The sequence below is a fragment of the Sciurus vulgaris genome, assembly GCF_902686455.1.
Source record: "Sciurus vulgaris genome assembly, chromosome: 10".
NCBI classification, from domain to species: domain Eukaryota; kingdom Metazoa; phylum Chordata; class Mammalia; order Rodentia; family Sciuridae; genus Sciurus; species Sciurus vulgaris.
Window position 1 is genome coordinate 25,457,271 of NC_136470.1, and position 144,179 is coordinate 25,601,449.

Consider the following 144,179-nt stretch of genomic DNA (forward strand, 5'->3'; position numbering starts at 1 on the left):
CAATTTAGTAGGAATCATCAAAGAATGTTACTTTCACTTTTCAATGATAAAGAAAGAAATTAAAGGAAAATTAGTGGTTACATTATTTCTTTGCTTCCTGTAATTTCATATTGTCTAAGGTAATGAGGCAGAAGCAAGTAATCACTCAGGATTTCTCATTTTATATATAAATTTTTTTTCTTATATGTACACACACATGTATACACATTATCTAGATATATACACATATTATATCATATATAAATTTGGATATAACATGCTTCTTATTTTTACTTGTTTTATTTTGGTGTAGTCATTAAGGTGAAAAAATCAAGATTCAGGTCAATTTTACTAGTTGTTGTTATATGCTTTATCTGCTTTAAATTTCTTTGAACATTGCTCTCATACTTTGAAGATTATAAGAACAGTTATATGAATTGTTTTTTTAAAAATCACTGATTTGTTTTATTGTCTGTCCTGATGCCCAGAAGATAGTTCTCTTACTAATTAATAATGAGAAAATGTCTAAGGAAGAAAATCAAATGATTTTTAAAAATACTTTGTCAAGCAACCCCATAACAGGAAAAAAATATGCAAGCACTTGAAAATATTCAGACAAATTTTCCCAGAGACATGGAATAAATTCTATCAGGAGAGACCAAAGGCTTTCTTGTCATAATCATTATCAGTTCTTGATTGTAAGTTTGATAGGGTATCTGAATCCACAGTCATCAGAAATTTGTACAAAGACTAAGGAAGCAATTGCTTCTTAACAGGATTTATCATTTCTTTCTTCCTTATGTTATTCAGAATAAGAAAGCAAGGCACAGACAATGAATCTGAGAGACAAATAAATACTTGGTGTTCAACATAGATTTATCTGCAATAAGCATAGAGCTTAATACAATAAAATATAAGATATCTCAAATGGGAACTTAGAATTTCTAAATTTTATTAAATTTTTTTTAATTTTAAATTTAATACGTCTACGAGCTTAGTAGAATGTAAGTTGTATATATGTGTGTGTGTGTGTGTGTATGTGTGCATGTGTACATATATGAGTCTATATGTGTGTGTGTGTGGGGGGGGTGTTGTTCCCAGACTACAAAATCAGTCAATATATGTTTCTTTAGAGATCTCATGGGTAATTCTTCTTTTCTTTATATTTATTTAAAATATCTGGGAATTTTCACTATATTAATAGAGAAAATCCTTACATTATTATGGGAGCACAGCATCACTTCACAAGAAACTTTACTTCTACAAAGACTGTAGTAGGATGATCGTGGTTAGAACACAGAATTTGTGAGATACAGCCCCTTGAAAAACATCTCATAAGCTATACAAGTCTTTGGGATTACAGATGGAGATTTTATAATTTAAAAGTGCCCAGCTACATAAGGAACTCTGAGGACTTCATTAGAGACCTTATTTATTCTGCACCAGAAAAATATATCCAACATGGGACAGAGTTACTTTCAATGTTCAGCCTTCTCTTTGCTTTCCTTCAGTCTCTTGATTATGTCTTTGAAATTTTTAATGAAGCTGATTGATTCTGGAGATCTCTGATTTGTGTGAACCCCATAGGAAAATATGATTCTATATGCTAGCTCAGTTTAGCATAGATACTAGGATTCTCTTTTAGACTCAAAATATTATGAAGGATATCATGACACTGGGCAAGAGAAAGGGGAACATGGAAAAATACTGATGAGGTTTTGATGCTTCACATGGCAAAGACTAATTATTTGATCTTTATATCAATTTTTTTTTTCATTTTAACAAATATCAACAAGATTCTTCTTAATTTATCAGGAGGTTGATTTTCCCCATTCTCACAGAAAGTCATGATGTGTAGGTGCAGAGTGAGCCATTAACCAATTTCTTACTTTTTTTGAAGACAAACTAAAATCCCAAACTCCAAAGGAGTCCAGAAACTATAAAATGGATGCATCTCATTATGGTTATATTATTGCACCAAAAAAATCTGAGATATCTTTAAGCATGTCCAGATCACAACAAATAACATGTTAGAACAAACTGAACATGTGAGTGTCTTCTTCAGAACTCAGCTAGGCAAGTATCCCTACAAAAAACTGCCATGCCCACCAGGAACTATCAATCTTAGAAACAGAACAAAAAAGGCAGTCCCAGAAAAGCACATGATAGTGATACCACTATTTACCGGTGACGAGTTCTGCTTCCTCAGGTGTTGAAGTATAACCTCAGAGAAGCACGCCAAGGCAAGCATATTAAGCAGGTTTTATTTAAATGTAATAATACAGAGTTCTCCCTGGAGGGAGAAGGGGTGGCTGATGTTCTAGAATCCCAAGAAGTGAGCACGCCCTACATCTTTTATAGGTAAAGATCTCTTTTCTTCTCCAGTTCTCGCCCGGCTTCCTGCCTACATTTCTAGGCCTGGTTTTGCAGGTGAGATGCATAAAGTGAAAAGCCAATGGACAGGGGGAGGGCCAAAGTGATTCAGCCAGGTCAGGGCCCAGGAGGCATTAATTAGCAGCTCCTTCCCTGCAGTCCCTGACAAGCACAGGTAAATTTGGTAATCAATGGGCTCCAGAGATCCTTGACATTCCATTCTCTCAGGGGCGATCTCCAACTTCCAGAGGCAAATGGTTTTCATGGCCTCCATTTCCTCAATTTGACCCAATCCCCTATTTCTACACTAACTGCCTGTTCCCAATTCTGGCTTCATTAGCTTAGATTTACAAATGGTGACTGAAAAGGCAGAACTGAAGACATGAATGGAAACTTCATTCTCCTTCACTTTTCATTACTGGCTGAGGTATGTTTAGGGTTCTTTTCTTTTGCCCTCAGAACTAAGTAACATTGGAGAGCTGAGCACAGCACCAGTTTTAGCCAAAAATTCACCTTCTCCTTACCATTGTAAAGCTGAAACAAAGATAATTCTGAAGCATTGACACAACATAATTTATTCCACAACAAAGATTGATGCTAGCATTGTGAGAGTGATATAAGTTTGGAGATCAAAAATTTATGCCTGCATTCTAAAATAACAGTGCGCGGTTATATGATTTTAATATTTCAGTGGTTATCTGATTTCAATTTCAAGTCATTTTAATAAATATTTAACACTAAATGTTATATACAAACTGTATTAGGGTTCTCCAGAGGAACAGAATCAACAGGAAGTATGATTATAAAAAGAGGATTCATTAGATTGACTTATAGACCAGAAGCTGGATAGTCCACAATGACTTTCTGCAGGCTGAGGAGCTGGAAGAACAGTAGCTGTGCAGTCCAAGAGGTGGAAGCCCCAGAACAAGAAGGATCAACAGTGCAACTCTAGTCCAAGACCAAGGCTTCTGGAAACTACCTGGAGAATCACTGACAGAGTCCACTTTGGAAGCGGGAAGAAGTTAGAGTCCAATATCCTCAGACCATCGAAGCAGCAATCAAAAACTCCTTCAAGAAGAGTCGAGCTTATGTCTGCATCTGCTTTCTTGTTCTTCCAGCTTTTATTCCATCCAAGTCATCCTATTGGACGGTGCTGCCCATGCTTAGGGAGGGTCTCCACTGAAGTTTATTATCGCACATTCCAATCATTCGTAGACAGGCCCTAATTGACACACCCAGAAGCCTGTTAATCATCTACACCTTTTAATCCATTCAAGTTGACAATTCAAATTGACTGATTTTTTTTTTAAAAATTTGTTCTAATTAGTTAGATGTGATAGTAGAATGTGACAGTAACATAATAGTAACCAAAATAGGTAGACCAATGGTACACAATAGAAGACACAGAGATAAACCCACATAAATACAGTTATCTAATACTAGACAAAGGTGCCAAAAACATACATTGGAGAGAAGATAACCTCTTCAACAAATGATGCTGGGAGAACTGGAAATCCATATGTAGGAAAATGGAATCAAACCTCTAACTCTCACCCTACACAAAACTCAACTCAAAGTGAATCAAAGACTTAGGAATTAGAACAGGGCCTAATAGAAGAAGAAGTAGGCCCATATATTCATCATTTTGGCTTAGGACCTGACTTCCTTAAAAAGACTCCTAAAGTGAAAGAAGTAAAATCAAGAATCAACAAATGGGATGGAATCAAATCAAAAAGTTTCTTCACTGCAAAGGAAAGAACAAATAATATTGGAGAAAAATGTTTGCTGCCTACACATCAGATAGAGCTTTAATCTCCAGGATACATAAAGAACTCAAAGAACTGAACACACACACACACACACACACACACACACACACACACACACAAATACAGCCTAGTCAATGAATTAACTAAGGAACTGAACAGATACTTCACAGAGGAAGAAACACAATCAATCAATAAACATATGAAAAATGTTCAACATCTCTAGCAATTACAGAAAAGCAAATCAAAACTACAGAGATTTCATCTTACTCCAGTCAGAATGGAAATTATCAAGAATATAAGTAACAATAAATGTTGACCAAGATGTGGGGAAAAAATATACTCATACACTGCTAATGGAACTACAAATTGGTGCAACCACTCTGAAAAGCAATATGGAGATTCCTCAGAAAACTTGGAATGGATCCACAATTTGACCCAGTTATCCAACTCCTTGGTTTATACCATAGGACTTAAATCAGCATACTACAGTGACGCAGCCACATCAATGTTTACAGCAGCTCAATCCACAATAGCTAAACAATGGGACCAACCTAGATGCCCTTCAACAGATGAATGGATAAAGAAAATGTGATATATATACACAATGGAATATTACTCAGTCTGAAAGAAGAATAAAATGATGACATTTGCAGATAAATGGATGAAGCTGGAGAATATCAAGTTAAGTGAAATAAGCCAATCCAAAAACCAAGCGCTGAATGTTTTCTCTGATATGCAGATGCTAACTCAAAATAATGGCAGAGGGATAGAGAAGAATAGAAGTACTTTGGATTAGACAAAGGAGAATGAAGGGAAAGGAAGTAGAATGAAAATTGGAAAAATAGAATAAATTAGACATTACTATCCTATGTGCATATATGATTACACAACCAATATAATTCTACATCACATACTACCAGAAAAATGAGAAGTTATACTTCATGTATACATAACATGTCAAAATTTAATAAAATAACTCACACCAGGAGATCCTTATTCATTTTCAAGTGCAGCACTCCTAATGATCAGAGGACCTCCCACTGAAGTTTCCATCAGCTACTACATTCCCAATGTGGATCAAACACCCAAGATATCAATCCTTGGAGATAATAAACCAAGGCCACATTACAGGAGGGGAGGTGGTAACTAAATATTTAGTATTAGTTTTAAAAACAATGTTACAGGAAATCACAGTGACTTAATAACTTCTTCTAGATTGATTATTTTGGATGTAGGTTGAAGATATGATTTCCAAGTTTCTAAAATTAAGGAAGTTGTGATTATTGCAACAAAGATGTCATTTCATAATTTGTAATTGTCAAGGTGATTCTGTGAAGCTGAAATCTATGGTAATATAGAAAACAATTTGGAAAAATGAAAAATCAATTATAATTATGTTTTAGTCAGCTATTTCCCTACTGTGACTAAAAGGTCCTGACTGGAACAATTGTAGAGGAGGAAAAGTTTATTTGAGGGCTCATGGCTTCAGAGGTCTTCTTAGTCCATAGGAGGCTGGTTCTATTTTTCAGAGCTGGAGGTGAGGCAGGACATCATGACGGGAGAGTGTGGTGGCGGGAAGTGGCTCATATGATGATCAGGAAGAGAGAGAAAAAGACTCCACTCTCCAGATACAAAATATATAGCCCATAGCCATGCTCCCAGTGAGTCACTTCCTCCAGCCACACCACCTTCCTCTAGTTACTACTCAGTAATCCCATCAGGGATTAATTCACTGGTTAGATTAAGGCTGTAATCCAATCGTTTATCCTCCAAACCTTCTTACATTGTTTCACATGTGAGCTTTTGAGGGGCACTTCACATCCAGTCCATAACAAACTATATTTAGATGGATAACATGTTATGGTGGTATAGTAGCATGAGGAAATACAAAAACTATTTTGGAGTAAAAATACACAGGAGTTCACCATCTTTTGAATGTAGTAAGTGAAAGAGGGAGGTTCCAAGAATGTCCTCCATGTCCCTTTGGATAGAATGGACAGCAAAATGGAACACTCTGTAGGAGGGAATTGGATTGGCATGAAAGGTCATAAGGGAAAAGGAATGGCATCATAAAATTATTTTGAGAAAATAATGTTCTCTTAAAAACTAGCTTGTGGTACACCATACCCTGTTTTTTTCACCTTTTTTTAATTCCATATTTTTGATAGTCCATTTTAAGTGAATAATGGGACATAAAGAAGAAGAGACAGAGAAACTGGTGCCACATGGTAGTGAAACTGGTTCTTTACCTCATAAAGGAGCTGACAACAATAAAGTCTTGGATTTACCAAAATAATGAAAACTGTTATTTTCAGTGAAAGTTACTGGTGCTTGGTTTTCATAATAAACATTAAAACAGACAACGGGGCAGAAAATTTCTGCACATTTACTATAAGTGAAGGACAAATTTATAATAATTCTTTTCCATATTATACACGTATTAGAAAGAAGAAAACAGTTGTTTGTTCTGATATGAGAAGACCACATTTAAATATTTTAGGATATTATTCAGCAATAATTCAGTATTTTAATGTGAGTTTATATAAACTATTTCTAATGATCATAGAGACCAGACCACTAGGTAGGTATACTCAACTATTTAAAAAAATATATTTTCAAAATTTTATGTTCCTATTCTTGAATCATTAATAAAGTATATTTCTTTATTATGTTAGAAGATTGAAAAACATCACTAAACTCATAATTCTGTAATAGAAAGTATTTCTTACTCAATAACATTGTGCCCAAAATTATGTATATGAGTATTTGGAAATTTAAGTAGTTAAATAGTACATACACAGAGGCATTACGTAGTTTTGACTTACATTGCTGACTTATTCAGTCATACAATCACTGATAAACCTAGACATAATGCTTCCATATACTTCAAAGTAACAAACCCCAATTATATGTTTCCAGACTGCACTGTACTGAGACATTGATATTCATTTAATAGAAACACATTTTATGTCTCATTCAGGAATAGTTAATTTTCATCAAAAGTGAACACTTTTTCAGCTGAACAAAGTATCATAAAGTCTTAATATTTAGAATCTTAAAAATATTTACATCTTTTATTAATATTTCATCATTTTTGAGGAGTTAGAAAAGTAGAAACATGGATTAAACTTTGTTCACTAATGTTTTACATTTTTGAAGAAAATTTATAATCACATTTCCCTAATTTTAGTACTTCAATCATCACTTTCTATTCCTATGTTGATCATTGGAGGAAAAGATTGTGGTACAATTCTATAGCTAACTCAACTCTTGCACACATTTTTATTTAAAAAAATAAAGGTCTAATTTATGTTGTTTTATTTAGTTGCCCATAATCCTTCAACTTATCAAAATATTATGATTTCTTTCAGAAGTCCAAACTGGTTCCTAAATGCTATTTGACATATAGAAACACATTTCACTGAACCCAGCTGCTTACTTGAAAAGAAGGAAAGAGGTCATTTGACTTTCTTATCTGCTGCTTAAACAGACACATTCTCCTTTAAAGGTCAAATGCCTATAAGCCTGTTGGTTTCTGGTCAATAGGTTTCTGTATTGAAGGCAGAAAGGGCGTAAGGATTACCTAAAATGAGCCTACTGTGACTGCTATGTGTGAGGTGAACATGTGCTGACTGAAAAACAAAACCTGCAGCAGTTTACCTTATTTTTCTTATATTCAGGTCCTGCTATTGAGACAATATCTGCCCCTTAACTTACCAATACTGTGTATATACAATCTAGATAGAAAATTCATATTGGATATTCAATTATAACTGTGTGAGGGTCAAGAGAAATTTAGTAAGCATAATATATGAAATTTGGAGACTATGAAATGAAGAGTTTTTATCTCTTTTTTAATTTTAAATATATTTTTTTAAAGTATCAATTTAAAGATTTTGACCAATTCTAAATAATAACAACCTGAATGGGAATTATTTTGTATTTCATTCAAAAAGATCTACTTAACATAAATCTGGTATATTTTGAAATTCAAACAACTTGCCAGGGTAAAACATGGAATGTTCAAGAACATACACAAACATTTAGGTCCTTTTCTAAAAATATAAGTTCCTTAGGTGTTGGATATTCAACTGTGGAGAAAAGTATAAAAGGTTATTTTTCCTTTAAAAAATACATATCATGCTTCAGTTAGCATTGTACTAAGTAATTGTGGATTCATGATTGTATGAATAGCTCTACTGCAGGATATTTGAGGTTTCTATAAATACAATACCAACAAGGGAATTTTTATTAAATTACTAATACATTTTGTCTACCTGGGTACTCACTGAATTCTCAAAAAAAAAAAAAAATTAAAAGAAGCATCAAGAAAAACAGGTTTTTCTGATTCATTATATTTTCTGGTTAGATCAAAAGGCAAGAAAATACAAAATCAATATCTAACAAAGTACTTTTTCAAAAGTCAAAAAGGTAAAAGAAAAACCGATATGCCAAACTTCAGAAACTCATTAAAATACTAAACACCATATCTAAAACATCCCCTAAATCAATGTCTATCTCACTATCGCCATCCTTTATGTGGAATTCAGACTTGAAATGAAATTTTATATTTGTTTTGTCAGCTCTTAGTGCAGTTTAAAAATTGTCAATGGTATTTAATTTTAGTGAAAGCTTTTTATTTGCCTCAAATGTAATATGTATTTGAGTTTTGTTTTTGAAGAAAAATCTGTCAAATAACAGTACTTTGATGTGAGAACCATTTAGGATATTTACCTTTATGGCTTGAGGTAAGAAAACAAAGTACATTTCCATATTGGAACTTCCAAAGAAATAAAAATACATATGTTAATATGAGAAAGTTACAGAAATACAATTAGATAATTTCTTATTTTACTAACTACATGAATAAACTTTGCACCTAGAGAAGAATCTATGGATACAAGAAGAATCTATGCTTTAAAATTAAAATGATGGAATTTCACTAAGTCTATAACATAATCCATTTATAAATGTAAACTGTACTAGTGAGGAGATCAGGCCAATTTCTTTACAGCTGAACATCTTAGAATTTTACTGAAATTCATTGTAAACCTATAAGATAAATAGGCTAAAGTTGTCATTGGTTTGTGTACGTTTTTTTCCTGTGGAGACACTTTGTAAGCTTAATATGTTTTCATAGTTTAATGAAATAGCTTTAAGTATTGAAGTCTACTGTATGTGAGAAACTTTCTCTTTGTTGTCTCCTGTACATACTGCAAACACTTCATTTCACAGATTCTATTGAGACTTCTCTCCTTCCTTTGATCTGCCTGTATTTGGACTACATTCCAAGTTGGATGGAATTGATATAAAGACTTCATTGGAAAATACATTTAAAAAATAGTCCTTAAAGTCCTATAGAATATAAATAAAATTTATCCAGTTTAATGTATTAAAAAAGGTAAAATCTATTATTGTTTTAACTTAAAACTTTGTTTCTATGATAACTATTATTTTTAAATAAGACATTATTTCTTTTTTTTATTTTTATTGTACATGTTGTTTCTCTGTACATGGAGTCAAGGCATACCATTTGTGTAATCATAAATTTACATAAGGTAATGTTCTTTGATTCATTCTGTTACTTTTTTTCTTCCCCGCCCACCCTTCACACCCCTCTTTTCCTTCTATGCAGTCTTTCCTTTTTGCATTCCTGCAGCAAATCTCGCTTGGGCTTAGTGTATGCTTTTCATAAACTTCTGGATTTGTTTGCTCATATTTTGTTGATGACTTTCACATCTATGCCTATTTATTTATTTTGTACCAATGATTGAACTGAGAGGCACTTAACAACTAGCCTCCCCAGCCCTTAAATTTTTTTTTTTTTTTTTTTTTTTTTTTTGAGACAGGGTCTCGCTAATTTGCTAAAGCTCCCTTTGGAATTGCAATATTCCTGCATTAGCTTCCCAAACTGCTGAGATTACAGGCATGTGCCACTGGGCCTGGCTCACACCTGTTTATAAAAGACATTCATTCCTCTGTAGTTTTTTCAGTGGGTTCTCTGGTTTTAAAATCAGGGTAACAATGTCTTCATAGAGTAAGCTGGGAAGTGTTACCTCCTCTTTCAATTTTTTGGAAAAGTCAGAAAACTTGGTATGAATACTTGTTTGCCAGAACTTACAAGGAAAGCCATCGGGCATAGGGCTTTTCTCTGTAGGAAAAATATTTAAGTAGTATTTTTTTTTTTTTTTTGTTACTGTGGAGTGAATCAAGGAGCATTTAACCACTTAACCACTGAGCTACATCCCCAGCCCTTGTTTGTATTTTATTTAGAGATAGGGTCTGGCTGAGTTGCTTAGGGCCTTGATCAGTTGCTGAGGCTGGCTTTGAACTTGAAATCCTCCTGCCTTAGCCTCCCAAGCAGGTGAGGTTACAGGCATGTGCCACCATGCCTGTCACTAATTCAGTTTTTAAACTTAATATATATACATATGTACTCCGATTTCCAGTATTTTATGTCATTTTTGGTTATTTGTGTCCTAAGAAATTATATAATTTATCTAAGTTGCATAATTTCTGATAAAAAAAGTTCATATTATTCCCTTTGACTTTTTTTCACATTTTTTTTTTGTTAAAAATCATAAATTTACGTAGGGCAATGTTGTTTGATTCATTCTGTTATTTTTTTCCCTTCCCCCCACCCCTCCCACAACTCTTTTCCCTCTATACAGTCCTTCCTTCCTCCATTCTTACCACCCTCCTTAACCCTAACCCTAAACCTAACCCTAACCCTAACACTAACCCTTCCTACACCCCATTATATGTCCTCATCTGCTTATCAGCAAGATCATTCGTCCTTTAATTTTTGAGATTGGCTTATCTCACTTAGCATGACATTCTCCAATTTCATCCATTTGCCTGCAAATGCCATAATTTTATCATTCTTCATGGCAGAGTAATATTCCATTGTACATATATGCCACAGTTTCGTTATCCATTCATCAATTGAAGGACATCTAAGTAGGTTCCACAATCTGGCTATGGTGAATTGAGCAGCTATGAACATTGATGTGCCTGTATCTCTGTAGTATGCTGATTTTAAGTCCTTTGGGTATAGGCCAAGGAATGGGATAGCTGGGTCAAATGGTGATTCCATTCCAAGTTTTCTGAGGAATCTCTATACTGCTTTCCAGAGTGGCTGCATTGATTTGCAACCCCACCAGCAATGTATGAGTGTACCTTTTTTCCCACATCCTCGCCAACACCTATTGTTGCTTGTATTCTTGATAATTGCCATTCTAATTGGGGTGAGATGGAATCTTAGGGTAGTTTTGATTAACATTTCTCTTATTACTAGAGATGTTGAACATTTTTTCATATATCTGTTGATTGCTTGTACATCTTCTTCTGTGAAGTGTCTGTTCATTTCCTTAGCCCATTTGTTGACTGAATTATTTGTATTGCTGGTGTAGAGTTTTTTGAGTTCTTTATAGATTCTGGAAATTAGCACTCTATCTGAAGTATGAGTGGCAAAGATGTTCTCCCACTCTGTAGGCTCTCTCTTCACATTACTGATAGTTTCCTTTGCTGAGAGAAAGCTTTTTAGTTTGAATCTATCCCAGTTATTGATTCTTGCTTTTATTTCTTGTGCTATGGGAGTCCTATTAAGGAAGTCTGATGCTAAGCCAAAAAGTTGAAGATTTGGACCTACTTTTTCTTCTATAAGATGAAGGGTCTCTGGTCTGATTCTGAGGTCCTTGAACCATTTGAGTTGAGTTTTGTGCAGGGTGAGAGACAGGGCTTTAAATTCATTCTGTTGCATATGATTTTCCAGTTTTCCCAGCACCATTTGTTGAAGAGGCTATCTTTTCTTCATTGCATATTTTTAGCCCCTATGTCTAGTATGAGAAAATTGTATTTATTTGGGTTTGTGTCCATGTCCTCTATTCTGTACCATTGATCTACCTATTTTGGTACCAATACCATGCTGTTTTTGTTACTTTGCTTTGTAGTAGAGTTGAAGATCTGGTATTGCAATACCCCCTGCTTTGCTCATTCTACTGAGGATTGCTTTAGCTATTCTGGGTTTTTTATTCTTCCAGATGAATTTCATGATTCCTTGCTCTATTTCTGTAAGGTACATCATTGGGATTTTAATTGGAATTGCATTGAATCTGTATAGCACTTTAGGTAGAATGGCCATTTTGACAATATTAATTCTGCCTCTCCAAGAACATGGGCGATCTTTCCATCTTCTAAGGTTTCCTTTAATTTCTTTCTTTAGTGTTCTGTAGTTCTCATTGTAGATGTCTTTCACCTCTTTTGTGAGATTGATTCCCAAGTATTTTATTTTTTTCGATGCTATTGTGAATGGGGTAGTTTTCCTAATTTCTCTTTCTGAAGATTCATCACTTATGTATAAAAACGCATTGGATTTATGAGCACTGATCTTGTAACCTGCTAGTTTACTGAATTCATTTATGAGTTCTAAAAGTTTTATGGTAGAATTTCCAGGTTCTTCTAAATATATAATCATGTCATCAGCGAACAGGGATAGTTTGAGTTCTTTTTCAATTCGTATCCCTTTAATTTCTTTGGTTTGTCTAATTGCTCTGGCTAGAGTTTCAAGGACAATGTTGAGTAGAAGTGGTGAAAGAGGTCATCCCTGCCTTGTTCCAGTTTTTAGGGGGAATGCTTTTAGTTTTTCACCATTTAGAATGATATTGGCCATGCGCTTAGCATAGATGGCCTTTACAATGTTAAGGAATGTTCCCACTATCCCTATTTTTTCTAATGTTTTGAGCATGAAGGGATGCTGTGTGTTATCGAATCCTTTTTCTGCATCTATCAAAATAAGCATGTGATTCTTAACTTTAAGTCTGTTGATACAGCGAATGACATTTATTGATTTCCAGATGTTGAACCAACCTTGCATTCCTGGATAAAACCCACTTGATCATGGTGCACTATCTTTTTAATATATTTTTGTATGCGATTTGCTAAAATTTTATTGAGAATTTTTGCATTGATGTTCATTAAGGATACTGGTCTGAAATTTTCTTTCCTTCATGTGTCTCTGTCTGGTTTAGGTATCAGGGTGATATTGGCTTCATAGAATGAGTTTGGGTGGGTTCCCTCCTCTTCTATTTCATGGAATGCTTTGAGGAGTATTGGAATGAGCTCTTCCTTAAAGGTTTTGTAGAACTCAGCTGAGAACCCATCTGGTCCCGGATTTTTCTTTGTTGGTAGGCTTTTGATGACCTCTTCTATTTCATTGCTTGAAATTGATTGATTTAAGTTGTGTATATCCTCCTGGTTCAGTTTAGGTAATTCATACGTCTCTAGAAACTTGTTGATGTCTTTGAGGTTTCCTATTTTTTTGGAATATGGATTTTCAAAATAGCTTCTAATTATGTTTTGTATTTCACTCGTGTCTATTGTGATATTTCCTTGTTCATTACAAATTTTAGTAATTTGAGTTTTCTCCCACTTTTTCTTTGTTAGTTTGGCTAAGGGTTTATCAATTTTGTTTATTTTTTCAAAGAACCAACTATTTATTTTGTTAATTTTTTTGATTGTTTCTTTTGTTTCAATTTCGTTGATTTCAGCTCTGATTTTAACTCTTTCCTGTCTTCTACTACTTTTGGTGTTGGTCTGCTCTTCTTTTCTAGGGCTTTGAGCTGTAGTTTTAAGTTGTTTATTTGTTGATTTCTACTTCTTTTGTTGACTGCATCCCATGAAATAAATCTTCCTCTAAGTACTGCTTTCATAGTGTCCCAGCGATTTTGATATGCTGTGTCTTTTTTCCATTTACTTCTAAGAATATTTTTATTTCCCTCCTGATGTCTTCTGTTATCCATTCATCATATAATAGCATATTATTTAATCTCCAGGTATTAGAGAAGTTTCTGTTTTTTATTCTGTTATTTATTTCTAATTTCAATCCATTATGATATGATAGAATACAAGGTAGTATCTCTTATCTTCTTGTATTTGCTAACAGTAGCTTTGTGGCATAAAATATGGTCTATTTTAGAGAAGGATCCATGTGCTGCTGAGAAGAAAGTGTATTCGTTCTTTGTTGGATGGTATATTCTATATATATCTGTTAAGTCTAAATTGTTGATTGTGTTATTGAGATCTATGGTTTCTTTATTCAATTTTTGTTTGGAAGATCTATCCAGTGGTGATAGAGGTGTGTTAAAATCACCTTCTATTATTGTTTTGTGGCCTATTTGATTTCTAGAATTAAGAAGGATTTGTTTGACGTACATGGATGAGCCAATGTTTGGGGCATAGATATTTATGATTGTTATGTCCTGCTGATTTATGCTTCCAGTGAACAGTATGTAACGTCCTTCTTTATGCCTTCTGACTAGTTTTGGCTTGAAGTCCACATTATCTGAAATGAGGATGGATACTCCAGCTTTTTTGCTGTTTCCGTGTGCATGGTATATTTTTCCCCATCCTTTCACCATTAGTCTATGGGTATCACTTTCTATGAGATGTGTCTCTTGCAGTCAGCATATTGTTCGAATATTCTTTTTAATCCAATCTGCCAGTCTATGTATTTTGATTGATGAATTCAGGCCATTAACATTCAGGGTTATTGTTGTGATATGATTTGTATTCCCAGTCATTTGACTCATTTTTGTTTTTTGACATGACTTGGTTTCTCCTTTATTTGGCTGTTCCTTTAGGCTAGTTCCTCCCATTGCTGATTTGCATCGTTGTTTTTCATCTCTTCCTCATAGAATATTTTGCTGAGAATGTTCCGCAATGCTGGCTTTCTTTTTGTAAATTCCTTTAACTTTTGTTTATCATGGAAGGATCTGATTTCGTCGTCAAATGTGAAAGCACGTTTTGCTGGGTATAAGATTCTTGGTTTGCATCCATTTTCTTTGTCTCTGGCTGCCATACCCTGAATAAGACATTATTTCTGCAATATGTTTTCTTAGAAGTTACACTAACTTGGGCAGATAAGGCATTTGTGAAATCTTAAAATGAACTTAAAATAATGACCTTTTCCTGTTATCAAACCTGGCACTAGATGATTTAGCAGATAAATAATTATGCAAGGACTGAGATGAAGCCAAGAAAATAAATTGTCATAAAATATAAATCCTGGAATGTAGTTTTGAAACTATCCAGATTCAGACATGTTCCGTATTTTAAAAATGAGTTACAAATATAAGGCCTAGAAAGTTTGTTTTAAGCTGATATAACTTATTTATTCTACTGCAGACAGAATATGTGGCAGTACTTTTGAAAGGATTGTTTTGTCAGATTTTCGTAAGTATCATTACTGTAATCCTGAGGTTGAATTTGGCATTAATGTGAGTAACAATGTCATTATTTATGTGGAATGAGTTGATGAGAAGGGCAGTCCTGATCAAGATACAGGTTTTTCTATGGTTTAATGTCTTTTCCCTCTTAGGAAATGATATTTTGGCAGTACTATAATAATCTGCCTTTCAAGAAACTTCATTGCCATATGAGAAATTCAAAAGGCTTGAACTGTATTCCTGACAAGGTAGCAATTTTTTATCACAGTAGACCCGCAAATGCAGAGGACTGAATAGGGAAAGAAATGAGGAGGTGTGAGAGAGACGCAGTGTGGGAGACTCTACTTGCTGTGAAGCCACTCACTCTACTGCAGGGGTAAGAGCCTCCGCCAGCCCTTCCTGGCATCTGCTGACATGATGACATGCCTTATTTCACGCTCCATTGAAAAAGGATGCAAGAGCTCAGCGTTAATGTTCGTTGTCATTTTTATCTCTCCTGCTGATATTAAAGCCTTCATTACTGTGTGTAAATGCACTGCAGCATGCAAAGCAATATTCTGTGGGTCATAGTCTCTCCTGTCATTATTTGGCCTCTGAAATGGGTGCACAGTTTTGCTATATAAGCTCACTTCTGTATTCCGTACTTCAAAACAGTGGTTATAGGTAGACAATAAAAATTGCGAAATAACATTTTCCAGATGGAATTCCTTTATGTCAGTAAAGTTTCATCAATATTTTACATATATATATATATATATATATATATATATATATATATGGAGGAGGGGTGGGGGGAGGAAACACTAGAACCCAGGAGCACAAATTAGAACTCAAGAAGACAAATTAGGCATTTAACTGATCTGCATCTTGACCCACTCGGATACAGGTCACCTGGGAGAAGATGACACCTTTTGCTATAAAGCTGCAGACATTTACCTTAAGACTTTGAAAAAACAGAAGAAATGGTATGTGTTGGGATCCAAAACCATGTAGGGAAAAATGTTCTTACATTAGAGTTCCAACATAACTAAATTGAGACAAGATAAATTACTATACTATCACTCTATTTGTGTGGAATAGGTGACACTATTCTGTGGAAATCTTCCCCAGACCAGAAATTAACAAAGATTTATTGTATAAAAATTATATGTTCATAGTGAGTCTGAGATAGCTCTGTCCCATGTGTGACTTTATTCTGGACTCAGCCTGATGGAGCAGCCTCTAATTAGAACTTGCCACTCATCATGGCTGAAGAGAAAAAATAGTATCAGACAATGTGCTGCTCATAAAGTTTTTCTGCTGACGTGACATACAGTACTCTTGCTCTCTACTCCTTGCTCCACAGAGTTCTAGAGCAGGTCTGATGTTGTGGGCCTAAGGAAGGAAAATGTGCTTCAGGAGGGGGAAGCAGATATTTTCAAGTGGTAATACAGTCTTCTATAGTGGACACTTAATGTCAAAAATGCTTCTGAATTCTTCGTTCTATATAGATGTACCCTCAAATGATGCTACAGTGTGCATGTGGTATAAGTGTGTCCCTCAGGTGTTCATGTGCTGGAATTTTGGTTGCTTGTGTGGTGATATGAGGAGTGATGGAACTTTTAAGAGGTAGGATTTAGTGTAAGATCATCGATCACTGGGGAACTGCCCTCAGAAGGGATTAATGTAGGTTTTATGGGACTCTGCTTTATTCTACCAATAAAAGTTTGTTTTAAATGAGAAAGCCTAATGCCTGAATCCCTTTCTGACTTCTCGTCTCATTGTAGGATGGATTCTACATGCATATATCCACTGTAAGTCATCTGCCATTAGCATCTCAGCAGAGTTGAACAGAAGCTAGCACCACGCTCTTGAACTTCCCCAATTGTGAACCTCTATTCTTAGAAAGCACCCAGCTTCCAGTATTTTGTAATAGCCACAAACTATTTCTCTGTAGAGAAAGCAGCCAAAATGCAATTTGGTTATGGCATCAGACTCAAATCCAGGTGTGTGTGTGTGTGTGTGTGTATGTGTGTGTTTGTGTGTGTGTGTGTGTGTGTGTGTGTGTTCTTGCTCCAAAGATCTTAAAACAACATAAACAACAAATAACTTGCTTCCCTTGTACTCTGCATATGATGTTGGGAGAGGGAAAGAAAAAACACTATGAGATACAAGTGCTAAAAATAAACACTAGTGAGAATAATAGGAATAACAAATTCGATACACTGTAGTAGTTCTATTATTATGACTCCAGTTCCTCTCTGTGGGGAGTGTCTTCCAATTTATGCTTTTTTGTGGGTGTGACTTCGCAGTCTGGAAAGCCTTTCTTTTCCATTCTTCTACTTGACTTCACTTGAAGAGGACATTAGAGAGTTTGTCCTCCACAGCAGCTGAGCAGTTTTCATACATTCCTCCTACATGTAGAATGTTGGAAACCCAAGGATCATTTCATGGGGTGAACAATCACAATGTAGTTTGGCAGTTTCTGCAGTTGACTTTGAAAATTTAGTCTCTTTTCAATTTGATTCTGTTCCATGTGCCAGAAGATACATTCAAAATTTCTTTTAACTGTTTTAGACTTTTTTGTGGTCATTTCGAGCCTACACATTTGCTATCCAAGAACTACATGCTGATTCTCTTCAGAAGAGTTATCTTTCAACAAAAACAGTTTATTGGTCACTACCTTAAAAGGTTTACCAATTAAACTGCTAATTTGATCTTTGAAACAATGTTGTATTTTCATTGTTTTTTGTCATTAAAATATTTTCTTAATTTTAAATTTTAATGTTTACCATCTTTAATGCCCCCTGCAAAATTTTATGCATAAGGCAATGCAGAGATGATTCAGAGGAGAAATAATTAGATGAGGGCTATGAAATCATCAGTGGATTAATCCATTTGATGGATTAGTAATTTGAATGGCTTACTGGGTAGTAACTATAGTCAGATGTGATGGAGTTAGAGGAAATAGCTCACTGAAGTTTTGGCCTTGACTGTATCTGCATATGGGTCCTTCTTTTCTCTCTGCTTCCTGGTTTTCTTGAGCTGAGCAGCTTTCTTCTGTCACACCATTCTGCCGTGATGTTCTGCCTCACCAAGGGTGCAGAGCAAAGGAGTCTGCAGACCCCAAACTGAGACTTCTGAAACTAAGTTTAAAATGAACTTCTCATTCTCTAAACTGTTCTTTACAGACATTTTGGTCATATTGATAAACAATTTACGGGATTTGTTTTCATCCAAGCTATAAGTCTCTGAATAATGGGACTATATTTTTGGAGGACAGTTTGCCATAGATCTCTCTCTCTCTCTCTCTCTCTTTTTCTTTTTTTCACCTTTGCAAGTAAAACTCTGTTTTTGCCTCCTTTCCTTTTCAAGGAGGTTCATAAAATTAACAATTGGAAGATACCGTGTTCTCCCTCCAAGGTATAGACTGTCTATGATAATGAAGATAAAGTCTCTCATTAGAAGACATGGCAGGCATATTTACTCCCTACCCTACAATATTAGCATTTCCTAAACTTAGATCTTCTCTCCTGTAAGGCAAAACAAATGCATGTGCAAATGCCTTCTGGCCCTCTTCAGTCTGCTAATCAGTGCTCAAAAAATGGCTCAAAAAAGCTGGCACTCTGGCTACTAAAATTTCTACCACTTTGTTTCGTACCCACAAGTCTCATGTGTTCTACCACTACTCACCCATGAAATTGTGTTGGGATAATTAGCTTGCAAGTAGCGAATAATCTCAGATCCATCAGAGTTTTTAGTATTTTCCTTTTTCTGCTATGCAACACAGCCATGTTTTTAATGAACTTCTCTTTCATAGATGCTTTTGCATGATGTAGTTGAGAAAAGTTTGGTACTTCAAAAATTTTCCTTTTTAAATTTTTTGTCCTACAGATCATCCAGTATATTACTTTCAAGTTATCACTAATATTCTGTCAAGTAATTCACATGAGATTATGTACATTGTGTCAAATAAATTCATTACATTCTATCTGATCACACAATGAATGTTGCACTTCATTTTTATTATTTCTTTAGAAGTCCATCCCCAGTACTGTTTGATCTACTGAGTTAATTTCTGCTTCATCTTTCACTACTTCTCCCAAAAGTCTTAAAATATAATTATTATAATCTCTTTATTATTGTGTATATACCCTATCCATGATATTTATGGATTTTAGTAAGGAATTTTGATTAACACTTATTTTTGGTAAGGCTTTGATTTATTAGTACTATTAAATGTTGGGGGCTGTGCCATGTTGGCGGCGCCTGATCACATTGGCAGCAAGGAGGTTGATTGACATAAGCACACTCAGGTGATTTTCTCGTCCATGCACACAATGTATGCGCATGTGGTCTCGAGCACTAATTGCCTGCTCGAGCATCTCGCCTAATCTTTGCGTAAGAGGCGTGGCCCTGCTCTCCGTGTCCTGGAGGTGATATAAGCGTAGGCAGCGCGAGACAGAGATATAGCAGCCATTAGAAGCAGCCAGAGGGAAAAACACAGCAGCGAGTAGGGGCAGCTGCGGAAGGCAGATTGCGGAAGGGAGAACTGAGACACATCACTAGGGGACCTTAGGTAGACACACCCTTAGTTCACAGGATGCAGGACTTTAAGGCATGGCAGGCCTCTCTCCTTCTAAGCTCTAAGAAAAGCCTGTCTTTCTTTCAAAGTTTCTCTCTTAAGCAAAGTTTCTTTCTCTCTGATAAGCGGGTCTCTCTCTCTCTCCTCTCAAAGCAATGAACAAGCAAGAAACAAAGTCTCTCCTCTCAAAGCAAGTAAACCTCATTTCCTCTATCCTCTATAAACAAGCAAGAAAGCAATACACCAAAGAGAAAGATAGAAGCGCCTCAGTTTCCACTCCACCACCCATAAGACCCGTGCAAGTTGTTGCTGCAGGCGGTGACAAATATCCATGGATTTTGGAACCACAAAGAGCCAGCGACAATTAAATATTTCTCTCTTTTTCTATTACAAAAAATTGGGGTATAAGATCTTTGCCTTTGTTAGTGCAGCTGAGTAGAAAAGAGGGTATATGTCTAATGAACACAAATTCTTTTATTTTGATGCAATTTTCCAGCAGAGGTTTTAAATTAAACTCTAATTATAGATAGGACCAAGCTTTTATGAAACTGTATCAAAAAATCATAGTAGCAAATAACCTTTGGTGCTTGCATGGTGCAATACTAACCTCTCTTGGTTACTGGATTTATATATTTATAATTGGGACTTCACAGTTTTTTCATTTTCCATTTAGCTTTACTTATTTCATTTATTTAAAGTTTGCATTCCACAATTTAATTATAAATTCAAACCTGAATGAGGCAATTAAATAAAGCATGTCTAATATTCCAACCACTTGTAATATAAATGCAATTTAAAAAATAAAGAACGAAGCAAAAGTTTTTAGTAGTAATTGTGAAACTATAAGAAACTTAGACTCCTTTATTCTGATTTATTTCTGGTGACCTGGAAACCTCATTCCCGGGCTGTGTCTGTCAGGATATATCTTACCACCACCAACACCAGAAACAAAAAAATCCTTCTTGCTGACTTTTTCAAATTTTGTGCAGGAAGCAGGTGGGGAAGTGTCTCTTTCAAATCTGACACCAGAGAAACATGATTTCATAAACTTCTGTGAACTAGGTATTGGCTCTTTCAGTGCCAGACTTCAGTTCTCCTCTAAGAAAACCACCCTCTGTCCTTTGCCTGGGGACTTTCCCTCTTGTGTAATAAATATTTCTTTGATCAACCAAAGGATGACTGAACTGGGGTTAGGAGTTTTGACATCTGATCCTGACCTGGAAAAGAAGTTTACAATGAGGTAATAATAACACTGACAAATATAGCACTAAGGGATTTAAAATAAATCATTATGTATTATCAATCATACACATATATGTGAATATATATATACATATATGCACATATGTGGTTTACTATTGTGCTCATTTCATAAACAACTAAATTGTAATAATACATATTTCTTATGTAGCTTAACAGTTTTACTTCATCAATAATAAAGGAATAAATATTAGTAATTTCCACTCCATTTCAGTGGCAGAATATGGCCTGGTTAAATTGCATTATATTAATAACCATTAAAAATAAAGAGAATGTAGAATTCACTTTCACTTTAAAATTAAATTTGAAATACATATAACATTTTAAACTAGCTGTGCTTGAATAATATATAATTTTCTAAAAATGGTATATTAATTTTCAAATTTTTCTTTATGAGCTTGATAATGAAAGAAGTATTCCCATGTTCTTTGCACACACATAATGTGCCATAGTTTATTATCATCACCACTTAATTATTCCACTTTCATGAAAACTTCAAGCTGCTTTTGCTTAAAAAGAAAAGAAGCTTTTTAAACATCTTTTGAATCTATGGCAAGCCTAGCATTGTAGAATGCAGAATTTCTTTCTCATCACTGAAAATCTTAGATTCTTAAAGCTAAAAGTAAACTTTTAATAATATCTGTCTTACCCTCTCCTTATAATTCTCTTTAGTTATGGCAAAACTATGAGAAACATTTCCCAATTAAAGCGAGAGTGCTTTCCACACTCTTACAAGTGCTTCATCAACTGCCAAAGCATCTCTGGAATATTTTGCTTTTATTATTCATTATTTAAAACTTAAGCATATCGGAGCAGCAACTTGCAGAGTGTAAACACAAGGTATCTCACAATTTGACTCTGGAAACTGCTTCTCACAAATAAGACTACTGGTTTCTACCAATTTTATTGTAAACTTCTATTTCTCAGGCCTCCTCCCAGGCTTACCTCCAAAAGTGAGGAACAGGAAAAAGGAGATAAAAAGGATTTCCTTTAACTTGGTAATTCTAGAGCCTACCTGCAAGCACAGGGAACATGGAAGTGTATTCTCTCTTATAAGTCCACTCAAAGGCCCACCTCTCAGGGACATTTGATTTCTGAGAATCCTATGCACACAGCACTGAGATGGCCTCTGCCGTTTTTTTTGCTCCAAAGCTCCCACAGTTTATAAGACTTGAAACAATTGCACACCTCTGACAAATAGTTTTGTTTTTGTTAATATTAACACATATTAATTTGAGGTAAAGGTTTTCACTGTGACATTTCCCTATTTGCACATACAGTACCGTGATCACGTCCACCCTCCCTTCAACCCTCTCATGCCCTCCCCTCTCTCCCTTTCCCTCTAGTCCCCTCTTATGCCATAACAACACGCTCTTCTACATTCAGGTTACTATTTTTTTGGTTTCCATTTATGAGAGAAAACATGATACTTGCTGGTCTGTGTCTGGTTTATTGTACTTAACATGATGTTCTCTAGTTCTATTCATTAACTGAAAATTATCTGATTTTATTCTTTTAATGGCTGAATAATATCACATTGTGTATATATGCCATATTTTCTTTACTCATTCATCTGTTGATTGATACCTAGATTTATCCCATATCTCCTGTTTTCTGAAGAGTGGTACAATGCACAATGGACATGCAGGTATTTCTTCTGTCCGCTGACTTCATTTCTTTCAGATATATACTGAGGTGTAGTATAGCTAGATCATGTATATATATATCTCCATTCTGTCTGGAGTGTAATGAAATCTCAATGTAGTTTTGATTCACATTGTTCCTGATGGCAAAATATATTGAGCGTTTTTATACGTTTTCTCAACATTTGCATTTCTTCTTTTGAGAAGTGTCTTTGTTGATCATTTACTCCTTTCTGTTTTTGGACAGATCATTTTTGTTGTTCTTTATATATTCTGTATATTAAGCTTTTCTCAGGTGAATAGCAATATTTTCTTCCATTTTGTAGGTTTATGCTTCATTTCGTTGATTGTTTTGTTTGCTGTGCAGAAGCTTTTTAATTTGATGCAATCCCATTTGTCAGTTCTTTCTTTTGTTTCCATCACTATCAGAGTTCTCTCCAGGAAACCGTTACCTCTACCCATATCTTGGAGCATTTCCCCTATGTTTTCTTCTTATAGTCAACGTTTCAGATCTTACATTCATATTTTTGAACAATTTTAAGTTGATTTTATACAGAGTGAGAAATAGGCGGTCTACTTTGTCTTCTACATGTGAATGTCCAGTTTTCAACACCATTTGTTGAAGAGAATGATTTTATTCCAATTAAGTTTATTGGCAACTCTCTCAAGAATAGTTGGCTATAGACATGTGGATTTATTTCTGAGGTCTCTGTTCTCCTCCATTTGTCTACACATGTTTTCATGCAAATACCATGTTGTTTTTATTACTATGGCTCATATTATATTTGAGATCATGTATTTTGATGCCTCTAAAATTGCTGTTTTGTGTTTAGGATTACTTTAGCACTTGGGATATTTTGTAATTTTGTATGCATTTTATGATTTTTTTTTACAGTTTTATGAAAGATATCATTGGTATTTTGATGAAGTATGACTATTTTTTAACAATATCTATCAATTCTTCCAATCCATGAAAATTGAAGCTCTTTTTAAATTTATTTCTTCAGTGTTTTGTATTCTTCATTGCAGATGTCTTTCATCTCCTTAATTATATTTATTCCTAGTGTTTTTGTTTTTTCAAGGTCATAGTCCGTGGAATTGAGTTCCTGATTTTTTTTTCATTGAGTTCAATTATTGATGTATAGAAAAGCTACTGATTTCTTTTTTGTGTTTGTATTTTGTGACTGTATTGAATGGTTTTTTTTTTAATCAATTCTAAGAGTTTTTTATGGACTCTTTTGGTTTTTCCACATATACAGTCATAACAGTTCTAAAAGATAATCCAAATTTCTCCTTTCCTAGTTGTATATCTTTAACTTCTTTCTCTTGCCTAATTTCTCTGGTTAAAATTTCTAATACTGTATAAAATGAGAGTAATGAGAGTACATACCCTTGTCTTGTTTTAAATTAATATTTTCTGTATTTACCCATCCAAGCATGTTTTCTATGGGTTTATCATGGGTGGCCTTTACTCAGTTGAGGTATGATCTGCTATACCTGATTTATTCAGGGCTTTCATTATGAAAGGATGCTGAATTTTACTAATTCCTTTTTTTTTCATCTGCTGAGATGATGATTTGATATTTATCCTTGATTCTATTTATGTACTATATTATTTAATGTTTTGCATATGGCAAAACTTCCTTGCATCCTGAAACTATCTTGATAATGCTGTTTAATTTGTTCGACAAGTATTTGATTGACCATCATTATATCTATGTTATCAGAGATACTGGTCTAGTTTGTGTTTATGTGTGGGTATGTGTCTTTAATAGGTTTTAGTAGCAAACTAATACTGATTTTCTAGAATGGGTTTGGGTGATTTCCTCCTTTTATATCTTATGGAATACTTTGAGGAACGATGTTAGTTGTTTAAAATCTGGTAAAATTCATCAGAGAATCCAACTAGTTCTGGAATTTTCTTTGCTGGGTATTTTCCATACTGCTTCAATTTCATTATTTGTTATAGACCTTTTTAGATTTTTTTTATGTCATCTAGGTTTAGTTTTATTCAATCATATGTTTCCAGAAATTGTCCATTTTTCCTAGATTTTCTAATTTATCACATGTAGCTATAAAAAAATTCCCTGATAATCCTTTGAAGTTCAGGTATTTCTATTTTATTGTCTCTTTATACCTCAAATTTTGTTTATTGGGATCTTTGGTTTTATTCATTTATTAAATTTAACTAATGGTTATCATTTTCTTCCCTACCACTCTCTTTATATCTACTGTTTATTTTATAACATTTGTTGCTCTTATAAATTTAAGTACTTTTGAAATTACTGTATCTAACTGATGAATTATTACCTTGACCAAAAGGTAGTGACATTCTTTGTTTTTACTAAATTATTTTGGCTTAAATTCTACCTGTCACAGACAAGTATAGTTACTCTTGCTTGCTTTTAGATTCCATATTCTAGGCTTATCATTTTCCATCCTTCCAATTTCAGTCTGTGTATGTCATTGTAGGTGAGGAGAGTTTCATGAAAGAAATATATTTTTGGGTCTTGGTCTAGTCTTTTAATTCATTTAGCCAGTAAGCACCTTTTAATTGGTACATTAAGATCATTTACACTCAGGGTTATTATCAAAAAGTATGTTGTTGTTCCTGTCATCTTGCTGACTTTCTGTTGGTTGTTTTGAGTAGTCTATGTTCATCTCTTATTCACTTTAGATATTTGACAAATTACTATTTTGATGGTGTTTGACTCTTCTTTCTCATTTTTTGTCTACTCTTCTACTGAGATTTCTTCCTTGCATGCTTTCAAGATTGTATTTAATTTTCTTACTTTTCTAGGTTTAAGATTCCCTTTACTCTATAATGTTGGTTTAGTGGTCAAGAATTCCTTTAGTTTATGCTAAACTTGGAAGGTCTTTATTTCTTCTTTGACTTTAAAAGGTAAATCTGCTGGTATAATAATAATCTTGCTTGGTAGTTATTTTCTTTCAACACATACACAACATCATTTTATTCCCTCCTGGCCTTTAAAGTTTCTGGGATGAAACTGATGTTATTCTAATTATTTTGCCCTTAAATGTGATTTGCATTTCCCTCATATCGCTTCTAACATTATTTTTTGCTCTGTACTTTTGAAAATTTAACTATAATGTATTAGGGAGAGGTTTATTTAAGACTCAAGACATCTCTTGTGCATGGATGTTCATGATTTGAGAAAATTCTGCTATGGTTTTACTAAACACATCATGTATAAGAGCATGTAGCTCTTCTCCCTCTGGTATGCATATTATCCAGACATTTGATTTTAGTGTTCCTAGAAGTTTTGCTTATTCTTTTCTGTCTTTATTTCTGTCTGAATGCATTATTTTGTCAGAATTGTCTAACAATGTCATGTTTTTTATTCTCTCATTTTAAGATCTCACAGACCTGTAAAATTTCTTTGGACTGGACTGCTCCTTTAATTCTACTTTTTAAGCTAAATTTAATGTGTTCCCTTGCTACTGTGAGGTAGTATAGAGGAGTGATTGAGGGAAAAACTTTAGAGCCAGAAAAGATTAGTTCTAATTTCATTCTTTCTGATTAACAAGTCTGTAACCTTGAATCTGTTTCCTTATTTATAGAGATAAATTTGTAAAGCTAATTCTCAGGGGAAGTGTAAGAACTGAATGACTTAATACATAGGAAATATTTAGGAAAGTGTTAAAGCTCAAAGTTAACATTCCATAAGTGTTGTTTTAGTACTTTTGGGATGACGTAAAATAAAACCATTTTCCGGGTGACTTATGAGTAAGAAATTTATTTCTAATAGTTCTGAAGACAGGGCATTCCAAGATTAGGGAACTGGCAGGATCAGTGCCTAATGTGAACCTCCTTCATGGTTGATAAAGAGCTTTTTTCTTGCTGTATCTTCACATGGCAGAAGGAATACGGAAGTTTTCTGGGTTCTCCTTTGTAAGGGCACTAATTAAATTTACAAGGGTTTTACTCTCATGACCTACTCAATTTCCAAAAGCACTGACACATTGGTGGTTAGAATTTCAATGAATGATTTTGGGGGGATGCATTCAGGGGATGTATTGAAAGTGGTACTGCAATTTAAATGTTTTATAAAATAGGCCACCAGCATAATTTCCCTTTAAAAACAATAATTCAACTCCATATCTATATTTTCTGTTATTTTTATATTATGAAATCTTTTCATCTTTACCCCATGTATTATAATCTATTTAATTGTCAGTCTTCAGAATCAGAAATCTATTAGAGCACAGTAGATTCTGGCTAAAATTACTCTGACTAATGTGGAAGAGGATATGTGCTCTTAGTAAAGATAAATTGCAAGAGAAAGAAGAACATTCTACATAGATAATTAAAGAAATATGCTTTTCCTAAATTAAACTGTAAATAAGTATTAAGGTAAAATAACCTCCTGTCACCATTTCAAATGAAAATTTCCACAACTGCGTTATCTTATTTGAGTTTTCTAATTTATTTGAAATGCTCAGTAGTATTGTAAACTCCATGAACTTCTCATTATCTTCATGTCTCTTTTGACAGTATCAGGAAGATATGTCATAAAGTCAATTGCCACATGTATTTATGTGGTTCAAGTCTTTCTTCTAAAGAGAAATTCAACAGTATTCAAAACTGATTTTATTTGGAATAATTCATGTTATCCAAAGTAAGAGAAATGATACAATCTTTAAGCAAATTTTAAATCAATTATGCTGATAATCATAGTATCACTATCACAATGTAATTTAAATAGTTTTAAATGTTATTCTTTGATTCAACGAATGTTATTGTACATACCATGTACCAGATTCTGTGCTAGGTGCTAGGGATATGAAGAAAAATTAGTTTCGTGTTTCAGAGAGTGGATGATCTAGTGCACAAAATATATCAGAAATATGAAGAAATATAATATGAACCAAGATGGTTAATGTTATAAAAAAGAGTTGTGCAACTACACTGAAAATACAATTTTATATGGGGAAATCATGGAAACAGATGTAGTACATTTGTCACTTCATAATCCTTTTTTGCACAGATTCTATATCTGTATATTAGTTGAATTCTTTATAATCATCGTACTCATCTCCTAGGAGAAGGGGTACTGCATGCAGAAGGACCATTTTTTTTTTAGTGCTAAAAATAACACAAATTTATTTTATAGTTAATCAGGGGAGAAGTTTGGCACAAGTATTTTTTTAATTTATTTTTAAAATTTATTTTTATTGTAAAAAAATTGGGATACATGTTGTTTCTATTTGTACATGAAGTAAAGGCATACCATTTCTGTAATCATACATTTACATAGTTTAATGGTGTTTGATTCATTCTGTTATATTTTCTTTCCCCCCACCCCTCCCACCCCTCTTTTCTCTATATACAGTACCTCCTTCCTCCATTCTTGCCCCCCTCCCAACCCCCATTATGTGTCACCATACACTTATCAGCGAGATAATTCGTCCTTTGGTTTCTTGAGATTGGTTTATCTCACTTAGCGTGATATTCTCCAATTTCATTCATTTGCGTGCAAATGCCATAATTTTATTATTCTTTATGGCTGAGTAATATTCCATTGTGTGTGTGTATATATATATATATATATATATATCTATATCTATATCTATATATATCTTATATATACCACAGTTTCTTTATCCATTCATCAATTGAAGGGCACCTAGGTTGGTTCCACAATATGGCTATTGTGAATTGAGCAGCTATGAACATTGATGTGGCTGTATCTCTGTAGTATGCTGATTTTAAGTCCTTTGGGTATAGGTCAAGGAGTGGAATACCTGGGTCAAATGGTGGGTCCATTCCAAGCTTTCTGAGGAATCTCCATACTGCTTTCCAGAGTGGCTGCACTAATTTGCAACCCCACCAGCAATGTATGAGTGTACCTTTTTCCCCACATCCTCGCCAACACCTTTTGTTGTTTGTATTCTTGATAATCGCCATTCTAATTGGGGTGAGATGGAATCTTAGGGTAGTTTAATTTGCATTTCTCTTATTACTAGAGATGTTGAACATTTTTTCATATATCTGTTGATTGCTTGTAGATCTTCTTCTGTGAAGTGTCTGTGAATTCCCTTAGCCCATTTGTTGATTGCATTATTTGTATTCTTGGTGTAGAGTTTTTTGAGTTCTTTATATATTCTGGAAATCAAGCTCTATCTGAAGTATGAGTGGCAAAGATGTTCTCCCACTCTGTAGGCTCTCTCTTCACATTACTGATAGTTTCCTTTGCTGAGAGAAAGCTTTTTAGTTTGAATCTATCCAAGTTGTTGATTTTTGCTTTTATTTCTTGTGCTATGGGAGTCCTATTAAGGAAGTCTGATCCTAAGCCAGCTTAGGACCTTTGAAGATTTGGACCTACTTTTTCTTCTATAAGATGCAGGGTCTCTGGCCTGATTCCAAGATCCTTGATCCATTTTTAGTTGACTTTTGTGCAGGGTGAGAGATAGGGGTTTAGTTTCAATCTGCCACATATGGATTTCCAGTTTTCCCAGTACCATTTGATGAAGAGGCTATCTTTTCTCCATTGCATATTTTTGGCACCTTTGTCTAGTATGAGAAAATTGTATTTATTTGGGTTTGTGTCCATGTCCTCTATTCTGTACCATTGATCTACCTGTCTATTTTGGTACCAATACCATACTGTTTTTGTTACTATTACTTTGTAGTATAGTTGAAGTTCTGGTATTGTGATACCCCCTGCTTCACTCTTCCTGCTAAGGATTGCTTTAGCTCTTCTGGGTTTCTTATTCTTCCAGATGAATTTCATGATTGCTTGCTCTGTTTCTGTAAGGTACGTCATTGGGATTTTAATTGGAATTGCATTGAATCTGTATAGCACATTTGGTAGTATGGTCATTTTTACAGTATTAATTCTGCCTACCCAAGAACATGGGAGGTCTTTCCATCTTCTAAGGTCTTCCTCAATTTCTTTCTTCAGTGTTTAGTAGTTTTCATTGTAGAGATCTTTTACCTCTTGTGAGATTGATTCCCAAGCATTTTATTTTTTTCAAGGTTATTACAAATGGAGTTGTTTTCCTCATTTCCCTTTCCGATGATTCATTGCTTGTGTACAAAAATGCTTTAGATTTATGCATGTTGATTTTATAGCCTGCTATTTTGCTGAATTCATTGATGAGGTCTAGAAGTTTTCTGGAGGAGGTTTTTGGATCCTCTAAATATAGAATCATGTCATCCACAAATAGTGACAGCTTAAGTTCCTCTTTTCCTATTTGTATCCATTTAATTTCTTTAGCCTGCCTAATTCCTCTGGCTGGTATTTCAAGAATGCTGTTGAATAGAAGTGGTGAAAGAGGACATCCCTGTCCTGTTTCCTTTTTTAAAGGGAATGCTTTCAGTTTTCTCCATTTAGAATGATGTTGGCCATGGGCTTAGCAAAAATAGCCTCTACAATGTTCAGGTATGTTCCTACTATCCCTATTTTTTCTAGTGTTTTGAGCATGAAGGGGTGCTGTATTTTGTGGAACACTTTTTCTGTGTCAATTGAAATAACCATATGATTCTTATCCTTAAGTCTATTGACATGATGGATTACGTTTATTGATTTACAGATATTAAACCATCCTTGCATTCCAGGGATGAACCCCACTTGATTGTGGTGCACAATTTTCTTAATGTTCTTGGATACGGTTTGCCAATATTTTGTTAAGGATCTTTGCATCCATATTTATCAAGGATATTGGTCTAAAATTTTCTTTCCTTGATGTGTCTTTGCTTGGTTTAAGTATGAGGGTGATATTAGCTTCATAGAATGAGTTTGGTAGGGTATACTCTTTTCTATTTCCTGAAATACTTTGAGAAGTATTGGAATGAGTTCTTCTTTGAAGGTCTTGAAGAACACAGCTGAGAATCCGTCTGGTCCTGGGCTTTTCTTGGATGGTAGGTTTTTAATGGCTTCTTCTATTTCATTGCTTGATACTGATCTGTTTAAACTGTGTATGTCCTCCTGGTTCAGTCTGGGAGGAGCATATGTCTCTAGAAATTTGTCAATATCTTCAGTAGTTTCTATGTTGTTGGAAAACAGATTTTCAAAGTAGCTTCTCATTATGTTATGTATCTCAGTGGTGTCTGTCCCGATATTTCCTTTTTCATCACAAATTTTCGTAATTTGAGTTTTCTCTCTCTTTCTCTTTGTTAGTGTAGCTAAAGGTTTGTCTATTTTGTTTACTTTTTCAAAGAAACAACTTTTTGTTTTGTCAATCTTTTGAATTGTTTCTTTTGTTTCAGTTTCATTGATTTCAGCTCTGATTTTAATTATTTCCTGTCTTCTACTACTTTTGCTATTATTCTGTTCTTTTTCTAGGGCTTTGAGGTATAATGTTAGGTCATTTAGTTGTTGACTTTTCATTCTTTTCTTGAATGCACTACATGCAATGAATTTTCCTCTTAGTACTGCTTTCATAGTGTCCCAGAAATTTTGATATGTAGTATCGTCATTCTCATTGACCTCTAAGAAATTTTTTATCTCCTCTCTGATGTTTTCTGTTATCCATGTTTCATTTAATAGCATATTATTTAGTCTCCAGGTGTTGGAGTAATTTCTGTTTTTTATTTTGTCATTGATTTCTACTCTTATTTCATTATGATCTGATGGAACACAAGGCAGTATCTCTATTTTTTTTTTTTTTTTTTTGCATTTCCTAAGGGCTGCTTTGTGGCATAACATATGGTCTATTTTTGAGAAGGTTCCATGTGCTGCTGACAAGAAAGTGAATTAGCTTGTTGATGAATGGAATATTCTATATATGTATATTAAGTCTAGGTTATTGATTGTGTTATTGAGTTCTATGGTTTCCTTGTTTGGTTTTTGTTTGGAAGATCTATCTAGTGGTGACAGCAGTGTGTTAAAGTCACCCAGAATTATTGTGTTGTGGTCTATGTGATTCCTGAAATTGAGAAGGATTTGTTTGATGTACAGGGATGCACCATTGTTTGGGGCATAAATATTTACTATCATTATGTCTTCCTGATTTATGGTTCCCTTAAGCAGTATGAAATGTCCTTCTTTATCCCTTCTGACTAACTTTGACTTAAAGTCCACTTTATCTGATATAAGGATGGAAACCCCCACTTTTTTACTGAGTCCATGTGAGTGGTAGGTTTTTCCCATCCTTTCACCTTTAGCTTGTGGATGTCTTTTTCTATGAGATGAGTCTCTTGCAGGCAGCTTATTGTTGGGTCTTTCTTTTTAATCCATTCTGCAGTCTATGTCTTTTGATTGATGAGTTTAGGCTATTAATATTCAGGGTTATTATTGAGATATGATTGTATTCTCAGTCATTTGGGCTTATTTTTGGTTTTTAACTTGGCTTGGTTTGTTCTTTGCATGGATTTTTCTCTAAGGTAGTTCCTCCCTTTGCTGACCTCCATTGTTGTTTTTCATTTCCTCCTTATGGAATATTTTGTTGAGAACATTCTATAGCACAGGCTTTCTTTTTGTAAATTTTTTAACTTTTGTTTATCATGGAAGGATTTTATTTCATCTTCAAATCTGAAGGTTAGTTTTGCTGGGTATAGGATTCTTGGTTAGCAACCATGTTCTTTCAGAGATTGAAATATGTTTTTTCAGGCCTTTCTAGCTTTTAGAATCTGGGTTGAGAAATCTGCTGATATCCATATTGGTTTCCCCCTATTAGTAATCTGATGCTTGTCTCTCGAGGCCTTCAAAATCCTATCTTTATTTTGAATGTTAGGCATTTTCATTATAATGTGCCTTGGTGTGGATCTGTTTTGATTTTGTGCATTTGGTGTTCTGTAAGCCTCTTGTATTTGATTTTCCATTTCATTCTTCAGGTTTGGGAAATTTTTTGATATTATTTCATTGAATAGGTTGTTCATTCCTTTGGTTTATATCTCTGTGCCTTCCTCAGTCCCAATAATTCTTACATTTGGTATTTTCATGACGTCCCATAGTTCTTGGAGATTCTGTTCATGATTTCTTACCATCTTCTCTGTTTGGGCAATTTTATTTTCAAGATTAAATATTTTGTCTTCATTGTCTGAGCTTCTGTCTTCCAAGTGGTCTCGTCTTTTGGTGATGCTTTCCATTGAGTTTTTTATTTGGTTTATTGTTTCCTTCATTTCAAGGATTTCCATTTGTTTTTGTTTGTTTGTTTGTTTGAGAATCTCTACCTCTTTGTTGAAATGATCTTTTGCTTCCTTTCACCTGCTTATTGGTATGATCATTCATTGCCTGCATTTGCTCTCTTATCTCACTCTTAATCATGAATCATCTTAATCATTTATAATCTGAAGTCCTTTTCTGACATTTCTTCTAACATACTGTCATTGGATTCTGTTAATATAGAATCTAGATTTGTTTGGATCATTTTTTCACCTTGTTTTTTCATGTTGTTCATGTATCTTCCCCTCTAGCAGTGCAGATCTGGGGTATTGCAGATTCCCTGCTGTAGGCTTATAGTGACCCTATAGGTTTCCAAAGCCTTTTCTTTAAGGGGAGATCAATATTAGCAGTGCCCAATTCAGACACTATGCAATCCTAGACCAAATAGTCCCTATGAGTACATTAAAAATACTGTTATAATAAACAGAATGATTTCAATTATTATCTTCAGTATAACAAACAGACTTGCAATAAGGTCTGCAGTTTCTAACTGAAGACAAAGAGGAGGCAGAGGGATATAGGATGTAGCTGTTAATGGGATAAGAACAGAATATACAGAAGTTTTAGATAATAGAAAGGGTGAGAGTGTAATCAAAAGAAATTGGATGTTAGCATGCAAAAAGGGAGAAAGAGACTCTGAGGTAACAGGTAAACAAAAGGAAAAGAGAGCAAGAAAAGTAAAGAAATAAAAACCTAAAATTGTTCAATAAGGAGAAAAAAGAAAATCTACTCTATAACAGTCATATAGTATTCAAACCTCCCATTCTTCAGTAGCCTGATGCATGAGAGGTACCTGACAATGACCTTCAAGTCTCCAGCAGGCATCTCAGGATGGGATTTGCTCCACCTAAAGATGGGAGATATAGCTTCTCGTATTATCCAAGATGGCCGCTGTGGCTTCCAAATGTGTTGGCAAATGGGAAGCTGCAACCTGGGGTGTGGATGTGGTTGGCTGGAGGTCCTGGAGGCAGGGTGTGGTTGGTCAGGTAGGTGTCCTGGAGGTCGGATGTATTTGGTGTGGCTGCAGGATCCTGGAGGTGGGGTGCAATCAGTTGGTCTGGGGTTCCGGAGATAGGGCACAGTCAGTCGGGCTGGGGGTCCTGGCGGCAGGAGCATTCAGTCAATGTGAGTGCCTTGGAGGCAGGGAGTGATCAGTTGGGCTGAGGGGTCCTGGAAACGGGGCTTAGTCAGTACAGCCAGGGGTCCTACGGGGCCTGGCTGTTGTCTCAAAATGGCGGCATCCACGTGTAATCACACCTGCAGGTACTATGACAGTGAACTTCCAGGCAATAGCAGGCAGTTGGCACTCCACTGGTGGTCGGTGATCAGTTTGCTGACTGTGGTCAGATGATCTGGAGGTGAACCTCATGGGGTGGGTGATGGATAGGTATAAGGCAGACTATGGACAGGGAAGAGGCAGGCAAATGGTGGATGACAGGCACCTGACAGTGAGCCTGAAGCAGGACCTTTATCTCAGTTTTATTTAACTGAAAATGGTAAACTCCTGGTCTTTTCACCATTTTAATTAATCACTTTTTAAAAGCAGAACACAGAAATTCTGTTGTGATTCTTCCTACCATGAAAGCAACAATTTATAAGCTTCCATTTTGTTTCCTATGACCTTGTATTTATAGTTCAGACTTACTTTTGTTCTTCTCATATTTCATGCTTTCAGTCATTGCACTTAAATAAAAACAACTCCTCCATGGAGATTAGACATATGTACATCATCATGATCAAAGTGTTGACTTCCTATCATAATTTCAAGTCTTCATTTTTACCAATCATGGTCAAACTCAGTACTCAGACCAGAGCTAGTGGATTGATCTCATGTACAAACTCACACTCCTACTATGTATGAGTATACTTTGAAATGTCTGTAGAATAGTTTACTCCTTTGCCTTCAATCATTTAAGAATCTCAAGATCAGGATCATGTCTTTTCTCTGTACATTTTCATGAAGCATTTCTACATTCCCGCTACCTAAAGTATTGCTAAGACCCATAAACAGTAACTCATACATATTCAATGACAGCTATGACAGCAAAGTACCAAATGTCTTAAGGAGGCAATTGAACTTCCTGAAGTTAATCTCTTACTGAATTTGGGCCCATAAATAGAAGCTGATTTTAAATAGTTCTAAGTTTATGTATTGGTATTAGGGTATCATAGATCGTGGGATCAGGAAATTCTGTACTTTTTCTTTTCTTCTTTCTGTTTTTAACTCTCCAACAGTAACAGTCACTAAATTTGATCTATGATATATAATGATTCACAGGTAAATTTCTTGGAAATCATGTCATATGGTTTCACAAATATAAGAAAAATGCATGCATCTATCTGATGTAATCAAATTCCTCAAAAAGTTTGCTGCACTTTCAAGCAAATTCAAAACTACTTTGCCAATTATAAATTGAGCATTGGTTTTATTTGTTTCCTGAGCACAGTGGTAATAAATTATTAGAGCAGGAGTATTTTTTTTTCAAGCAAGCATAATAGTTTTGATAATAGTTGTGGCTATGTAAGTAACCTGGGTAGTTGTTATTTATGGTATGTATAAACACACATACACATATAGTTCATAATAGTGTACTTACCAAATTTTCACAAATATATATTTTCCAAATAATATTTATTTTCTTTTATTCCTCATAAGTTCTCTGAATTACTTCTAGAGGGATCATCACAGATTTCAAGTGATGAAAATTTTGGAAACTAACAATAACTAGAGGTAATTACTAGAGATAATGCCATAGTTAAAATTTGACTAGCAATTTAGTAAGAAAGAAGCAACACAGTAAGAAATCTCCAATTCATTCAATTCTTTGTTAAATTTCTCTCGTGCTTTACTATTATGGGAAAATATTCAAAGACAAATTGTTTTTTTCTTTATTTAGAAAGGAGTCTCTTAACTTTGTTTTCTAATAAGCAATATAAAGTTTTTAAAAGGCAATAAAATGTTCTGGAAAAAGTCACAATCTAAAGTATAAGAAATATAAAAATGATAGACCAAATGTATTTTGATGTCAAATATTATTGAACTATCCCATTAATTTCCTCAGTATCTTCTTTGCAGTCTCATAAGTTGTACACGGAAGCTTAAACTCAGCATTTTCTTTACATATCTGGAATCCATAAAGCAACAAAAGACATAGTATTTAAGTGTCTTTTTTTTCTAATATAACTTAGTTCTTAAATAGTTTCACTTTATTTTTATAATAGATGAAAGCTTGTGGGAAGATCTGTGATCATCGTGCTCGCATCCATGCTTCTATGATGCAGTGGGTGTAGGTCTGACAAACATTCAACAAACAGATGGCCAGCCCTCTGAATGACATTATTCATGTTAAGCAAAATGGCTTTCTGACAAGCATTATGTAGCACCTACTCTGGGATTGTTCTTCTAAGGGAAGGGGAAAAATGGGAATTGGTAAGTTTGTCAACTGCACTGTAAGACTTATGTTTGCTAACAACCTTATAAGACAGGCAATTGCTGACCAATTAGCAACTCCTCACTTTATAATTGTTATCATAAAAAAGAATGAAATTTAATTTGTCAAATTGTGCATATATATTTGTTTATATCAATGAAAAAAAGGAATTTGCTTACATGGTGGTAGATGTAAGAGGATAATTTTTCCCCAGTGAACTAAATAGCTAAATGGAATCAATTACTACTGATATTTTAAGGGGAATAAAAAGATATACAGTGATGTTTATATTTATATACTTATTACTAATTTTCCAACATTATTTCAAATATCCCTTATCATAATACTTGGCAATTTACACTGTATGATTTTATGAGTCAAAATCTTACAAAATATACCTCAGACTAAATTACTTTTCCATCTGCTTCACAGATAACTCCCTTTCTTCTGAATCTTTTCTATTAACAATAACCTTCCCTAGTGAAATATAAACCTGCTTACTAAAAATATGTTATCAGTAGTCATGAAATAGAGTTACTGTCCCCATGGTTTAGTTCTCTCCACTAATTGGTGTTTATTCTGCTATCATATTTTCACAGTTAAATTTCTCCAATTCCCTATCATAAGTCTGTTCCCTGGCTACTCAACCACTCCTTACTATTTCTCAGATTTACAGCTGTGCCATTATCACCAATAACACATATGAAGGAAAAATCATGCCCAAAGATTTTGCCAACAAAGGCTAAGTATATTGTTATGTTTGGAAATGAGGTGTCCCGCCAAAATTGCTGTGTGAATGCAGAGGTCAACATGATTAGATTATGAGTACTGTAACCTGATCAATGGATTAATCTATTTGATAAATTAATAATCTAAATGGATTACTGAATGCTAACTGTAGGTAGGTGAGCTGTGGTTGGAGGAAGTGGATTACCAAGAGAATTCTTTGGGGATTATTTATTTTGTCCCTGGTTTCTTGAGATATCTTTGCTTCCTGGTTGCTTTGAGCTAAGCAACTTTCCTCCGCCATGCCCTTTTTCATGATTCTCTGCCTCACCTGGAGCCTCGAACACTAAAGCCAGCACACCATGGACTGAATTTTTGAAACTGTGAGTGAAAAATAACCTTTTTCTCTTCTATGTTGTTCTTGTCAGGTATCTCAATTACAGCATTGAAAAGTTTACTGACGCAGATATTGACCTTGTATTTAATTGCCCCTGCTTACTCCATTACACCAAAGATCATCAATAGAAGAAATAAATTGTATATTTGCTATACTTGGTTATTAATGCAAAGTTTACTTTCTGTTGGCTTTTCCAGCCATAAATGAATCCACTCAGCTGAAAAGGCATTTTATTATGTGAACATTTATGGTTTTTTAACTATAATTCATAGTGATATTTTAAACAATACTTTTATATATTACATACATGTGAAATACTAAAATGAGAATCAAACATCCAGTAAGAGTAGAAATTGCCCACTTCAATACTACTCAGACATTCGTTAAACTTAATATCTAATTAAACTAAATAAAGCAAAACCTTAATTATATATGTGGGTCTATCATAGCAGAAACACCAGTGTATTCTCACATTCTGAAAACCTAAAAACGTAGAGAGTGAGTCATCCATAGCCCAGCCGAGCAGATGGTCGGCATATTTGTGATTTAATGACAAATTGTTCTCATCAGTCTTACTCCCTCTAAGTTTTTACTGTTTACAAAGATTCTCAACCCATTTCCATATACTCACTGGAATTATTTCCACATTTATATTACTCATTAATGTTTTTTATAAGTAGCAGTGCTACTAAATTAATTTTAACCTTTGCCTTCTCTCAGTGACCAAGTCTACTCACGTAAGTAAAACAGTTCACTTTCCATATGTTATTTGCCACTTTTCGAGTCTTTAAACTTAGTGATGAGAATATTCCAAGTTTGAGTTGGTTTATTTCTCCTTTTGTTGTTGTTTTTCATAATTAGTTTAGTTGAGATGTCAAATAATCTCAGATCTAAAGCTACCAAAGGTAATCTTTATCAGATAGAAGACTTGGCTATTTATCTTTATCTAAATTTATGGGTTATATTTTTATTTTTTTCAAGAATCAAAATTTTTTTAGCCAGTTTGATGCCAAAAGAAAATACCATAGATTGGGTAGTTTAAACAAAGGAGCTTTATTTTCTCACATTTCTGGAGGCCAGAAGTCTGGAGATCAGGGTGCCATTATGGCTGGGTTCTTACTGGGGTTATCTTCTTGACTTTCAGATAGCTGCCTTCTCACTGTGTCCTTACCTCAGAGAGAGTTGTGGTATCTCTTCCTCACCTTTAAGGGCACTTGTTCCTTATAACCATGAGTATTCCATCCTCATGACCTTATCTAAATCTAATATTTTCCTTTCCCAAAAGCTTCTAATCCCACTGGGGATAAGAGCTTCAACGTGTGAATTTTAAGGGGGATCCCATTCATTCTAGAGCAATAATTATGCAAGTAATTATTTTTTGTTTTGTGGGGATATATGGGGATTGAACTCAGGGGCACTTGGTCACTGAGTCACATCCCCAGCCCTATTTTGTATTTTATTTAGAGACAGAGTCTCACTGATTTGCTTAGTGCCTTGGTTTTACTGGAGCTGGCTTTGAACTCACAGTCTTCCTGCCTCAGTCTCCTGAGCTGCTGGGATTACAGGCATGTGCCACTGTGCCCAGCTCAAGTAAAATTTTTGAAAGAAGTGTAAAATACTTTCCTAATGTACAAATACATGACGATTGTTTTATTTTTTTTTTCACTATTTTTTATATATAAATCTGCCACATGAATCTGCAATGATTATTTATTACTTTATTAATTATACTAATGTTATTAATATTTGAACTTTCATTTTAACATATGCATATATTTCTAATAAGAGGAAGAACTTTTAAAAATATTTTTTCATTATTATTTCCCTCATCTATTTGTTCACAATTCTTTCACTTTCTATTATGTCACTGATTCTTTATTTCTCAGGAAGGCTAAGATGGCTCACCTCTTAATTATTGGATTAGTCAACTATCACATTTCAAATTTCAAATTAATAAGAGTTCTTGGTCCAATTACTTAAAATCAAGAATATTTAATGCTCATAAATGAATTAAAATTTAATTTTAATATATCTATACCAGTTAGACTATGTACTATATACTCTTTTCCATATGTTCTATATACTCTTCAGCTTTATATGTTTCTGCTGTTACAATCATAGTCCAGATAATGAGCACATTTTTTTCCTATTTCACAGAAATTGTTCCTGGTCAGCTAAACCTTTGTTGCTTCATCATTCCAATTATTTATTAAATAACATTAAAATGAGTAAACAAAGCAAAACAAACAGAAAAAACATAGATTGAATCAGGTCAATGGCCTGCTAAAACCGATTTCACGGTTTCCCTTTAACTTTAGTGCTACACAGATCAACTACATACATCTCTGGACCTCACCTTGAGCTATTCTTACCCACTCCAATAATCCACTCCAGCTCTGTTCCAAGCAACTGTCATTACACACGCTTTTCCATCTTTTTGCAGGATACTGACCAGATTCTTGGTATTTTTCATATATAAACTTAGGTGGAGTGTTGACTGTAGTCATTTTGACTAGTGGTGTCTGGAGTGGCGAATGAATTGTGGGTCTGTGAACTGCTCAAAGACAGAGGTGACACCTCCCTTGAGAAATTATTGGTGCAAAGGCACCGCCTAGTTTTATGGCAACACCCTGTTTGAAGGGAATGTCCTTGCTAGCCAAGGAATTTTATTAGTTCAAACATCTTTGGGTTCAAACATCTGCTGTCTAGAGTTAGAGAATTATGGGTGCAAGCTGGTAAGTTCTAATTGGGCTGCTTTTGCCCTCAGGTTTCGTTTACCTTGAAGACGCTTTCTCACAATCAATCCTTTTGATGTTTAAACCTGTACAATAAACATGCAGAACTTGCTTGTGGTCAGTCTTCCTCTCCCAGAGGCAGGCAGGCTAAACCACCAAGCCCTGGGTTTTTCTCTACATTTGTATTTGTTTGTCTTTTCTCCATTCCCTCATGGACCAGTTCAGTTACTCCTGAATAAATGTTGCACAGGACATGACACAGTGGTATAATATTGTGGTTGAAGTATGAACACTGAAGACAGACCACCTATACTGTAACCCCATCTGAAATTGTCAGTACCAATGTGGCCTTAGGCAAGTCACCCCAGTTTTGGACTGTAATTTTTTTCACCTATAAAATGGATCTTCCTATTTCTACCTCAACTGTTTAAATAAGTTAATAAATGCAAAGCATCTAAACCAGTGTTTCTTGTGCTTTAAGTCCTTCACGCTTTTCTATGAAATGTCCTTGTTAATATATTAGTAATTATTATAATAAGAAAAATAACATATAGCTAACACTTTAATAACTCTTGTTAAGTTTCAGGGATCGTTCTAGTTAGAGTTTTTTCTCTTAGTATGTATCATGAAATTCTGATTGTTACATTTTTATCTACATATGTATTGTATATAATCTATAGAATTTACTAAGCTATACTGTCCAGACAAATAAGTACTACATTTGTTTTGTTCTTAAAACTAACATCTTAACTGACTAAAAAATAGATCAATGACTATCTTCAAATGAATGAACGAGGCATGGTGGAGTACGCCTGTAATTCTAGCAACTCAGGAGACAGAGACAGGAAGATCTAGAGTTCAAAGTCCCCTGAGCAAAACCAAGGCACTAAGCAAATCAATGAGACCCTGTCTCTAAATAAAATACAAAATAGGCCTGGGGATATGGCTCAGTGGTTAAGTGCTCTTGAGTTCAATCCCCAGTAGCCCCCCCACAAAAAAACAAATGAACACTATTGATACAAGTGAATTTCATTAAGCAACTCAGTGAGGCAAGTGTACGAATTAGTAATTAGTGTAGATATCTGATCACTTGAGCTCTTTGGACTGTTAGGTTTAGAACTTACAAGAGGGGATGAGGTATAGGAAGCAGGTAGGAATGAGAATTTAAGGTGAATATTTTGTCTTAAAAGATGAAATAAAAGTCCATAGCCCCATATATATTGTGATGGTGATGTAATGCTAACACAATGAAAGGACTATGATTCTTTAAATAGGAAGTTGGAAAAAATTACCTTTAATTTTCTTATATCCTCAATGAGAGATAGTTAAGAATTCTTTATATAAATTCTGCCAGACACACTGAAAAGCAAATTAGTCAAACTTTCTTTTTAAAAAGAGTGAAGTTACGTTAATGTGTATTTTGCATGATGATTTCACTGTTTCACTTTGTCTTTGATTTTCTCACTTTGCTTAAATCATTGTAGCGATTTTTCTTTGCTCTGCTTGCTCTGCCAAACAGCTGATCCTATTTGAATTAAAAATGCAGCTGCCTTCATGTTATATATGGATTTAAAAAAATAAATTTTCAAGTACAAAAACTCATGACATTATTCAGCTCTTGAGCTAATTCAAGATGTTTGTCATGATGTAGCTGTTTCCATTCCTATGCAAATTCTGCTTCCTTCTTAGTATTGACATTTTCCTCCTTTCACAGTTGGCAGAATTAAAAAATAAGACTAAACAGTACAAGTAAACTCCCATTATATTAATGCAAAAGCTCAAATTATTCTAATTATAACCATTAATAAAATTAATCCACAAATGCTAATGTCTTTGCTAGATTGTATGGCATGTTGATCAATTCAATTTATATATCTTCCCTTTTTTCTCAGATTTCAGATTTCTTAAATTGGAAGGGTAATGCAGAAATATTCCAAAGCCTCTGTGAATAAAGTTCTAAAGCTATGATTTAAAGTAATTAAGCTAATACTTAACATTAATTCCTTCGTGTGTTTAACAGTTATTTTGAAAGATAGAATACCTATTCTATGCTTTTCATTAAAATACAATGTTCATTCCTTTTCTACTATAGCTAGATATAGGAGGAAATGAAATTATTTTGTAATGTCAGGTAATTATATTTTATATGACTGAAAAGCTTTCAAAATAATGCCTTTCTAAGTGGGAAATAATTATAATATCCATTTTCAACTTGCCAGTGCTACTGGATCTGTAAAGAAAAACATTCTTGAGACATATTCTTATTTTCAAACTTTTAAACAAATCAGAATGTCACTTTATAAAATCACAGCACTTTCATCTCTGAATACACTCAATCATAGCATTAGTGCATATGAAATTAGTATTAACCTTGTCCCCGCCAAATACAATTTTATGAAGAATGATATTACTACCTATCGACCAATTACATCAATATCCTTCACCAATATAACATAATTAACAGACTATCATATTTACAAAGGTGACACTTCTCAATTTTTTTGAACTCTTGACTTAGAATTGGATAAGGAGAATAAATTACTGATACCAGGATTTTAATCAAGAGTAGTATCTAGTTGGCTTTTAACTGAAACAGCTTTCTTTCCCTTAACAGCAATAAAATAGAAAGAACTAATTGCCCCTTTTTATAGGTGCAATTGGAACTTAAAACTCCAGAGACAGTGTAAGCAGTAAACCACCATTAGCATCTATTACACCATCTGCACCTTAAAATTATAACCACCAAATCAACAAACACAAGCATCAGTCCTCCTAATTATCTTGATCCAAGTTTTTGAATTATTTATTAACTTTATCTAGTGAGTCTGAATAGTTGAAACAAATTTTAATTTAAAAATAACCAGATTCTCAAGTCATTTGTACTTCTAGGTAATTGGAGCTTTGTAAACTAAATGCCAAAGGAATTCATATTTTAGAATTTTAAAGAATAATTAAATTTTTTTGTCTTACACTGGATTTTCTAAGAATATTAACTTATATTTTCCAAAATCTGACATTTAGAGTATTTTTTTTTTCAGTAATTATGATACTGTGCCCTCTTCAATATATTAGCGAAACACAATGGTCAAAAGTGCACTTATGCTGGTGACATTTTCACTGATTTAAAGATATTTATCCGCATAAATAAATAAATAAATATCTAGAATAAATCTCAGGAAATGCATTTTTGTATGAAACAATTGCTATGGAAAAATATTAAAGTAGAAACCATATATTTGGGATAAAGTACACATGCAATTGTGTTGTTTGGAATAAAAGTAAATCCATGCATCCATGGTGTAGATTTTCAAAAAAGGCAAATTATACAATGCAGCATGCTATTTAATGATTACATACATTATATATAAAATTACATTCAATATGAAGACCACCAGCTTTTCAAAATTTAACCTTTGAACAAACTGAGTTGAGTTTAAAATACACCTTATTTTTTTTTTTTAACTTAGCAGAGTCTAAAATTTAGGCATTAAGATAGGTTCTGTGAGGCTAAACAAATATCTTAAGTTCATTTTAAATTTCATATATGTATGTATGCTTCTCAAAATTTATTGAAAATGTTCTGCTAAATTCTGAAGCTATAGTTCTCTAGAACTTCATAATTTTGAAAATTACCATAGCTTATCCACTTAAAAAGCTAACTATACTATAAAATTCCCAAAAAGTTCCTCTTCTGGACTCTTTTGAATACAAAAATGCATTCATTATTCAGAAGAAATAGTCTGACCTATATTTTACTGATGTGAAATCAGATGCAAGTCATTTATTGGAAGTCATGATATCAGTGTGCTAGGCATATTTAAATGATTACCATCTTGGGGGCTAGGGTTGTAGCTCAGTGGTAGAGTGCTTGCCTAGCAAGTGTGAGGCACTGGTTTTCATCTTCAGCACCACATAAAATAAATAAATAATATAAAGGTATTGTGTCCATCTACAACTAAAAAAATTAAAAAAAAAAAATTTGCCACCTTATAAATGTGCTATATTCTCCCTGGATCGAATGAATGGCCTGTGTTTCTCCAAATCACATGACCCTGTCAACAAAGGAGAAGGTCAAAATACTACTCAGAATCCCTCTGATTTGCTGAAGACTTAACTCAGATACTCTGGGCACCCTATTTGACCAAGTTTTCCATCAGGAATTGGTTTTCTCTTCCCACTGAGAAGAAATTAAATACCCTACTTAATCCTCTGTGCCCATTAAATATTAGAAATGGGATATGACAGAATGTTTAGAAGGTATAGGAAATTTCATTGGGCAGGAAAGAAATTATTTTCAAAGAAATACACCATGTACAAACAGAGAAACAACATGTATCCCATTTGTTTACAATAAAAAATAAATAAATAAATAAATAAAAGGTATAACTAAAAAAAAAAGAATATTATGAAAAGAACATATATCTATATGATGTTTGGTTGGTTTATTTGAAGATTGGTTACCTTATGGATTAGCTTTTGAGGACATAATATCTTGAGAACAGGTGAGGGTTTTGGCAACTTCTGATATATTTGAATGTCTTCAGATGTTTTTGTGTTTGATTGCATAGCAATCTATGAAGTTCATCAAAATAACTCTAAGTTTTCAAAAGCAGAATCACGTTGTTGCAAGTCATATTTTAATATTTGGAAGTAAATTTGACAAAATATGAATCTAGACTATGTTTTCAATTTTTAAATGCAGAAATCAAATGCTCACTAGTTACCTCATTCACTAGGTCACTCAGATTAGAACTCCAGCATGCAACATGAGTATCTATCTATTTAGGTACTCCAGAAAGTCTTGATAATTGAGGTCTTACCATGCATATTTTTTTCTTGGTATAAAAATCTCAAAAACTTACAAAACACTTTATTCTATTAAAAATTTCTATGCTAAATTTTATATATACTGTATTGATTAATTTAAATACCTTTTGTTAAAATTGCCTCGTGGCTTATAATAATTTGCTCTTTACCTGACTGCTCAAAACTCAGTACCACATAACCAGTATGAGTTTTTAAGACAATGTTAGAAATTAGAAAACAGAAGGATAAGAGCATTTAAACTATTTTTAATCTGATAAGATTATACATCCAAGATATCCAGTCAGAAATAATATAAATTTCAGATGTATAAGTCCTGAAAATATTTACCTCCCAAGCAACATTTCTCAAGAAGCTTCTGAAGGCTACACTCCAACAAAGAGAAAATAAAGACAAATAAATATGACAGTCAACTGATGGTGATCCAACACAGCAAAGGTGCAAAAGAAATTTTCAAGTGAGTAGTAAAGAGAATTTCCAGAGTGATAGCAGCATGACCAACCTAGATTTCAGCCAGCTAAGTCTGGGACATGGCAATGACACACTTCAGAAGGAAAGTCCTCGAGGAGAGAAGACAATGGGAACCTTGAGACCTTATAGACTTTTATACTGTTTGAAGAGTTTTACAGTTCCATTATAAAGCTTGAAGATGATCTAGTGACAAGAAAATAGAAATTTAACCAAATGAATAACTCCAAGAAAATAAAATCAGTACTTAAGAATGAGAGAACCTTAGTGATATGGCCACAAAAAATATTAGGAAGTCAAAATTATTAAACAATAAGCATTGATCAACATAGTTTATACATCAGTTGAAGTTGTTAGAATCTTTCTGTTTCTCTTGAAAATCTTGAATTAATTCCCTTGTCTCCAGACTTATTTCAACAAGATTCATCTTTGCCTTCTGCTGCCACCTTCTCCAGAGGTGGAGACATTGATTTTTAAAAATTAGCAATTACTTAATATTTTCACTTAAAACAGCAGAAACTTTCAAGTTAGATAAAATGATCATCATTTGACTTAGAAAATGTGGCTGGGCACAGAGATGCACAATTTTTCTTTTATGTAAACTTTACCTTAATTGCAATTCATTTTCTTATATCCTGAGTCCATCCTGTGTTGTAGATCAGCCTGGAAGTTCAAATCAAAGTCTCCAAGTGTTAAGAGAGTAAATTCTGTGGGTCTCAATAATAGTCCCTTCCTCAGATACTTAGATTTTAACTATTCCTTCAGTTAAGTGATTCATCTTTCAAAACTATACTACCTTACTTCTCTTCCTCACTTTTCTTTATGTTTTTTGATCAGATGTTTTTAAAAATGTATTTCTGATCATTATTGTAGAACCCAGGAAAGTATGTAGATAAACAGACCAGATATTTAATGATACATTCATGCAAATTAATTTGTCTCCATTGGAAAAGATTCATGTGATCATGCTTTTTGTTTGACTCAACATATAAAAAATCATTGTACTTCTGGACATATTTAACATCTAGAAAATTGAATGAGCATCAAGCATCTTTTTTATAGAAATGAAACTGCATAATTAAACCATATCAACATTAAATATAGTGAAATGTATATGTGTTGTAGTATTTGGATTAAAAGAACCTTAGACTGTACCTACTGAACTTTATATTTGGGTCCTCCCTCTGTAACTTTCTTTCACTACTTACGCTATTTTTTTGATAAACTAAAGAATTAACAACTTTGTGCTACATCATAATTTATTTTCATATACTACAAATTCTGAGATATATCTTTTCCTTTTTTATTATTTTTATTTTGTTTTTAATTTTTTACAGACTGCATTTTGATTCATTGTACACAAATGGGGTACATAATTTCATTTCTATGGTTGTATACAATGTAGATTCATACCATTCATGTAATCATACATGTACATAGGTAATGATGTCTGTCTCATTCCACCATTTTTCATACCCCCCTCCCTCTCATTTTCTTCTACATATTCTAAAGTTCACCCATTATTCTTTCATTCCCCACCCCCACCCCCATTATATATCATCCTCCACTTATCAGGGAAAACATTTGGCCTTTGGTTTTTTGGGCTTGGCTTATTTCACGTAGCATGATATTCTCCAATTCCATCCATTTATTTCCAAATGCCATAATATTATTCTTCTTTATGGCAGAATAGTATTCCATTGTGTATATATACCAGAGTTTCTTTATCCATTCATCTGTAGAACGGCATCTAGGTTGGTTCCACAATCTAGCTATTGTGAACTGAGCTGCTATAAACATTGATGTGGCTGTGTTACTGTAGTTGGCTGATTTTAGGTCCTTTGGGTATAAACCGAGGAGTGGGATAACTGGGTCAAAAGGTGGGTCCATTCCAAGTTTTCTTAGGATTCTCCATACTGCTTTCCAGAGTGGCTGCACCAATTTACAACTCCACCAGCAATGTAAAAGTGTGCCTTTTTACCCACATCCACGCCAACATCTATTAATGTTTGTGTTCTTGATAAAAGCCATTCTAATTGGAGTAAGATGAAATCTTAGAGTTGTTTTAATTTGCATTTCTGTAATTACTAGAGATGTTGAAAACTTTTTCATATATTTATTAATTGCCTGTGTGTCTTCTTCTGTAAAGTGTCTGTCCAGTTCCTTGGCCCATTTATTGATTGAGTTCTTTGTATTTTTGTTGTAAAGTTTTGTAAGTTCTTTATAAATTTTGGAGATAAATGCTCTATCTGAAGAGTGTGTGGAAATGATTTTCTCCCACTCTGTAGGCTCTCTCTTCACATTCTTGATTGTATCCTTTGCTGAGAAAAAGCTTTTTAGTTTGAATCCATCCCATTTATTGATTCTTGCTTTGATTTCTTGTGCTTTGGAAGTCTTATTGAGAAAGTTTGATCCTAAGCCAACATAATGAAGATTCGGGCCTACTTTGTCTTCTATTAGGTGCAGGGTATCTGGTCTAATTCCTATGTCTTTGATCCATTTTGAGTTGAGTTTTGTGCAGGGTGAGAAGTAGAGGTTTAATTTCATTTAACTGCATATGGATTTCCAGTTTTGCCAGCACCATTTGTTGAACAGGCTATCTTTTCTCCATTGTCTAGTATGATGTGACTGTATCTATGTGGTTTTTGTCTCTGTGTCTTCTATTGTGTACCTTTGGTCTGCCTGTCTATTTTGGTGCCAATACCATACTGTTTTTGTTACTATTTCTCTGTATTATAATTTAATGTCTAGTATTGTGACACCCCCTGTTTCGCTTTCTCTATTCATGATTGTTTGGCTATTCGAGGTCTCTTGTTCTTCCAGATGAAGTTCATGATTGCTTTCTCTATTTCTATGAGGAATATCATTGGTATTTTAATTGGAATTGCATGGAATCTGTATAGTGCCTTTGATAGAATGACCATTTTGACAATGTTAATTCTGCCTATCCAAGAACATGGGAGATCTTTCCATCTTCTAATGTTTTCTTCAATTTCTTTCTTTAATGGTCTATAGTTTTCATTGTAGAGGTCTTTTACCTCTTTTATTAGATTAATTTCCAAGTATTTTTATTTTTTTTTTAGGCTACTGTGAATGGAATGATTTTCCTAATTTCTCTTTCAGAGGATTCATCACTTATAAATAGAAATGCTTTAGACTTACTCGTATTAATTTTATATTCTGCTACTTTGCTGAATTCATTTACTAGTTTTAGAAGTTTTCTAGTGTAGTTTTTTGGATCGTCTAAATATAGGATCATGTCATCAGCAAATAGTGACAGCTTTTGTTCTTCTTTTCCTATTTGTATCCCTCTAATTTCTTTGGTCTAATTGCTCTGGCAAGTGTTTCAAGGATGATGTTGAATAGAAGTGGTAAAAGAGGGCATCCCTTTCTTGTTCCAGTTTTTAGAGGAAATGCTTTTAGTTTCTCTCCATTAAGAATGATGTTGGCCATGGGCTTAGCATAGATAGCCTTTACAATGTTGAGGTACATTCCTACTATTCCTATTTTTTCTAGTGTTTTAAGCATGAAGGGGTGCTGGATTTTATCAAATGCTTTCTCAGCATCAATTGAAATAATCATGTGATTCTTAACTTTAAGTCTATTGATGTGGTGAATTACATTTATTGATTTCCGGAAGTTGAACCAAACTTGCACCCCTGGGATAAACCCCACTTGATCATTGTGCACTATCTTTTTAATATATTTTTGTATGCAATTTGCCAGTATTTTGTTAAGGATTTTTGAATCTATGTTCATCAGGGATATCAGTCTAAAGTTTTCTTTCCTCGATGTGTCTTTGTCTGGTTTTGGTATCAGAGTGATCCTAGCCTCATAGAATGAATTTGGAGGGGTTCCCTCCTTTTCTATTTCCTGAAATACTTTGAGGAGTATTGGTATCAGTACTTCTTTAAAGGTCTTGTAGAATTCAGCTGAGAATCCATCTGATCCTGGGCTTTTCTTGGTTGGTAGGCTTTTGATGGCTTATTCTATTTCAGTGCTTGAAATTGATCTGTATAGATTGTGTACATCTTCCTGATTCAGTTTGGGAGGATTATATGTCTCTAAAAATTTGTCGATGTCTTCGATATTTTCTATTTTGTTGGAGTATAGATTTTCAAGTAGCTTCTAACTATGTTATATATTTCAATGGTGTCTGTCGTGATTTTTCCATTTTCATCACAAATTCTAGTAATTTGAGTTTTTTCTCTCTTTCTCTTCATTAGTGTGGCTAATTATTAATTTTGTTTACTTTTTCAAAGAACCAACTTTTGTCAATTTTTTGAATTGTTTCCTTCTTTCAATTTCATTGATTTTAGCTCTGATTTTAATTATTTCCTATCTTCTACTATTTTGGGTGTTGATCTGTTCTTCTTTTTCCAGGGCTTTGAGGTGTAATGTTAGGTCATTTAGTTGTTGACTTTTTATTTTTTAAATGTGTGAGCTCAATGCAATGAACTTTCCTCTTAGTACTGCTTTCATAGTGTCCCAGAGGTTTTGATATGTTGTGTCATTGTTCTCATTTACTTCTAGATTTTTTAAAATTTCTTCCCTGATGTCTTCTGTTATCATTGCATCATTCAGTAGCATATTATTTAGTCTCCAGGTGTATGAGTAGTTTTTGTTTGTTATTTTATCATTCATTTCTAATTGCATTCCATTATGGTCTGCTGGGATACAGGGTAGGATCTCTATTTTTTTTTTTTTTTTTATTTACTAATGGCTTTTTGTGGCATAGCATATGGACTATATTGGAGAAGGATCCATGGGCTGCTGAAAAGAAAGTATATTCACTCGATTATGGATGAAATACTCTATAAATATCCATTAAGTTTATATCATTGATTGTATTATTTAGTTCTATAGTTTCTTTGTTCAGTTTTTCTTTGGAGGATCTATCCACTGGTGAGAGTGTTGTGCTATAGTCCCCCACTATTAATGTGTTTTGGTCTATTTGATTATTAAAATTGAGGAGGGTTTGTTTGATATACGTAGATGCTCCATTGTTTGGGGCATAAATATTTAAAATTGTTATATTTTGCTGCTTTATGCTTCCCTTAAGCAGTATGAAATGTCCTTCTTTATCTCTTCTGACTAACTTAGGTTTGAAGTCCACTTTATTTGATATAAGGATGAAGACCCCTGCTTTTTTACTGGGTCCATGTGCATAGTATGTTTTTCCCTATCCTTTCACCTTTAGTCTGTGGATGTCTTTTTCTATGAGATGTGTCTCTTGAAGGCAGCATATTGTGGGTCTTTCTTTTTAATCCAATCTGCTAGTCTATGTCTTTTGATTATTGAATTTAGGCCATTGACAATCAAGGTTATTATTGAGATATGATTTGTATTCCTGCTCAATTTGGCTTATTTTTGGTTTTTTACTTGTCCTTGATTGGCTTTTCCTTTAGGGTAGTTCCTCCCCTTGCTGACTTGTATTGTTGTTTTTCACTTCCTCCTCACAAAATATTTTGCTGAGAATATTTTGTAGAGCAGGCTTTTTATTTGTAAATTCTTTTAACTTTTGTTTATCATGGAAAGATTTTATTTCATTGTCAAATCTGAAGGTTAGTTTTGCTGGGATTAGTATTTTTGGTTGGCATCCATGTTCTTTCAGAGCTTAAAATATATTGTTCCAGGCCCTTCTTGCTTTTAGAGTCTGGGCTGAGAAATCTGCTGATATTCGTATTGGTTTCCCCTTATATGTAATCTGATGCTTTTCTCTAGCAGCCTTTAAAATACTATATTTCAAGTGTGAGGTATTTTCATTATAATGTGTCTTGGTGTGGATATGTTGTAATTTTGTGCACCTGGTGTTCTGTAAGCCTCTTGTATTTGTTTTTCCATTTCATTTTTCAGGTTTGGGAAATTTTCTGATATTATTTCATTGAACAGGTTGTTCATGCCTTTGGTTTGTATTTCTGTGCCTTCCTCAATCCCAATTATTCTTAAATTCGGTCTTTTCATGATATTCCATAATTCTTGGAGATTCTGTTCATGATTTCTTAACATTTTCTCAGTTTGTTCAATTTTATTTTCAAGATTGAATATTTTGTCTTCATTATCTGAGATTCTGTCTTCCACGAGGTCTATTCTGTTGGTGATGCTTTCTATTGAGTTTTTAATTTGGTTTTTCATTTCTTTCCTTTTAAGTTTTGCTGTTTTTTTGTTTTTGTTTTTGTTTTTGTTTTTAGAATCTCTATCTCTTACTGAACTGTTCTTTTGCTTCTTGCATTTTCTCTTTTAACTGTTTACTGGAATGGTCTTGCATTGCGTGCATTTGCTCTCTTATCTTGTCTTTTGCTGCATGGATCATTTTAATCATGCAGATTCTAAACTCTTTTTCAGTCATTTCTACTGCCATGCTGTCATTGGAGTCTATCACAATAGCATCTTGGTTTGTTAGGGACACTTTCTTCCCCTGTTTTTTCATATTGTTTCTGTATATTCCCCTCTAGCAATGAAGATCAGAGATACTGAAGTTTGCCCCCTGCAGGCTTATTATGACCCTACAGCTTTCCACTACCTCTCCTTTGAAGGGGAGATCAATACCAGTAGCACCCAATACAGAGAAAATGCAGGCCTGAACCTGATAGCCCCTATAAAGACTTTAACATTTTTAAAATAAACAGGATCAGTTCAATTACTATTTACAATATTTCTAGTTGTGAACTATGGGATGGGGAAAGGGTGTAGGATATATGTGAGTAAATAGAGGTACCTATCAAAGGACCTCCAGTCTCCTGTAGGTGTCTCAGGAAGGGAGCTGCTCTTCCAATGATGATGGCCACGCACTCAGGAATAATTCCCACCAGCCTCCAAAGGAGTTGGGGAGCCCCAGCACAGGTGCGCTGAGTCAGCACAGAGGCAGGCACAGTGTCCCTCAGCAATAGGGCGTCAGGCGGGCAGGCAGGTTCAGTGAAATGCCTGACCTCAGTGAGGAGTGCTGGCTCAGCCTATCTTTTTCATATGGGTTGGGTTTTTCTTCTTCTCTGTCTTTCTGTTATTTAAATGTAGTGTTTTTATATTAATACAATTAAAATTTAACAAAAATTATCATATTTTTCCTCAAGGTGTCTTATTTTTTTTCTTTTTGGAATATGCCCATGAACTTCATACTTTCTACCCTTGTTTACACCATAATTCTTCAAAACAACCAGTCTTGATTTCAACTATTGGTACTAAACGTGTATTTTCTATTTATTCCTGAATTGGATTATTCTATTCTAGATGCACTCTAGTTTTTTGGCCTGATGTTTAATTTCTTCTCTGATTATGACTTTCTTCTAGGCATCCCACTTTTATTAACACTACCAAATACCACTTTAACATTTCCAGTGGCCTTATCATATTGCTGAACTAGGGGAGCTTAATTTTATTCAAAATAATTGATACATTTTTACATCTATTTACATCTATTTGCCCCTATTCTTTACTTGTCTTTGGTATTTTTTATCTTAATTAGAGGATTTGTAATTATTTTTGCTAAATTTTAATGTAATGTTCAGTACACTATCTTTATTTGTAAATTACTTATTCTGCCAATTAGTTTTTCTATTCTTCCAACCCACATTATTGTTCCATTTGATTTTGATAAGCATGTTGCCAATATCTTCATTCCAATTATTAATTTAAAAACATTCAGAAGAACAAAGTTGAGAGTGAAACCCTATAAGGCTGAAAACTACAGAAAAATTAACATCATTAACAGTTTGCTAACTGCCACAGAAACAGTGAGAACATGTTTCTCTGATTTTAATCATCTCCTATTCTCCTCTTTCCATAGAAATATTATGATTAATTTGGTCAAAAGCTTTTGTCAAGACCCAATTTTATGCCAATCAGTTTTGCACCTCATATGATTTATTGGCACCCAATTAACTGTCCCATGATTAGGTTTATTTTTGGTTCAAACAAGAGAAACCTAACTAAAACATCAGCAATACTAAATATGTTTATTAAAAGGGTAGTGGAATTTTTTATGGAATCCCACTAGCGACCTCAGGAATAAAACTGAAGATGTAGGTCTTGTGGGGAGACTGAGAGATCATCATCTTTCTCATTTGGGGTGGGGCAGGTACCAGGTATTAAACTCAGATGTGCTTAAACCACTGAGCCACATCCAAGACCTATTTTGTTTTGTTTTATTTTTGTTTTGTTTTGTTTTGTTTTCAGACAAGGTCTCGTTAAATTGCTTAGGACCTCATACTTTGATGAGGATGGTTCGGAACTTGTGATTTACCTACCTCCGCCTCTCAAGCTACTGGGATCACAGCCATGTGCCATCCTACCAGGCGAAACACAGTTTATTTTTTTCTTTTGTTCACTTGTCTCTAGATATTTGTTCCATTCTTCTCAACCTACCCCTCTGTCTAAAGGTTGGAAAAGTGCATACTAAAGCACAAAAAATACAGATTTTTTCAGCAGTTCCCAAAATAATCTTCTTTTACTAATTCCAAATTTTTAATTAGCAGGAAAGGATCTCCAAGTTAGGATGGGATCCAATCATGGAACTATCATTGACTAAAGGAATAGACTTTCCAAAAGGAAAAATGATTAACTTATATTTGTTCAGTAGCTCTCCCTAAACCAGTAAGAAAAACCTGTACAAATACTACCTCTCACAGCAACAAACTATGAGAATAGCAGAACCTCTAAAAATTAGGGAAGGGGATATTATCCAAAATGTATGGTGAGACTTTGAGGGGGCAGAAGGTTACATGGTTTAGTAACGTCAGCCTTTTGGTGTTCACATAGATACTTCTTTTGGGTAGTAAAATAGTCAAATATTGCTATAAGTTGAAATCCAACAATTCAATAAGTAAATGCAAATACTGCAGAACCATAATTCTTAACCAGGTGTAGCAGACAAAGAATGTCAGGTGTCTATGACTTCATCCTGCTAAGGAAATGTCCATTGTTCCTCTATTTTATCTGTGTATCTCTACTACTCACTACACCTTCTTCCGTAAGTAACAGAAACCTAACTCAAACTTGAAACCAGTTGGCACAAATGAAAATCCAGGGAAGAATTGTTTAGAAAGAGTTGAAACTAGTTGCTCAAATGATGTCCTCAGCAGTGTCTTTCATTACTTTTTTAGATTTATTGATTTGATTAGATGTTTCTTCATATGTAGTAGTGAAAAATAGCCACCAGAAATTCCCAATTATATTCTAAAACCTTGTCATCTTCAAAAGAAAAGTGTTCTTCTCCTTAGAATGCACCAGCCAAAATTATGATTTTTTTTTTGGCATATCTCAAATCTTATGTTTTCCTATGATTACTTCTCCAACTAGCAAAACCCAGAAAATATGGGTTGGCATAAAGGACTTGAGAGACACCAGAAGAAAAGATGGATACATCCCCCTATAACCACAAAGTCTGTCATGCTCCTGCAGAAGAGAAAATCCACAGTTGTATTCTTATGACATATCTAGTATTAATATCTGGGCTTCTGGCCCAAGTCTTTTTGGTTAATATTCAAATCTCTTCTAAATTGACTTTAATGCATCATAACATGCACTATATGATGAACTTAAACATGTCCAAACCATCTAAATGCAATATCTCAAAGTAATAAATCTCTCATCAGTGTAAAACTAAATTTATGCTGCTGGACCAGTATATAGGAGAACCAATGAGAACGGTACTAACAGTGGGCATCAATTGGTTACTTTCTTCCTTAATAGAAATTTCCTTTTATTCATTCCTTTCTTGCTTGCTTAGAAAGAAGCATAAATATTGGAATGTCCCATTGCCCATATACTTCCTTGGAAACTGAAGTGGTGAGAAAGAAAGAGGGGGAAATAGGGAGGGAAATAGAAAGAATGTGTTTCATGGGTGCTGTCCTTGAAAAAAATGAGAAAGAAAAGATTCAGTCCCCAATAGAGGTAAATGTTGATCTTATTAACCCAAAATATTTTATCTAGAGAATTAAGAGTATGGAAGAATATAGTGCACAGGTCCATTTTTTTTTTTTTTTTTTTTTTTTTTTGGAGTAGATATATGTATTAGCCAGTTTTTGTGTTATGGTGACCAAAAGAACTGACAAGACAAACATAGAGTAACAAAAGTTTATTCTAGTTCAAGGTTTCAGTACTTGACTGCAGTTAGCCAACTCCATAGTCCAAGTGAGGAAGAACATCATGGCAGAAGTGTGTGAGGAAAGTAGCTCAGAAGATCACACCAGGGGCAAAATATAAACCCCAAAGGTATACCAGCAGTGGACTGCTTCTTCCAGTTACACCCTACCTGTCTATAGTTACCACCCAGTTAATACACAGCAGTGGATCAACCTAGTGAACACCTTATATCTAAACAATAACAATGTGGAGGTGGAAGTTTATGAAAATAAGCTGTATTTATTTTTCTTATCTCAGCTTAAAGGGAAGAAAAAACACTAGACATGAGAATTTTGAGTAGGGTTGAAGGCTGGAAAATACTGAGCAAGAAAATGAAGGTGTCTAAGAGAACAAAGAATTACTGGGTCAAGGAGATGCAAGACTATAGCCAGGAGATACCATGTGCTTCTTGTGAAGGTAAACTTAGTCTAAACTGCTTTGTTTAGTGTTCTTCTCTGACTGCACAGAAATAAATGAAGTATTTGATTTTTATCCAACAACTGAGATTAAAAGAACGAATTGGGCTAAATGTTCCACTTACAGAGTTTAAAGATAAGCTATAGGATTTAATGTGAAAGGACATTGGGGTGGGGGAAGTCTTAATGAAAATGCAGCAAGATCACTGAATTGTGGGTGCTAGTGATGTCTGTAAAACTGGATACTATAGAAAATTTCTGGAAAAATCAGAGCTAGTGTTCAGGGTATAAGTAAATAATTTATTCTGAAGTGGATGAAGAATTGCAATTACTGTTGATAACAACACCTAGGTCAGTGTAAGAAATGAGAATAGACAGACTGATCTAGATTGGAGAACAAGTTCACTAAGGGCAAAAAAAAAAAAAAAAAAAAAAAGGCAAAACACCTCCAATTGATTTGAAGAATCAATATTGATAGTAAGACCAGAATTACAATAGCAGTGGTATTGAGATGACAGTGACTGGGGAACAAAAATCTTCACAAAAACCAAAGATTGTGTTTGTGGGTAGAGGAAAGTTGGTGACCAGCCAGTGGATAGTGACTGGAAAAAAGAAGGCTATTAGCTGGAATAGTCAGATTCCTGAAATTCAAAGCAATTGGAAATAAGAAAGGTCAGAATAGAGAATAAAGGGCATTAAGAATTTCTTCTTCTGCAGGACCTATGAAATTGAGCATAAAAAGATGACTGGAGGGAATAAAAAGAGAACTCAAGGAGAACCAGTATTCACCTAGAACAACGTGATCAGTAGGTACATGACATAACATGCATGCAATTATTATTTATACTTTTGAAATACTGAGCTTTGAAAATATTATCTTCATTTGAGCTGGCTGCAGTGCATTTTATAAAGCAAGAAAAACTATTTTAACAGAGTAGATGCCAAGTTTATCAGAAAAAGAAATGTAGGCATCCATATCTAAGTTTATAAAAATATCTCTTTGCAATGATATGTTTTGACACTTTTGAAATATAAATTGCTTGTGAGTCATTAATCAACTGTTCTTTAATTAAGAAATTTGAAAAGTAACTGAACAGCAAAAGGGAACAGAAATGAAACTTCACATAGATCTATCCATAGTCATTTATGGGTAGTAAGGATAGAACTCAAATTCAAATGTTTATGAAATGTTATATTTGGATATAAATTTATGATACATTTATCATAAATTAACATTTATGCTGGGAGATTCTAAACTTACCTTAATTATTCAATTGCTCCTTTTGATTTCACCACTTCCTGAGAATCCATGGTAATCACCTTTATTTTCCTTTTTGTGTAGTTTTAAATGTATACACTCACTTTCTTAAAATAAACATCTCTATATGTTCTTCATCACATCCACAAATGGTATTAAATGAAAAAATAATATATTTATTAAATACTAATGTTCAATGAAATAGATTTCTTAATAAATTATTTTTAATAAAATTAACTGTCTAATTTTTTCTAACAAAACAAAACTAAATGTCATTCAGTAATACATTTAAATTTAATTATTTATTTTTCTATTCTAATTATTGAATGACACTTGTCTTTTCTTCTTCTAAAACAAGATTCCCTTTTCAGTTTATATAAGATAATCCTGCAGGACATTGACACACAACTCTCTTTCCTTTAGACTAAGCACTTAGTGACCCATATAACCATCTCAAAATTTCTTAAACAGCTTGCTGTTACAAATAGATAAATAATGGACTTGTGCATTAGCCTTGCAATGAGGTTATGTTAGAGATGAAGCAAATTAGAATTGGAAAAATACAGAACATAATAGCTTCTGCATACTGTAAATGGAGGGCAGTACCCACCTGTCGAGGAAGCTGAGCAATCAATCTGAGAGTCTTTGAAATTATGAATGTTGTTCCTTTCAGCATGCACCTCAGCACATTTTTAGCTTTTGGCACTGACATTTCTGCCTTATACTTATTTAGCTATAATTCTTATTCTCAGTAATAAATAAACCCCTGGGATAAAATGACTCCCTGGGCATTCAAATTAATTTGTAGTTACTCTAAATCATTGTGTGAGGGAGCCTCTATTGAATGTTTCTTTTGGATTTTTTTTTAAAACAATCCAACATGAAATCAATTCAGCAATTACACACCAAGTGTCAGTTTTGTTCAAGTCACTGGATATAGCAGGGCAACAAAAATTCTTTGCCTCAAAGAAGCTGCAAATCCCTTTTTGGAGACAGGAAGCACAGTTTCTGTCTCAGAGCCCCAATGTCACTTATCTGTGTATGTTCTAGTCAGTTGGTGTCTTTTATAAATATATTTAAATAGTCTCTCATCGCAGATCCTTGATCAGGTATAATTTATATTTCTTCTTTTTTTTTTTTTTCCTAACACACTTAGAACTTTGCCTTGCACATAAAGTTAATATTTGCATTATGAATAGTTGCATATTTTAAATTACTTTATGAGTGACAACACAGCTTATATTCCCTAAGAAGTCCATTAGGAGATAAAGAAAACACAAAAAATATTTATGGGAGAATTTTTTAGGATTGACACCTGTGGAAGAAAGAGCAACCTGGTCAGGGAAGAGTTCTGCTGTTGTATAGTGTCATTGATGGACTAAGAAACTGGTCTATGAGGAGCTCTTAAGCTCAGATGACTTCACTTGTTTGCATTTGAAGTATGCAGGTTGGATGCTCACATGCTTGAATTTACCAGTGATGGGTTCAGGCAGCACCAAATGGGCCATGCCACTGAGCTAAGCTCCACTTTCAGATGAAGCAATTCTTTAAGCTGAACAACATCAAAGAACTATTTATAGTGCCACTTCCAGTAGCTAAGAAATTAAAAGAAAGAATAAGTTATTTATCCCTGACTGGGACTCCATATGGTGCTTCACAGCATCTACAGCAATAAGTAAAATACACTGTGGATTCAACTTGTCTTTGGCTTGCTCTTTGGGAAAGATCTCATTCCAGTGTATGAGAACTGACTGGTAAGATGGAAGATGCCACAAGACTGAAAAAAGAAGCAGATAGACCCAGGATAGGACAAATTGCAAACTATTTGGACTTATATGCAGAAACGCATCTTGGGCAGTAGTAAGACAGACGAATTCCCATACCTGAAGCAGAAGAATAGTGTTTGTATGCTGAAGTAGAAAAAGGTGGCCATGGGCAACCAGAATGCACCTATTATTTTCAAACACTGTTAACCTGCCCATGTTTGTAGTCTAAATATCAGTGGCAGGCACAACACACTTGACTGATTATCTGAAGGACTTTGACCTGTAAGGTTTGGGATGCATGCCAGAGTCACTAGTTAGGCAAAATGGTAATTATAACCAAGATGGCTGTGTTCATGTCAAGTTGAATCCCTACATATGCAAATAGATATGCATGTTATGCAGAGTCAAATTAAAGAAAAATAACATGTGGATGGAAAAATTAAGAAGTTTTAGGAAGCCATATTATGCTTTAGATGCCTGTTGAAATGTAGGAATGAATATAATGGGTATATACCACAAGAGAATTACTAATTAAGTAAACACCATGAGCAAAAGCACAGAAGTTAAAATAAGCAAGAAAAAGAGAGAAGAGAAAAAAGTAGTTTGCTTTAGTAAATGTAGGAAAAATATTTTATGTGAAAAATTAGTAATTATAGATATATCTTTTGTGATGATAACTGTGAATTACAAATCTATTCTCTTTCTTTTGCTTTTATTTTTTCTATTATTTTAATGGAATAATAGTTGAACTATACCTATATTGTCACATATGTTGAGGTATAAGTAATCATTCAATAAATTCACTTTAATAAGAATGATGGTAATCAGAATAAAAAGTAGTAGAAGGGAAATGAGACATTGCAGAGGTGAAACATCTGTGGTAATTGTACATACATAGAAAAAGAAAGTGTGCATTCAAACAGAGTTTCTAGTTTGGGAAATAGAGAACATTGGTATCATTAGGAGAATACTAATATGAGAGCCCAAGTCCCAGGCCCAATTTCCAGAGGTCACACTCTTACCTGAGGTTGTAACTGCTTCCAACTCTAATGGGAGTCTTGGGAATTGATGGGTCGATTGGGACCAGGCTTAGCCCAGAATTTCATTAGTAGTATAAGCAGCCCAAGACAAGACTGACTGCTAAAAGTTTGACTTCTAGACCTAAGTACTTAAAAAATTGCTATGTCTCAATATGTCTCTCCGCCATGTTATGTTGTGTTCCTACCCCTGGCTAAAAGATTTTTCTCAATTTTCATTCCCATTCTGTATTACCCTTACAGGTTTTCCACCGCCTTTTGATATCTTAAACCTTTGCTGTTTTGGAAGATTCATTTGATTTGGTACTCTCTTCTCATCTGAGATAGATCCTGATCTTAGTTGCTTCTTCAGCAACTTGGGAGGATAAGGCAGGAGAATCACAATTTTGAGACCAGCCTCAGCAACTCAGGGAGACTCTGCCAGAGAAACCCAGTCAGCTATTTACATAATCCTACATTCCTATGCTAGAGGGGACCTGAGGCTTCCATGGTTATAGATAGCACATGGAAAAACCATACAGGAGGTTTGCATCCTTCTCAAACTCTAGTATTTTATGGCAAATTTGGCTTCTTCATTTGTGCCAGGGATCTTCCACAAAAATAACCAATGCATATACCATGGTGTGGTTTCCAAAGAACATTTATATGTGATAAGGTGATTGATTACGAAGCACAGATTTGGGGGATTAGTTGCTAATTGATGAGATGTTCTCTGCAGCTCTGATTCCCTAAGCATAGTGGCAAAGGTAGGAAAAGGTATCCACAGAAGAGATTGCTATGATCTGTTCAGTTTGTAATAAGGTCGTAGATGCCCTTCTATGACAGAATAAGAAAGAAAGACCTGTGTTGAGCTGACAGCCTGGAATTCAATCTGTTCAACCACCAGATATGGCTTCCTGGCGTGAGTGTCCTAATCTAAACACACCATGCTAAGATATCAAGTCTCCAGTGTGCTTTTTGGGGTCCATACAGCACTCATATAGGGCTTTTAATTCTAGGAGGCTAGGATGGGTAGAAACTGGTCAGGACCAGACTGTGTAGGGGTTTACAGCAAGGTGACTGTGTTGGCAAGGGAGTAGACGAAAGGAGTATTATCTAACAAAGGCTTAAATTTCAGAGGACTCTAGTTTCTAAGATCCTGATGAGCCAAAGATGTCTCATATCTTGCTGGACAGAGATTTGTCCTGCTAAAGCATAACCCTAGTATGTCAGCATCTCCTTGAGTGTTCTTGGCCACCGTGACCACCATTATGGAGTAAAACTTGCATCTGGATTATGACTCACTAGACAGGTCTTGGAAAAGACTTTTATAGACCCCATATAAGAATCATCGAGGGTTTAGTGTAAAGAGAAAAATAAAAAAACAAATAAACAAACAAATAAAAATTAAAATTTTAAGTTCAAATAACTCCATTCTATGAACAGCTGCTTCTGCCTATTTTGGCACTGGCTACTTCCCATGTCCCCAGCAGCACATCTTGGACTAGAATCAAGAAATGACTCAGAGATCCAGAACCCACAGGTTAAATCCATAGCCACAAATAACATGAGTCCTTTATGTAAACTCCACATCTCATTTCAAATTATATGTGAAATTCTAATTCTCTTTTGGTTCCAATCCAGCACATTTCTGACATGAATTAGAATTTTATGGGTTCTCAAATCAAACTTCCTGGTTTTAAATTCTAGATATGAAGCTTCCTGACTGAGACCAATGCAAAATTTTCTATATTTCAATTTCATTGTCTATAAAATGGGACTAAGAGGAAGATTTGAATGATGGGATGGGGTGAGCATGACATGAAATCCTTAATAGTAAGTGTTTAGCATAAGAATTACCAAATCCTAAGTGCCCAAGATATATTGGTAAATATTCTCAATTAGAAGATTGCTCAGAAGTATTTTTTTCTTTTTTTTTTTTTTTTTTTTTTTTTTTTTTTTTTTTTTGGTTAAAACCACAATTAGGAGAAATTGGCTATGGCATGGTAGATGAGACCAGGAAGGGCTACATAAATCATGGGGCCTAGTAAAAATGAGTGTGTAGTATCCTGTCCAGAGATGGTGAAGTTAATCTCCATTTCCCACAGGCCCTGTGTCCCAAAGGACAAAGTGGGGATAAATGACAGAGAAACACAGTGAGGATACATTAGGAAGGAATTTAGGATCTATTGTATGCTCAGGTTTTTATCATGGACTTAATTGCAGTGAGTATCATTTTTTTTCTATTTTCTTGCCCTGCTTTTTTGCCTTTTTATACATGATTCTTTTCTTCATGTTTAAATGGTTACCATTATATGTATTTATATTTATCACTGATTGTCATTTCCTCTCATTCTAGGATGCTAAGATATTAAATGAAACAAAAGTGTAGAAAAGAGAAATGTCTTTATACAATATGACTAAAATTAGATCAAGATAGAACGAAGCATATTTAAAAAAACCAGAGTGGACAGATACCACGGGAACATCAGTGAATGAGAACTGAGAGGAGAGCACAGGGCTTTAACTGAGCAGTCATTAGTAAGTAAGAGAGCAGCCTTACTGCACTGGTTGGAGGTGGGTCACAGCAATGAGGCAGAGTTAAGCTATTCTTAGACAAAAGACTTGCAGCAACTGTGCTATTGTACTGACCATTCTGTGCAACTGAATTAAGGTTTTCTAAATTCGTCCAGACTAGAAGCACATTTGATCCTGAACAGTGGGCAGAACTGAGACTGTGGACAAGGGTCAAGCAACAAAAGCAGACATACCAGGAGCTAAAGCCAAATAATTTAATTTGGAGTCCTGATCTTCCTGAGATCCAGTTTTCCTTTCTATGCATAGCAAACTGACTGTTACCTTCCCTCTAAGAGAGCTATCTTCATACACAATGTAAATCGACAAATCCATTGAAAATATAACTCAAAGAATGTGTTCTCTTGATGTAGAGTTGGCTAGTGACCTCAGGATCCTGTCAATATTCTTACAGAAAACTGTATTATGGAAAGCTGATAATTCAGTATTCATTTAAAATGCTTGAACCTTATTTTTGTCAATGCATGACCTTAATGGTTTCACCTCTTTCATGAATCTGGCTTTGATAATCATTTTACAGTCATACATGAGTGTTTTTTTTTTTTTTTTCTTTCTTTCTTTCTTCATTGAGTCTTTATGCCTTGTATCTTTAAGTCTGGATAGATTTTCTTTTCTTATAGAGAATATGATTTATTCAACCAAACATATTTCTATTAGTTAGACTCTTGTATGAGATAATGGTGTCTTAAATTGTGTTCCCCATAAAGTAGTTCCTAAATCAAGTGATTTTTTTTTTCTTTTGCTAATAGTTTATTGAGAAGTAAACTGGAAGCCTGGTAGGAGGAGACATGCAAGACAGGTAAAGGAGGATAAGCATAAAGGTTACATTAAAGAGCTAGTAATCACTGCAGGTAACCAGGGTTCAATACCAGTGAGTGACTGTGCTTAAAATATCTCAAAATTTTGCTCCTGAGGAATGAGTGACTTGGTTATTCACCCATCTTCATTGGTTGAGAGTCGCTACTGCTATCATTAACCCATTGACATTTCTGAACTGCCCTGTGGGCACATTGATCTTGCTCCCATACCCAAACAGAGCCGTTACAAAGAGAGATATAAGTGCATAGTGCAAAATACTATTGACTCATGCGAAAACTCCAGCAAACTTAGTTATCCTCTGGAGTGGGCTAAGGGGATTTGTATGGAACACTGATTACATCACCTGAAGTCTTCACCTTGCAGCATTAAGAGTTCATGAATGTAATTAAATCGATACTGCTCTTCACTGATCCTTCAAGGTAATGGATAATCATGATTCCTAAGAAAATAATAATTGAAGTATAACAATAATCAGGTATTGAACCCAGGGACACTCACCCACTGAGTCACAACCCAGCCCATTTTTGTTTGTTTTAATTATGTTTTTACTTTGAGACGGGTCTTACTAAGTTGCTTAGGGTCTCACCAAGTTGTTGAGGCTGGTTTGAACTTGTGATCCTCCTCCTTCAGCCTCCCAATTCACTGGGATTACAGTCATGTGACATCGTGCCTGGCTCAAACAAATAAAACTTTAAGTGTGTAAGGATATTCATTATCTCTTTCTTATGCCACTTCTTTTAGAGTCTTTGCACATTCACCCAATGGCTTGCACTGCTCTAGATTAGTACCCTAGTGGGTTGACAAAGATCTTCAGCATAGGATGCAGTTGAAAGGCCCAAGTCCTACTAGGTAACCGTGCCCTTATGAGACCATGGTTGCAGTAATCTCCTGTCCATTATTTCCCTGTGCATGGAAACATCACGTGGTATCCAAGGGAAATCCTTGATTTACAGACATACTATTTTATATTCTCATTGCACCTCTAGTTCTCCATAATAATCAGTATGAAAATCCTATGCATGATAGTAATAATTCTCACATAAACCATTTATGTAAACTCTAGTTTATCTACTTACAAAGGACAAAATGACCAGGAGGCAGTCAACAACTGGTATATGTTAATGGAAATATTTCTGTATTCTTTCATAGAAGCACCATGTTCTTTCAAGAACCAAGGGCTCAAATCCAAATGTAGCTCCAGTAACAGATTGGAATATACAAATTTGCCAAGTGACTCATTCAGAGAGATGGTGGAACAGGCTATTTTTTTTTTTTTTTTCAACTCTGTAATTCCGTGAGACCTGTATTCTAGATTTTGGAAACGAAGAACCATATGATAACTATAGATTTTATGTACATACTGAATTGTGAGGGGTAACACAAAAATCCCATAGGGTCTCTTTTCTAAGCTCTGTTGTTGGAAAGCCCTTACAACTTTCTATTTGTCCAGTGGCTTCTGGGTGACAATTTATAATCACTCCCAAACTTTCTAAACAGATTCTTGTTCTTACCTCCTTTGCCCTCAAATGTGTACCTTGATCCAAGGTTATGTAATGAAATGTCTTTCATGAGAAAATCAGACTCAGAGCCTGCAGAGTATGAACAGAAGCATAGAGGTTAGGAAAAGATATACATGCCATTATCAATTCCACTAAGAATGAACTGCTCTCTCTTTCATAATAAAACAAGTGTGGTATAATCATTCCTGCATAACACAGCTATTTGTTCTTATTAAGGTGTGGTAAATTATTGAAGTGTATATATCAGAAATTTTCTCAACTGCTGAAAGTTTAGTTATTCTTTCCTGGAAACAGTTAAATCAGTCTGTAGGAGGAGCGTATCAATAGTTCACATTCATGCCATTCATGCCACCATGACTATTCATTAGTGGCTCCATTTTATAAAAATACTGGGATGAGCCATTATAATTTTCTGGTTTGCAGTTTTTCCCATCATTGAACATTGACATGAATCACAAATATCTATAATCTTCATGACCAATCTCAGTGTCCATCTATAGGCCTCTTGTCCCTAGTTCCAATTTTTCTCCTTCTAGGCCTCTTAACTTCCAGTCAAGAGACACATGTGTAACTTTCTACAGATCATCCATAGCTCTATGTCATTAAAAGTGTGCTATTCCAGTCACTTGTCATTTAGAGGATTTCACCTCATCTCTAATTTCAGAGATAGGTTAACCAACACTGAATTTTTTTACCATGCAAAGTCAAAATGACCTAAATAAGATTGAACATAGTTGAAAATCAGTAGTGAGGTACAAATTAGGATAGGGAACATAATACAAAAGGTTTAGGTGGCATGGGTTTTGAGGTAAATTTTATGTGGATTGAGTGGCTTTTGGACCTCCTCAGGTCAGATACCAAAGTACCATTTCTATCATTCAATTCATTTCTACTTAAGATTTGGTGGATTGAATAATACCTCATAATTCATTATTGGTGATTAAGTACTTAGTCCGTGCCAGAGCCCAGCACCATGCCAGAAATTAATTTTGAACAATGAATAGTTCTCTGATGTACCCATCATGACTTCCCTATCAAATTTCAAAGTAAACTTTCCCATTGTGATTTGCCAGAGATTCCATCTACAGCAAACAAGATCACATGGAAAGAAAGCCATGTTAGTTTTCCTGAATTTCCTGGAGTGCGTCTCCTGCTCCCAGTTCTACTCAAAAAGGGCAGCCTTTCAAGTAAACCGAAAAGTGAGTTGTGGTCAATCAATAAACATATCATAGGAAAATTCAAAAACTTATTCTGAGAGTTCGATTTCTAGGATTAATACCAAATCTTTTGGCTTAGTTTACCCCCCAAATAGAAACCATTCACAAGAATACTAATGAATTAAATGGGAAATAATGAGAACAACTATCCTTCCCCTGTTAAAATGTAGAAATAGTTTGAGAGATGATCCTAGGAAGGTTATCAAAGCAGTAGGGATAATATATAACTACAGAAAGATACCATTAATTGATAGAAAATAGACCTTAAGCTCACTAGAAGCCCTCTAAAAGACTATGTAGAACACACCTCAGAATTGTCACCCTGAAAGTTCAGGAGGCTAAAATATAATTCTCTATAACACTACTTTGGCACATTGATTCCTCCTTACTTCTGGTCTGTTCTGTGTACAATTTGCTCAAGAGAAAGCCCTCAGGTAGAGGCATTTTCATGAAGGAAGAAGTCATTGACATGTACAGTTCCCCCCAAATTGCAGGGAATCTCTGGAGGGTCCAAGGGAACAAAGATCCCTGATTGCATAGATCTGTAGCTTAAATATTAAGCGTATTCCTGACATACTCATTTTATGTTTCTCCTGGGAGATAAAGTATTTTATATTATTATGAGGGATAATTACAGTATTCATAAGATGGTAATCAGTTACATAAAGAGAATCGTAAACTAAGCTGGGATATTCAGTGACCAGAACTTTATGGTTCTAGGGGTAGAGAGAAGGAGCACTAGGGAGTCAATAGAGGTCTATGAGGATTGAGCATTGGTGCTAGGACAGCCCTCTATCCCTGAGGTCAGACAGGCTGCAAGTTGAAAGTTACAGATTCCCTTGTGAGGCAAGGACACTAAAGAAGGTAGTTTTTGTTTACTCCTTGGGGACATGATCAGAAAGAAGTCCTTCTTTAGAATTCAATTCTGGGTCAATGCTTTGGTGCAGGGAAGTTAAACAATTTTGCATGAATTCTGCTTTATTCTTCATTACTGCCTCTTCTTCATCTCACAAACTGGCTAAAGTCAGATCATTTTTAACTGTTCTGTGATCCTGGATAACAATATTCCTAAGAATTTCAAACATTTGCAGTTCCTTGGTATGCCTGAATACATTTCACATTCAGAAAGAAAGAGAAATATTAAATTTTCTCTTGAGTAGCCTAGTAGAACCTTACTTCTCAATGTTAATTATCCAGTCTCTATTACACTTGGGATGTGTGAAATTCTTTTTTCTATATTTAACTTGAACATTATCATTATCAGATATTGAGCTTGATAAAGAAAACTAAACTTTAATTATTCAAATCCATTATTCATTGGAAACTTTTAATAAGAGGTAAAAGCAAAGTTTATATTGAATATTTAAAAATAGACTAAGGGATTACATTTTCATGATTGTCACTTTCTATTCTATATTTTCCCACATACATTCAGCATATTCAAGGTGAATTTCCTCTTCTTTTGCTTCTTGCCCTTTTCTCCCATCCCTTCTTCCCTCCTCTCCTCCTCCTTTGCTCCTTCTCTTCTTCCTCCTTGGTGCTAGGTAGATATCCCACTCTCCCCCTGTGTTCAGACCTGCTGCAACTGGTTAGAGATTCCCTTGTGAGGAATCCCTCTTCCCTCTCTCCTCCTCTTCTTTCCCCTTCTCCTCCTTCCCTCCCACTTTCTCCCTCCCTCTCTGGGCTCTTTATTTTTGTCTTTAACTTTGGACGTACGATTTCCTGTACTTCTTTGAATCCCACCACAGTTGTCTAGTTTAATTTCATGGTTCCAATGGACAGATAGATTTAGAGGAAAACATGCCTTTTGCTACTTTATTAGATGAAAATTTTTGTATACAGTAGATAGAAATATCACAACAGATTGTCTATCATCATAAAATACTATTTTGATCATTTGTAAATTTTGAGTGATTCAGTGGTACAGGAAGCAAATCCATTCTAACATACATTTTTTTTTTTTTTTTCCTGAAATGTAACTCCAAAAAAGTATATTTTAAAATCTCTGGTGTCTGTTCATTTCCTGAGCCCATTTGTTGATTGGATTATTTGTATTCTTGGTGTAGAGTTTTTTGAGTTCTTTATAGATTCTGAAAATTAGTGCTCAATCTGAAGTATGAGTGGCAAAGATATTCTCCCACTCTGTAGGCTCTCTCTTCGCATTACTGATAGTTTCCTTTGCTGAGAGAAAGCCTTTTAGTTTGAATCTATCCCAGTTGTTGATTCTTGCTTTTATTTCTTGTGCTATGGGAGTCCTGTTAAGGAAGTCTGATCCTAAGCCAACAAGTTGAAGGTTTGGACCTACTTTTTCTTCTATAAGGTGCAGAGTCTCTGGTCTGATTCCGAGGTCCTTGATCCATTTTGAGTTGAGATTTGTGCAGGGTGAGAGATAGGGTTTTAATTTCATCTCTAGTAATAAGAGAAATGCAAATCAAAACTACCCTACGATTTCATCTCACCCCAATTAGAATGGCGATTATCAAGAACACAAGCAACAATAGGTGTTGGCGAGGATGTGGGGAAAAAGGTACACTCATACATTGCTGGTGAGGTTGCAAATTAGTGCAGCCACTCTGAAAAGCAATATGGAGATTCCTCAGAAAGCTTGGAATAGAACCACCATTTGATCCAGCTATCCCACTCCTTGGCCTATACCCAAAGGACTTAAAATCAACATACTACAGAGATACAGCCACATCAATGTTCATAGCTGCTCAATTCACTATAGCCAGATTGTGAAACCAACCTAGATGCCCTTTGGTTGATGAATGGATAAAGAAACTGTGGCATATATACACAATGGAATATTACTCTGCCATGAAGAATGATAAAATTATGGCATTTGCAGGCATTTGGATGAAATTGGAGGATATCATGCTAAGTGAGATAAGCCAATCTCTAAAAACTAAAGGACGAATGATCTTGCTGGTAAGCGGATGAGGACATATAATGGGGGGTGGGAGGGATTAGGGTTAGAGTTAGGGTTAGGGATAAGAAGGGTGGTAAGAATGGAGGAAGGACGGACTGTATAGAGGGAAAAGAGGGGGGGAAGGGTGGGGGCAAAGGAAAAAAAATAACAGAATGAATCAAACAACATGCCCTATGTAAATTTATGATTTTTAATTCCAAAAAAATCTCTGGTGATTGCAATTGTATTTTTATCTTTTTGTCTTTGTAATTCTTAATTCATGTTATCTCTTCACTAGGAAATATATGACTTGATATTAATTGTCCTGTACTAGATAACAAAATTGCTATTGAAGTTGCTATCAACACAGCAGTTCATGAACAATTATTTCAACTTTCTAAGAAAGTTTTAAATTTTTTATTGCCCAAGGCAGTTTAATTACCATCTAACCTACATTTTGAGATACAACAGATGATATCCTTTCATGCTTTTTCTTAAAATTCTGTGTATATATTTTGAAAGCACTGAAACATTAATTCTCTCTCCATATAATTGTATTCATTACTATTAGAATTCTTTTTTGTAATTTTTCAGTTTGCTAACCTATTACATAGTATGTATAGAACATTTATTGCCTGATCCTAAATTTGCTTATAAAATATGTAGTGTTTATAATGATCTGCTCATTCTAAGAAAATTTCTCACATTCCTTTGAGGCCTATGTGGTTCAAGTGGCAGTGACTAAATTATCCAACCCTAATTATGCAGGAGAACTGAGATCCATGAGATAAGAAAAGACAAACATGAAAACTGAAGTCCAAAATTGGATCAAATCTTAGATCTGGTTGTGAAAATTCAATAGCATGGAAAAGAAAATGTAAAATGCCTTATATGATGCAATAGTATTTTGGCAATCGTTTCTATATACTTACATGTATAATTTTCTGTGTCTGGAAGGAAGAAAAAATGAAGGAAACTAGAAGGAGACCAGAAGTGGCCATTTATTAACTTATTTTCTCTGGCTTCGCATGCACTCTGCTTTGTGATGCAGATCGGAATCTGACAAAATTTATTTCTGCTCTAGAGGGACTTGGAAAGTAGAAGAGGGAATGACACTCTCTTTCCTGGGTTCTTCCTGTGGGCTTCCTTTACCCCCAGGGCCTCCTCTTTTTCCCCTAGCCCTCACAAGGCTTCTTGGCTTCAGTAGCAGCAATTCCTCCTGGATCAAGAACTGCATCCAATTTGCGGTTTTTTTTTTTTTTGTTTGTTTGTTTTTTTTTTTGTTTTTTTCCAGCATTTGCAGAACCAACCCCCTTGTGCATCCCAGCTACGTAGAGCCAGACTCCATTTCCTCACGGAACCCTTCTAAACTTCTGACTTCCCCAAGCTTCTGAACTTCAATTCCAACAACTTTCTTTTGTTCTTCTGGTCATAAGATGATGGTGGATTCCTACAATTGATGCCTCTTTAATACCCTTATGATTTTCGTCTAGATTTTTGTAAACTCGTTATCAAATTTGTACACGAATAACAATTGTTTACATTAAAATATATTGGTAAAGCCAAGTGCAGTGGGGCACATCTGTGATACCAGTGGCTCAGGAGGCTGAGGCAGGAGGATTGTGAGTTCAAAGCCAGCCTCAGCAAAAGTGAGGTGCTAAGCAACTCAGTGAGACCCTGTCTCTAAATAAAATACAAAATAGGGCTGGGGATGTGGCTCAGTGGTTGAATGCCCCTGAGTTCAATCCCCAGTGGTACCTCCCTATATATATACATATATATATATGTATATATATAAAAAATACAAAACCAGTGTGAGTTTTGTGTCCTAATTTGACTATGATACAGACAGGAATATGGAGAAGATAATATTTACTTAGGGCCTACTATATATCAAGTTACTGAAAAGTACTTCAGATATATATCTTGTATTAAATCACCTGTGACTTAAATAAAAAATAAAACAATCATAACAGCAGTGGAATTAGTTGTCATGTAACATAGCCTGTAATTGGGAAATCATCACTTCTTTTAAAATAAAGTGTTCATTTTTCACTCAATATGACTTTATTATTATAAAATTGATGTGCAAATAATGCATGTTCAATAAACAATTGTCAATATTAATATACCAGAAGTTGAGAGTTTGAAATTGACTGACATTCATTTTTAATGTTTTATATATATAAATTCACTTATTCCTCACAATAACTCCATGAGGTTACAAATTTAATGGATCTTGACTGATGCCACATTCTTTCCTTTTCATTTATATTATAGTTATTTCTTGCATAGTAGAAGACTTTGATACCTATAATGAGAAAGATTCAAGTGAAAAATTATAAATAAATTCTTAACTTAAAGGTGGTGGAAATGGTTTGAGGTATAGCTCAGAGGTAGAGTGCTTGCTTAGCACATATATGGTCCTGGGTTTTATTGTAAGCACCATTTGAAAAATGTAGTGGAAAACTGGTGTGTGTCAAATGTAAATGATATTTTGTGAAGGAGTGTGAAACTATACATTGCAGATATTTTGGAAGAGGTATGGTCAAAAAATCTGATCAAGGTGGTAGTTTAAAAATGCTATTTCTGTTTTATGTTTTTGTTAGTGCATCATAGTTATACCTGATAGCAGAGTTCATTTTGACACAATCACAGATGAACATAACATAATTTGTTTTATTTCAATCCCCAGTACATCCCCTTTCCCTGTCCTCCTCCCACCCACTGACCCTCAACTCTAATGATCTTGCTTACATTTACTTATTATTTTAAATTAGTGCATTATAGTTAGACATAAAATTGGAATTCATCGTAATATATTCATATATGTGTAGATGTTCAGAAACACGTTTGCTGAGGGTGAGGATGTACCATGCCTACCCTACCTAGCCTTACCCAGTGTGCTTACCCAGGCATCAGAGATCGAGCTCTGAAGGCATGGATCTAATTTTATTTAGGGTTGCACAGGACATATATAGGCACATTATCCAATCAGGTTAACACACTTGTTAAAGTATAACAGAGTCAGCCTATAGATGAATTATACTTCGAGGGTCCAAGTAGTGTAAACAAACCAAGCATGCCTAAGCAATTCTGCCCAGCAACAGGTCTGAGACAAAGGACTGGGGGAATGGCAAGCTCCTGCACACAGCATGAGGCAAGGCAGCGCCTGTGAGCTCACATCACAGCTTGCTGGGATACTTGACAGGGTGAGGACTCCCCTCAGCTCCTAGCTCAGCCTCAACAGCTGCAAAGACCTTCATTCCATGGCGAGTCTTTACCATTACCTTGGTTTCTCTGTTCAGACTGTTTGGCTTACTTAGACCATGGTGTTAGTGAGTGCTGTCAGATAAGCTTGAGGAATGTTCCCTACATATATGCAGATAGCAAAATTTGTTCTGAAGTTCCTCCCTTTTCCCATGCCACCTTCCTCTCCCTGAGTCCCTATACCCTACTCAACTATTTTCCCCTCCTTATCCTGGGATCCCCATTTTAAAATTCCTATTTCTCTCCAGTTTCTGCATATAGAGAAAACATTCTACCTTTGTCTTTCTGAGTCTGGTTTATTTCACTTAGTACGATGTTCTCCAGTTCCATTTACGAGCAAATGCCATCATTTTATTCTTCTTTATGTCTTATACTCCATTGTGTATTTATGCCATATGTTCTTTATCTATTCATCTGTTGATGGGCATCTAGGCCGTTTCCATAACTTGACTATTGTGAATTGAGCTGCTATGAACATTGGTGAGCATGTATCTATAGTATGCTGATTTTAGATTTTGTGGATAAATACTAACAAGTATGATAGCTGGTCATATGCTGACTCCATTCCTGGACATTTGAGGAATCTCCATACTTCTTTCAAAGTAGTTGCACCAAATTGTAGTCCTACTGGAAAAGTATAAATGTAAATTTTTTCCCACATCCTCACCAGAAATCATTGCTATTTGTATTCTTAATGACTGCCATTCTAACAGGAGTGAGATGAAATCTCAGTGTAGTTTTGATTTACATTTCCCTGATACTGAAGTTAAAATTTTTTCATATATTTGTTGAGTGTTTGTATTTTTTTCTCATGCATAATTTGTATTTCATTTTCCTATTTGTTAATTGAGTTGGTTTTAAGGAGCTAATTTTTATGAAATCTGTACATAAACTAGATATTAATCCCCTCTCAGAAGAGTAGCTGGCAAAAATTTTTTCTCCCATTCTGGAGGCTCTGTCTTTACACTCTGAATTGAAGTTCATTTCTTTCTTTGTTCATATTATTTCTGTTCAGTGAGGTCAATGTGTCATGCCCTAAATTCAGTCCTGAAATTTGTACTATGGTACTCCAGTTCTTCACCTTTTCCTGTATCTTTGCTCCTTTCCATATAATTTTTTAATTTCCCTGACCTTTGACTTCGAACTCTGTAATTGAGTTTGTCCAGTATAATGTTAATAGATATGGAATAACCAAGGGCTTAGTGAATCAGGATTGTTCCCTTTGGTATCTTACACACACTTGGAGAAAAATCAACTTGCAAAGCTCAGACTAGATTAGTCAACAGGTAGATGATTATGAAAACCCAGATGAGGTCAGAAGAGCTGCCTTAGTCATTCACAGATGCTTGAAGGGGAAAATATGTATTTATATATGCCACTGAGATTTTATAGCTGTTTGTGATATAACAACAGCTGACTGATGCAGATGCATAAAATACAGTTTAAGCCCTCCAGTGAATACAGTTGAAGTGGTTACAATTACATAAATATAATACTATTTGATTATGACACTAAGACAGATGTTTTAAAAGTACTGTTGGAGCACAATGTGAAAATGCAAACAGGTTGACTCAAGCTTTGCAACTGCATACTTTTATCATGTGCTTTCATAGATATCACTCAGCTACCCTTGCCCTTTGATATGACCATATAACACAGATACTGAGTAATGAAATGTAAAGTGGAAGGTCATATTTGACTTTCAAAAAGGCTACATAAATCCTTCTTGAGTTGAGAATGTGCCTTTTTGGCCTTTTCCTAACTTGTTGAATTGAAGTAGACTTGATATCCCAGTACCTGTCTTGGAGCATGACTTGATTCAATGGTATATATGAAGATGAATTGATTCAATGATATATATGGAAACTGAGGATACTGGGATAGAAAATAGAATATTAAACTGTTCCAGTAAGGATCCCTAAAACTTCTCTCTCAATTTTCACCTTATGTTGGTTTAAATCATTATTATTATGATATTTTTAAAATATTTTCTGAGTAGTCATAGGGGTATAACCTAAAAAATAATAATACAGGTGGAATTATTCCTGGAAATATATGTAAAGAAGAAAAATAATGTTTACTTCTTATTTTAACTCCCCAAAGCATGCAAAAGTTATTTCTTAATGTGGTGGTTAGAACATGAAATTCCCCAGCTTCTTTCCTCTCTGTACCTTCTGTAGCTCTTCCAATGTGCTAAAATTAATGTTCCACTTTCATTCTTCCTGAAAATACTGTTTGTTAAGAGTGATCAAAAGTACTCATTCTTTGATACAAGGCATACTTATTATTAACCACCTATTCCAGGTCTATATCATCTAGACAAAGTTGAAACCCTAATGAATATTAAGTGTTGAAAACTTTCAAATGATCAACCTGATGTTCAGACCATCATTCTAAAACTTTGACATCTTCTACCAAGATGTTTCATCCTTATAACTACTATTACCCATTTTAAATAAATAACCATTTATTTATTTAAAATATAATCTATGTCTTTGATTTGATAGGAAAAAAATTTTTTGATAAGGGTCAAGACTGGACAAAGTCCCCCAACTTCATCACTTTTAAAGACAATCATAGCTATTTGTGTGATAATAAAAACAAAACAGCTATTATTTAGGTTTCGTTGAAAATTCATCACCTTTAGGAACAAGATATGTGATCTCCATCATTGACTAAGACCTAATCTGTTGGTCTCATCAGCATTCATGCTCACCCCTCATTGATTGTGATCTGTGGACCTCAGCTGAGAAATAAATCTTGGTTCTACATAGTGCCTGACTTAGTTATTATTGTTGAAGAAATGAACACTTCTCATTATTTCATTCCATACAAAGGACCATTTCTTTGTACCATAAAACTTACTGATAAAATCATTTTTCATTCTTTAAGTTTTGAGACTGATATTTGAATTCAATTTTCTTAGTTCACTTTGTATAAGATCTAAGTTCATCTAGTTACTCTCACCATTGTTGAAATGACTATACCTTCTTCTCTCCTTCTCTCTCTTTTTTTTTTTTTTTTTTTTTTTTTTTTTTTTTTTTTTTGCAGTGGTGGAGATTTGAACCCAGGGCCTTGTGCTTGCAAGGCAAGCACTCTACCAACTGAGCTATATCCCCAGCCCTCTCTCTCTTATTTCCCCTTTTATCTGATTGTCTATTTTAACACAAAACACAATCTTAATTATTGTGGCTTTATAATATGTCATGAAATTAGGTAAATGGTTATTCTTCTAAATGTTTTATTCTTTTTCAACATTACTCTGGTTCCTGATGGTATTTTGCATTTCAATATTCATTTTAGAATCAATTTGTTAATAATACTAGACAAAAACTTGATGGAATTTTGATTGGGATTTTATTCAATCTATATAGCAATTAGGATTAGGATGAATTTATATCTAAAAAATATTGACTGTCTTTTCCCATCTCTCCTCCCTCTCCCTTTAACCCCTTGTATAATATTGGATATAATACCCTGATATTATAGTTTAAATATGAGGTAACCTCAAAAAACTAATGTATGAGACAGTGCAAGGAAGTTGAGAGGTGAGATGATTGGGTTTTGAAAGCCTTAATCTAATCAGTGCAGTAATTCCCTGATAGGGGTTAATTTGGTGTGAATTATAGGCAGATAGGGTATGGTTGAAGGAGGTGGTCATTGGGAGTGTACTTTAGGGGAAAATATTTTGTTCTTGGTAAGCACAACCCTCTCTTTGCTTCCTGGTGCCATGTTCCCAGCTGCTTTCCTCCACCACACACTTCTGTCATGATATCCGGCCTTACCGCACGCCCCAAAGAATGAAGTTGCCTTCTATAGACTGAGAATTCTGAAACCTTGAGTCCCCAAATAAACTTTTCCTCCTTTATTTGTTTTGTCACGTGTTTCGATCACAGTGGTGAGAAAGTTAACTAAAACAACTGATCTCCTGTCTGTTTTCATGAGATTCACCACCTTTTTTTACCACTTAGTTTGGTTTGACTTTCACATATGAGGGAAAACATTTGAACCTTGATTTTCTGAGTTTGCCTTATTTCATTAAGCGTGATATTCTCTAGTTCCATCCATTTACCAGCAAAAGCTGTAATTTCGTTCCTCTTTATGGCTGAATAAAATTCATTGTGTATGTATACCACATGTTTTTTATCCAATCATCTGTTAATGGGCGCTTGAGTTGGCTCCATAATCAGGCTATAGCAAGTTGTACTGCTATGAACATTGGTGTGCCTGTGTTACTTGAAGACAAAGAACAAGAGTGGAATGAAATTGACCAAATTATCCTATTGACATATATGAATATAACACGGTGAATTTCACCTTTCAGTATAACTTTGAAGCACTAATTAAACTATAAATAAATAGACCAGTAAAGGAAAATAAACAATGGGAGAGAGGAGAGGAGGGAAATGGGAAATACTGGGGTCTGAAATAGAGCAAATGATGTTCCATGCTTGTATTATTATGTCAGAATAAACTCAAACATCATATATAACTATAATGCATTAATAAAAATATTTTAAATAGAAAACTTAAAAAAATGATTCTCCAGACCCATGTACATGGTTTATGTGTTCATTTATTACAGTATTCTTTAATTTGTCTTGGCAATATCATGAAATTCTCATCCGTTCTCAGGTTGTAGAATATAGATATTTCACATTTTATCAGATTCCTAAATATTTCATACTGTTATACTTTTAGAAATGACATTTTGAATTTTCAAAATATTGCTAGTGCATAGACCTTTATTTACTAAGTTCATCTATTAGTTCTAGTAGTTTTTATTTATGTTTGGTATAGACTATAAACTTTCCAAGGTGCTTTATCTGGGTGAGGAAATTTCTTCTTATTCCTGGTTTGCTGAATTTTGCTTATAAGAATGGATGTTGGGTTTCTTCAATTAAAAATAAGAAAAAAATATTTTAATAATTACCTCACTAAAAATAAATGTTGATAAGTAAGCACATGAAAAGCAACCGTTCAACATCACTGTCCATTTGGAAAGTTAAATTACAACTCCTGTGAAAGATTATTACATGCATATGAGAGTGACTTAAATGAGAAAAGGCCAATCACACCAAGTATTTGTGAGAATTAGAGAAACTTAAACTCTCATACACTGCTCTAGGAAAACAGCAGTTATTAATAATATTAATTTTGTAAATTGTGAACTAGTTACTCAAAAAGTTACTATACTTCTGTTACTATATTTTTTGCTGAAGAGAAATAAAAGCATATGTTCATATTTTGATTTATAAACAGATATTATTAGCAACTTTATTTCTAACATATAAAACCATAGACAACAATAATGTTTGTCAACAGGTCAAAAGATAAACACACCATGACATAGGCATGCAATAGAATTTAGCTGAACCATCAGTGGAATGCACTGTTCATATATACAACATGAATGAATCTCAAACAATTGTTCTGAGTGAAAGGAGTAAAACCAAAGAATGTATACACCATGTGATTCCATTTATGGAAATGTTAAAAAATGAAAACTAATATATTGTGAACAAAATTAGATTAGTGGTTTCTGAAAATTGAGTCAGGATGAGTAGAGCATGGCGGTGAGAGATGTTTAGGAATAGGTCTGGGGACACTGAAGTGATGGACACCTTGACAGTGATAAGGCTTTCACAGCTGTATACATACATCAAAACACGTCAACTTGAATATTTTTAATATGTAAGTTTATTGAAAATTACTTATCTCATGATAAGCCTATTAAAATTAAATTTAAAAGGAAAACAAAATATAGTTTAGCTGATCATTCTTATAACTAGAAAAAGATACTGCAATAGACAGAATATCTGCCCCTCCCAAATTTGCATGTTGAAACCCTGATCTCAGTATGATGGTATTAAAAGGTGAGCTCTCTAGGAGGCAATAAATCATGAGGATGGACAGCTTGTGAATGAGTTAGTGTCCTAGTAAAAAGAGACCAGAAAGCTATTTATGCAGTGTGATGATACAAGAAGTTGGCTTTTTGTAAACCAGAGAGTGAGATTTCAACAGACACCAGACCTGCCTGCATCTTGCTATAGGACATTCCATCTGTCATAGCTTCAGAAAGGATGGAAATAAAGGTCTGTTGCTAAAGTCACCAAGGATGTGGTAATGTGTTACAGCAGTTTAAGTGACCAAGATGGATAAAAAATAATTCACAAATCCCATTAAAATTATTTATTTGCTTGTTCTCTACCATTCTACATTTTTATAATTCACTTCAAGTTTGTCTTAAATAAACTGTCATTATTGTTCTATATAATAAATATGAAAATTCTTTAAGGCCACTTCAAGTAATAGTGTGATTTATTATAATTTTAAAAATGTTTTAAGATACAGTATTTATAACTGCACTATAAAACATTATATACTAGTTCTTTGTAAACTAGAATGGCAAATGAATATCCATCATGTGTTGGTAATTGAGAGTAGCATAGTGATATTTCTTATCCTGTATAGTGTACTGTTCAGTTAGAATTATTTATTGTCCCTACTAAAGCCATCCTTACCTACCCACCCAGCAATGAAGTGTGTTCCCTTCCAGACATACGGACAAGAAATATTTGTTTAACTCTGCACTTTTCTTAATTGAAGTTTTATGAAATATTGTTTAAAAACATTAGACAAAGCTACACCAAAATAGTAGGTTGGTCAATAAATCTGTGTTAGCTATAAGATGTCTCATTAGTATCTTACTGTGTCAGTCAACTTTTTTGTCCTTTTGACTAAAATACCTGATAAGAACAACTTAGAGGAGGAACTATTTATTTTGACTCATGGTTTCAGAGGGTCAGATAACTCCATTGCTCTGGGCCTGAAATGAGATAGAGCATCATAGTGGAAGGACTTTGAAGAGGAAAGTTCCTTAGCTCATGGCAGCAGGAAAGTACAAAAACAGAGAGAAAGAGGCTAGGGATAGATATAGTCCTAGGTCATACCTCAGTGACCTACTTCCTCCAGTCATACTCCATGTGGTTTCATTTAGCACCAAATTCAGGTAATGGATTGATACAGCAAATGGATGAAGTCACTGATCGTTACCTAAAAGTTCCACCTCTTAACCTTGCTGTATTGGGACACATGCTTTCAACACATGAGCTTATGGGAGATCATATCCACACCACAAAATACTAAAATACATATGTAGGTGGAAAAAGTAGAGGATGCTACTGAATTCATTTTTGTTCATTCAGGAAGATAACTGAGTTAATTGAGTCCTCTATTAAAAACAACAGAGACATATTGGTGGTCTCTAAAGAAAAAAATGGAAATGATTTTTTGGGCTCCTGTCAATGTTCAAAACACATTTCTGATTAAGTGCACTTTCTTTTATGCTTTTCCTTAACTCCTACCTTAAAAGGAACTGCAAATTGAAGGAGTGAAATATTTAAATTATGGAGAAATAAATTTGTGATGCATTATGGTCACCTTGTATCAACTTAACTGAGTCACAGGGTGCCCAAACATTTGGTCAAATATTATATTGGCTGAGTGGATTAGAATACTTCTGGATGAAATTAAAATGTGAGTTGATAAATTAAATAAAGTAATTGCCCTCCCCAATGATGGTGGACCTCATATAATCAGGTAAATATCAGAACAGAGCTGAAAGTATACTGCTGGCTCTTCTCATTCTTCAGCCTTTGAACTTGGACTGAGGCTACATCATCAGCTCTCATAGGTTTCCAGCTTGCTAGCTATAAATCTTGAGTCTCGTCAGTCTCTAGAATTGAGTGAACCAATTTATTATGTTAAATTCTATTGATTCTGAGTAATATCCTATTGGTTCTGTTTCTTTGGAGAACCCTAACTAATACAGAAGAACTAAGAGTTAACATTTTTAAAGTGTTTTTCGTGAAATTGTTCCAGTATTTTCACCAATGTTTGTGAACTTCAGTCAAGAACTACAAATTCTCAACATGCTGAGATATTACTAAGGATCCAGAAACTATCTCCTATAGTTGATTCATAGAAATACAAGTGTTTCAAAATGTAGTGGTTTGTGAACTGTAGAAGTCTCATATGCTTCCTTGCAAATAACCCTAGTCAATTGTGCAAAGACAAGAAACTACTTTATTTCACCAGAAGTGTGAATTGTACAAATGACTACTGGAATAAATCCTTCAAAGTCTTTTTGGTCTCAGAAATCTTTAAGCCTTACAGGGATTTATTGAGCAGGAACCAAGGCCTTGCTAAGGTTTTTAAGTACAAATGTTTTGTCAAGGTAGCCTAGTAGCAAGGCTGTCTCCTATACACCTTTTCTTTTGCCCAGCCCCCACTACTCTTGCCCTTTCTCTGAATAATGCAGTTACACTCAGTCTCTTTATTGTCCTGGTCCATGGATTAAGTAACTCCTAGAAAGAACTCATTTGATCTTTTGTTAGACTAAGTGCTGCTGTGATTGGTATTATATAAGTGCTTAGAGGAATGGTGCATTATCTCTCGTATTGTGAAGCTTTGCCATCCTTTACCCTATTAACTGTTGTAAAAGTCTGATAAAATCCTGAGCATATTATCACTAAAAAATGTCTCCTAGCTTTCAGATTCCTTTCTATGCATTTCCTAGGTGATGTATAGGTTTAAATGACTCTATTTCCAATTCATCACATTTTTAAGAACTGAAAATGTAACCCAGTTGACTGGGGGTGGAAATAAGAAAGAACAATTTTAAGAGGACATTTTTTTCACTTCTACTTCAAATTATGTGATTATACTACAGCGCTTTAAAAAGACAGTAAAGCTGGAAGTATAAATTTGGTTAAAAGAAAAGTTTAGGCAGAATATACACTCTCAATAAAGTATCTCTTAAACAACCAAAGGTTTAAAATCTGTTGCTTTCCTTTCTACATTCCCTCATGACCAGGTCAATCCAGAATTTCAAAAAGGTGAAATTTCATGTGAATATGACTTTATATGTACACACATATGTTTGAAACCTTAAGCAGTAAAAGCGTTAATAAAGATGGATGTTTGGATAGTACAATCATAAATCACTGAAATTTAGGGTGCTAAAATAAACCTTATTTTAAGGTAATGCTATGATAAATCTTTGACAAAATCAGTCATCAACTATAGTTTGTTTAATACATTCCAGCTGACCTGGTATTTTTATTTATATGATAAAATTTGTCAATGACCTTGCAAATATAATAGAATATTATTGTAATTATTTTCATCAAGTGTTTCTCATCTGTCCTGATGTGTTTAGAAGGTAGGAACCATGTCATCCTGTTTGAAATATAGCACTAGAAGTGACAATATATAGTGTCCCACTCTCAGCAATGCTACTTGGTGGTGGGAATTCAAATTATCAGGACAAAGAAAATTGTCATGCTAAAGTACTAGGTGTTCCAAGAGCAGTTGACAAAGTACTGCCTGTCAGCATTTGCTAAAATCATATATGGTTAACTTTATTAATAGAACTTTTAAAAATCCTTTCAGTATTGACCTCTGGCAGTGACTGTCACTGTTTTTCATCTTTTTGTTACAGAGTGTATTCTGCACTAGGACAAACAGTGGTACAAATAGTTGTGGATCAAAGCAGCAGAAGGGGAATAACATAGTGTTTTAAATTAGTTTGACCTTTCAAAAATATTTTTAAATGCCCAGCTCACAGAGGATTTGACCTTTGTCATTATCCAAGGACTTTGTGTTATTCGAAGATTGAACTCATTAATAAAATTAATGGCGGGTTATGCAGTGAGGGAAAAGAATAATTTCATGTCATGTTTGCATTGGGTGGATTAGGGCTAACTGTAAATTCTTTGAATATCACACTTACACAGATGTTTTAGAAAATGAATTGAAACTGCATACATAATTCCCAAACAATAAACGTGCACATCTTTGTAGTAAGGTAATATTAATACACCAACTTCTTACGCCAAGGATGAGCAAGACAAGAAAATAAGAAAGCAATCATTTTTAGAAAGGTAATCTGTTTTTATTTACATTTATTCAATAATAATCTAAAACAGGATGTGTTCAAGATCTATTAGTTGCTGGCACCATTGTGTGGCATTCAGTTTCTTCTCAAGTAGAAGAGTATTCACAAAATATCCATCTGTCTTTCGTAGTAGCTATACATAGGAAATTTGAGTGCTGAAACTGACTCAGCTGAGGAATCCATTCACTGTCCCCAACAGCATATGAGGGATGGGAAATTTCTAATTTTGATTTGTCTCAGACTGCAATTCTCTTTATAAAGCCTCAGACACGTTATTTTTAATACAGTTTAGGTCCTCCCCAAATTCAAAATCTAACATATACATCAACCAAAGATTTTGTTTTTGATGCAGAGAAAAGTTGTGCAGCTAACAAATTATTAAAGTGTCTACTGTTTTGTAAAAAATTGTGGCATTAACACAAAGGTTAATCAGACAGAAGCTGCCTTGAAAAGGTGTGTATTCACAGTCATGTTACAGGTTGCAAATGACTGTTCTTTGGATGCAGTCACGTAGTGGAAAATTATGTGACTATTATGAATAAATCTCAATTGTACTTTTAAGCTTAAAGGCTAAGAAAATGAAAATGTTCACTGGTATATGTGTCTTCTATTTATAAAATGGAAGGCAAAAGAGAAGCAGATGAATTTCCCCCTGAAGTCGTTCTTTTACTGATTTTTATGATATTAAAACACTTTACAAGGACACTTACTATTTTGTTTCAGTTTCTCATAAGCACATATACTTCTCCCATATGCATATTTCAGTTTTCGATATATCTATGTGTTCTCCCATATATGTGTACATATATATGTGTGTATATATAAAATATACATTTTTCCCACATGGTAAAATATAACATTTATGGGGAAAATATATCTAAAATTTTAGATATTGTGCATTTAAATATATTAAGTATATGTGAGTAGAAATAGTCTTCAAGTGAACATTCTAAATCTTAATTGTTTGCAATGAAAACTGTGCCATCTCATACTTAAAAAGGTAATTAGCCTACTACTGAGAACTTTCTGTATCTATTATTAAGATCAAGATCCAGATAGAACAAATTTGGCACTGACAATACTAAAAGGATTCCTATTTTAGCTTGTTCCAATCGACTGATTATTGAGTCTTCTTGATTAACTATACTGAAGAATGCACGAGGTACTTATTTCTTTCAAGAGACATTATTTTTATTTGTTTGCTTGTTTTTGTTTTTGCACATTTATAGTCCATAGTCTGATGACATTCCATTGCACAGGCTAGAATTTAATAAATGTAAATTTAATGCATTTTAACTTCAATTTGATTTTAATATATTTGAAGTTTAAAAGATTTCAATTTAAGGACTAGGGATATATCTCAGTTGGTAGAGTGCTTGCCTTGCAAGCACAAGGCCCTAGGTTCAATCCCCAGCACCGGAAAAAAAAAAAAAAAAAAAAAAAAAAAAGATTTCAATTTCAAATATAATTTAATTTCAATAAACTTTAAAAATAAATTAAATTTAATTATACATTTATTTAATAGATTTAAATAAAATAGGGAAAATTCAATAGCATTCACCTAAAATTATTTATAATTATTCAAAAGAAATAACATAAAAAAAATGAGTATCAATCTAAACTACATGTAAACATCCAAGGGTCTCATCCAAGAAAGATATTATAGAATATACGAGCATTGTCAATATCTGCCAAGGATTAGAGATTAAAATTCCAATATTAAAAAGCGTTGATTTAAGTATTGAGAAAAATAGAAATTTTCAACTTGGTAAAATGAAAAACATAATATGCTATTTAGATACACAGTGTAAAGCATAGGAATTTAACCAAATTATTTAGTTTTCAAAGAATAACATAGAGAAAAATCCCATTTCCTTATGATTTTGTTAGCAAATATTCAACAAATTTTAATAATATGACTGCTTCATTGAACTGAAGATTTTAATAAGTTGACATGCCTGTCAAAATTCTACAAAATTGTCTTTCTCAATTTGAAAACAAATTTCAAAATTATTTGGAGTTTTTTTAGTATAATATTGGATACATAAAAACAAACAAAAATAATCTATAAATTATATCAAAGATTATTTTTCTCAAAATAGTTTTGCTAGTCCAGGCATGGTGGCACATTCTTGTAATGCCAGAAGCTTAGGAGACTGAGGCAGGAAGATCTCGAGTTCAAAGCCAGCCTCAGAAAAAGATAGGCGCTAAGCAACTCAGTGAGACCCTGTCTCTAAATAAAATACAAAATAGTGCTGGTGAAGTGACTCAGAGGATGAGTGCCCCTGAGTTCAATTCCTGGTACCTATATATATATATAGTTTGTTGTTAAATTAAAATCTTTTATGGTCAGGGTGTGGCACATGCTCATGTCCCCGCTACTTGGGAAACTGAGACAGGAGACTCACAAGTTTAAAGACTAGCCGGAGCAATTTAGTGAGACCCTGACTCAAATTAAAGGCTGAGGGTGTAGCCTAGTGATTAAGCACCAGCATGTTGGAGGCCCTCAGTTGAGCTTCAGGACCACACTAAATAAATGAACAAATAAATAATATTTAAAGATAAATAAAACCACCTGGGAGGTCACTGAATTTAGAAAGTTTGTGTATCCTTTATCCTGCATGCCTGGTAACTTGTATAGTACATGCTCATCTGTGCTGCTGAAATTAAAACAAAGACTTCAGTTATAGGAGATAACCAGTGGTAAACTTTTTTATTAAGTAAATTGAGCCCTCCCACGTGGTACAAGATTATTAATGATTTCTGAAACAAATTCATAGGAGGATATTATATGGCTCAGATTTTGATTAGTGAATCATCAGTGGAACATCCTGGATTACATATGAGCTAAATTTTTCAAAAATGTACTTATGTGTTAAAAAGAGCTGTGATAGACACAGCTGTGCAAATTATGAAAGAAGGTGAATAACTCTCCCACATAACAGTTGAGTAAAACCTCTAATGATCATAGTAACATTAATAATAATATTTGTCCTTTCATGCATCAAAGATTCCAGAGAAACCTTCATTGTTGGGGTAATGTGATAGTATCCTCTAATAATAACCATTATGTTCTGATACACCCACATGCTCCTCTGAGGAACAAGGGCACACAGTTGAAATTAAGGTTACAATACAGTATAAGGAACTTCCAGTGAATTTACAGCTTCTGTCACTTCAGCACACTACAGACTTGAATAAGGCTGGCTTCCAGGAAGGCCTGCTGTTAGATACAGAGATCAGATTCTGAACTTGGTTTTAGAAATTTCTGTAAAAAAATACAACATAATTTGATGGACTAACATAAGGATCAGTGCAATAAAGTAATAGACAAGATCCTAGCGTGGTACATACGTAAATGAAAGCAGTTGTTTTTAATTCGGTAATATATTTTTTTCTTTTAAAAAACCCCATTCAGACTGGCATATCTTCTGGGAATCAATGAGGCATAACTAAATTTTTAGATTCTCAGGGAAAGAGATGGTTTGGGTAATGAACTATAAAAGTATATATAATTGAGCTATTGGTAGTATGTAATGTTTTAGCATAGGACAGAAATCCTCATTGTGCTACAGGTAAATGGGAAAACTCTTTCAGCATATAGGCAATAAAAAAAATTGGCTAGCCAAATTTGTAGACAATAATACAAGAAGGTTTTTATTTCTCTTACTTTTTATTCTTTCTTGGTTCAATATGCCAGATAAAAGAATGAAAAAGAAATTTGTTGAAGAGGAACAAAAGCTGTAGAAATTGCAAATGACCACTCTAGCAAACACCCTTATAAGAGAAGGAAGTCAGTAGTGAATTATGAAAAACAGAAGAGAAAACAGTTACTGTTCACTTAGTTCAGGAAAACTCAGTTATTCTGTAACTTCTGTCAGACTGGGGGTGAAAAATGACTCATCCAGTCATACTGAGATTTAGGCATTGTATAAATAATTCTGAGCAAAATGCTAGGACACCCTAAGTTCAGATTAAGCATTAGGCTGTGGATAAGGTATCTTGTTTGTATTTTACATTTTCAGGTGTGATTTGTCTTCTAACAACAACCATTTTTCACTAGGGGAAAAAGAGCATAGGCATCTTTATTTAGTTTGAAAATACTAGAATAAATGCATGTAAAAATATTCTTCCACTTTAAATGGGAGTATAGGCTGTCCCAGAACTCAACTATAATTTGAAGAAATTGTGACATGACAACAAAACAATTTTCTCATAGAAACACCTTGCTCCTGGAACCACTGCCCCTTGGTCTCTGACTATGGATCCCTTCACAGGTCTCCTGTCTCTTTCTGAATACTTAATATTCAAGTATCCTTGTTTTCCTTCCTACAGAGTTGGTTCTACTATAACTTCTCTACTCTATTGGATGCTTCTGAGGATGTCTGCAACTCAATATGAAAAAAACGTTCAAATTCCTTCCCTGGAATTTTCTAAGTCTCATTCAATTTGATACATTGGTAAAATAAGTGTTCATGTGCCTCACATAATCACCATTAGTTAATGAGATCAATGGCTTCCAAAACCACACACAGAATCCTTAAGAAGGTAGAGATATATGGGATCAGGAGAAGTCAGAGTAAAAACAGTACACCAATTGGAACAAAATACGCTTCTATTAGTGTTCATATTGATTCTTCCATTATGTTTATACCTTCGATAAGTCTTAACAGAAAGTAAAATTAGTCGATTACAAAACATTTCCAGAAGTATCCCTACATAAATACAACCATACCTGGAAATTCTTTTTCTGTTTTCCACATATTGCAACATCACCAACTTAATTCTGGATGGTAACATTCAGATAAAATATTATGATCAATGTATGACACTTTCTTAGGATATTTTTTTTTTTTTTTTTTTTTCCTAATTCACAGGAGATGTAGCTAGTAAAAATCTGGAAGTTCTTTACACTGGAGAAGTATTTTGGTGAGTGAGTGAAGACAGAATTCAATGAATCTGATCTGTTGTGGAGCCCACTTTTTAAAAATTTTGTTAATTTTATTTCTTATAATTAGTTGTACATGAGAGTAGAATGCTTTTATGCATTTTTGATAAATCATACATAAAAGGAGTGCAAGCTCTCATTTTTCTGATTATACATATTGTAGAATCACGTTGGTCTTGCAGTCATATGTGTACACGAGTATTGGTGAGATAGAGCTCACTTTTGTTTTCATCTTACTTCACTGTTCTATGGCATTGACATTATTAACTATCTCCAATTATTTGGAACATTCTTCCTGGGCTTCCATGTCATAGTAGACCTTAATTTTTCTCCTTGTAAAGTGTTTGCTTCTTCCTTTGCTCATTCTCCTTTAACTGCTTATAAAATTTAAAATATAAAATTCAATATTTTATATTTCCTATTTTAATTAATCTTAATACACAATTAACATCAGCAGTCTCAACACAACATTCTACCAGCTCTTCATATAGTATTTAGGAATAAACTTTTAAATGGGATCATTTTCAACAGCTTCTGAAAAAGAAATTTCATAGCCTCTTTACCTCTCAAAATCCTTCTCAAAACCTAAGTATTCAAATAGTCACAATATATGCTCCAAATTTGGAGGAGCAGATGTAAGTTTAATTTTTTTACTCTATTATTTAAATATTTTTGATCATTAATTTCTCTGTGCTTTCAAATTTTATCTATAATCCTAGGAAAATAATGCCAATATCAGAGTATGTTTGAATAAGAGCACATACTTTGAATGAATCAAAATCAGGATTCAATAAACAGTGGGTTTAACAATTATAGTAGCATTCGTATGCCATTTTCATTAACAGACTTTCAAATCCACCCAGATGTGGCTATACTACCATAGCTAATCTCTCATGAAGTGGTATTGACCCTCTCCAATGACATAGTGTTTATTTAGTGATCAATAGAAATCAAGACACAGGTATATATTTAGCTGTTATAAACATATAAATGGTATTTAAAGTCATTTATTAGGGAGAAAATATAAATATAAAAGAAAATATTACCCACTGTGTCATAGAAGATTCTGTTACCTGATCTCAACAGACTTACAACGTTAGCCTCATTTCTTTCTACAAATGCAAAGATTTTTACTGATGAGTGGTCAGAATACTTAGACTCTACTATTTGATATAAGGAAACCTCATGTGGCATTCAATACTTTAGCAAGAAATCCCTCTACTAGTCTATTTCATAGCACTTAAAACTCTATATTACATGTTTGTTTACATGTGCTTAAATGTCAGAAAGTACTGGTTTATATAAACCATATAGTTTTCACCAGTATAATTTCAACACTTTAATACAATTTCTAGCAAAAATACTCAACTAATGTCTACTGAATTTTTTTTCTCTGCATCACGAATTCATGGTCAAATATTTCTATATGGGGTCAGTAGGTCTGGTTTCCAAAACGACTCACTAAATATAGAACAACTTTCATGATATATTTCAGGAAATAAAAGTCTGAATTTTTTAATAGAACACTTTTTCAAACTTTGGTTTTTTCTTGAATTAAAAAAAAATATTCTTTGGAACGTAATTCCAAAAAAATATCAAAAAACATGGAGGATATATTTGTGTAATCATCTAGTAACTATTATGGAAAAATAGACAAATGAGAGAAAAATAATCATTTTTATATGGGATTTCTTTTAGAGGGTATACCAGGGATTGAGCTCAGGGGCACTCAACCACTGAGCCTCATCCCCAGCCCTTTTTTTTTTTTTTTTTTTTTTTTTTTTTTTTTTTTTTGTATTTTATTTAGAGACAGAGTCTCACTGTGTTGCTTAGTGCCTTGCTGTTGCTGAGGCTGGCTTTGAACTCAATGATCCTCCTGTCTCAGCCTCCTGAGATGCTGGGATGTGCCACCAAGCCCAGCATTATATGGGATTTTAAGAGAATATTAGTTGAAAACTATAATATGAATGAAATGGTACATAAACAACATTAAGTAAAATATTTTAAAAGTTCATATTTTTGTGTCTCAGAAGATTGCCTACTAAATGATCTACCTTGAAGACTATACAAAATCAATACTTAACACATTAATGAAATAGAATTTATGTGAGTAGTAATAAAAATCAATAATAAGTTATTATGCCAAGATCAGGGACCAAGAAATAGATAGATATATTAGGTAAAGTCCTTCCTAATGCTGTGTGTAATTCCAGTAATTGTTTCAAGTGTCTAATTTTAAATTGTTAATGGATAATATAAATAAAATACATCCCAATCAGAATCAATCTATTACAATGTATTACTGTTCTTTCCACCTGTTAATTCTATTTGAAAGAATGGTTTCTTTTTTTTTTTTTTTGCTTTTACTTTATTTAAAGGTATTGCATGTTTTAGGAAATTGTACAAAGAGATTGTGCAAGAATTCTGTTTCAAAAAGCACCTGTCATCTGTGAGAACTACAAGAGCTCAGTAAAGAGAAATAAGAAAGCTGTGTTTTAAAAATCTGTTTTAAAGCACTGAGGAGTTTTGAAAGCTACAGGAAGAAAGAAGATAAATTCCCTGATGTCAGCTCAATGTACTTCTTAGTTTTCCACATTAGGGTATTTGCCAATCCATTGCTTTGGCAATGGGTGATAGGATCAGGAGCTTACCTTGATTATTAAAAAAATTACAGTGTTGGCATGATTAAAATTGGAGATAAGGACTACCAAGGATGAAGGTTGCTAGTAAGTAACATAGGTTTCAATGGTGCAAGAAGATGTGAACACTGAGAGCAATAAATATGGTATAGAACAGTAAGTAAAAAACAGTAATGTCCAGATAACTATCTGGTAATATATCCTCAAGATAACTGGTATTGTAAAGTAAAACATTTTTTTATGAAAGAAAATGCCATACTGTGCATAAAACTATACACATTTCATACATTTTCATTCAATTAAAAACTTTTCAAGTAAAAGAAATGGTAAGAGTTGAGTGAAAACAGGAACAAAGTAAACAGATCCATCTACTGAAGTCATTTTCATAGATTTTAAAATTAACTGCATGTGTCTTGTGTAAAAACTTAACTTTAGAAGCAGGGTGAATTTTGACAAATAAGTGGAAATTTCAAAGAGAATGTATTAGAAGTGTCTCACTGAAAAACAAAATGAGAACATTAAAAACTTGTGGACAGTTTTAAAAGATATGAGTAGGTTAGAAAGAATAATTTACTTGAAATACAGTGAATGAAAATCTCTACATAAGGCATTGACATAGAGAAACAAAACCACTGAAGATACATTAGAAAAATGAAGAGATCGTATATGTGAGTAATTGAAATCACAAAAAGAGAGAAAAATGGAAAATAGCCGAAGCAATAGTGAAGAGAAAATGGGAAAGACTCTTGAAAAGGATAAAAGACATCAAGCCACACTTTTTTAAATCAGTTAAAGTTCCAAGCAAATAAAACTCAACTGGTGATAACATAAAAAAACGCATTAAAATCTAAGTTATAGTCAAATTAATAGGTGACTTCTCCAAAAATAACAGTAACAACAACAGAAAGTAACTAAAGAGAAGACAGGGAAAAATTGGGTTTTAAAAGGAAAAGAAAGAAAAAAGCCCGAAAATCATTGAGAAAGATCTTCAAAGTATGCAAATGAAAAAAAAATTTGACATCCCAAAGTTACGTATCTAGTTAAAATACACTTTCAAAAGCAGATCAAAGACAGGTATACTTGACAAGAAAAAACTGAAATAAATGGTCAGCAGTAGAATCACACTAAAGGAAGTAGGAAATGTAATGTGACCAATGAGGAGCACAACTGGTTCATTTGTCTAAGTCCTTTGCTTGAACACGTGAAGAGGCATACAGTCTTGTTATAATCAGAAAAACATGTGAGTTAAGGACACAGTTAGGCACCATATGCACACAGAAAAAGAGATATTAAAGACTTAAAATCTGTACAATATAAATGCTTGATTATATTTACAAAACACATCAAATATGTTCAAAATATTTTATTCATGATGACTTCAAATGGAAAAGAAGCTAAATCATCGACAGCTAATGTAGCAATCACAGTGAACCAATTTACCGTTCTATGCAAAGATGTCTACATGCAGATTTCACAAAAAAGAGTATCCCTAAAGAACGCAGAGATGGATACTAGTATCATTCCCTCTCATATATATTAAGTTCACAAGAAACAAACTAGTCTATGGTAATAAGTTTGGATAACAACACGGTTACTGGGGTTGGAGTGCTGGTTTGGAACTTTTGAACTGAGGAGTGATTTCAAGCTGTTTGCTTTTTAAATATGTATTTCAATGTACACGTGTTTTATTTCTGAACCTTTCTGAATGTATTTTATTCTTTGCAAAAAGATTTAATTCAACAATATAAGCTTTCTTAGAAGATGCCCCTGGTCTTCAATTGCCCTATGTATGGATTGCTTTTAAAATAAAATAAATGTTCATTTCTCACTAATAAAATACATGACTTGAAAGTGTCCTTCATTTGTCATATGTCTTCCAAAAGCATTTGACCTATATTTAAATTAAGCTAGCATTTCTTTTTATACTATAAAACTGGGTAGTTGACATAAAATTTCTCTAGTGTTGATAGTTTACCAAGACTATCATGAGATCACAGGATTTAAAACGAATGGTAAAATTATAGAAATAACATTTTTTTTGAAAAAAGCATATTTTCATGTACTACATCAATATGTTAGACTAAAATCTTAGGATTCAGCCCCCAAAATATTTCATCTCTAAGAAAAATTCATAAGTACCCTTAATTCTGGGTAAGTGAATTTATACGGGTGTATTCATTTGGAAATTATAACTCTTTAGCAAGTTATGCAGAAGAAAAACCAAAATAGAAGAATAACAATAACCTTACAATTTACAGAGAGAAGGAGAGAGAGAGAGAAAAGCAACTTTTAATGGAAGATCTGTCCTATGCAACAGAGCATAAAGACATAAGGGTGAGCACAAAATGATTTCTGATCTCCAATAAGCATGCAAGTGCATCTGTGTGTATCATATCAGGCAGCAGGAATTTAAGATCTTCTAGAATCCCAAAGGACATTGGGAGCACCAGAAAAAGGACTTCTTAGCTAACTAAGTAAAGAAAAGTCTTCTTCGTGAGGGTTGACATTTTAGTTATATTTTAAGAAGTTGTTACATTTATAAAGAGGAAAAACTATAAAAGGTTTACTACATGAACCTTGTGAGCTAATGACTAGAAACCAGTCAAGAGCAAAGAGCACAGTTTGGTGGAAATCCTCCTTGCAAAGTATGGTTAGTAAGAAACAAATTAGAAAAAAAACAAAAGATATTGAATATGAGAGCCATTTAGTTAGACTTTATTATGCAAATTTATAACAGGAGTCAGTGAGAAAAGTAGAAAGGTTAAAGATTATTTCAAGCAAGTGTTTGAGAAAATAGTCCAATCTTTTCTGTTGTTATGGTTTTTTATATAAAAATGTAGTAAGAAGCAAATTCAATAAAATTTCAAAAGTTTTAGATAATTATTTTATTATAACAAAAGTGAACACTTCTCTCTTTCAGATTCCCTATAGTACTCAGAATACTAAAGATTGTAAGGATTATGCAGAGACTCATAAAGGTAACTATCCATTATTTTTGGAGAAAAGTTGATTTCATCTGTTATTTTTCAATCCACAAAGATTATGTCAGAAATTAATATTTTTCAAGTGCATTTATCTGATGATTTATTTTGTTTACAATCTTTATGTATCTGGATATGTGTATCTTTTCCTAGGTTTGAGAAGTTTTCTGTAATTTTTTTTTTAACAGCTTTCTACAATTAGATATTACCAAGTTCCTCTATAAGTTCCTGTATAATCCCTAAAAAGACACACATTTGCTCTTTTACTACTGTCCCTAAGTTCCTAAAAGCTTTCTTCATTCGTCTTTATTCTTTTTTACTTTTTGTGTTTTGACCACATATTGTAAAATTGCTGTCTTTGAGTACACTGTTTTCCCTCTGTTTGATTTATTCTGCTATTGATGCTTTCTATCATGTTTTTTTCTTTAGTTTTGTGTAATTTTCAGCTGAAGGATTTGCTTGTATTTTTGAATCATTTTAATCTCTCTATAAAGATTCTCCAATAAAGTACTGAATTATTTCCCTGTTTTACTGAAGTATGTTGAGTTTTCTTAAAACAAACATTTGAATTTCTCTGTTCAAGTATTAGCACATGTCTCTGCTCTATTGTCAGTTTGGGGCAGCTCATTTTGCATGTTAGCTGACCTCATGTTTCCCTGAAAGTTCTTGATGTTTCTGTGGGGAGAGCACTGGAAAGTCTCATTTTGCCACCATCTTGCTCCACCTCCCGTTAAATATAAATTCTCTAGTTTTTGCATCATCAACTCTCAACATTTCTAATTTTCCACTTTGGAAGGAATTACTTCCACTCTAAAATTTTCAATTACATTCTTAGTTTTACTTTATAGGAGACAATAATGCTCTTTTTATTATATATTTTCTACTTTATAGTTACGTGCAAAATTGAAAACTAATGAATAACCTTTATATTTTAATCATATAAATTGGCAGATCTAATAATTCTGTATATTTTTGACCTTTATACATAACCAGCATTCCTTACTATTGAACAGAGTGATTATAAATTTTGTTATAGCTTTTAGCACATTCATGTATATTGAAATCTTCAATGTTTTCTTAAACTCATAGCACATTTTATACTTTTTATTTATTATTTTTCCAAAAGTGACAATGTATTTCCTCTGTACAAACTTTTCTAGTAGTGTATATTGGACTGGGATTTTAATACATGTGTCTTAAACCTGTGATTGTTCAAACTTTTTAAATATCTCTTAAACTATTTAGTACATAAAAATCAAGCTTATGTTTTTCTAGTATTTTCAGGCTATGAGTGTGTATGTGTTGTGTGTATTCAAAGGGTAGGACATAGTTTACTTCTTTAGATATTACTCAGTAGATTAAGCACTAATTCCTAAAAAGGAACTGCCATTATTTGTTTCTGGGAAATTAACACTTACTTAATAATTTGAAATCACTACTGACTATCATGTCAAGTTGAAAAAAGAGGAATTGAATCATTAAATGTTCTTTGATGAATAATGGATATTCTAAACTTATTTCCATTTTTAATACTAAAAATTATTTCAAACTACTGCAGAGATAATTTAAATGTTATGTATTTTTAAATGACACAGTACTTGAAGCATGGTTCATTCTAAACCTATTTTATTCACTCTAAGTTTATACACTTTTATGATTTATAAAATCATTCATTTAAAAGTAACTACTATTTGCATTTAAAAATGATTCACATCTTAAAGATGCAAAAGGTTTGAAAACATCAATTTTTTTTCTATGAAATACAGGAAAATGTTATAGAACAAGATATGCTTCTAGTCTTACCTTGAATATAAAATTTTACTAAATAGAAAAGAAAAATATCTGATGGGCAAAATGCTTCAATCTTCCCATTTCTAAGTATTAAATTTACTATTCATGTGAAAACTATCTTTGCTTGTTGTCATAATTATCTTTACTTGTCACTTTTTACATTGTATTTTTCTAGGCTTTAGATATGTTTTGAATTTTGTCAACCCAATTGTTCATGTTTTAGAAGCTTGATCCTCACTGTGGTGATGTTAAGAGGTGGTAGGAACCTTTAAGAGGTAGGTCCTCATGGGAAGTTATTTCGTCACTGGGGACATGATCTTGGAAAGGATTCACATAATTCTTATAGCATCCCAGATTATTCCCATAAAAGGGTTTTACAAAGGAGCACAACTGGCTTTCCCCAGTCTCTCAGCCTTTCTGTCTTTCCTTGTGATTTCCCCCTTTGACATTGCATTGTTACTGTGATGCCATTTACCAGAGACTCATCAGAGATTGAGTACAGAGAACAACCCAATCTGGGACTTTCAGCCTCCTAAATTGGGCAAAATATTCTTTGTTTACTTTATAAATACATAAAACCAGGCATTTCGTTATTAGCAATGGGAAACTCACTAATACAAAAACAAAAACAAAAACAGAAAAAAATGAAAAATAAAAACTTGTACCAAGTGTGCGGTTGTTGCTCCAACTATGCCTGAAAATGCGGAAATGGCATTGTAACTGGATAATGGGCAGAGATTAAAGGAGTTTAGAGCAGCAAGCAAGAAAAAGCCTGAATGTTTTAAGTTAAGCATTCTGGGCAGTTCTGAAGACTACGTGGAACACAAAGAGACTAGGCAACTTGTCTCACATGGAAATGAGGATCCAGTTAGATACTTGAATAAAGGCCACTCTGGTACACTATTGCAAGGAACTATGCCTAAGGCCTGGAGTTTTGTGGAAACTGTGAAAGCGATGACAGGGTATTTGGCAAAAGAAATTTCTAAACAAAATAAAGAGGGGCTGATGTGATGTTGCCTGTTTTCTGCTTTGGGCTGCTTTCAGTTAAATTTGGGAGTAAAAAGAAACAGAATGGAAAGATTGGAAAATCTATAGCCTAACCAAAAAAGAGCAAAAAAATATGTGTGTGTGTGTGTGTGTGTGTGTGTGTGTGTGTGTGTGTGTGTGTTCAGGAGAACAAAATGAGGATGTGAAAAGCTGGAGAGATTAGCACCCAGAAAAGAGAGCCAACAGTTTGATATGAGGACTATGAGAAAGGGACCCAGAGGTTGTCTTAGAAATCTGCAAGGCTATCTCCTCATTCACAGACCTAGAAGGTTAGAAGAACAAGTTTATTTCAAATAAAGAGGTACTTTCCACAGGCATGTTACCCAGGACCACATAAATCTCCACTACCTGCTTGCCCACAAGTTACTTTTTGACCATTCTAGCTGTTCCATCAGGTTCAGCCTCTGTGCTAATGGCATACCTGATGACATGCATGAGGTGCAAGTTCTGCAGATCAGAGATTCTTCACTGGGTACATGTCTGAAGCAATCATGAAAGTAGAAAGACAGCTGGGACCCAGAAATGTAGAGCAACCAGCAGTCATCTGAGAAAACTGTAGACATCAGCATGAGCCTGAGAGAATAGCCGCATGGATTGCGGCCATTGAAGTCAAAAGGGCAGGACCATGTGAGTCTTGGTTGCCATCGGTGTGTATAGGGCGTCAGGAACTTTAAGTGTAATGTCTGGACTGCTCTGTGTTTATCTTTGTTTTCATCAGTTACTCCTTTCTGCTTCCCTGTCTCTCTTTTTTGCAATAGGAATGTAACACCACAGTATCATGCAAGTAGATAACTTGCTGTTTGATTTTCATAGGAACACAGCTGAAAGACTTTTCCCAGAGCCTAGATGACATTTTGGATTTGGACTTTCAAATGATGCTGGATGATTTAAGATTTTTGAGACTATTATGGATGGAATGAATCCTGTTTTTCTTTTTGTACCAGGGATTGAATTCAGGGACACTCAACCACTGAGCCACATTGCCAGGCTTATTTTGTATTTTATTTAGAAACAGGGTCTCAATGAGTGACTTAGCACCTCACTTTTACTGAGGCTGGCTTTGGACTTGCAATCCCTCAGAGCTGATAAGACTATAGGTGTGCGCCATTGCATTCTACTGGAATGAATGCATTTTACATTGTGAGATAGACATGAAGCTTGGGGTTCAAGGGATAGATGCTATGGTTTTGAGATGATTTGAGAGTGATCTTCAAATGTTCACGTATTGGAAACCTGGTCACCAATGTAAGCATATTGAAAGGTGGTAGGATCTTCAAAAGGTGAGGCCTATTGCAGGGTGACTGGGTTACTGAGCTATTGAGGACATTGCCTACAGTAGCACACAAAAGGAATAAAGTAGTTATTGGGGGGACCACGGTCAGTTCTACAAAAGTGAGTAGTTATAAAAAGCAAGATTTATTCCTTTCACACTTTCTGGCTTTCTGTCTCTCCAGCTGATGTCTCCCTCTTTTATTCTCTCCTGCCACTGAGGCCTCTACCATGGAATGACTCAGCTAGAGATTCCCTTGCCAAAGTTGGTAACAATGTGTTCGTACTTTTGGCCTCTAAAACTCTAAGTGAAATTAACCTCTTCTCTCAACAAAATATTCAGCCTCAGGTATTTTGTTTCAGCAAGGGAAAATTAAAGCAAATTCCTAACTTCATGGAATTAACATTACAAATAGACACCACATATCACAAAAATTATAATTCTAAAATAATCGTAGGTGTTTAGAAACAAATCATAAGAACATTATTAAAGAATAAAATTTACTCTCCAGTTTTGATTTAAGAAATTTCCCAGGATTTGTTGTAAAGTGTTTTAAAAATTGGTAATAGTCCTTTGATCAGGAGTTTTGGTTTAAATAAAAATAGGAATGCCTTAATGCTTAAAGCTTTCCAAAGAAATGCTATTGTTAGCAATGTGTTTATCCTAGCCAAGAGGCGGATGGTGTGAGTCATCTTGTATAATGACTGATGATTCCTTTGACAATCAGATAACATCCAGACTACCAGTTGGATCAGTAGTCCTTGACAACTGCAGTTCACTATGGAATACTTGAGGTTGTGAGGAACGATTCAATTAGAAACAGATCAAGGTTAGTGTCCCTTTTCTTGAAGATATAAACCTCACAGATTTTGAAGAATTAAGCTCAATTCAGTAATACATTTTTGAAGTACTATATTCTCCCTAGGTTAAGCAAGTTTTCATCAAAACTAGTCAAAGACATTGGTACTATATGAGACTTAACATAATGCTACTGATTGCTTCCTTTGTAGAAATATAAAGTTCTTATGCAGTCAATATATTTTTCTTTTACAATTTAGCATGCCAAATATAAGACATATACAACAACAGGTAAAAGGACAAATGATGTTTTAGAAAGTTGATTTAGCACATATGTTTTTAAATTGTATTTTAACTTCTGTGGCAAGTCAAAAAATAGCTTTTATAGATGGGACAAGTGACACAAAAGTAAGTTCTTCTCAGGATAGGGAAGAATAGTTAAGTTTTCCACTTTTAAATAATTATCATCATAAATGATTTCTGTCATATATGTATTTTAACATTTTAAAATCTGAAAGGAACTTATGAAGATAACAGTAAAATATTTTATATAAAATAATTATTAACTCAAAATGAAATATTATAAATAATTGAGATAAATATCAGAAAAAGTAATCTAAAAATATATAAGACTATGAGTTTCACCTGACTTGGAATGGAAAACTTTTAACTCCAAGTTAGTATTCTCTTTCAGAACTTATTACAAAATTGAATACAACTCAACATTTTTCTTGTGCTATTAATTTTCTTTGGTGAGAAACACTACACACCATGTATACACACATACTTATAAAGCCACTAAGAAGTTTGGGATTAAGAAGGACAATAATTTAATATCACTTTTTAGAGAATTTGGGCACTTTAGTTTCATTTTACTGGTTTGTTCCCATAAATAATTGTACAGAAGATAAATGAAACTTCACTTTAAAAATATTTGAATGATAGTCAAGATTGACAGAAAATAGAATTCAGAATAGTTATATAAGATGATATTCAAAGTTGAGAGAATTTAAAATTAACAGAAATAAATTTAAAAAACTCTTTCTAAAAAATGTTACCAGATGGTTAAATTAAAACTGAGACAGTCTTACAAAGAGAAGAAACTAGATTATTGATCATATAAATGGATTCAGACTAGAAATCAGCACATTTTATCTAGAATGTAACATTTGCTGAGTGTCTGTGAGTGAGTGATTTAATTATTTTATTCTTCCATCATCTGCTATGGAATGGAATAAATATTTCCTTATTTTTCTTATCATTAAACTGTGGGGCACTGCTGCTTAAATTTTCCCATGCCTCAGAATGACCACCAGGGCTTATTAAAAGATACATTGATGGGTAGCACACCCAGAGATTCTAATTCAATAGGTAGGTCTGGGGCAGAACTCACATTCTAAAAAATTTCCATATGCCATTGATGTCTTTAGTCAAGGGATCAACCACATTTTAGGGTCAACATTACAGGGTAATGATTAAAACTCCAACAGGGTATAAAGTAAGAAAAAAACAGTGGGCCAACAGTAGTCAAAGCAAAACAAGAACCAAACTAGATCTCAGTTGCCAAAGGTAGAATAATGTTATCCAGGAAATAATACTGGATTATAACACAAAACAAAAAATAGTGATGGACCCCTATCAATATGAATGATTAAATAAGCAAACAATTGAAAGAAAATAGACAAATCTCCCCAGAATTCCAAAAATTTATGTAGATACTTTTTTTGAAGTGAAGCATAACTATCAATTCCTTACTTGTAAGTCCATCCTGCTTTCACAGAGGAAATACCCCAGTTTCCACTTAGGTATTGAAATCTTCCCTATCTTCCTATAGCTTATTAAGAAACCGATCCCCTTTGTTCAAGAAGTGGGGCTTGTGACTGAGACCTGAGATAATGAGCTAAATTTCATCATCAGAGTTATAGATATTGATAAGCATGGAATTTAATTCATCCAAGCAATCTGAACAAAACCAGTGCTAGGAGCTACTGGAGAAAAAGATTTACTGAATCATATGTCACTCAAGCAGGAAATCAGGAGTTGATGATGCCAACCAAGATGGAGTCCAGCCTTTGGATAAAGCTGACACAACTGTAAAAGGAAAGAGAAAAAGGAGTCTGTAATTACCTATACTAGTAAATCCACACAATTAGTTGAGTAAGTAGAATTTAGAATTTCTATTATTTTTAACTAGAATGAGAAAACTGGTATATAGTCCATAATATCATAATATATACATATATACATATAAAGACTTGAGATACACACAAATTTTATGTATGCACACACATATATGTGTGAGTGTTTGTACATATCATAATTTGAAAAAATGTATTTTAAAAAATAAGGTATAACATTTGACTAATCTTGGTTAAAAAGCACATCAAATTTCAGCTATACTAATATGTGGAAACAAGCTTATTTTAACCACTTGATAACATTCTTAAATTGTTGATAGAATTTATACCACTGATCAAATCAGTGACTAAATTAATTTCTAAGTATATCCAAGCAATGTTCTAAGATGGAAGATTTTCCAATTAGTTTCTGAATCAAGAAACTACAGAAAGGTGCATTACTGAAAAATGTCAGGAGAACAGTAGAGCACACTTGTAGTGTGCCTACCAAATATTTCTATTGTGAAAAAAAAGTACTCATTTGACAAGTATCATTAACTGGAGTCCTTTGAGCTGGTCTAATATGACCCTGAGACTCTGGGGAAAGGAACACTGATGCGAACCATTCCCTGATGACAATGGATTTAATTAAGTTTCACTTAAAAATGTCCCTCAACTAATGTGTAGGCAGCACTAAGTAAAAAGAAACTTAAAATGTTCCTGAGATTGAATCTCAAGTAAAATATTGCCAAGTAGCTTTTTCTGAAAAATTTAGGAAGGTATGAAATGATGAGTCCCTAAGATTGTCTGAAAATAGTTGTTTTGCATACACCTTCACTAGGAGAAAAGCAGAATAGAGCAACAGAACTGGATGTAACTGCCTCTTTTGGGCAATATTTGGCATTTGGAGAGGTGGCTCTGACTTTTTTCTCTGTGCTTTGGATAAACTTATCTGTTACTTTCACCCTGAGAATGAGGCACTTTATCAGTGGGTGGCACAGATTTACTGTCATTATTTACAGGATTCCCAAACACTAAAGAATTCTTTGTCTCTCTACATTGAACTCATGTTTGGAACTGTAAGGAAGCAAAGTTGCTCATTCTGTTTTCCTATGTGAATTCATATTCCAGCATCTCGATAAGTAGAGTCTGACAAGTATGACAAGCATTTCTTAGTAATGTAGAAAATGGTGCTATGCTGTGTCCCATAAGAATAACATTGGCGTTCTATATCACCTTTTTAACTTAACTTAGACTGAGACACTGATGGTAGAAGATAAATTCTTAACACATTATCCCAGTTTACAATTCTCTATAATTTTTAAAATCATAGCAAAACTTCTTGTCGTTATTTTTGTGATGACAATTTAAGCAACCAACAAATTTAGTGTACTTTTAGTTTAATCTTCTCACCAAAAATATAACAAAATACAATCACCACTTGACCTTGAAGTCTATTTTTTCTCTTCAGTTAAATGTGTTTTTATTATGAAATGGAAAATACCAAGATTACTTCAAATCCTCTACTGTAGTTTCCACAAGTTTTACCAGGTTTGCATCTGCCAACTCACCAGATCAGAAGTGCTCTGGGGGAGCCATGTGGCCAGGTGTCCACTATCTGCCTGGCAGAATCAGCAGGAGCACTTGTACCCATGGCCTGAGGGAGGGAACTAAAACCAAGCAGATCTTTGGAAGTGACCCTTAGGACTTCTCTCTCTCTGTGCACTTGTGTTCCCTGAGCTCAGAAAAGACCTAAATCCATGACTTAATGTGCATGGTAATATTTACAAACCTAGACATTTTTCAGATCAAGAAAAATGGAGGCAAAATCAAACATATAAACATGCCTATGTTCCAATGGTTAAAGCACAGGATAAAAGTCAAAGCTCTCCCATTGGAACCATTTTTGAGGCTCTTCCTTCAGTTAAATTATCAAATGTTACCAAGAATTCTTCAACTTCATCATTTGAATCACCTATTAAGATCATGAAGGTATGCCTCATGATTTGCTGGTGAATTTCACAAAAACATTATGAGAATAAGTGAAAAAATAAAGCTCCAAAATGCATCATCAAATCAGTGTTCCATCCATTGTGTTTGGCAAATTGCAATTTCGAATGTCTTAGCTGCCCATCCATACCACTATAGAAGCCAGAACAGCAAAGGTAAGAAGGTGCCTGTATAATGACAATTTTACTATGTTCTTTTTCACCTTTTCTGTCTTCATAGTTTCAGCCCAAACTTATAAAAACAAACCATAATCAATGGAGTCAACAGCTGCTAAAATAGCAGCACCCAAACAATAGCTACATGGTTAGAACCACCAATGATTCACATCACACCTTAATACCTGCAAAGACAAAGTAAAATAAACCCAGTCCAAATCCCAATGTGTGATAGTTTTCTCCAGGGGCTTCACAATGCCATGGCCCAAGCTCACCATGATCACAAAAAGGCAAACCAATGTCCTTTTAATCACAGATATCAATAATAAACCTGGAATTGACAGTCCACTGCTGTTGATATTTAGGTATTTGGTATAACAACTTCCTTTACAAGCAGTCTTAGGAAAATAACTGCAATCCAGAATTGAACCATTAATATATTTTTCAGAAACCAGCAGACCACAAGACTATTTATACATATCATCTTACAAAAAGTCACAGAGGCCAATCTGAGGCAGATATGTATTCATGAGTCCCCATATTAGAAAGAGAAGCATTCAGATTTCCAGCAGGCTTCTATTATCTCCATTTTGATAGAAGCAATAATGATATGAAACCCCCTTCCTACATTCTGGCTACAATATCCATTGATACTTATTTCTTTATTACTCACTGAGGGAAACACCTGTAAAACACAAATACAATCTAAGATTTCATTTTTGTCATCTAGCCATAAATGTTCTTGAAATACCAACAAAAGTCTTAATCAGCAAGAATTTTGTGTTTTGGGAACATCTCTTCCAGCTCAGGATATTCTTTGTGACAGGTATAATTCCTCAAATGTCACTTTGTGATTAACTTCACAGACCTGGAACAACTGAACAACTTAACAGAAAAGTTCATCTCAGTAGCATTAAACACAGTTTTCCTAAATATCAGAGACCTGATTTCTACCATGGCCCAGCACAGGAAGCAGAAGGAGACCCTCAACAGACTAACCTTGAAGTCCTAATTATCAGTTTCTTCAGTCACTCCTAAGAGTAACAGGGTTTTCCCATGAATTTCTCAACAATTCTTATCACCACAACTTTTTTAATGAAATAAATTTCAATTTAGATTGTTGATTATTTTATGAATCCACATATCCTTTTTATGTAAGTAGATTATATACTGTGTTTAGATATTAAACATTTCTCTAAAATATAACAAATAGATACAAGAAACTGGCCATAAGAAGTTGCATTTAAGCCAGGCGCCACTTTGGTGGCACAAGCCTATAGTCCCAGGGCTTGGGAGGCTGAGTCAGGAGGACCTAGAGCTCAAAGCCAGACTCAGCAAAAGCAGTGAGGTAAGCAACTCAGTGAGACCCTGTCTCTAAATAAAATACAAAATAGGGCTGGGGATGTGACTCAGTGGTCAAGTAAGTGCCTCTGAGTTCAATCCGTGGTACCAAAAAAAAAAAAAAAAAAAGAAATTACATTTTTATATTTATCACAGTTAGCTTTAGCTTTAGACTCTGCTGGTTTGATAGAACTCCTATATACACTTTTCTTTAATATACTAAATTATTAGTTAATTTTTAGAACTAGGAGAATGTGGAAATAGAAAGTACAAAAATAATCTCCTTAATATTCTCTCAGGATCCAGGACCCAGCAAATTATGCTGACATCTATGAATCTAATTGAAAAGAACCTCACTGACTTTTGAAGTTTTCAAGTAATTGTGAAAGAAAAAAGTCCTTAGTTTTGGATGCTTTTCAGTTGTCTCTTTTTTATTTTGTCCATTTGGTGACATGTCAGTGAGGAGCCACATCATATTTATTCATTTTTCACATAATATGAAAGTACTTTTAAATGCCAGTTTCCTTCACCCATGACTCTCCTACCACTTAGATAACCCCAACTCCCTCTCAATCCTCACAGATAAAAGTCTCCTTAAACTTACACATGTATGTGTATATGTGCTTATATGCTGTACCCCAGCAATGTGTTTTCCTTTGTCTTTAGAGTCATGGTCTAAAGGGACAAAAACCTTTGCCTGCCCATTTTTTTCTTTTCTTTCCTGAAGAAAATGTACCTCTTCCCTTTGTTGACCATACTGTCTAAGAAGTGGGGGGCTCGTAAAGAAAAGATATAATTATGGGCAGCTTACTTAGAAATGGAGGGCACTCATTTGGTTGAGTATCTTAAAATTGTGTTTATTAGTATGCACTTTTTAAAATTTGGATCATATATCTATTTAAATAGTATAAAAAATATTTAGTGCTTCACTTTAATACTAATAGAGACTTATTGCTCGTCAGAGGGCAGAACTAAAACCTTTCCAGAAAATATTCCTTGGTTTTAAAAGGACTCAGGCTTTGGGCTGGGTGTCATATGTTGACCTGTGAGTTCTAGTCACTTCCTTCTCATGGGCAAGAGATGATCTTTCTGCCCTGGCCTTAGAGAGAAAGACCTAGAATGACTGACCTTGCTAACTCCAGGGACAGCCCATTTCTGGCTTCTGTGATAAATACTGCATTGTCCTAAGCCCTTCTTGTCCCTGCCACATGCAATATGATCTATGTTAAAGTGTGGCCCTTTCATTATTGACTTTCCCCTTGTGTATTACATCTGCTCATCTCAGATGTACATTAAAAATCATATGTATTAAATTTACCTAATAATTAAAACCGTGATGAGATTTTATGTAGAAAGAAATGCTTCTAAGACCTTAAGAAAGAGTGGTTACCTCCACTGTAGTCTTAGCTCTGCCATTTGAGTCTTGTTTCATGAACACATTGTGAATATAAGCAAGTAAGTTAGAATTTGCTTGGAAATGCTACTGAGAGATTTGACTGAGAAACTCCTAGCCCTGTGTTTGATGGTCCATGAGTGCCCTCCACAGGGTGCAAAGCAGAATTTTTAAATTGTTGTCTCTGTTTAATTTTCTTGAGTGTTCTGTCTCGGATCATTTCTGAATTAGATAAAACTCATAAAGGCTTGAAAAGAAATTAAATTCCTTGATCTAATTTAGCAAAGGTTTAATCATTTAAGTGAGGAAGCAAAATGTCAATGCCAGCCCAAGTCTTAGCCCCACTGTACATCATCCTGATGCACCCAATTGTTTGATAAGGAGCTTCTGAAAAATGCTGTTTTGGTTCTTAAACAACAGATAATGGATTTTTAATAGTTTTTGTTTCTCCACAGTTCTTTCTGTAGGAAATTGAGTTAAGAGCACAAATGTTGGCAATTACTCTTGTACTCCATGACATTTGTTTGGAATTTGTACTTAATAATTCCACAGCAACATTTATACTTTCAAGACTATTCATTCTGAGTCCATTGCTTAAATTCCTCATGAAATATACCTTCTCCTGACTCTGTCAAAGGAATAATGTAGGCAAGAATTTTACCAAGATATAGCAAAGATCCAACTATTCCCATATTTTTCATTTTTAAAATGAAAAGTTGAGATGGGTAAGAAAATCATTAGTAGACTATATATCAAAAGAAAAAAAGAAAGAAACTTCCCCATGACAGGGAAATTCTTTCAGAACAAATAGTTATTACTCTATCAATTCCTTAGTGTTCATCTTGGAGAAAATAGGCTGAACCCACAAGCAAACCAAAGCAAGGAGAACTCTAAGTGTTGATCGGAATGACTCTCTCATTGTTTTAAGATCACATGCTGAGCAATAACAGTCAATTTTTCTAAACATTAAAGAAAAGGAAGACTTACTGGCAAAACAAGTGCTTGGAGACCTGTCAAATTAGACATGAAGCAGCCCAATGGAGTTTTACTCTCCATCAACCCTAGTCAAACCTGGGGAACAGCAATACAGACACTCCTGAGGCCCAGGGATATTCCCTGATTCATGAAGGACACTTCTGTCACAGCAAAACACCACCCAAAGTCCTGGAAAGGAGCACTAACCTCACTTATCTCCCCTTGGTACAGTATGTGTGTGTATGTGCAATTGTAGCATGTTTAGTTAGCCACAAATTCCATTTTTTAAACAGGAGAAGGACAACATCAAAACATGAATATAAGAAGGTTGATCAATGGAAGAAACTGATCTCCATCATGATTAATGAACTATTCAGATTGACTTTAAAAAATAACTTAAAAATTATCTTGTAGCTGATTTCACAATGACTGCTGAAATCAACTTTAAAATTAGTTTTAAGAAATTTGAAGAGGTTGGCTGTGTCTCCTAAGTATTAAAGATAGAAGAAACACTTTCTAAGCTATAGAGACCAACAGTTTGAGTCTTGTAGCTATACCATCTCATACAAGTGGTTTTCAAGGTCAATGCAGATGGAAAGGGAAGTGTGGAGCACACTGTAGGATGATTTTTAAAAAAAAAGGAGTGGAGGTGGCTTATAACAAAACTCAACCATTAATACCCCATCCTGACTTCAGGGGTGGGCAGTGAACTGGTAATTTCTATGTGTATACCCAGGAGAAGACCATACTGTAGTGACTATATACTTGTCACACATTGTTCTAGGATAAATACCAAAGAATACTATAAGCACATTGCTTTCACTTTGGGCTACTTTTCCTACTTTTTTCCGTTTTTTTTTTTTTTCCCAACTTTTTTCCTTTTCTGGATACACTTTTAAAATATTTTCAAGATTTTATAATTCCAGGATTTAGATCCAACAAATTACTACTCTTTTTTTCCTCTTCTTCCAACACCTTTATATAATAAAGACCATATTTTTGAGGTCATTTCTAAAGAAACAGAGCTTTGGGACCATATATTACATTTCATTTTGAGACACTTCACTTATTTAGGTAGGAGAGTTAAGAAGCCCTTAGGGCACTAACAGGGAATTAAACACTGAGACATTTACCCCAACTTTACAATAATGAGATAAAGCAAAATAAATCCTTGTCAATTTAATATAAAAATCATCACTATTGAGAATTCTGTTGGCTTTGAACTTCACAGAAAGTCATGTTTATTACTTGATTAAATATTAATATGATTAGAGGTCATGCTCTTTGGTAAAATCCCATTAGTAACAGTGTGGAATAAAAACATTCAACTTCAGCATTTTTTTCTTTGCAATATAGTTTGAACTATATGACCAACAGTTAAAAAGTGAAGACTTGAGGTTGCATAAAGAATCCATAGTCCAGACTCTGCTATGATTCAATAACACCAGAAACAAAGGGACTTTTAATATGCAAGAAAATAAAAGGAAGGGTTTCATTCTCCTCACAGTCTAGACTGTGAAAAACCATATTTCAAACCTAAGTAGACCAAATTGCAGTTAAGCAAGTACATGTGTCTATATTAACTAATCAACCATTATGCTTATAAAGACTAATTAGGTAGAGCTGAATTGTGGCCTATCATAACCAGTGATTAAAAGATAAAATGAAATATTTGAAGACCTGACTCTATTAATAGTTCACCATGTGAATGAATCACTGAGATTCTTGATACCTCTTTTTTTTCTGCATATAACTTCTGGATAATACCTCCCTGGACCCAATAGTTTCCGGAAATTTTTAATAAAGACTATGTCACTCAAAATGAGTGAAGTTTCGAGTAGGAAATGTGAAAAAGATTAATAAAAACTACAAAACAGTGTAAAGACTGCTTATCTGTGGTGTCACTGACACTTTTTATAAATACCAACATATTGACTTAGCAACATTGAATTGTTAGATAAAACATGTGAAGCAATTAAAGACTTAGCTGTCACATAAACCAATTTCTAGCTCAGTGTTGGTAGTATGAGGCAGTAAAAGATCCATTTAAATTGCTTTGTTAAAATTTCTCTATGAGTAGACAACTTATTTTTTATGAACTTTTCTACTTGAGCAATCATCCTTTGAATGTCTTTATAAGGAATGTTGTAGCACTGATTGAATACATTATCTGATGAAATAGCTTCAACCCAGAAGATAGACTATCAACTCTTCAAACCTATATTTTACTAATTAGAATCTAAGTTTAGGTATCCAAAATGTTAAAATCACATAAAAGTTAAAACAGCCACCTTTTACCACTGGGTTATATATTTTTCCCTTCACATATAGGTGTCCCAAAAGAGGGATTGGTCCAGAACCACCTGTGAATGCCCAAATCTATGGATGTTCAAGTCTCTTATATGAATGGGTATAGTATTTGCTTATAACCCATGAATATTCCACTGTATACTATTAATCATCTCTGAAGTATTTATAGCATCTAATGTAAATGGCATGTGAATGGTTTCAATACTGAATTGTTTAGGGAATAAATGCAAGAGGAAAAAGTCTCTGCATCTTCAATACAGATGTGTTTTTTTCATCTGCCATTGGTATAATCTGTAGATGTTGAACCCATAGATAAGGGGAGCCAAAATGAGTAAATAAAAATAATCGTGAAAAAAAAAAAATAACTCCCTGTTCACTCATATTTTGAATCAAATAAGTATGGATGAAATTGAACTATTAATAAGATAAAATTTCACTACTGGACTTCCTACAAGACAGAACCTGGGGATTTAAATTAATGAGATAGGCCTCTATGTTAAAACAAGATCTAATTCAATTAAAATTGATGCCTCTTTCTAAATTGCATAGGGGGATATTATATTTCACATAGGAACTCTGTATCACACATACATCACACAGGAGTAATTTATGTCAGCCCTTTTAACATGCTGCTCTTTCAAAGGTGGTTCAAGACTCCATAAAGCTGATTGATGGTCCTTAAGACTTCTCTCATACATGTATCTATAACACAGGCATCCACTGTGCAAATTTCTCCACAAACCCAGCATTTATGTGTGAACTATACGCATCCTGAACTGATGACAACAGGGTATTTGTTGCACTTGGTTTCCAGGGAAACGACACTTTACAGAATCCCCTCTTATGCTGCTCCATGCGAAGCTGCCTCAGAATCGCCTTCAAAGAGCCCTTGTCTCCATCTGTGAGCTGAGGGTGAAGTGCTGCGATGGCATCTGCTAATGAGCTGACTCGCTTCCACCAGGGCAGGTCTAAATTTACTTCAGCTGTCCCCCTAGGGAACTGTCAATGAGGAATATGAGTGAGAGGAGGAGAAATCATTGCCCCTTCCCAGGAGCATGACACTCATACGAACACACTTGCTAATTTGATAGTTACAATAAAGGATGGATAGTTAAGGGGGAAAAAAATCCATGTACATTTGCTGGTACTGCAATGTCAGCTAAGTGTTTCCTTCCTAACTTTTTCAGTGGCAGCTTCTTGCTGACATGCTCTCTGCATGTGCCTGTGACTCTCGTTTTGTCACACATGCTTGCTCCTAATTGCAGATCTCAGGTAGTGTACCCTTTTCTGAAGCCTGTGTTGCCTTGCTCCTAAGCTGCAATTGACAGTGAAGAATTTGAACATGATACTGGAAACATAAAGACATATATTCAAGATCAATTGTTGAAGACAATTTTTTTCTGGCAATACTCATCAGCCACTGTCATGAGCGCATCAATGGCATATGAGCTCAGATGGTGTTACTGTGAAGTAGAGCCATAAACAAGTTCACTGAGAAGGTTTGATTCTGGGGGGCAACTTGGAATGCTCTTCTGGGATTGGAGTAAATGAATGAATAGTATGATTTTGGCTTCATATTTTGGGGATTGTTATACTCCATTTGGAGGTATATTTCAAAATGCTATTAAGTAAGAGGGATCATGAACTGAAATAGAATTTCATGAATATATGCATTTGTTGGGCTGAACCCAACTACTATGTATACCATAAGGCTCTCATTAAAAAATCAAAAAAATGAAAAAAAATGATATAAGTAACAGGCAATGTACACTCAAATAAGGGAGGTACTGTGCACCTCTGATTCAACCTACAGAAGGTGAGACGATTGATGTTACTTGAATTGTACTCTCATTTATACATCTCCACAACTCATCTAACTGAATTCTTGTCTCGTACAGAAAATGCATAATACAGTTGGTTACAGTTTATATTATTCAATTAGGAGGAAATAGTGGTGAGGTTCAGATTATTTAGGATTAACAGAATCAATTCAGTTCTTGAAGAAAACGTGAAGGAGACAGCAGAGTATGTGGCATGACATAAGATCATGCATAGTATATGGAGATAATGTGGAGGTTGTGTGTGTCTTTGTGAGTGTGTGTATGTGCCCAGGTATGATAAAATACAGAATTTTTAGGTTCAGAATTATGTTATAGTAAAATAATAAGAAGAGAAGCACATTTACCATATAACTGATAGTAACTCTGATAACTGCATAACTAGAGACTGTAACAAGTAGACATGCAAGCTAGTATGAGAATATATCTGAAAGACAGGTTGAAAGGTAAATGGAATAAAATTCCTAAAAGTCAATCAAGGTTTTCACAAGAATGGAAAAGAAAGCCATTTACAGATAGAAAGAGGGAAAAAAAATGTTCCAACAAGTGCCATCCCTCCTTTTTCACCTTTAAATTTTATGCTTTCTCCAGTTGCCCAAGTTGCATTGAGAGAAGAAATTACAGGTTTTTAATAAAAAAGGATGTAAAGATGTCCAGCAAGGCACAGAACTGAGGACCTTCCAAAATCAATGGAATCACTGATAACTTCCAGTAGAATTAAAGTTAATGCTCTTAATTGAGGTTCTTTCTGAGAAAGACCATATACAAACTCCCTGTTCATTCTCTTATGTGAATAAGATAAAAATACACACCAAGAGAATTTTGAAGAAATGGAGAATGTTGATCTCCACAAAAACTGTCATAAAAGTATTTGTCATGCATATTCAATCAACAGATATCATCTTTACCCTTCTCTGCACATGCTTTTTCCTTCATTTCTTCACCTACAGTGCTTACTTTTCTTTACAGGAAATGACTTCTGCCCTTTCCACTCCTTTGGCGCTTTATTTCTGCTTGTTATCTGAATTCTTCCCTTCTGTTTAGTTTTAATCCCACCCAACAATGTACAACTCAGGAGGAAATCGATCATGTGCTATTGATCCAAATGTCCAAATGGAAAATAGATAAACAAATAATGCATTTCTCATGCATGCTTTAATAGAATTAGAAATGATATTTATTTGTCAAATCTCTCTAAGGATAGTATCACTCAAAAATGTTTTATTTCTCTGCCAACAGGAGGTGAATATGGACAAATGCATGCAGAGATGTTACCTGAGTGCCAGGGGAAATTGTAACTTCCATATTAATTACTGAATGTTTACCATTAAGAATATTTCCAGAGATAATTTTGACATAAGAGTATCTGTCCTATGTATCTAATATTCTTTGAAATTCTAAGAGAATTGAATTAACAATAGTAAAACATACTTCACTGAAGAAATGAGTAGGGAATTTAGGAATGAAGTATCCTTGCTGTTACTTAAATGTGTTATTTGTCTGAAATATAGATAAATATATTAATGAGAACCTTTGATCCATGGTTGGCATCTGAAGAAATGGGAACCAAAGAAAAGCTTGGTAATCAGAGTCTTAAGAGAAAATCAAGGGTAATAAGTCATTAAATCAACAGTAATATGGCACCTGATAATTACATATATTTATACAGATTATTTATCTGAAAGTGCCTACATTCAAGAATGTCTATGTTTCCAAAGCACTGGGGGTGGTTTTGGAACACTGATGTCTTTTGGGATGAGTCCAGCACATAACTCACTGCACTGTAGTACAAATATGTTCTAAGACCAGAAGTTTTCAACACTTGTGAAAGTCTTTTCTGCAGTCTTTCAGACTGGTTAGCACAGCCATGGTTCTGGAAGCCTTCCCTTCTCTGTGGAGCTTACTAGGATCCCTAGTAAGCTGGTCCCTCTCTATCACCAAATCCAGGGACTTCAGTGTCTATTTCCCTCCCCTCTTCAATTACTTCAACAGTTTCTAAGTGGTAGCTCCAAGGACTAAACTAACCTAGTTTCATTTGTATGCTCTTTGATTCAGCAAACCAAATGGTTTAAAAAAAAAAAAAAGAAGAAGAAGAAGAAGATTCATATAAAGACCCAGTTTCCAGTTATTTTTGAAAAAAAAAAAAAAAATCAAAAAGTAGAGCAACATTGAGACTGTCTGGGGTTGAGAGCCAGCAAAACTCTAGACTGGACTTTTATTTGCCTATTCAACAAAATCTCCATCACCACTTGTTTTCCAATATCTGTCCCAGTTTAGTAATTTAAGTAATTGATTCTGACTGGCCTTTTGAGGAACTTCAATTTTGTGCTCTTGGCTTCTTAATCTTCTAGTTTTTTCAAGCTTGTGGATAAACTTAATTTCTATTTTTTTAAATTTTTCCAAATCTGGGTTATTGCACATACTCTTTAATCAACAAAAATTTGATTTCATTCTTTATTACTTGGGAGTTTTTTAAACATTTACACTTCTCAGAGTATTATGGAAAGAAAACCTATTTTTTCTAATTTGACTAAAATATTCCTTTAAATGTAAAAAAGAAAGACCAAATATTTGTAGTTTCTGTTGTTACTTGCTCTGGTAAATTATCCATTTTATAGATGCTTTTATTTTTATAATTATTAGACCTGGTATATCAAAAATTTCAGAGAGTTCAAATAACATTAGAAAAGTAGTGCACTGTAGAGGACTGTGTAATGAAAAATAAGATGCTCATACTTATAAGGTATGGAATTTTGGTCTGGCAAAACATTTATGGTATAGTTATTGGAATCACAGTGATGTCATTTGCTTACTAATAATTTATGGTGTTTAGATGCCAACATCACTACCTTCTAAGTGCTTGTTATGTCATAGGTGGATGAAAAATCAAGAAATGTACTATGATCTTGCTAAAAGCTCAGTATAATATTGTGTACCCTGGAATGCACAGAGATGATGAATTCAAAAAATTTTAATATTAGCATATATTATTATTTTTAGTGGCAGCAAAACATAAAGAATTTTAGATGCTTATAAATTGCTTCCTTTTAACATATTTGGAGCTGAAAACTGATAAAGAACTCAGGGGTAGAATGGTTTTGTGTTTTAGGTTCTAATCAACTGGTTTTCAGAGCCAGATTATGTAAGCAAGTGTAACCACATGACTTCTGCTTCTTAAACTAAAGGATTTGTCTCATTTAAATAGCATTTATTTACCTGTTGAACATATGTTCATTAACAATATGGATAGTCAATTTTTATTTTAGCTTAATCAAAATTTAAGCCAAAAATCATAAATGAACACAGGAGAATTTTTAGGATTTGTTGGACTTTTGATCATATCATTAATATTAATGCAGGAAAATAGTAATTTTAAAACTTATCTGTATTCATTGCTTCCATTATAACAATGTGCACTGAGGTAATAAGCACTAAAAGAGAATAATGCATATTCTTTCCATTCACCTATTTCAGCTGTGTTGAGAATTCCTAAGGGACCTCAACATATGATAGCACTCTTTCTTGACCAGGTACTGAACAAATTCAAAAAAATGAAAAACCAAACGAAATAGCAATGAAGAAGTAAAAATATTATCTTTGTAACCAATGATGACAGTTTTAAGTATTAACATTGTGTGACAGTCCAATGGAACACAGGACTGAGTAAATACAGCACCTCATTTTAGGAAGTAATGGCTATCCCTAGTAAACAACCTGAACCTGCAGAAACAATTTGAGAATACCAGTTTCCAACTTCCACCTGACCCACAAAATCTTCTTTACTGCAGAAACTTCTATAAAATTTCAAGAAAAGCTATGAGGAGCCCCTCCCCATCATTACAGAAAAAAAAAAAGGCCTAGTGTCTAGTCTATCAGTCAACGAGTCAACAATAGATGACATTGGTAGTTATTTGGATAGAGGGACTTTGGGGTTGCCAACACTTAAGACTTCCACAATTTGACTTGTTCTTTTAATTAAAGGAGTTAATGTACATTAATAACAAAATATTTCATACAAACCCCAATTAACATCTAGCTATATTTCTGTAGTTTCGAGCTAGTTATTTCAAACCATAAACACCAATATTGGCCAAATAAATTAGAGAATCACTGATATATTTGGTTTCTTTATAGGACTTAATATGCATTTTACATACAGTTTTGGTTTGCTCATTCAGCCAGTATCACATCATGTATATTACATTTGTTTACTGAATAATTTTTCAGTAATATTCTCTCCTCTCAAAAAATTATCAATCTTCCTTTGATGCCTACCCAGCACTCAAGGTGTTTCAGTCAGCTCTTTCATTGCTGTGACCAAAAGACCTCACTAGGACAATTTTAGAGGAGGAAAAGTTTATTTGGGGGGTAACAGTTTCAGAGGTCTCAGTCCACAGACAATCGGCTCCATTGCTCTGGACCTGAGGTAAGACAACATCATGGTGAAAGAGTATGGTGGAGGAAAGCAGTTCAGGACATGGCACTAGGAAGCAGAGAGTCTCACTGTGGCCTGTGTGGGGGTGGAATAAGTAACCCTCAGAGGTGTGGGCAGGCTGGAAATAAAAGCTAGAAAAGTAATATTTAAAAATAAAGCAAAAAACACTGAAGATATTTTTGAAGCAGGAGCTTGATGGATGGAAGAGCCCTGATGGGTCTGATTCTAACAAAGGTAAAGAGCCCTCAAATCTTTTATTTATATTAAAACACACCAAAGGAATTTATTGTGAGGAGGGCTTCTTTAAGATAAACAAGAAGTGAGAAGCTGTGGGGAATTGGCCTGGTCGGACATTTATCACTTGCTCAGTAGTTTTAACTCCTCCAGGCAGCTGGCACCACAAGGCTAGTTGGAACACTGGAATCTCTCTCCACCTTCAGGAAGTTGTGTTTGAAACTTAGGCTGCCTCAGTCAATAAAATCCTGGGTCTCACAAAATTCTCTCTGAGGAGGTCGTCGTCTGCCAAAGCAAGGGAAGCAATTTCAAATCGGTGAAACTCAGATTGGTGAGTTCTAGGAAGGGTTGACTTTAGAGTTGACTCAGACATGCCCACAGTTCATTCACAGCTTCCCACAAGAGAGAACTCACTCACCAGGCCAAAATATAAACCCCAAAGACACACCCCCAATGACTCATCTCCCCCAGCCACATACCATACCTGCCTAGGATCACCATCCAGTTAATCTCTATCAGTGGATTAATGCCCTGATTATGTTGAGGTTCTCATACCCCATCATTTTGCCTCTAAACTTTCTTGCATTGTCTCATACACGAGCACTTGGGAGCAACCTCACATCTAATCCATAGTATGGGAAACACAAACTGGGTTAATGCCAATTCTAAGTTCAGATCACACTCTTGATTGTTTGTGTTTTACCTTGGTTCTTGCTTTGTTTTGGTGTTGCCTTAATGCAGGACCTGAAAAACATGAGAATTAAAGAAAAAAAAAAAAAGCTCAGGGTGCAGATAATTTGACAAGTGACACCAGAATCTGGAAAGAGAGAGCTGGGGAAGAAGGGAAACTGCCTGTATCATAGTCCGGGTTACTGTTTGGGAAACTGGAGAACCTCCTGCTGGGGACCCTCTGAGAAATGGTGCTTGAAGAGCTTCAAATAGTTCATTAGAAGGAGGGCGGGCCAGGGCATGTTCCTCTTTGGTTCAAGCTTGTTCTCACTAGTGTTAACTCTCCTCCAATTCTGGGATGCCTCATTCGTAGGCTAAGCTAGTTCCTGCAGCTTTAGAAAATGTTCTGGAATACAAAAGCAGAGGGATTAAGTGGATAATTTAGGGTCAACATGATCAACACACAAAGAAACTGTCAACCATGAATACAGATGAAATTAGAAGCAGGCAAGGAACTATAGGTACCAAAAGCACCCGCTACAGTTTTCATTATCTACCCATTTTTAAATATTTCTTCTATACAACATAATCGTCACTTTTAATCCTGTTTTCTTTCAACTTGTTCAAAAATTAAGAATAAATAAATATGCAAGCACATCAGTGTTTAGCAGCACATGTGTTTAGCAGCACATCAGTTTAGCAGCACGATTCACATAGCCCAGTTATGGAACCAGCTCAGGTGTCCATCAACAGAGGAATGGTTAAAAAAAAAAAAGTGAGATATATAATATATATATCTATATTATGGTGTTTGCTGGTAGAGAGATGGAACTGGAAAACGTCATTCTAAATGAAATAAGTCAGACTCAGAATGTCAATAGTTGAATGTTTTCTATCACAGATGGAAGTTAGAGAGAAGTAAGGAAAAAAAGAGGGAAGGATCCCATGAAAACAGAAGGGAGATCAGTGGAGTAGAGAAAGTGGACTGAGGGAGAGGGAGGAGGGACATGAAAAGGAAGGAACAACAGAATGAAACTTATCAAATTATGCTATAGTGTCTACATATATGAATATGCCACAGTAGATTTCACTTTTATGTTGATAAATAAAACAATAAATAAGTAGAATAAAGAACAGTAGGATAGGGGAAGGGGAAAAGGGCAAAGGAGGAGGGAAAGAAAAGAGGAAGTACTGGGGACTGGAATGGAGCAAAGTACATTCCACACATGTATGATTATGTCAAAATGAACCTCACTACTATATAAAACTGTAAAGCACTAACAAAAACATTTAAAAATAAAACTAAATAAATATATTTATAGAAAAATGAAATATACAATAGTGAATCGCTGAGGGGTCATTTTTAACAAACTAAAAATATTGAAACAGTAGATAAAAATGATCCCACAAAGAAAATCCAAAGACTGTCAAATTTTATGTATTTTGACAATTTTCAATCCTCTACAAATTTATTAAAAGAGTTGAAAATTAGGCAATAATCCCCAAATTCCCTACAAAGTTCACAAAACTCTGATATAGGGGAGGAGAAAAAATAGGATAGACATTATAAGGGAAAAAAATTGTTGCACTTTCACTCATAAACATAAAATTAAAAATCTTAAATGAAAGATAAATATATTGGCTGGGTGTAGTGATACACACCTATAATCCCAGTACTGGGGAGGCTGAGACAGGTGAATCATGAGTTCAAAAACAGGTTCAGAATTTAGTGAGGCCCTGAGTAACTTAGCAAGACCCTGTCTCTAAATAAAAAATGGATATGGCTCAGTGGTTAAGTGCCCCTAGTTTCAATCCCTGGTACCAAAAAAAAAAAAAAAAAAAAAAAAAAAATTAAGACCAACATTGTACCAAAAGTTCAAAAGATAATACATCATTATTTTTATACTAATTATAGGATCATAATTAATTTTCTCACATATAGACATCCTCATGTATCAGCTCAAAGATCTTTATAGTCAAATGCCCAGGAAATTAATCTTCTGGATGTACTAGTCAGGTTGGGCTACTATTACTTTCCATGAGTCAGAGAATATTTGCAATATATAGTTTGATAGTTAATGGCAAGCTACCTTCTTAAATATTATTTCTTTTTCCTCCTCTAACAATATGCATAAAGAATAGATAGTTACTAACATTGCATTAATTAATGAGGGGTCTACTCAGTTTTCATCTTAACCAAATCTAATGTTTCTCACAAGTTATGTCGTTAGAGAAAAATATATCTTCTCGGGACTTACCATGATTGCAATTATGGTTATTTATGACATCATTAAATATTGTGTTTCCCCATCTAGAACCCAGTAGACTACCTGGCCCATGGTAGATCTTCAACAAATACTTGCTTATAATTTTTTGTTACTGAACAATAAATGTGTAGCTAGTTTCATAATTATTGCTGATGTTACCACAGCTTTAATGTTAGTCATCATTTTGGATGTTCTGTAGTTTTTGGGTTTTTTTTTTTTCATTTGTTTTTTTTTGTACTTTACCTTGTCTATAACCTGTATTTGAAGAAAAAAAAAAAATAAACAGCCAAGGTAGCTGTCACAAATCATTTTGGAAAATATGCAAGACATATATTAAGCACATAATGAGTCAGTATGATAATTGACTTGGTGAATTCCAATACTCACACAGCAGAGAGAGAATAATTATCTGTCTGAAGAGATAATATGATGTCAATGAAATACCATGCATGTGACATTTTTAGAAACTAACTCAATGTTGATTAGTATTGGACTTACAGTTAAAATTATTCTAAGTATTTTTTACCCATTCTTTGATTTTTGGACTCAATTATACAGGGATATCCATTTCTCACTATTAAATTCTACCTTATTAGATTCATCATATGAATTCAACATTTTAAAATATTTTTGAAACATCGTGATAAACCCAAGATTTATGTTCAGAATGTACTGGTCTCAAGACAGAAACCCATTCTGTATTAATTTTCAGACTTTGCCAATCACAGTCAACAGGAAGTAAAATAAGTCATAAATATATCCCTGATCTCTATTGTGCTATTTATGTCTATTCCCACAACATTCATCAAGTTTTCCTTGTGTGATACATACCACATCCATTGCCTTCTCATCCCTTCTTATGTGAACCCAATAAAGCAAATATGTCATACTCACACCAGTATACAGTATGTTGATATAGTCACCAAATATTTATTAAGCCTCTGCTACATATTTATTAACATACCAAATAATAACAAAAATAAAACTTTTATTTGGTCATGCAAAGTAAATAAATTAGGAAGACAAATTCATAAATTTATTTTTTAACAAGCATTTATTGAATGTCTCCTATATATTAAACACCAATGAATTCTGGAGAATCATTGTCATATGTTCTTTCAATTAAACAATTTCTGAATACAATGAGGGAAACAGTTCCAGATGTCTGATTATGACTCTGTGTTTCACAGTCAGAGACAGCAATATGAAAAAGGTTGTACAGAGAACAGGCATGGGCCTATTTGCAGTTAAAGTGGAGATCTAAATAATCAAGGAAGTCATCGTGAGGTGCCCCTTGAGCTATTTTTCCAAAATCGGGATCTCTAATCACAGCTGTTGAAAGTATTCTAGCAAAATATGTTACTGAACTAGAACAGGAGATAGAAGTATGAAATGGAAGGAAACTATTCCAAATACTTCTAGGTGTTCTGGTTAAGGATGAGTGAGAGAGGTGGAAAGAGGGAGGACAATTCCTAGTCAGGCACCATGTCCCATATCTGTAATCCCAGCAATTCAGAAGACTGAGGCAGGAGGATCTCAAGTATGAAGCCAGTCTGGGCAACTCAGCAAGACTGTCTCAAAACGACAAATACAAATGCTCTGTAGTAGAGCATCCCTGGGATCAATCCCCAGTACCACAAAGGAAGGAAAGAAGGATGCAAGGGGAAGGGACTGTAGGGGGATGGAAGAGAGGGTTGGGAAGGACCTGGAGGGAGGAAGGACGATTCTTCTGACTCCAGGTAATTGACCAGGGACTGGTAATTCCCAGGCAGAACTTTGAAACTAGTTTAAGATCAGTTAAATTTTGGCAGGAACCATGACACCCACTCAAGCTCTCAGGATGATAGTGGGTCTTGGGACAGAATCACTTCTCAGCAACTCACTACTGGCATTGGGACTCTTTCTATATATTTATTCTGAATTATCTTACATTTTCATTTCCTTTGGTGTGATGTGGGAGAAAGAAAAAAGAAACATCATGGAGAATTTAGACACAAATATAAGAACAATTGTTTCTCCTCCCAAATATCATGCTATAATAAATCTTTCATGAAAGAAACATTGATGGTACATTAATGAACTCACATTGGTGAAATATACATATTTATAGTGGGTCAAAATTTAGATTTTTTTAAAACCATGCTTATGTCTAAAATTATTTTGTCTTAAGAAAGGTACCTCGTTTTACTGCTATAAAAGACCATGATAACATTCCACAGTTGGGAATTATAATTAAAATACATTATATTAGGAATATAATAAGATTATATATAAATTTAAAATGTGTTATGTAAAATATATTCTATTATTAAAATTATAAAAAATATAATACCAAATTCTCATACATCTACACCTGAATAGCAGTTAATACATTATCATAAAATTAGGTGATCATTTTTCTCCATGAATGGTGAAATAATAGTAAGTATGTTTCAACTCTTGTATTAAACTTGATAGCACAATACAATCATAAGTCACAAAACAAAATTTTGGTCAACAACAGCCCACATATAGGAAGGTGGTTGCATAAACGTATACCATCCAACCATGTATCATAACATAGTTTGTCTTAGTGTACTCTATGATGTTTGAACAACAAAATCACCAACTGACACATTTCTCAGAACGTATTCCCACCAGGAAGTGACTGTAAATCTATTGCAAATTACTTAGGTCCACAATCAAATTCATGATCTACTTCATGGTTTCCTTCGCTTCTAATACCATCACTGAAAAGCTTGGATTGGAAACCTTAGCACCATCATTAACTGCTATTCTAATAGGACTTCAGAAAAAAATCTTTTCCAAAGAAAGGTGGTGAGTAAGGATTAGGAAAGCAGGCATCGAAGAGAAAGATCAGGTACAAGTGTTTCGACAGGCAGACTATACCTGTCGACATGTCCTGGTCCAAGTTAAAGGAGGCAATTCAGGGTGGCAATTCAGCACAGAAGGGAGCAATGTTTGATCAACAACCTTGTTGGTAGAGGAGATCAGAGCATAGCAGTCAATCAGCTAGACAGGCAGGGGACTGAAACCACACAGGTAAGCAGTTACTAGAAGAGATGCTGGATGACTGAAAGGCCAAGCAGGTATCCAGGAATCAGAAAAGTAAAGGAGGTGAGTAGCAGAGCAAGGTCATACATAAACTCTACATCTGGATCAGCACACAAGAATATTTAACAGGCCACTGTTTGCCCAGTAGTGGTTAGACACCACCAGGCACTCTGTTGCTCTGATATTTGTGAATTACAAAAGATTTCAGAATTGTATTGTTTAGCATTTGATGATGGAAATATCTACTTAAAAATAGAAACCCTTCAGACTAAAATGGCAAAACTAGGTAGATTTAGAACACTGGTCAATATGCTTTAATGTCCCTACTTTCTTCTGAAGTAGAAAATGACTGTTTCTTTTTCATTTGGTATTTGATATAAATATGAACATCAACAGGAGTCTCACGGCAAGCAAGCGTCTCACTGTTTATTCAACAGAGCGGTCAGGATTCTTGTTTGGCAATAAATATCAAAACAACTGAGAGGCAAGCAGTGTTACCCTCTGTTCACTTCGTGTATCATTTTGTGTGTGTATGTCTTTGTGTGAGATATCTCATCCCTACAACACAAAGATGATTGAAGGCATCCTGGTTTTTAATTGACTGACTTGTCCTATATATAATTTCACAATAGATTTGAGATAGCGGAGAATAACCCCTTGTAAGCCCACAGTCTAACATATCTCTTCAGACTGATCAGTGCTGTATTATCACAGCTTTCCACAGCTATTGCTTTGGCTGTGTCCTCAGTCCCCTCTGTCTCCTCTAACACTTTGTCCTTCAATTGTTCTCTATCTTGGATTTTTCATTTCTCTCTCTTCTATTTTTGGCTGCATGCATGCTATTCCCTTCCTAAATATTATAACAGCTAAATACAATGGTTAACCCTTTGATCTTAATTTTCTATTTGATTTCATTTCACTGTCAATTCTTATTTATTTACACTAGCTTCTATTTCCTCTCCTCTTGGAAACTCACCAACATCTTATCTTACTTCTCTCTCCAAGACCCTGATGAAATGACAATTTCTGATGTAGAATTGACCTCACAGCTACTTACCTCTGTGATATTTCCACCATCCATCAAAATTGCTTGCAGAGTTTCACTTGAATGCTTCTCTTATTCTTTTGTACTTGAGAATGATCTCATTTCTGTACACAGATACAGGAGATAATAATTTTGAATATCTCAACAGTAACTATTCTTTCCTCTCACAATAAAATGTCGATTAACCCACATTTTAGCTTTTAATCCCCATTCCCTTTTTTCTCTTTCACTCAGAAACTTACCCCTCCTTCTGGTGTAATTAGCATTTCTAAATATAACTATTTAAATTTATACTGACAGCCTAACTTCTTTTTGCAGCTCTGCCTCATATCTCTCAGGAGAATCATTATATTTAATCAAATGAAAGACATTTTACCATATCTAAAGCTGAATTGATTTCCATGTGTCTTCTTTTTGGTACAAATCCAGTTACTCTTCCTTTAGTTTCATGTCCTCTGGGTTTAAATTCTCATGACCCCTTCTATTCTTTCCTTTCTGAGACATTCACATACAATCAGTCAAAATCCATTTAGTTTCACATTTCTAAATCACTTTTGTTTTAGTCCTTTCTTTTCCACATCCATCACTACTATCCTAATTGAGGCTCATGCCATCTCCTCTGCTCTATGAAGCTGCTTTTCTCACTATAATTTCTCCTCATAAAAGTCTACCTTGCACACAGGTTAATCTTCCTAATTACTGCTTTGATCATGTCATGCATCTCCTTTAAATATTTTGAATCAACTCTCAGTCACAATTCAAAAACACTCCCAGTTCACCCCTTTAAATTCCTCCAATTACTCTCTGCTGCTACTCACCCAAACAGCCAGATCTATGTACTGTAATCAGATTGCTGAGGCTCTTCCTAGATTGTAATGCCTCCACCCTTCTGAATTTTCGTCACATTCAAGACCAAGTTCAAATTCTATTTCCTCCCTAAGCACTTTAGTTTACTGCAACCAACAATTATCTCCTAAATTCCATACCTACATTCAGCATATTTTTCACATAAGTTATGCATTGCATGCTATTTGAGCATATGTATATATTTCTTTACTTCTGTTTTCATTGTTTTAGACCAGAAAATACATCATATGTTTCAATAATGGCTATTTATTTTTAGATTATAGTAAATACAGTAAGTTGTTTAAGTTGATTTCCATTGAAGATCATAATACATAGTATTCATGAAATATACCACAAATTTTGATTTGTCCCTCTCCATAATTTGTATGCTGGTATTTGTATATAATAGATTGTGAATAATTCTTTCTATTAAATTTACAGAAAACACTTCTTCATTCTCAGTTTTGTTCTTATATGTGTATATATATACACATGCATATTTACACCTTAACTCCTTTGTGATTTAGATAAGCAATGAGATTCTGGACCTCAATTATACCACCTGTCTTTCCTGTCTCACTATGAAAGTGTAAGCATGCATGTATCCTGTTAGGAATATAAACTCTGAATGCACAAATATATCATAGCCACTCAAAGGGAAGCTGTCTTTGGAGCTGAGTTATTATCACCATTATTATTTTACATTATGAGGATTAGAAACATTACAATGAATACATAACAGGATTTATCTGAGGAAAGTTACAGTGGAATGCCTTAAGAGTATTTCCTTTACATGTATTTTCTTTTTCCAAATGTACATTTCAAAGACCAGTAAAATGTGTTTGATGGCAGCGACAACTTAAGTGCTCAGAGTTTTTAAATTGTCTGATAAGTAATATTAACTGTAATGAATTTATTTTCTCTTTTATAGTATTTCATAGCAAAATCCAAATTTGCCCAATTGAACCCCCCACTTTTAAATATTCAGTATTTTTTATGGCTACAAGTTGGTTTTATGAAGAGCAGCAGTGTCCTCTAGTGGCTGCTTTCTTTTCAAGTGCTATATCCTTACTTCCTTAAATAGTTCAACCACTTTGTGACTCTTATATATTTGTGAACATTTTCTAGCAGAATTATCCCACATTATTGTATATGATTTTTTATGTTTTCTGCCCCTGGTAAAATCTGTCAAAGCATATACAATGATTAATTTAATTATTTTCAGAGATTTAACAGTTTTTAAATGAAGAAATGAAGTTTCTAGAATATTTCAGACAACTTTCAACCCAAACCAGTTTAACTTCCTTGCCAAATACAATCAGAAATGCAAAATGCATATGAATATATAAGGTAGTTTGTAAAAACTTAACTCAATTTATTTTATCTGTGAAAAATTTTAATAAAAATATAACTAAGGAGTACCTGAGGATAAAGAACAGACTGGTAATAAATCCAAATATTTATCACCATTACTTCATCTCCCAGAATACATAAAGACATTCAAATAGTAATTATTTTCTAGTGGCTTATTTATATACCTAGAAAAACGAACCTACATCTATTTGCAGTTTAATCCACTTAAATGAATATTTATCAAATATCAATTAGTGCTGGGTGGTAAAGATACAGTAAGAAATATGCTACACTCACTAAAACCATTTCTTCAGAAATTGCTCTATTAAAATGAAATCCCATAATTTCATTAGGTTTTTGGATATGAATAATCTTTCTTCTTAATAAGTATAGAAAGTTTAAAATATGTTTAAGTGCATTTTGAATATCAGGAACACAATCTTGCTAAGAATTCAGCACTTAAATCCTAGAACACCTGTCAATCTCTGTGATGTTTTAAATTACGTACTGTTCATTAAGACATGTGCATTTTAATTCAAAATATGTAAAATAATTCCATAAGCAGTATGGATTTTAAAACTGCCACCAGCATGCCTATAGTTTTGAGAATATATTATACAAACTTGTATTATTTTCATTAACTCCTCAATTATAATAAAAATTTATTCTAGTCCAGTTTTGGTAATGCATTCAAGTTGCAGAATTGTCTGCAAGTAACCTCTGTGAAATACAGTTTCTCAGTAGTGCTAGGTGCCTTCTATGGGTCCCTCAAGAATCCCTGTCTATTCTTTTAAACCTTGTTCCAGTCTCTGGAAGATGAGTGTTCATATACTGCACAGTCGTCTTTCTCCCTCTCCTATCCTTCCAGGAGAAGAACAAAGGAAGAGAATTCACTCAACACACTTCCTCTAGAGCTTCACTCCATCCCTCCAACAAGGCTCACAGTTCCTCTTAGGCATCCCTCTCTAAAAAGCCCTCTCTGGCTCTGGGTCTTATTGTATCATCTTCTCACCCTTGGAGGACATGCTTGCTGAAAGCAATGTTAAGGAATGATTTGTGTCCTCCTAAAATCCAAATGTTGAATCCCTAACTCCCACTAACTTAGACTTGTGACTATATTTGGAGATAATCAACTTAAATTGAGGTTGTTAGCATGGGATCTAATCCAATCTGACTGGTATCCTTTTAAAAAGAAATTAGGAGATACACACTGGAGACCAGGATGGGCACACAACAACAACAACAAAAAGGGCAAGTGAGGACACAGGGAGGAGATGGCCATCTATAAACCCAGGGGAGTGGCCTCAAGAGGAGCCAACTCTGCTGGCACCTTCATCTTGGACTCCTACTCTTCAGAACTTGGAGAAAATAAGTTACTGTTGTTTAAGTCACCCAGACTGTACTATTTTGTTATAGCAGCCCTTATACTCTGACCTCACTTTCATTAATACTCACTGTTATATTCTTTTCAATTACTCAATTTGAGAGTGGCATGTAGCTCCCAATTCATTCACCTTTCAATGTTTGTGCTAGTCCTGGGTTTATAAAGTGAGTAGTATGATAGTATATTAATTTCCTAGGACCACTATGACAATTGCCATAAACTGGATAGCTTAAAACAACATAAACATATTCTCTCATGGTCCTGCTGACCAACAGTCTGAAATCTAAATGTCAGTGGGGTTTTACTCTTTCCAGGAGCTGTAGGGTAGAATCCTTCCTTGTCTCTTCCAGCTGTTTCTTGGGCTACACAACTCCAGTCTCTCCTTCTGTCACATGACTTTCTCTGCATGTCTTCTTCCTTTTTCTTTCATGAGGAAGCTTGTAATTGGACTGAGGGCCCATCTCAATTAATTCAAAGTATTCTTATCTCAAGATGCTTATTTAATTTCATTATAAAGACCCTTTTTCCAGAAAAAAAATTTCATTCACAACATCCAGATATAAAGAGTTTTTGGTGGACCACTCAACCCATGACAGAAAAATAAAACTCGAAATGGACTTACTCTTCTTTCCTGACATCCTCATGTCAATGTAGCCTCTCCCTCTAGAGATTAATCTTAAAAAAATAACTGTCTTTATTATAAAGTACAAGATTCCATAGAATTGATTCAGAAGTAGAGGTAGGTAGTATGTCCTTCCAAAACCCCACTTCCTAACTCAATATAGGGCACATGAACATGCAGGGAGAGAGGCAGGGCACAGAAAAATGTTAACTAAAAGAATCCAAGTACATAGAACATGTATTTTGCAAATTTTGTTACAAGTTTATAAGAAATCATAGTTATTTAAGAAGAATGTTCTGTTGACTCATTCACAGAATGGTTTATTTAAATACTATTTCCAAGGCATTCTTTTGTGGGAAAAAAAAGTAATAAGAAAAGAGTAATGTCCTTCAGAATCAATATTACTAATCATAAAACAAAAAGAATTAAATTTAGGAGGTCATTTGTTGTAATTCTTTATTTACATCTGAAAAAACCAAGTCTATATTCATCAAATTTTTAATCTAGGCATGGGTTTCCTACTCAAATTCTACACCACACATTAACTCTTGCACAACTGTATTATTTCTCTTTTGACAGGTAGGAAAAAAAGAAGTTTCCTACTCCCTTTCTGTAACAATCAGCAATGTCTAAAGGAACAGACATAAACACACAAGAAATTGATCTCCTAAAACTGTGGCTGGTCAATTATGGCCAGAGAAATATGGCCCTAGGTAGTTCTTATATATTTTTCTTTTGAAAGAAACATTTCTCATCAACAACTTTTGGTCCAAAGGAATTCTACAAAGTTTTCAAACAACATTATATTGTAAAGAGATGGTTTTAAAACCTGAATATAGTAGTTAATAAGCCCATTGTGCAGTAATTAGCAGTTATTAAAAATTCTGGAGCTACATTTTCCATTATGGGAAAATTATAACAATATTGCATTATTATTTTTATTTCCTCTTTCTCTATTTTACTTTGCCCAACATAACTATTTTCTCAAATAGTGAAAGTAACATTATTATCTAACCTCTGAAGTACTTAATTTAAATAATATGTGATGATGCTTTAACATTTCATTTCAGTGAATTATTTTGAAAAATTACTTTGAAAAGAGCATTAGATATATAAAGTGAATATTACTTTGTAACTCCCTGACTATGCATAATTATAACATAAGTCCTTCAAATAAAACTATAGTTTATCAACTTTAAGACTTCTTTCGATAATAGTAAACTTTATATTGGTCTTTCCAAAAAGTAACAGATTGAAGACATTTTTATTTTTATTTTATTTTTATGTGTCCCTTGAACTTGTCCTTCCTCCCCAGGAGAATTTGACTCTGACTCTAAGTTTGTTTGATGTCTAATGCCTCAAGAAATGACCAGGCAGAAAGAAAAAAAAAAAAGCACAAAGAAATCAAAGTATTTTCTCCTGGGAGGCAGTTAATATTTGGTTTATATTTGATTCAGACATTTCTATTACATTCATATTCATCAAAATGCCTGCTGAAAGTCGACAACAATATTGAATGCTTCTCAAGTATTGCAGCAGGAGGTTGCAATCCACATCAGAAACTGTAGTGCAGTGATTTTTTATGTTTAGTGTGACTTGCTCGCTAGGAAGATGCCATATGGTGCTAGAGTCATTAAATTCTTCCCAACTGGACATGTAAGTTAACTTGCCCAATGCCTTATTTACAAAGAAATATGTCTGTTTAAGGATTTATTCATAAAGATTTGAAAACACAAGGACCTTTATATACAATCATATATCTAGTAACAGTGATTGATGCCATCTTTAGCCTCAAAATCAAGTATGTGTGAATAGTCATGTAATTCAAAAAATTTATTGACCAACCATGGGTGGGAAGGCATGAATCAGACTGTATGTCTTTTTTCTTTTGTTACCTAGTACATGAAATTGGCCATGCCAAAAGCATAGAACATAATTTATTTCTGGAGGTATAAATATAAGGTGTGCTTAAAAATCTAAAGTTTCCACTTCATAAAAGCTACCTATAATCCACCCCCAACCCATGATTCCATGAGGCCAAGACAAATCCCATGGGAAAATTGCAGCTTTACATATTTGTGAATCTCTTGGTATGAATATATTCACCAAATGCCACCATGCCCCACAAGGACTCTGCAACGGACCTTCTGCTTTTCCTCTTAAAGCCTGCTCCTGATTTATGTATTTCATTCTCAATCAAAATTAATTTCTTCCTTTTTATGACTTAAGTACTTGATGTATTTTACTGAATTGTTGGTCAATCTAACTGCAATGAATTCATTGTCTGTTTTTATTCAAAGAATGTCCATGTGCATTTTTTGGATCTTGGGCTAGTTATTCCTTCTCTCTACATCAAGCTATGAATTGGCCAAATTAAATTTTTTCATCAGAATTATAATTGTTTAGTTTCAAGTTTGGGGTGCTCAATTAAAAATATAAAGGAGTAATCTTATACTTTCAAATTGAATAGAATGTTGGTCTTTGAAAAAATGTGTTTACAAGAAAAATATTTCATCTTCATATCCCCCCAAAATCTGTATCTTTAACATGAGTGCTTAAATTCAAAGGCCCAGTGATCATTCTAACCAGCAGCTGCATATGCACCACGCTGAAAGCTAATTGGTTTGGGAAAGCAACATTTGATCATAACCGCCAAGTACAAATGATGTTTAATGATTGGTGAAACAAACCTGGTGCATGCTTTCTTCCCACTGTTTAGCTGTAGTTATTAGTGGCTGCCTGCCTCCCGCCTCTAGCAACATCCATGTCTCTAGAGCTCCTGAACCCATTTACTTTCCATTCACTGCTTGCCTCGCTGCCTGCAGCTGTATTAATACATCCCAGAAGAATTTGTTTCATCAATTATGGTAGAAGTTGTAGTCACAATTCTGTGACACATCAGCACTACTGCAAGCAGAAAAAAAAGAGAAAAAACCAGACTCAGCTCCTGAGTCACTGTAATTAAGACACTGAGCTATGAGAAGAGGAAGAAAATAAAAGGAGCTTTTACTTCACAAAATGAATCATTCGATACCTGAGATATTGCTAGACACAAGGTACAATCATGAATTTGGAAGGACAATGCATTTAGCATTAGTTAAACATACAGGGTGAGACTAAATGGTAGGCAGGAAAGGGGTACAACATTAAAGAACTAGACTAATTACTTCAAGTCTGTAATTGTTACTCCCTTGAGCTTTCAACTTGGAAGGTTAGTTTTCCTCTTAGGAAGCTCTTGTTAAATGTTTATTCCAGCTACTAGAAATTATTTGTAAAATAAAAAAGGCCAGGTGCTAATAAATGCTATAGTGCTGGTAATTTTGAGTAGTTGTCTTACAAATAAGATATAATACATTTCTACATTTCTATTATGATAATTACTTATGACTTCTACAGATTCACAGAATTTTAAAGATGAACAAAACCCTGGAGATCATACAACCATATCATTCCACTAATAAGGTAACTCAAATTCCTTACATGGGAACAAGAAATAAATTGGTGGAAAGGCAGGAATAGAATATATATCACCTAACTCCCAGGCAGATCTTCTTTCCATTATGCATTTGTGTAGATGGAGATCTTCCCATTGTCAGAGAATTTACACTTCAACAAATCCATAGTTAATATACCTAAGACAGTTAAGACTAAAAAAATTGTAATTTTTGAATAGCTAAGTTGTATTATGTGTTAAGTGCAAGGACAGGGAAAGATGGAAGAGAGTGAGATGCAAGAGGCCAGAGTAGTCAATAAAAATATCAGTCAAATATCATGAAGTTAGGCTACTTTCCATGTCTCACATTCTGTTGGATTTTCCCCTGGTCACTCAACATACAGTAGCTCTCTGGTCACTCTGAATACCATCACTCAGTTTTTAGTTTTTACTCTCATGGCAACATCATATAATACTTTCTTGCTATGAGCTCTGTGAGAGAATGAAACTTGCCTGGTTTACTTAAAACTGTATATTCAGCATGAAGTAGGTAACTGATGCTGCTTAATAGGTGCTCAATAATATTCATACAATGAATAAATGATTAAAGATGGTGTTAGTCAGCTTTTTCCCCACTGTGACTAAAAGATCCTACCAAAACAATGGTGGAGGAGGAAAGATTTATCTAGAGGCTCACAGTATTACAGGTCTCAATTCAAAGACAGCAGACTCCATTCCTTGGGGATTGAGGTGAGACAGAACATCATGGCAAAAGAGTGTGGCAGAGAGAACCAGCTCACATGATGATCAGCAGGCAAAAAGAGAGAGAGAGTGAGAGAATTAGAGACTTCACTCTCCAGATACAAAATATATACCACATAACCACACCCCCAATGAACCACTTTCTCCAGCCACACAGCATCTGCCTCCAGTTACCACCCAATTAATCCCATCAAAGATTAATTCACTGATTAGGTTAAGACTCTTACAACCTAGTTATTTCTCCTACAAACCTTATTGTTTGGTGGGGGGGGGGGGGGCACCTCACATCCAAACCATAACAAAGATCAAGGGGAAAAAAGGGGGCTGCTATAAATATATAACAAAAGGAATAAAAGAGAACTTCAAATTATATATTTAGTGGAGTTGGCAAAAGAATCTGTGGTGGGGCAATAGAGTTCAAACATAGTTAATTTAGAAAGTGGTGTTAATACTTTAAAAAAAATCAATGAAGACACTAGAAAGATAGGCTAAGTAAGTGATAAATGTGTTTAATGTTATCTTTTCCAAATTTGCCAAAGATGGGAAATGAACAGGATATAGCAAGTACCTAACTGCAGATGGGGAACTGAATGTTCAATGTTCTTTCATAAGAATATGTTGTTTTGTGCCAGTCTAGTTAGTTCTTGTATATAGATAGAATGACTAAGATTTTGGTTCATAAGAAGAGAGACAGACAAATCAATAGGTTGAATGAGCCTCAGACAAATATACACTGATTCAGCAGGGAAAAAAAGGTGAATTTTCAGGTGGAAAATAAGGTGATTACTTTAAGGCAACACGCCCTGAGCATTGGAAAACAGGAAATCCTTGGTCTTTGGAGACCAATAGAGAACTGTCACTCAGATTTGTCTTTCTTGTATTTATCATGAGAGAAGATGAAGGGAAGCAATTTGCAAAAATTGAAAGAGAATAACTAAAAATGCTGTAAAACATTGAAGTTCCATGTAGCAGATATTTTTATATACTTTTCCCCCACAGGTTTCAAGGATATTAGTGGGAGACTATGAGGGAAACAGCAACTGACACTTCAATATGGGACAGAAGAACAGACAACCGCATTATTTGTTATCAGCTTTCTGGTGATTCTACTCTGACCATCCTTTGAGCCTATAGGGTCTCCAGTTCACTGATCTTTTATTTTCATGATTGTGCATTCTCACAAGGTCTTCTCTAACATTAAATTCAATGTACAATCAGCAGACCTTCCCTTAAAAGCACCGTTGATTCTTTTATGCTCTTGCTTCATTTTGCTCATCTAAGAAACCATACACATGATTTAATCCAACACCGTGCTAGCTCTGTGTCTACTTCATGTCTGTGCTTCTGCCACAAAATAAAGATTTTGGATTAGTATGTTGGATAAAAAAATAACTACACTGACTGTTCTTTCTATAAATTAATATTAATGGACTTCAACTAAACCCTTAATGATGGCAGTCAGTCATATGACATATGATAGATATATTCATTTCTCTAAATTCTTAATACTCTTTCATGCTTTCTCCAACAATGTCCCATATCACTTACTCTATCTTTGTTCAGTTCCTGATTTTGCTTGATATTTCATTGAGAAAACCAAAACAATCTTAAAAGATCTTCCATGTCACCATCTCACTATCTATTCACTTGAAGCATCTGTATTTAATTCTTTTCTGTCCCGTCTCCTCCTGTTCCTCCTCTTCCTCCTCCTCCTCCTCCTGTTTCTTTTCATGGTACCCAGGGGCACTTTATCACTGAGCTATATCCCCAATCATCTTCATTTTTTATTTTGAGAGAGGATTTCACTAAGTTGCTGAAGGTCTCCTTAAGACTGACCTCAAACTTGTGATCCTCCTGCCTCAACCTTATGAGTCACTGGGATTACAGACATGAGCCACACAGCCAGAGGCTGCCCCACTTTTTAAAGTCAGATTTCATGTTTTCTTGCCAGTGTAGGGATACAAAGCCTAAATTTTCCTTTTTTTCCCTACTTAATATTTCACACTCTATATTCTGATTCATACAGATATGCTGACTATATGACTCTGATTTTAAAATTTCCTAACTCCTAGCTGAATTTTTGTTTCCCTTGAAGCAAAACTCTGATAAAATGTCTACACTGTTTTTAGGTCTCCTTCTAGTTCTTTTATCAAAATTTGAACTGATTGTACTAGTCAGCTTTCTGTAACTAGGACAAAATTCCTAAGAAAAACCACTTAAAGGGAGGAATGATTTATTTTGGTTCATGGTTTCAAAGGTTTCTGTCCATAGTCACTTGACCCTGCTGCCTTTGGGGCTGTGGCAAAACCGTGCAGCATGGCAGAGCACATGGTGGAGGAAACAGATCACTTCATGTTTTCTGGGAAGCAAAGAGATAGAGGAGCTGAGATTTGCATTTACCAATATTTCCTCTAAGGACACCCACCTAATCACCTTACTTCTTTCTACTATGTTCCACCTTCTAAAGATCCTACCACCCTCTACCATTGCCATAGACTGACCAACAAGTCTTTAACATGTGGTGTTGTGGGGACATTTAAAATCCAAGACATAACACTAATACATAAATGCACAAAAAAGGTACATGATAATGGAGTGCCACATAATGTTTCAATCTATGTATATGTCTTGTCAGTGTTAAATAAGAGTAAACAAACCTATTTCCTCTAATATTTGTCATTTCTTCTTGGTGATAACTTTTATAACCCTTTCTCCTAACTTTTTGAAACATAAAGTACATAATTTTTAATTGCTGTCTGTAGTCACCCTCTTGTGCAGTGGCACACCAAAACATCTCCCTCTTACTAATGGTAAGAGTACACATTGATTAAGCTTTCCCCCTCCCCCCCACCCTCCCACTCTCCCCAGTCTCTGATAAATACCATTTGCATGTGAAATCAATGTTTTTATCTTTCAGACGTGAGTGAGATTATGCCGTGCTTGTCTTTCTGTACCTGAATTATTTCACTTAACATAATGATGTCCAGGTCCATGCATGCATCACAAACAACAGAATTTCTTTCTTTTCCATAACTAGATAATACTCAATTGTGCATATCTGCCACATTTACTTCATTCATTCCTCAATTGACTAATAACACTGAGGTTGCTTCCATTACTTGGTTATTGTGAATAGTGCTCAAATATAGATGCAAATGCAGATGTCTCTTTGAAATATTGACTTTATTTCTTTTGCATATGCATGCAATAGCAGGATTGCTTTATTAAGTGCCGGTTTTATGTTTAATTATTGACAAGACTCCATGTCGTTTCCATAATATTCTACACCATCATTCCTATTAGTCTGCTTTTGCTGGCCCACTCCATCAACTCCGGTCCTATTGCTATTTCTTAAACTCCTTAGGCATGTTCTTAACTCATTGTCTTTTCTCTATTACTGCTCCAAGGATAAGGTAAATCCCTTCTGCTTGTAGTAATTTACTTTCCCACCAACAGTGTACAAGCTTCCTTTTTGTTCCACATACTCTTTTATCTTTTTGATAATAATATCTTTCTATCTTAAATTCAATTTCCACTGAATTTGTCAATTCAATTTCCACTGAAACTGTCCTTCATAATATCCCTAAAGATTTTCAAATTGACAGAAACCAATCCTTAATTTCTGTTTCTTATTTTACTTGAGTAATCACTAGAATTTTACATAGTTGTTCATTGGATCTTTCCTGGATAAGGTTTCTTCTCTTGGTTTCTAACATACCACACTTTCCTGATTTTTCTCTAGTCTCACTGATTGCTGCTGAGTCAAACTGCTTTTGCCACTTTGCCTCAGTCTATTAATTTTGGATGCCTCAGTTCCTTATAGTGGAATTTAAGACTGTATATATACCATCAAGCTAATATTCCCTGCCATTGTGTCTTATTATTCCCTCCATCACTGGCCAACTCTTGCAACTCCAGTGCCCTTGTAGCTCCTGAAACCCATCACGCATGTGATAAATTGATTCTTTTCTCCAGGTGTTACAACTGCCATGAATGCTCCCTGTCTCACATCAATTTGTAAATTCTTTATCAAATCCCCTCTTTGATCAAGTCTTACAGTCTCAGAAGAGCCAGTCATAATACTCTACTCAGTTCTGTAGTTTGTTCATCCCTCCCCAAATACCTTTTATTTCCTTTGCTTCGATTTAGTGTTTCTTTTTTCCATGCTTACAACTTCCAGTATTTTAGTTGTATTTATATGTTGTACATTGTTTGGTATTTGTTTCTTTCATCCCATTATAATGTATCTAACAAGAAAGCAGTTTCTTGAATATATATAAAACATGTTGTGAAATGTTCATACATAATTAGGACTGAATAAATATATGCCAAATCATAATAAGGAAAGAGAATACTGGTGCCGAAAGGAAATGAAGTAAGGGTGGAAATATTTTCTGGTATAAAAGTAGAAAGATATTTGTCAGTTACAATAGAAGAATACATACAAATGTAATTATCGATACAGGGGGGAGTCTTCACATTTTAATGTGAGAAATTGATAAGCCTATTTTTATCTTAAGAGATAATGAAGACAGCAGTTTTTAAAGTTTTTATTTAATTTTTTTGTAGTTGTAGATGGACGGAATGCCTATAGTTTCTTTTTATGTGGTGCTAAGGATAGAACCCAGTGCCTTACACGTGCTAGGCAAGCGCTCTGCCACAGAGCCACTGCCCCAGTCCAATTTTGTATTTTATTTAGAGACAGGGTCTCACTGAGTTGCTTAGCACCTCACTTTTGCTGAGGTTGGCTTTGAACTTGTCATCCTCCTGCCTCAGCCTCCCAAGCCACTGGGATTACAGGCGTGTACCACTGTGCCCGACCCAAGGCAGCAAGTTTTATACCTTCCTTAGAAATTTGTTATTTTGTAGTTTTGCCCAATCTCTGAATTTCTCATAGGCAATAATGAACCAGGTATTATTTATTTATTTATTGCTACCAGGGATAGAATCCAGGTGTACTTAACTACTGAACCACACCTGATAAGCCTTTTAAAACAAATGTTGCTTTATGAGAAATGAAGTGATTGGGCAAGAACATATGTTAAAAGTGAGAAGTAAAAAATCATGCTCTATGACCTTTAAAATACCTGTGAAAAAATATAATAGCCACTGAGGAAACAGGACATTCCTTCCAAGAACCACTGAGAAAATTGCAGAAGATGAATAGAGAGTGATAGCAGTTCAGAGAAGAAGGTTCCTCTGTGAGCAACCATCCCGGTGTAGTAATGGAAAAGGCGGACAATCCAGCTCCACAGAAACTCAGGGCTCTGATTTTCTCCTGTCGTAGAAATAAAAGACTGCAGAAACTAAAATGAAAGTGGTTGACCTTGGCCCTGAAGGTCACAGTGTTTTCAAAGGAAATCTGCACTGGATTAAGAGATAAATTGACCTGGAGAGGCAGGAGATTGCATTCAAAGAGCCGGATATTGAAATGTGAGATAAGAAATGTAAAATCCATAGATAAGCCTAACCTGGGATCATGATAAAATATGAGTGAAACTGAACTGAAAGTTGTTAACATCAAAGAGCTGTGGTAATAAAAATTTGATAAATCATACTTATGTATTGGAGTAATCCAGCATGAATTTAGAACAATGGGAAAAGAAGACACAGGAAACTCTTACCCAACTCTGACAATCCTCATTGGGAAAATGACTAATGTATCATGATTTCAAATACCAGCAGAGGTTGATAGAATTACAGAGTCTAACTTTCAGAAAAAACTTTTGTGCAAGATTTTGTACCGAAGTGGTTTAAAGTGAAAATGGGAGGCCAGAGGGAAAATGTAGGCCTCAAGTGAACCTCTTCATGGAAGACAGGAAAATGAGTAGCAGAATAGAAAGGCTTAAGGAAAACAGTATTCTTGGGAGACAATTGGGGTTCAGTTAACATAAGAAGATTCAAAAAATACCCTAGGAAAATGTGGAAGGAATTTGAGTACTTAACATCAAGCTGACATTTATTTTACTTTTATAAGAGAATGTTTTTTCAGCGGGCCTTCTACAATTGATGGGGAAGGATATTAGCACAGGGTGGTTGAGGGTGGAAGAGAAAGGAATCTACTCCAAAGTCAAATTCAGTAAAGGGGTTGGAGACTTGCTTGCACTTGGTTTCTCAGTAGAGGGAAAGGGAAATGAAACATGATGGAATAAGAAAGAATCTCAGGAGACATGTAGTAGTTGAACTTGTTTACTTGAGTGGCAAGGAGGTAATATCTACAAGAAGGTGGTTCTTTTACTGTCTGTGAAACTTTGGGCAACTTTCCTTGTCTGAAAAAGATGTGATAGGAAAAGAAAGCTACAGAAGTATCTCATAAACATAAATTCTAGACAAAATATTTTCAGATAAAGCAAAACGGTATATACAGCACATGACAATAAATTATGACAAAATATGTCTTGTTCCAGAAAGTCAAGATAAGTAAATATTCATGTCAATTAACATTATTTATCATGCTAGTAGAAAAAAGGAAAGAAATTACATAAATAATTTGTTAGATGCTTAAAAATCTTTTGGCCAAATGCTGTACCAATTCATGACTAGAAAGAAATAACCAAAATAGTCATTACCAAAATACAGAAGATGAAATTTCTTTAACCTGATATGACTTATAAAAAAATTGATAGATAATATTATAGTTGATGTTAAATATTAAGATTTTTTTTTCCTGCTAACATCAAGAATGAAAAAAAATTCACTGTCACCCCTTTTATCCTATATTGTACTAAGAGTTCTAGCTGGTATAATGAGGTCAAATAATAGAAGGGGAAATAAAACTTTTATTATTCACTTACAAAATGTGTGTGTATAGAAGATCTATCAATTTAGTAAATGTACTGAATAGAAGACAATAAGTGAAAAACAATTGTGTGATTTCGTTTACTCTCTACAAACACATGAAAATGAAATTTTAAGTGACAGTATTTATAACAGCAACAAAACCAAAAAATTACAAATAGAATTAACTACATATAAAAATTCTACATTAAATCTTAAAAATCCATAAATATCAAAATAAAGACCTAAGTAACTCAACATAGTTGAAACAATATCATAAAATTGTTAATTCTCCCCAAACTGATTAAAATAACTTATTCATAAAGAAATTCTAACCTTATGAATTAATGCAAAAGGCCAAGAATAAAGAAATCCTGAAGAAGAAAAAAACAGAAATATGTGTGCTGGCAAATATTTGGTAAACCTATAGTTATTAAGACTGTGTGGTAATTGTGCTAGGTAATAGTGGGAAATGAATTTAAAGTGCAGAAAAGGATTCATTTACATATGATCACTTTATTTATTATAAAAGAGAAAATGGTGCTGGGCCATTGGGAAATTTAATTGGAAAATCTATGTCTTGATCTGTACTTTATATGATTTATAAAATTTACATGTATTTACATATGATACATGAAATATATGCATATTTACATATGATGAATAAAATATACCCTATTTACTTCTAATGTAGAATGTTTAAAAACTGGTGGGTGAATAAATGAATGAATACAGTTTTCTGAGTGAGAAGAAAAGTATTCTTTGTAATGGGGAAAGTTGAGAAATTTCAAAAACAGTCTGATCAAATTCCTGTGTCATTATGCTATGAAATTATTGTCCTGGAAAAGTTATTATTTAAACCTCTCTTGCTAAATTCAAATCAACATTTCTGAATGCAAAGAATGAAAAGAATTTGGGGATTACCAACAACATTGTTGAACCTTTCCAAATACTAGGAATCGTTTTACTCTGTTCTTTCTGAATTTTTACTAAATTTGTCATAGGGTAAGATTAAAAAAAAAAAAAAAAATTATTGCATCTGATTTTTCATTTCTCATAAACAGATGTATTAGTTCACCAGATATCGAATCCCTTCTGAGAACAATCTGAAATACTGTCTAGGTCTTTTCCTACTCTTCATTATGTATACACACAGGAATCACACACACACAAACATGCTATCCCCCAAATCAAAACTTACACAAATCTCTAAAAAAGGTTTGATTTGCAACTTCCTAATAATTTTTATGGTTTTCTAATAAACACAAACTACTCAACAAGCCTAAAACAGAAAAAGTAGTTACTTGGAACATTTTCAAAGATTTGCCCTAGGTCTAAAAAATATCAAGATGTATAGCAAGTGTTAAAACCAAAACTCTAATGTTGAAACAAAAGTACTGAATCACAAGCAGTTGCTAAACATCAGACAATGATCTATTTTATTTTAGAAACAGCCCAAGGTATAGAGAACCTAACTTTCGTTTGGAAAATAATAAATAACGAAGGCAAGGAAAGGCTGCCCATTCTTTTTCTCTGCTTTAATATTATATTTTTTTGAAATCCAGTGTGTTTTGATTGAAATTAAAAGAGTTAAAGAAAAATATATAATATTGCTTTAAAGAATTTCAATGGAAACTAAATATTATAGGTAAAAATATTAATACATTTGGTAAGGGAATGTAGAAATTGTATTTGCACTCTAATAATGTGAAATTGAGATTTCTATGGTTAAAGCATATCTGGAAAATATAGATGCTAATAATACTAATCACAGTATTTGAAAATAAATTGGCTTTCTGGAACCCAAGACTTTAGTATTAATCTCCAAGAATGGGAACAAAAAAAAGAGGACACAAAATATTTTTAAGTCATGTTGTTCTGACTCCCAGTGAAGAAACTGGTATATGTTAGTAGACTCAAAATCAATAGAATAAAGTAAATTGAAAATAAGAAAGAAGGTATTTAAATTGAATTTAGAAGAAAATGCCTTCCTAATAAATACAGAGTCATGGCATACCAAACTGAAACTAAAAGATAAATGTTCATATTTCAAAAGAATCCATAAACAAAAAACACAATTCATAAAATTTCAGGCCAAATTTCAGAAAAGTTTTGATATTAAAGTAGATTTAGAAATGCATATTTTGTTTAGATTTTTAGTAAACTTTTGGACTCTATAGGTAAGGAGAGAAATGATAAACATATTGAGGCACAGAAGACTAAAGCAATCTTCATTCTGCATTAACAATAAAAAAAGAAGAAAAAAATCTTCTCCACAAAAATAATTCAGAATTTGAATTATATCATTATATCATCACTTCAATCAAAATGGCAACCACCAAAAATAAAAATGTGAAGGACTATAAATTTCAATAAAAATAATAAAATGTTAGTATTTTTAATATTGCACCCTTATTTGAGAACATGTTAAAATGTGTAATATCCATAGAAGTATAAAAATGTTAAAACTATACTTTCTGGAAGTTTAAATTCATAGAGACACCATTAAAATTGATGTTGAGACTGGATATCTTCCCTATGTTCACTGCAAAGCTATTTTGCTGTTTTATAAATTTATTCAATAAAATTAAGAAAAAGTAAAATAAAGTGGAGCAATATCTCCCTTGTCTAAATATAGTTAAGAAAATTAGAAGTATAAATGAATATAGAATAATTGGAATAATGATTCTCATAGCTATAACTATTTTAACATAAATATAATTGCTGAAGCAAAGCAAACTAAAAGTAATTGTAATATGACAAAGATTGTCACTGTTTAATTATATCTCAAGAAAATATGGAACTGATATTTTCTCAGAACTTTCATGTTTTCTCTCTCTTCTCATTGCTTTTGATGACATACACTGAGATGAATTCCTAACAAAACAAATCTATCTCATGGTTATAAAGCCTTGAAATAGACCGTTGACTAAAGGGAATTTGTATTGGTTTTGCCTGCCTGCTATGTGTATATAAAGTTTAGGAAAGATCATTTTATGTTACAATAGGAGAAAAGAATGAAACGTAATTTGAGATAACAGAAACAGAACTTTACCAATAGAACTGCATAAGAGATGGAAAAATTTATATGATTAAGACTTGCATTTTGTTTACCTCAAGATAAGAAATATTTACTTCTTAATACATCTTCTGTAGGTTTTCTTTTTCACAATATTGACAATTTGTGTACAAAGTTTAGCAAACAATGTCCCCTTCCCCTGACATCAAACACACAACAGCAAAAGAAACATCAGGTCATAACATAGTTTTATAAGTGAAAATTATATATAGCATATAAAGCATATTTTATTCTTCAATTTATTGGGAACTAAATTATATATAATATGTATATAAGCTAGTTAATATTATAGTTTTGTTAGAGGTCTTTATATGCATTATTTTTATCCTCACAATTAATTGAGTCAGTCAGAGCTGATATTTTGCCAGTGAGCGAAAGAAAGTTCAAAAGAGTTAAAATAGATATGTCAGCCACATAGCAATCAAAGGAAGGAAAAAATATTAGCAATACTACTTTCTAAATAGGAAAACAAAGTCTCACAAAGTTCAAAGAACATTGGGAGGAGTCACACTTACCAAATAGTAGAGTCAGGATTCAAATCATGTTAATTCAGTCCCAGATTTCTCTGTATTAAGCCTCACGTCATAGATAATCTGGTTTCAAGTTAGTTTTCAAGATCATAGTATTTCAGAACTCAATGAGTTTGATTAATAAGGCTATTGATGACTCATAACATCAATCAGAACAAATTAGATTTCCTTTTGTTCATTACACTATCTCCTTGATAAGTGTCAATCTCGTTTTAAGAGTAATGCTGATGAACAACCTCTTCTTACCTTTAGCAATATATCAGGAGCACATGAAAATGGGGCAAAAGTTAAAAAGCTTTATCTTGTTCACTTGCTTAGAGTTTAGTATTAATGAAGTAGAGTCATGAATTTAAATCCCATTAAAGTCACATAAATCTTTTGTTTTTAATCTGCATTCTCAGATTCAAGTTAGCTATTTTCCCTAAAAAATAAATTATTTTGGTCACAAAAGGAGGCACGGTGAAGCCACATAGATGAGACTGCATCATTACCATCGCCCTGGCAAAACAAATAAAGTCCCTTGAGTTATTAGTCAGCCATTTATGAGTACTTTGATGATGTCAGCCATTTAATCTTTACTTACAAACCAAGTCTGCAGGGTTTTTTTTTTTTCTTTGTGTGTGTGTGTGTGTGTGTGTGTGTGTGTTACTCATTTTTATCAAAGAACAGAAAAAAGTAACAAAATGCTGAAATAATCATGTTACTGCTTTTTAGATAAATATGTTGACAGGTTGAAGTGGGTAACTGCCACTTGGGAAAATCAGTTTGTCCCCTTTTGATGAGTGTTATTTTTATGTGAGTATAAAATTCTTTCCTCTATTTAAGAGCAAAATGTCATTACCTTACATATATTAATCATAGTAAAGCACAGAGAGTAAAATAATTTTATACATAGAGATGATTTTCACTACAAAAGAAGTAAAAGTGAGGCTACCAAAATGTCCACTTGTCAAAAACAAAGCTTTTTATTTTGATTCCATGTTTAATCCCAATGACCTAAAATATTTCAGTTTTTAATGTAATAACAAAATAAAAATTTAAGCACCCAAGTTACATAATTTATATTCCATTTAACAAATATTTATTCAGAAAATGGCATATAGGAGTTGGGCTCAAAAAAATTCCCAATCTTCATCTTCAAAGAAATTTCAAAACAGTGAAGGATACAGTTAAATCCCAGAGTTATGAATGCTTAGCCACAGGAATAAATAGAGCAATTTCTCACAGAATCTGGAATGAAAAGAAGTGAAGGTTTTCAAAGAGGCCTACTTATCAACCATATTTATTTAACTAATCTAAAATATGAAAATATTTTAATTTCACTTCTCACAAATAGCCTATGAGGCTGACCATTTCTCTGCACACTTATATGTTGACAAATAATTTTCTATTTGGGGAAACTTCCCAAGACATTAAATGTTTATTGGGTACCCTTAAAGGAATTGAAAATAGATTTGCAAAGATAAATAGTTCTGAGTATTTGCTCCCAAAGAACTTTAGATTACATTAATAAAAAGAGATAATTAATCTCAAAATAAATAATTACACAGAAGATAAGTAATACAACATAAGAGATGACAAGAAGTGTAGTAGCTTACAGTGGCCAAAATTTTATGGAAAATGAATCCCTTATGCACAAATAGACAGGACAAAATTCAAGAAATAAGGTCCACAAATGATAGATAGGATTTTTAAAATTAAATTTTAACTAATACATAAGAACATGAAATGTTTACCTATTTTATGGTACCCTGAGATATTTCAATATATGTAAACATTGTATCAGGTTTAAATCAGATCAAACATACCTGTCTCCTCATTTATCATTTCTCTATGATTGAAACATTCAAACTCCTTTGTTTTCTGAAATCCACAGTACATCATCAGTATCTATAGTCATCATGCCATGTGATAGCATACCGGAACTTCTTGATCCTGACTGCAACTTAATATTCATTGATAAACCTTTCTTCATCCCTCCCTCCCCTTCCCAAGCCCCAGGCTCTGGTAAGTGCCAGCCTACCCTCAACCTCTTTGAGATCAACTTTAATTTTAGATTCCACATGAGTGGGATCATGCAGCACTTGTCTTTCTGTGTATCACTTATTTCACTTCACACCTCCTGTTCCATCCATGTTGTCAAAAAAGACAAAACATCATTCTTTTATGGCTGTGTAGTATTCCACTGTGTATATTTGCCACACACAATTTATTTATTCATGTATCCATGGACAGGCACTTATAATGTTTCCATTCCCTGGCTATTGCAAATAGTGCTATAATAAACATGCAATTGCAAATATGTCTTTCATATACTGATTTCATTTTCTTTGCATATATACCCATGAAAATACTATATCATATAATATGAATCTCCATAGTTTTCCATAATAGTTGTATTAATTTACATTCCCAAAAATAATGGTTAAAAGTTTCCTTTTCTCCATATCCATGACAACACTTGTTATATTTTTTTTCTTTTTTAAAACAACCATTCTTACTGGAAAAAAAATGAAAGTTTGAGATAATTTGATTCTAGTTTAAGATTAGAATATGTTATATACCCCATCAAATTTGTGTGCTTGTAGAATTCACTGGATATAATCTCATGAAACTCATGTCCAATTAAATTACAAAAAGCCTATTAAGATCTACTGGGGACCGTATTGCATGAAGGCAATCATCACCCTAGATCACCCTTTAAAAGAAGAGACAGAAGTATTTAACCATGAACACAGAACTGGGAGTTTTCTCAAGATGTAGAAATTCCAGTGCTAATACTAGCATATGCTTACAAAAACAGATAAGATTTGTCACTATATTAATATAACAGGTAGTTTTTCAAAAATGGAAAACTGAAATATAAGATTCTTTCTAGAAGATCTCCCCTTGGCTATCAAATGGGACATCATCTTGCTGTCATTCCAAGGCCATCTCTCCATTCATACGTGAGTCTGGTATTTCCTCAAATGCTCAAATTTTCTTTTACAAAGACACGAGCCTATTAAATTAGTGCCAACTCTAAAGCTTTTAGTACAATTTATTCATTGTACACTTCACCTCCAAATATAGTCACCTTCCGAGGTGCTGGGGAGTAGGACTTCAACGTAAGAATTTGGAGTATACAGTTGAGCCCATGACAGAATCCGTCCAGTAATTCATAGACTGCTACTTTGAACAAGTGTTAAAGATTGTTTTATTCTCCAAAGACAAAATTTGTCATGAGTTAAAAAACACCATGAATTTATTTATGACCCCAAACTACCCACTCAATATGATGCCCAGTTTGTAGTCAACAAATTTTAATCACCAGTCATTTTGCAGCCATTCATATAAATATCTTTCCAGAGGGGATGTTCGACTTGATTATCAATATGTGGTGATCTGTGAATAGACCACATCTGATATTAAAATCAATGTATATTCTTTTGTGTGTGAATGTATATGTGTGGGTCTGTGTCAATTCTATAAGAACTTCTAATTTTGAGACCATTGATGAGTGAGAGCATGATACAAAGAGAAATAAACCACAACCTAAGATTAAAGCATATATATGAATTTATATATGTGTGCATTTTGTAATGTACATGTATATATATGTGTGTGTGTATATACACACATACATATTTATGTCCCTTATATTTTCAAAGAAGTATCAAAATGGAAAATTAGTAACTTTACATCACA